Genomic DNA, 143,624 nt, shown 5'->3' with positions numbered 1-143,624 from the left:
TCATAGAGTCTCATTTGACCGAATCAGTAGATTTAACTGTTGTCAGTTGAGTTCGTTCAATTCATTTATTGTAGGCTAGTAGCCTAGGCAAATATGAAACGGAGATGTAACCTGGCTACTGGCGGGATTTTGAACTTGTTTCGTGCATTTTAGGGCAAAAAATACCATGGGATCGATGTGTTCTCCATTTGAGGAACGTAATCAATAGCAGACGTGCACAGACAGCTCAGACACAGAGCTCATAGGCTATAGGCCTAGGTTAGGCTACTTTCACTTTCTAGAGTGCGCATTCATTACGTAAAAGATGCTTCATAACAAAACAATGATCAAAAACATTACCCCCCCCCCCCCCAAGTGCATGCTGATCAGATAGGCCAGGGGTTCCCAAACTTTTCAACCCGCGACCCCCAAAATAACCGTGCCAGAGACTCCCGACCCCCACTATCCCTGGATGTGACTCAAAAAATTAAATAAAATGTGCGCACCGGCCATATGCAAACACGGGCTTAACGACAACACAAAAGAACAGAGCAGCCTGTTATGATTTTACATACAGAAATGTACTATATGATAAAAGCAGAATAACTTAGTCAAAAAATAATTTCCATGTAACATGAGTGCACATTATTGCTGTCGTGCAAACTTAACTTGGAAACATTACTTTAATTTCCATTTTAACAGAAGAATATCTCAGTCAGGGTAATATCCACAAACTGTTGTTAACATATGCACATTGTTGCTTACATTTTGCCAACTATGTTTCAGCGTTAATCTCATCTAATGAGATGGATGCGCGCTATGCGCGGAACACAGCAAGTCCATTCTTGTTTTAATTGTGGAGACGGCCACACGGAGATCATCCTCCACATTTAGACGCGATCTGTATTTGTTTTTAATATATGTCAGTGCAGAGAAAGTCTTTTCGCACAGGTATGTGGAGCCAAACGGCGTACGTCCATCGCGGCCTTGAATAGCTGTGGATATTCCCTCTCGACTGAAATCCAGAACTCAGCAAGCGTCTTGGAATTAAAATATGTCTTTAAAGTGCGGTCAAGTGACAGCTCTTTTATTTTTCCCAAATGTATTTGATTTATGGAAATCATTTCGCGACCCACCCCTCAGCGTCCCGCGACCCCCCGGGGGGTCCCGACCCCCACTTTGGGAACCCATGAGATAGGCTATGCCTATAGAACCCTCTTGAAAGACTCAAAGTGCCAGTCAGATATACCTTGAGTCTAAAATTTTTAAAGTCTCAATGTGTCCATTAGTTTACACAGAATTCACTAGAAGTCATTATTTAAGGGGATATTTTTCCAAATTTTCGGCCAGGGGGGACCCCCCTAGCCTTCCTGTGTGTGACACTGGGCTAAGCCCCCAATGTTTCAAATGTCTGGCTCCGCCCCTGGTTTAGGGGGGCTTGTGCCCCAGTGCAGCTCTAGGTCTAGTGACGCCCCTGGAAGTTGGGATTAGCCAAGAGCTGCGATGACTTGCAACTAGGACAGAGATGTGAGCAGAGGTCAGTTTCCCTCCAGCTGCCATTGGCTGAATGTGTTCTCCGCCCAATGCACTAGGGTCTAACTCTTGAGGACAAACCCCAAGAATTGATAAACTTTTACGTGTGAACAATCAGTGAAAATCACACAGCAGACGTGTACGTGTGGTAGTAGGAAAGGGTAGAAATGCAGAGGTTTCTCTCTCGAATGCACAGGCCATGTCTGGCTAGGAGCTCAAATTATTGGAATGTAATTGATTTCACGGCCAGATTCTACCGGCCTAGCGGTGAGTGTTGCGCACTATGAAAACACTATCGTCTCTTCGCTAGTTCTGATCTACTGAGACAGGAAGCTTTCGCTACTGTATATTTTAATATTACTTGTTTTTGAATGTTTTTGGCCATGCACCTTGTTGAACAGCGGCCCTTCAAAACAGGTGTCCGTCCCTCATTTTGCTTCGACATTGTATTAGAAGAGGAATCCATTACCTTTTACTGACCAGGGCCTATGTTTTAATCAGTGTGGCACACTTTTATTCGATACTAAGTCTAGTATATCTTTAAACTTTATGAATACAAATCAAAGAGGAGTAGAGAGAATACTATGATTTCTTTTCAACCTAATAGCCTAAGGCAGTGGTCCCCCCCCCCCCCCCCCAAAAAAAAAAAAAAAAAAAAAAAAAACATGTCTGTGGTACAAAGCATCTGGCCCGCACGGGAGTACGACATCGTCAAACTATAACCTCCCTAATTTCCCCAATTCATTCTCTATAGCGAGTCTTAACAATACACATGTAATACTCTTTTGTCCACTGGTGGTTGTTTTGGCGCTGTTTCGCGTTTGCCATCGAAAACGGAATGAACCTACCTGCAAACAATGTAAGAGGCCTATGCTGACTGCATCAGTGCCTCAAAATATTCTAAAAGTTTATCAATTAATTGTTAATAAATAAATAACTTCTATTCAAGTCATATTTCTGGGACTTTCTGGGATAATTATTTCTATTTTTTATTTACTCTTCAAATGTTCATACAAATTCACAAAGTTCTCTTCAGGTGAATGAAAGTTAGAATGGTGGTCATTTCAGATGTTTTTGCCAGCACTTCATAAAACTCTCATAGTTTGAGAACTTTAAATTATTTGTAGGATATTGCTTGTTCACAACTTGAGCTGTGTATGCAAATACACTGCTAATACTTTTGGGAATGCTAAAGTTTTATTAGTATTATTTCATTTGAGCTACATTTTACATGGTATGATGGCAATATAAACACAGCTAACAATGGTATTACAACAGTCTACCTTAGTTGAATATTCCATTACATTTAATCATTGGCTACTGCAATATTATATTGCAGTAGCCAATGATTAAATGTACCGGTAATGGAATATTCAACTAAGGTAGAATGTTGTTGTTCACAGCACTAAGCTATTATGGTTACTGATATACTCCGAGTCTCTGGCCCTCTCTTAGAGCCAGGCATACTGTGCTGGCCCTCGGAAGAAAAAGTTTGGGGACCACTGGCCTAAGGTATCCTTTCATTGATCTACTACTATAACAAGTTTTTCTGTGTGAGTATCTTGAGTAGCTTCAATATGGGTTGAATAGCTTCTTTTAATCATCCTCTTTTTCACTTAATATTCTTCAGTTTTAACTTAACAATGTGCTATCTAGACGTTGCGTCTTATCCATACTATCTCACCTATGCAGTAAAATAGGGCCCAACCATCAAAACCCACCGATAAAATCTGTGTTGTCATCACATCCTGTGAAGGCATTTGAGACACACACACACACACACAAACACGCCTCCCTTTTGATGCTGTAACTTGCATAAGATTTAGACTTGTCTTGAAAGTGTTGTGAATCAGAACCCTTTCTGTAAATGTACATACTGTGTGTTTCTTATGGTCATTTGTGATTTTGTTGTGTATCCCTTGTGTCTTTGGTTTGTAGTCAGAGTATCCTTGAATTCAATAGGAGCCTATCTGGCTAATTACATTATGTCATAATGTCCCTGTTAATGCACATTTTTCTACCATGCTGGATGGTTTTCCATCAAGACAGGCACACTTCTAGCGAATGTATCAAAGGTAGCAAATGGAACAAATTGCGCAGGTGAACGAGGAATCACCCTGTTCCCACTGTTCACCCTCACCCATCCCACAGCATGGAGGACTTACATCACTCTAAGATCAATTCGGGGCAGTCTAAAGTGGTAACAGTGTGCTATTAGGCCACTGGGCTTATCTCAGGATTAACTGATAATAATAGCAGGAGTATTTCCTTACGGTGTCACCGTGTGACGTAAACCCCTTTAACTCCCTCTTGGTGCAGGTGCATTATGTCAGAAGTCTGCAGCAGTGAACCACACATTCTCTGATCTCCCGGAGATGCCTAAGTGCCACTTCAGTCCTGAGCCGTACCAGGTGAACTCTCCCCTTTTCAGTAAGAGTTCTGGCCTGATGCACACAGTGTGCTGCTGTCATGCAGTTGCATCATCCCTGCCATTCCATTCATCTCCCTTATAGGGCATGTCTGCCAAGCAGATGATGCATATCAGGCAACAGAACTGCAACCCCATGACTATGAAGGTGACCTCATACAAAAAGCCAGTGTTTATCCATCAGGGCCACATGCAGTGGCTGTGGGATGTGGATGGTAGGCGTTACTTGGACCTCTTTGCTGGAGTGGCCACAGTCAGTGTCGGTCACTGTCATCCGTAAGAGTTCTTTACTTTTGAGATGTATGATTATAACTGATTTATTATAGGCCTATATACATACATACCACCCTGGAATTACGTATTGCACACCATAATACATAATACCACCCTAGAATTATGTAATTTTGGAATGTTTATCTTTTTGTATCAACCTCTCCTACAGGTGATCTTTAGTTGTTGAAAATTGGCATTGACATTGGCACCTGTGACCTCCTGTACTGGTTTGATATAACAGGCAGAGAAAGAATAGAAGTGACATTTCTTCATTCAGTTTTCATGTCTGCCCAGGAAGGTGACAGCTGCAGCAGAGAAACAATTAAGACGCCTTTGGCACACAACGAACATCTACGTTTACCCTACCATCCACGAATACATAGAGAAGTTAGTGGCTCTTCTTCCTGAACCACTGAAGGTACAAAGGAAGACCTTATGGCTTGCATAGATACTTTTGGAGATTTTGTGCTTTAAGATGCTCTTGGATATACATGCTGAAGCCGGGTTCACATTGTATGCGGCGGCAGGTAATGTCCCAAAGATTTTTGTTGTGCTTGCCGCTGGGCTCTGTGCAAAATACCTTTGATTTACAGCATGATGATTTACATGGTTAAACTCCGTCCGTGGCACACGCAAGAGCGACGAAGCGGCAAGATGCCACTCACGCTGTGCTTTACTCAACGCTTTACTCAACGCTTTGCTCAACGCTTTACTCAACGCTTTACTCAACGCTTTGCTCCGCGCAGCAGCAGGCCAGTGGTTGCGCGGGCAAGCCATTGAAAATAATGGGTTTCATAGCACAGCACAGCCGCTTGTCCGTGCAATGTGAACCTGGCTTTAATCTCTGGAGAATGGGTTTCCCTTTTCAGAGCTGTAGAGAATTCCACTGTTTTCTATTTATCAATAGGCCTTCTATTTTACAGTAAGTAATACAAATTGTTTGGGAGGGCAGTTTTTTAAAGACCACAAGCACACACTGACTATCATAATAGATTAGGAAGTATAATTTCTATGATATATTCTCTCTGTCTCAAGGTGGTGTACCTGACAAATAGTGGTTCAGAGGCCAATGATTTGGCCATGCTTATGGCACGTCTACACACTGGCAACTTTGACATTATTACCTTAAGGTATACCCAAGTCTTGCTCACCCAAATGCAACATTCATTGTTTCATAAATCAATTACATTTTATAATTGTTATTTTAAAGCATTTGCAGAGTATTGTCATCACCCTTTCTTATATTACTTAATATGAGGTAGAAGTAATATTTAATCCACTAAACAAACTAAAACCAAAGTAATAGTAATAATAATAATAATAATAATAATAATATAAGATTTATTTGTATAGCACCTAAGTAATATTCACACCATTTTATTTACATCCCCAAATCAGAAAAAGGTGGGACATTGTGTAAAATGCAAATAAAAACAAAATATGATAATATACAGGTCTAGTAAATCCATATTTAGCAGTAAAAAGGACAACATATCAAATGTTGAAAATGAAAATTTGGACTATTTCATGGAAAATATATGGTCATTTTGAATTTGATGCCAGCAACATGTTTCAAAAAAAGTTGGGACAGGGAATGTTTACCACTGTGCTGCCTCACCTCTTCATTTAACAACATTCTGTAAATGTTTATGAACTGAGGAGACCTTGAGGAGTTTTGAGAATGAAATGTTGTCCCATTACTCCTCGATATATAGGATTTCAATTGCTCAACAGTATGGGGTATTCTTAGTCATGTTTTTTATTCCACGATGCACCTAATTTGACAATTGTAGCACCTAGATACGACGGTGGTATTTTCTGTATCATGTCTCAATACAATTTTGGCTGTTTTTGCTGTTACAAATTTGGCTGCAGTTTTTCAAACTGTGCACAGAGACAATGGTTATCAGAGGTTTTCCTGAGCCCATACAATGACTGGTTTTGATGCAGTGCTCTGTTGAGATCGAAATGTTGCCTTTTCAAAATAAATAAAGTATCTCTCGGAGCCCATACAGTGTGCAGATCATCTCCTTCTCTCTCTGACACGTTTTGTCTGGCACCTGTTACAACATATTTTGGATGTGCGCACCCGTCTCTACAAATACGGTTTTGATGCAGTGCCATCTGAGGTCCAAAAGACCACGGCCATCCAATGTCCTGTAGATGATGAACTTCTCAAATACTTTCAAATTACTTAAACAATTTCATGTTAAGAACCATTAAAATGACATTGTTTCATCATTTGTGCACACAGGTTTACACAGAGTGATGAATACCTCTACATATTTACTCCCTGCCTCTTTGGGAGGCTCTTTTTCATACCCAATCGTGTTTCCAGTTTCCCTAATTAGTTGTGAAACATTCCTCCTTTTATTTTCTTTATCATTACACACGCAGCATTTTGTTGCCCCCGTCCCAACTTGTAACATGTTGCTGTTATCAAATTAAAAATTAACATATATTTTCCATGAAATAGTCAAAATTGTCATTTTCAACATGTGTCCTTTTTGCAACTAAATATAAGTTAAAGAGATTTGAAGATTATTACATTCTGTTTTTATTAATATTTTACACAACGTCCCAACTTTTTCTGACTTGGGGTTGTATTTGTGCATGTTTTCTGCAGAGGTTCATATCACGGTGGTAGCCCACAGACTATGGGACTGACGTCAAACACAGCATACAAGTATCCTGTTGCCTCTGGACTCGGTTGTCATAATGTACGTATCAGACTGAGTGGTTTATCTCTGTCAAGCTTTTCCTGTGTTTAATCTCTTCCATAATCCTCTATCTGTTCACATCCTTTAGCCACAGGACTTGGCAGCAGCAGACTACCAATATCAGACTTTTTAACACATGCAGTTGCAATTTATTGTCATGCAAATGTAAAATAAAAGCAGTAAAACCCAATGCCTGAAAAAGGTAGATGATAAAGGTAGATTAATCCCATGTGTAAATAGCAGTGGTTTATGATGGGTCTCTATTGTCCATTTACACTGTTTACTTTTGCCTTTCATTGTAAGGTAAGGTAAAACTGAAATTGTTATAATGTACACATGTATTAAATATATGAAAATATTTCCATGAAATTCATACATATATATGCATATTTCGTTTATTCTCTTTTGTTGTCCTATCTGTCTCTTCTGCCGATAGACCATGTGTCCTGATGTGTTCAGAGGCCCGTGGGGAGGCAGTCACTGTAGGGACTCCCCCATCCAGACCTATCGGCAATGTAGCTGCCCCTCAGGTATGTCAAACACAAACACTTCAGGAGAGGACATGCACTGAAGCACATGCACCATTCTTTACTAATATGAAGTTAGGATTTTGCATACCTAGGACAACACTAAACACATTACTGATCACATTATACAAAGGAATTTACCCTTAGCATCTAAGAATAATCGAAGGCATGTTCTGTATGTCCGAATTTATGTACCGTATGTGAAAATGCCAAACTTCAGAGACCCATGTAGTACTCTTATATGCCAAATTTTGAAGGGTTGCAGTCCAACAGAATAAAGCACCACCATTAGATTGAAGCCAGGAATAGACAATTCACTGAAGTACAAGGTCCGGAACTTTTATCAGGTCAAACATTTACTGCTTTCAATGAAACTGTCAAATATTTTACTTGCAAGTCCACATGCCTCTGAATATGTATCTGGAAAATGGAAATGTCTCCAGATATTGCCACTATATAAACTGTATATTTTACCTGATATTCCCTTCTTTGATTTTCTGCAGACCATTGTCAGGCCAATGACATGTATATTAGTCAGCTGAAAGAAGTTTTTGCCACTAGTGTTCCAAGTCGAATTGCTGCTTTCTTTGGTGAGCCTATACAGGTATGCGGTCACTTACTACAAAACAGATAATTGTGTTGCTGACTTATATGCAAAGTTTGCTACATTAATAACATAAGAGGAAAGCTGGTATCATAATAATATAGCTAAGATGATTCTGTCATAGGCACACTGGGAGACGACCATTGTGGTTAAATTAATTTGGCTTTTACATAATGATGTCCCATACCACTACAGTTGGGCACAAAAATCTTTCGGTGCCACTTAAATCCCAATCTGCCCAAACATCTTGTCCTCCGTTTGCAGGCTGCACTTTGTCTCTGAATTTTGTCGGAACGCCTGCTTTTCTCCCGACAATGTAGCCAAACTGACAGCACAGGACCAGTCAACTCCGAACTTTTTTTTTGTTTTTTGGCTGCGCCTAGCGGCTGAATTGAGCATTTCAGTTATTTCTTTGAAAATTCATAACTCCTCACAGGAATGGGCTAGTTTTTTTTTTTTTTGTTGACATCGTCAGAAATTTATTCTCTGCAAGTCTGGGCCGGATTAAACCATCTAGCGGGCCGCATCCGCCCGCGGGCCGTATGTTTGACACCCCTGGTATAGAAAAACAGTCTATAAGCCACTACGAAAAACAAAGCTTACAAAGTAGGCCTCTGCAGCCAGGCGCTCACTCCTGGTCTCTCACCCCAGGGAGTGGAAAAATGACGGTGGTTGCACGGGAAAGGCCCGAGGCTGGCCCTAGTGGCAGCTAAGTGCGGTAGCGAGCGAGCTCTGAATGACGTCAGCCACTTTTACAGGGACGGGCTATCCTGACGTCCAATGGGTTCACACAGGCCCGTCGCTAGAAGGCAAGCAAACCAAGCAATTGCTTGGGGCCCCGAGCTGGCCAGTGGCCCCAAGACAACGACTGGTTAAGAATAAAATGCAACGACAAACTGTGAGCGCCCCTTTGATAGTCAATGCAGTAAAGTGCAACGACACTGTTACCGGCAATGCCGGGATCCCCCTCAAGGGGGCACGGAATATGGTTACATACTGTAATATGTGTATTAACGGAATAAGGAAGCCGCAGATCTGTTCCAGAATCACTGTTTATCGTATTTAATGACATAACATTGCTATAGCTTTGTAATAGGTTTTGATGGAAGTGGCATATCTTCTCTGCTATACTAACTATTCGACCGTGATAATCTATTTACCAAATGGGGGTTAGGAAAACCACACGATAAATTCCGTGCATCAAAGCAGACTGGAACATTCATGTCTAGCAGTATTCATGCATGCCAGCTGTTTACTGTCTTTAAAGCACTGTCTAATTCTCAAACAGCAGAATGCTTAAATGCTATGTTAAGCTACAAGTAGGCCTAGGTCAATGTATAACATTAGCTTGGGATGTTTTTACAGTAAGCATTGGTAGTTGTGAAAGCAGCTGCATTCCTTCTATATATCAAAATATGGAAATGCTAACATATCTTTTCTTTATCCCTCAAGGTGCTTTGCTTAAATTTCTCAGCCCTCAGGCTCTTCCTAAGGATACCTCCACTGATGAAGCTAGAGTGAATTTCTCTCACTGAGCTGAGCTGTTAATGACCTTTTCCAATATGCCAATAACAGTGAAATGGCCTTTTAATTACCTTTTCCAATATTCCAATAACAGTGAAATGGTCAAACGTACTTCACAGGTAATTTCAGATTTTTTTTCAGTTATTTTCCCAGGTACACCATCAACTTCATCCTCCATTCATGAGGAAGAAGCTGACATTGGATTTTATGGTACGGTGGTGTTTTTGTAAATGTTCAAATGTTAAAAATGTTCAAAACTAATGCACAGTATATTTATGCAACAGCAGTATTTGCACTGTCAACATTTTTTATTTATATAAAGTGTGAGTGAACTTAAATTGTATGGCTATGCTGTGGTTCCTGTAGGCTTTGCGTGCGATGGGGGGGGGCAACACACACAACAGAAGCCACAAACACAAAGAATATGCAACAAGACCCATAGGGTCGTAACACCCCCACCACCAAAAATCAAGATCTAATATTGATCACATTTAACTGGTTAGGGAGTGAGGCAGAGTCCACCTGCACAAGTACTAGATCCCCAATGATGTGTAAAGGGGAGATGTTAGACCTAACCCACATCCATATGGTGACAGCAGTCATCAGCACAGGAGGGAGTATCTGAGGAGAGAGCTGGAAAAGACACACTCAACCTCTGTACATCCTTAACACACAAAGCAGACAAATGAGACAAACACTTTTCAACTCTTGCAGAAATCTCAGAATTCCTAAGATTCTGGCAAAAGACAGGCACAGGACAATCAGCAGTCTTCTTCCTCATAGGGATTTTTCTTGCGAGATCTCAGAGACTTATTGGCTACACCTCCCATCCCAGAAACTGTGGCGTGGCAACAAGCCAAAGTGGGCTCAGTTACTTGCGCAAGGCTGATCTGATTTCTGTCTATAGACAACGACGAATGAACTTCAGCACCACCGGACATGGACAGCGACTGAGGTGCGAAGTTAGCGCGAGGTGACACAGACTGATAATTAGTAGACTTTAAAATGTTCTAACTAGGGACAACTTTTCCACCAGATAAATCGTTACCCAAGATAAAGGTTGGGTACCTTCCATAGGTAGCTTCGGAAGCCACGAACCCAGAAACCAAATCATATTTAAGGTGCACCGTGTGTAATGGAACTTTTAAAAGTCCCATCTCAATGCCCTGAACTAGCACATCAGTGCTACAGTACGTTTCTTCAGAGAATGGCAAAATAGAAGCAACAATAAAAGACTGGGCTGCACCGGTATCACAAAGAATTTTGGTAGGGACACCATCCCTCTCACGCCCTGAGAGAGACACCATCCCCTCCAAAACAAAAAGGATCATAAACTGAGTCAATTCCCCTGTGTGAATGGTCTAAAGCCAGCACTCTTCGAATTTCGTCGCTTCGGAGACAAATTCTTCCTTTCCAGGACCGGACATACTGCAATGAGGTGGCCAACCTCATGACAATAGCCTAATAACACTCACAAGATTTCACTTCCAAAGATGGCTTACTAAATTCTGAATTTTTCCAGCCTTGCTTTGGACTGGAAGGCCGAGCTGAATAACGACGAGGAGGAGAAGAGAACTGAAACAAACTTTTGTGCGCCAGCACAAATTCATCTGCACAGACAGCAGCCTGCGATAGCGGTGTTACTTTCTGATCGTTCAAATACATTGCTACTGCGTCTGGAATGCAACCTTTAAATTCTTCCAGCAAAATCAATTGACGAAGATGTTCTTTCGTGTGTGCACGTTGTGAAGTGCACCACCTGTCAAAAGCACTCTCTTTCTCTCTCGCAAACTCCACGAAGGTGAAGCTGTCGGACTTGTGAAGGCCACGAAATCTCTGACGGTAGGCTTCAGGAACCAACTCGTAAGCATTTAAAATTGCAGTTTTAACAGTGTCATAATCCGAACTTTGTGGCACGGTGAGGGCAGAATACACAGACTGTGCCTTGCCAGTCAAGACAGTTTGCAATAGCAACGTCCAGACTTCAGCAGGCCATCTCAACGTAATGGCAACCCTCTCGAAATGCAAAAAATATTTCTCAACCTCACGTTCGTTGAAGGGCGGAATCATCCGAGTGTTGCGACTAACATCGAACGGCTGAGCTGGGACAAATGGCAACGGAGGACCAGGAGCTAATGGAAGGACATTGTTGGGATTTCTCAAGGGAGCAGGCACAGGAGCATGTGGATCAGACACATCTGAAGTACTCAGGGGAACCGAGAGTAAAGGCGCGGTGTTAATCTCGCCCATCGGAGCAGCAGAACCAGAATCACCCACAGGAGCCGACAGTAGGCCTAGAGCAGAAGGACGAACAGGAGAATGACGTAAATCTCGAAGGGGAAAAGCTGACGGAACTTGTTGAGCGATGGCAAATCTCTTAGCCTCCAATTCCATCTCAAGCTTTTTTAGTGCAAAATTACGGTCCTCGTGTTCACGTTCGCGTTGGTATTCGCGTTGACGCTCACTCTCAGCCTCTTCGTGCTCTAATGTCTTCAAATCAAGCTCAAGCTGAACCTCTAATTTCTTCATTTCAATTTCTTTGTCCAATTCTTTCTCTCTAACTACTCGATTTTCTCTTTCAGCACGTATTCGTGCCGCATCCAACTGTAATTTGCGCTCCTCGAATGAGTACTCTCTAATTTTAAGCTCCCGATCGGAAACATTGCTCGCTGATGATAAAACAGGAGAAACAGGTCCTTCTCTAGGCAGAATATTTTTAGCTACTAGACCACAGCTTTATACAACAGCTCTTTACGCTTCTTGTCCTCAGACGTAATAGTAATGGAGAAATGCTCTGCAATTTTCTCTAACTGGTCTTTAGTGCAACCAGACAGAAGTTCCTCGGAAGGACTTTTAATAAATTCTTCCACCACAGACATTGTCACTAACACCGAATAAAACAAAATTGTAACTGCCACGAATTAAACTAAAGTGGACTAGTCTGAGGTAGGTCAAAATTTACCAAAATCACGACCAGCAATTTCAGTTGTCCACAATCAAAAACGGAGTATCTAACTTCTACCCCCTCCAACCCAAAAATGAATGCTCGGACCAACTGCTCGGAAAAAGTCTCAAAAGCCACGAAAAAAAGTCTTCAAACATTTGCCACTTACTGCCACGAACAAAAAACAAAGGCACTTGGCTACGAAGCTGCCACCAGACGCACACAAGCGGAAAAAAACGAACTTCAAACGATGACAAAAACAAAAATCTAATGTTAGTCTGCCCATCTATAAGTGCTCAATTATTTAACAAAGCATCGCTCTAACCAATAACCCAGACTGGGCAAAGCTCTGGACCCTAATACCCAAACTAAAAATAAACCTAACATATCTTCAAAGCGTACCAATTGGAGGTTCGCAATGAACCTCCCCCCGGGGTTGCTTCACAAAACCACCACCAAATCAAAAAATAATCAAAACACTAACTCACCAGAGCCTCTTGGTCATAAGCGTGCTTCCTAAAAAAAAGACAGTTACAAAATACAAAACAATACGACGGCACAACTAAAGCGATACAAAAGCGATACAAATTGGCTGCTCCCCAATATGTTACTGAAGGGGGAAAATTTAGGCCCCAATTTGCTAAAACTGGAAACAAAAAGAACCGGATAGAGCCCCCATTTGTTGCATCCCAGTCTAGGGCTTGTGGGACATAACAAAAACGGGCAGACACAAAACGTAAAAATATTGTGTATTTATTAATCCAAAAAAAACAGTATAGAAAAACAGTCTATAAGCCACTACGAAAAACAAGGCCTACAAAGAAGGCCTCTGCAGCCAGGCGCTCATTCCTGGTCTCTCACCCCAGGGAGTGGAAAAATTACGGTGGTTGCAAGGCCCGAGGCTGGCCCTAGTGGCAGCGAAGTGCAGCAGCGACGGTGGCAACGAAAATGATCCCCAAAGCGAGCAAGAGTGAGCGAGCTCTGAATGGCGTAAGTGATGGGACATTCGACACTGAGGCACCGAAGCTTGTATCACTCCCGTGAAGCAAATTGTTTCGACAGTGTGTTGGAGCTTGTATCAAATTGGAATAAGCACGTGACTGGTGACGACCGAAGCTTCAAACGTCACCAAAGGGTTTTGCTGGATTCGAAAGTTTGCTGCTGCGCTGATACCCAACAGGAGCAACACTGCTTCTCTGTAGCCTACTGCTGTAATTTAAAGGAACCATATGTAAGATTGTGGCCAAAACTGGTACTGCAATCACTTTCAAAATACTGAAGAGCGGTGTATCCCCCCCCCCCCCCCGACTTGAGGTTGCCAACCCGGATGGCGAAACACTACTGACTTTGTGATTAGTAGATAGGTGGAGGGTGGCGCATCAGGCCAAAACACAACATGACATGACAAAACACAACATCAACATCAGTTGAGGGCTGCAACTTCACTTTTTAAATGACAATATCCTGGCCGGACTACTGTTGTCAGTGATATAAGTATTTGAAATGAACATGATTTCTTAATGTCTAGTGACATATCAGGGCCATTTTATGATTGATTGAAATATTTTTCTTACATACAGTTCCTTTAAATAAATAAAGTGTACCTAGGCCTTATCCAATAAACTGTCATAGCCTACTCATAACCAAGAGGCATTATTTAGGTAGTGTGTTTTAGAACTAAACAGGCCGTTATTGTTAGAAATAGGCCGTTATTGTTAGAAATAAATAGTTCGTGAACATCCATTCTTGCCGTATGCCTACGATAGAGTAGAGGTAACGATGAGGACGATAGATCTGGCGATGTGGGTTCAATCCCCGTGAGTCACTTTACAAGGAATTTTTATTAGGCTTATGCAATAACAAAAAATATTTGAAATTTGACTTCAAAACGTTAAAAAGTTCTTCAGCAACAATGATTGCTGAGTAACTAAGACACGTAACACAGGTTTTGTTAAAGGAACCGTATGTAAAAAATTTATTTCAATTAATCATAAAATTGCCCTGATATGTCACTAGACATTAAGAAATCATGTTCATTTCAAATACTTATATCACTGACAACAGTAGTCTGGCCAAGATATTGTCATTTAAAAAGTGAAGTTGCAGCCCTCAACTGATGTTGATGTTGTCATGTTGTGTTTTGGCCTAATGCGCCACCCTCCACCTATCTACTAATCACAAAGTCAGTAGTGTTTCGTCATCCGGTTGCCAACTCTGCCAGTCAGAGGGGAGGGGAAGGGGATACACCGCTCTACAGTAATTTGAAAGTGATTGTAGTACCCGTCTTGGAAACAATCTTACATACGGTTCCTTTAAGCTTTGATTTACAATATAGTAGGCTCTCTATTGATTTTAATGAGTAGGCCTAGGCCTTAAAGTTACAGTATTTCTATCACAATTTACCAGACTTTGACCTTTTGTCGGTTTTTAACAAAATTCTGACTATGATTGTTCCTTGTATTGCATTATGAGCACTGCGCCTATTGCATTCTACTGTTGCCTTAAGCCTAGCTCAGTCATTATGCTATACCACATCTCCCTCCATTGGAAGAGCAAGCTGCATTGAGCGTAATAAACTGCATTTAGAATGGCAAATCCATATTTCTAGATATTTTGGTGAAAGTAACTTAAAAGTAATGCAATAGTAGTGTAATGCCTTACAATTCAGAGACAGTAATATTATAATGTAACAAATTACTTTGAAATGACAGTAATAAGTAATGCATAGTACATTACGATTTTTAAGTAACTTGCCCAACACTGAACAAGACCCACAGGGTCGTAACAAGGGTACCAAATCAATGTTGTGTCCCCATGAGAGCAGAAAAATGCATACTACAGGGATCTTCAAATCATTGTAATGTTATAAGCCATGAGCTTCATGTAAATGAACAATAAACACACTGGTCAATAAGTTGTTCAGAACACAAAGATGGAAGAAAGGCTTAGCTTTAGCCTACCCATCTTGAGGTCTCTATATGAGTTATCATAACAGTCGGCCCTGATGTCATCAGAGCAAGTGTTACAGATGACACACGTGCAGTGATGCTTATGTTGCATGTAACATCAGAACACCAGGGCCGTTTCAAGGAATTTGGGGGCCCCAAGCAAAATGGACATGGAAACCCCCCCCCCCCCCCCCAAAGCCTACAGGAACCACAGCATAGCCATACAATTTAAATTCAACCACACTTTATATAAATAAAAAATCTTGACAGTGCAAATACTGCTGTTGGATATATATACTGTGCATTAGTTTTGAACATTTTGAACATTTGCAAAAACACCACCATACCATAAAATCCAATGTCAGCTTCTTCCTCATGAAGGATGAAGTTGATGGTGTACCTGGGAAAATAATTGAAAAAAAATCTGAAATTACCTGTGAAGTACGTTTGACCATTTCACTGTTAGCATATTGGAAAAGGTCATTAACAGCTCAGCTCAGTGAGAGAAATGCACTCTACCTTCATCAGTGGAGTTATCCTTAGGAAGAGCCTGAGGGCTGAGAAATTTAAGCAAAGCACCTTGAGGGAGAAAGAAAAGATATGTTAGCATTTCCATATTTTGATATTTAGAAGGGATGCAGCTGCTTTCACAACTACCAATGCTTAGGCCTACTGTAAAAACATCCCAAGCTAATGTTATACATTGACCTAGGCCTACTTGTAGCTTAACATAGCATTTAAGCATTCTGCTGTTTGAGAATTAGACAGTGCTTTAAAGACAGTAAACAGCTGGCGTGCATGAATACTGCTAGACATGAATGTTCCAGTCTGCTTTGATGCACGGAATTTATCGTGTGGTTTTCCTAACCCCCATTTGGTAGTAAATAGATTATCACGGTCGAATAGTTAGTATAGCAGAGAAGATATGCCACTTCCATCAAAACCTATTACAAAGCTATAGCAATGTAAATACGATAAACAGTGATCATGGGCGTAGACAGTGTAGTGCCAGTTCACAGCTTTTCTGAACTAGTTCAAGTTCAGTTCATACATGCTCAAAGTGAACAGTTCACGTTCAAAGTTCACAATTTTAATTCTGAACTAGCAGCTAGTTCAAAGTTCAGTTCATTTTACTTTTTTCGTGAGATATTCAAATAAATACTTTTTTTCACACTACGAGCTAGAAATCACTATACGTTCTTTGAAGCTGCTCATTGTAGACATTTGCTCATGACACTGCAATTGTGGGTTTCTTACCAGGTGGTGAAACTTGCAGCAGTACAGACAAGGTAGACCCAAAGATTCTAGGTCTATAGTTAACTTTATCAACCGTCTCTGGTAGACCAGTTCTGTTCGTTGCCTGCTACGCGGCGTTGCTATGCCTACCCCGCTCTGCTGCAATTCATCACGGGTAACGTTGTGCGGAAGCCAGTATGCTATTCAACTATTCTTAGCCGGACCAGAGACGGTTGATAAAGCTAACTATAACCAGAGCCCTTCTAGACATTCTCTGCTATAACTATAGAATCTTTGGCCGGACACTACGTTGCCCGCAATGCATTGCGCACACAATGTCAAAACCATTTCTGTCTGGTGATACATGATTTAAGCGGCACCAGCGAGAATACAGGAGGGAGGAACTTTCTCTCGGTGCGTTTCAAAAGAGAAAACAGATGTCAGTCAGTTTTCAATGGAAAACAAATTCCAACGTTCATTTACAGTGATGTCTGCCGTTCATGACACATAATGAACTAATTCACGTTCAAGTTCTTTATTAAAAAATGTGTTTCGTTCAGTTCAACGTTCACGAAAAAATTAGCGTGTTCAATGAACGCGTTCTTTTGAACTCGTTCACGCACACTGGGCGTAGATATAGGGTGGGAGGCTAAGGACTAGTCCTAATCAATATTTTAAGATGACAAAATTGTCCCCACCAATATTTTAGCGAACTTATTTGTACTGGTACTGGTCATTCCGACAGCCAGCAAAACAGTACAAGAAACGTCGTCATATGATTTGCTGAAAAACAGAGGGGGAGGGGGAAGGGTTATCTGACATGCACGCTACAGTAGGCCTACACGCACGGAGAGTGACAAAGCACAGGCTACTGTACTTGTTTGCACAGGCAGTCAAGCGAACGGGTGTGTCAACGGTAAGTTAGGGCTGTCTGCCAATACATAGCCTATCCCAAAAAAGGCCAGAGTAAAACATTGTGATATTCCCTTTGCCCTTCAGCATGTACACGTTTGCCCCTTTTTGTGGTTTGTAGATCACAGCTATGTCACCCAAAAATACGAAGCTTTTTCATTGCAGTCTAGGCAAAATAATTAGCCATACAAACTGGCAACTGGTGACCAGGCTTTCAAATGCGGATTTTACTGTGTAAAATAGCATTAGCTGTTAGGATATTACCCAGGATATTGTTACAGCTAACCTAGTTTCTTTAATGTTTCAACCAAAGTTAGGAGTCATGTTGAATAAGGGTGTGCTGCACGGACAGTCACATATAGGATAAGTCACCATCACTAGGCTGTTAGGCAGGGTTGTCAAGTTTTGAGCTCAGCTTGGAGTGAGATTGGAATGTTTCGCTGTAAAATGTTTCGCTTTAAAATTGAATAAAGTAAGTGCATTATTTACTAAGATGAGTGCACCATTTATTATAATAAGTGCGTAAAACTTACGCACTATGTAGCAAAAGGTGTGCACACATGGGTGGATTATCATATGTGAAATGGGCCCCCCACTTTGGTAACTCAGCTTTAGGTCTGGGTCTGGGGCATGCTCCCCCAGAAGATTTTTTTAAAAATAACCCCTTAAATAACAACTTCTGGTGAGATTTTTGGAAAGAAGCATTAACACTTTGAGACCTTGAATGTGTCATTGTATACATCCTATATCTTGTTTTTGTTTATTTTCCAAGACAGTCTGGGATTTGTACCCATCTAGCATAGCTTATGTCTCTTATGTCAGCCTTTATATCAAGGGGAAACCATTTGTGTTTTTATGTCACCAGGAAGCAATAACTTTTGATATTTAGGTGGGATAGATTTGAATTTTCAAATATAATAATCTTGACGGTGGGATATTCTATGGCTCACCAATTTACGAGATATATGTACTGAGTGAGACAAATATTTTATTTATTAGGCTAATTGCTTTTTTCACTTGAGTAGCCTATTGCCACTGAACCATTGGATCAAGAATGGGCATGCCAACTTTTTATTTTTTATAAGGACAGCAAGTTCATTATTTTGGGTTGCTATTTATGGTGGTTGGCAGCTCATTGTCTGCAGCAGTCCTGTATCTTTAGAAAAAAAATATGTGTAGTAGCCTATACTCGCTCAAATTGATAACACTCATTAATAATAAGCTAATTTCATTCATTGTTAACATGGTCCATGGAGGCTCAGAGGGTGTCCCAGGACCTGATGAACACGCCGCTAAAAAGCACAAACGAGTGCGAAAGATGCAGCCGTGACGACAGGGGAAATGCAGGCAGCCACTAGAGTGATAGGTCATATAAAATGAACGTTGCTGATGTCTGGGTTACACAAAGCTACAACGACACTTCATTATGTTTTCTTAATGTCCGACAGTTTAGTTTAGTTTAGTTTATAAATAGGAAAATAATTTTGCCATAAAGTAGCCTAAGCTACAGCGTTACAAGTGTTCGTAGAAAGGCCTGATTTACACACACTTTTAAAGTGCCATAAGTAGGCTGGTTTACCAAAATGACAAACAGTTAAATTTCTGAATAAAAATAATTTTGGTGCAGTTTTGACATTTTAAACGTGTAACCCCACATAAGCGCACAAACATAACGTGGTTGCAGGGAGGGGATGTCCTATTTTGGAATTTTACCCGGATACAACGAACACTATTTTTTGATTGGATGTCGGTGGCTATTTATGTTTTTGATTTTGCTGGTGAGTGGTGCGCTAGTTCTGAACCCTGCGAGATATCCTCTCGTATGCCTGCGCGTCCTCTAATAATTATGCAGATACCTTGACATCCCTAGTAATATTTCTGCGTGAGAAATGCAAGGTATGGCGTATGAGCATGTGAACCTGTTGGATTGCGTGTGTGAGACTTGAGAACGCTGCTGTTAGGCTAATTGGGCTACCAATCTTGCAGTCGCAATAAACAATGGATCCGAGACATTTTCCTGTTCCTATATTCTGTTTATGTAGGCTAATGTATTTGTGAATGTAGCCTGCACAATGCAAAGAAATAAAAAATAAACTGGTGCATTTCCATACTCATACAAAATGAACATTGCGAGACACTTATCTCTTCTATGATCTCATCCCAGAAAGATTTTCTTTGACTTGTTAGTTTTTTGAACATTTATTTTATCTAATGACATAGCAAACATGATGAATTGAATCCACATATCCTTGCACTTGTGAGGCATTCAGCATTCACGTTCCTCTTAAAGTGACAGGCACTCAATTAGATTTACACACCAAATGTGATGATATAGACAAGTGTAGCCTAATAATTTAAATATTACATTACATTTGGCTGACGCTTTTTTAGCCAAAGCGACTTACAACATGGTAAACAAACATGTATGATAAGGGGTCAGATTCCAAAACTAATTCCGTGGAAATGCATGGATTCAGTTGCTTCCAGTAGCAGCAACAGCAAATGATTTATTTTCATGGCTAGGCCGATGCCCGAGGCACCACAACGAAACCCTGTTGGTAGCATTGGCTAACTAGCGGCAGATTTCTGAGTACAGGGGACAAGCCGAGGTGAGCTATGAGACATACGTTCACACTCGGTATCATGTTTCAACACACTTTAGGTCAATATCACACCGGAATTCTCCTTTAAGACGGCTGGTGAGTGCTAGGATCAGCAAGACTTGTTGTAAGTGGTGCTATGAGAGGAGATGTTCTCTAAAGAGCTGGGTCTTCAGGAGTTTTTTGAAAATGGAGAGGGATGTCCCTGCCCTTGTAGGAACTGGCAGTGTGTTCCACCAACGAGGAACAACAGATGAGAAAAGTTTGGATTGGCCTGAGCGTACCGGTGGTAGAGCTAGCCGTCGTTCGTCTGAGGAGCGCAGCGGTCTGGAGGTAGCGTATGTCTGTATGAGGGCATTCAAGTAGGTGGGAGCAGAACCTGAGACTACTTTGTAGGCAAGGGTTAGAGCCTTGAATTTGATGCGGGCCGCCATAGGTAGCCAGTGAAGCTGGATGAGCAGCGGGGTAACGTGTGCCCTTTTGGGTTGGTTGTAGACCAGGCGCGCCGCCGCGTTCTGGATCATCTGAAGGGGTTTCACTGCGCAGGCTGGGAGACCTGTCAGGAGGGCGTTGCAGTAGTCGAGTCGTGAGATGACTATTGCCTGAACCAGAAGTTGGGTAGCATCTTGAGTCAAGTAAGTCCTGATTTTCCGTTTGTTGTAGAGTGCGAAACGGCATGACCGGGCGACTGAGGCAACATGATCTGAGAAGATTAGTTGGTTGTCGAGAACAACACCTAGATTTCTTGCAGTCCTGGTAGGTGAAACAGACAGGGAGTCAAATTTGATGTTGATGTCGTGGTGTATGGTAGGTTTAGCTGGGAGGACCAGCCGTTCAGTCTTTGAGAGGTTCAGCTGGAGGTGGTGTGCCTTCATCCATGTAGCTATGTCTGAGAGGCAATCCGAGATCCGTGCTGAAACCAAGGGGTCATCAGGTAGAAAGGATTGATAGAGCTGTGTGTCGTGTGCATAGCAGTGGTATGAGAAGCCATGCGAACGGATAATCTGTCCCAAGGAGGTGATGTAGATAGCAAAGAGAAGGGGGCCCAGCACTGAGCCCTGGGGGACCCCTGTGGTGAGATGGTGAGGTGCAGATAGCTGACCAAGCCATGATACGTTAAACGAGCGTCCTGTGAGGTAGGATTCAAACCAGGAGAGAGCAGAACCGGAGATTCCCATGTTAGCGAGTATAGAGAGAAGGATGCGGTGATTAACCGTGTCAAAGGCAGCCGATAGCCAATATCAATATGATGTAATCAAATTACTAAATATGTTTAGCTATTAATAATCATGCAGATCACAAAATACTATAATTATCAATATACATTTATAGTTTATATGAATTCCAAAATATGAAAAAGAAACCTATGACAACCATCACTTTCTATGTGTGTGTGTGTGGAGGGCAGGGTTGGGTCAGATTACTTTGAAATGTAATCCATTACTGACTACAAATTACATTGCAATTTTTGTAATCAGTAACGTAATCAGGATTACAAAAAACATGTAACGTAATCTGATTACTTTAGGATTACTTTTAGATTACTTCAATAAATATGTCCCTTAAGTAAAAGACACCACCACTGAATTGATGAAAGAATTCTCATTCTATTTTTCTGTTTATTATTTCATTACATCTAAGAAATCTCTTTGCTCTGAGTAAAGCATTCCTGTGTGAATTAACTGATCTTTTCTTCCAAAAATCTTAATGTAGCCCCTTGTTTTAGTGTTACCATTTACTTTGAGGTCACCAGGTCCCATTGTCTGAAAAACACCCAAAACTAATACATTTCTATAGCTATTCTCTACTTTGGGGGTGGTATTTTGGTGGTTGAAATTTTCCCCATCCCAAAATCGATCACTTAGTCATCATGGATGTGATCATGGATCACTATTCTCCAAACATGCACAACTCAGCTTAACCTTTATAAGGGCACACCTGGACAATGAATTTAGCTTTAGCTGGATTTTTTTGACCCAGGACATGGCCTGAGATTGAATGCCACCATGTCCATTTCAATTGTGGGGGTGAGAAAATTATTCCTTTGGGATGTTTTTCAACCAGGGGGACCTGGTGACTTTCTCAAAGTAAACGGTAACACTAAAACAAGAGGCTACATTAAGATTAGGAGGAAAAGATCAGGCAGTGTGCCGACAGACCTGCCCCATTAGTAAATAAGTTAGTAAGTATAGATACTCTTTTGATCCCGTGAGGGAAATTTGGTCTCCCAATCCGCGAATTAGTGAAGCACAGTGAACACACAGTGAGGTTAAGCACACAATGAGCACACAGTGAGGTGAAGCACACACCAACCCGGAGCAGTGAGCTGTCTGCTACAACGGCGCTCGGGGATCAATGAGGGGTTTGGTGCCTTACTCAAGGGCACTTCAGCCGTGGATGTGGGCATGGGAGAGCAGTGCTCAACCACTTCCCCCGCCCACATTTTTTCTACTGGTCGGGGATCGAACCGGCAAGCCCGAAGCTTGTCGAATTAAAAGATAACTAGGCTATCATCAAAAAGTTGCATTGCTTCCATGATAAAATGTAATCAGGTAATCCCCAACAATGTAACTGTAATCTGAATACACAATTTTTTTATTGTAATCTGGGCTGATTATAGTTACTTGATTTTTGTAATCTGATTACGTAATCCAGATTACATGTAATCCGTTACTACCCAACCCTGGTGGAGGGTCAATCAAATTCTATGATGCCACTGATGTGAATGATCTCACAAACCAAATCAAATTTTTAAAAAATCGCAATAGTATCGAAATCGAGATTCTTCACTTCCTATTGGTATTGAAACAATAATGTTGGTATCGTGACAACAGGAGTTGTGGATGTGTCCCCACCAAAGCTGAGACCAAACCTACGCCCTTGACAGTGATTCTGGAACAGATCTGCGTCTTCCTTATCCCGTTAATACACATATTACAGTATGTAACCATATTCCGTCCGTTAGAAAAAAAAAGTTGCGCTAACTGTTCTAGTCTGTTACAAGCAGCATGGGCCGTCAGGCAGGTAGTTAACATAAATTTGTTTTGCTAGGCTAGCCTTCCTGCTGCGACATTACACCATTTGTACAAGACAAGTAGAGCTATTTTATCCGCAAGGGCGTCAGTTTGTTTTTAATAGTGGTGGGGACAATAACCATAAGCTTGAGTGTGGTTTGAAAAGTGCTTGCTTCACGCACAAATGATAACCTAGGGCAAAGAGAATGGACATCTCAACATAAGGATACATTAGAAGATGATGATTGGTGTAAACTTTGTCACACGACGACGACGTGATAAGCAGTTCTGGCGCATAAAAACGCAACGTTCCATTCAGTCATAAATCATTCAAAAGTAGGCCTAGTGCTCGTCATGAAAAGAAAACAGCAGCTTAATATTTTTCAGGTGTTTAACAGTAGGCCTAGGCGCACTGTATCAGTTATGCCATAGGCAGTGAGATTATTAGGCATTGCATCCTGTCACTCTGTTTGGAACATCGCAGTTCGGGTTGATAAGATTCAGTTAATGCGAGTATAGGTCGTCTCAAAGTTTGGGACAACTTTGGGACAACTAACTACTTGTTAGGTTACCAATAGCTGTCTTTTCTCTAGGACTAGGCATATCGGAAATCGTGACATAAGCTCGTTGGTTTCTTTTTTCTTTTCTTTCTTGTTCGCGTGTTGGGTAGTAAAGCGATAATGCATTTAAATCAATGTACATCAGAGCCGATATGGCCAGCCCTGATCTGCTGCTCTGTAAAGGTATTTCTGTCCCACCCAAATTTGCTGAACAACTTGCGAAATAGCCTATTCATCACAGACATCACATGTATCACACGAAAGAGCTTTTTCTCAGCTTTTAAACGATGTTGGTGGTTAGTTGTTGTGGTAAACGGTTCGCGAGAAAAGTAGCTTTAATTTAATCATATTTTCTGCGCCCGTCTCCCTACCCATTCATCTTGGCTTCGCGAACTTTCCCTCAACACATGACAAACCATATATCAGAATAAACAGCAGACCTTACCGAACACAAAGGTGTAATTAAAGTTTAAAGTTTTAATTAAAGTTTAAAGCACTCCCCAGTTATTCCAGAGTAATCCGGTTTTACATTTGCAGCAATGTCTATGCATGTCTCCAACTTTGGGGTTCACAATGTGTTTAAATTGTTCAATAGGCCTACATGATTTTATAACAGGCCAAATACAAAATAAATGTTACAAATATCGCCTAGATAGCCTATCTGTAATATACATATATAGGCCAGACCGACCCTCGAGTTCATGCTTTGTTTTATCGCTGGATTTTAGGATAGCCTATGGCAACCGATTGCATTCCGAGCTACAGTCAACTCTAGCAGGCATTATGACTGGAGGGTCGGGTGGGTGCGGATGTTAAAAAACCTTAACCACAACACTCGATCCACACATATCCAGGCAGGTGTGCATGCTGTGAGGATGTCATTGTGCGCGCCTATCGCATGGTTTAGACTCGATGATTTCATATGTGGGGATTTTTTCGGTCGCAATTGGTTTGCACTTTTTTAGAAGTGGTGGGGACAAAATTCAAATTATAAATAGTGGTGGGGACATATCCCACCCGTCCCCACCGTAATCTACGCGTATGTTTATCCGTGTAATTTATCACTTACCACTATCTTGTTTTTTCTTGTCATCCTCTTCCTTTCTCTTCTTTCTTTTCTGGCTTCCGGACGCATAACTCCGCTTCATTATGACTGCCGAGGTTTTATATTTTCGCGGCAGCAGAGATCACGAACCTGGCTGGCTGGCTGCTGTCAGCGACTACTGAGAGGGGCCCCCTTGAGGGGGATCCCGGTATTACCGGTAACAGTGTCGTTGCACTTTACTGCATTGACTATCAAAGGGGCGCTCACAGTTTGTCGTTGCATTTTATTCTTAACCAGTCGTTGTCTTGGGGCCACTGGCCAGCTCGGGGCCCCAAGCAATTGCTTGGTTTGCTTGCCTTCTAGCGACGGGCCTGTGTGAACCCATTGGACGTCAGGATAGCCCGTCCCTGTAAAAGTGGCTGACGTCATTCAGAGCTCGCTCGCTACCGCACTTAGCTGCCACTAGGGCCAGCCTCGGGCCTTTCCCGTGCAACCACCGTCATTTTTCCACTCCCTGGGGTGAGAGACCAGGAGTGAGCGCCTGGCTGCAGAGGCCTACTTTGTAAGCTTTGTTTTTCGTAGTGGCTTATAGACTGTTTTTCTATACCAGGGGTGTCAAACATACGGCCCGCGGGCGGATGCGGCCCGCTAGATGGTTTAATCCGGCCCAGACTTGCAGAGAATAAATTTCTGACGATGTCAAAAAAACAAAACAAAAACTAGCCCATTCCTGTGAGGAGTTATGAATTTTCAAAGAAATAACTGAAATGCTCAATTCAGCCGCTAGGCGCAGCCAAAAAACAAAAAAAAAGTTCGGAGTTGACTGGTCCTGTGCTGTCAGTTTGGCTACATTGTCGGGAGAAAAGCAGGCGTTCCGACAAAATTCAGAGACAAAGTGCAGCCTGCAAACGGAGGACAAGATGTTTGGGCATTTTATTGTATTTTGCACCAGGAAGTGTTGTGTTGTAAAACACTAAACTTGGATCATGTTAAAGTGTGGTTGTGCAAACTGTAAATTTAATCAGGTCGCGAGGTCTGACTCACCGTCAGTTTGACTGTTTTCTTAGTGATAATGGCATTCTGTCTGGCTTACCATACCACGCTGTAGTAGGCTACGGTGGTAAAGCCGAGGTGCCGTACTCAAGCGTTTCTTTGAACTACGAGAGGAAATTGGACAGTTCTTGGAGAAAAAAGGCAGACCAGTAGCAATTTAAATGCCCGGAATGGGTGCAGGATCTGGCCTTTATGGTGGATAGCCTATTACACAGCACCGCCACCAAGCCTACAAAATTATTTGATCTGATGTAACCTAATCGTATCAGTTGATCGTATTGCTCATGCACTGCTAACTTATGTTTGTAAAATTCATTTTATTTTTCATACATTTGCACATTTACATTTTTAAGGCAGAATGTTAACTTTCTTCATAGCTCCCACTTGAGTTTAGTGTGGTAAGTTGGTTCAGGTGGTCAGATGTAAAAATGTAGGCCTATCCACTCAACTATAAAAATAAACCAGTTGTTTATGAGAGTGAAATGCATTTTATTTCAATTTCATTGGCCTCTCTGAATAAATGTGTAATAATCTAATATATCCCTTGTGATTATGTAGGCTACAAATGTAGGCTGAAGGGTAAAGAATAGCCTACTGAAAAAAACTAAGCTGGAGATTTGGAGTTGTCAAAGGATGTTTTGCAATTATTTCACTGGTCCGGCCCACTTGAGATCAGATGGGCTGTATGTGGCCCCTGAACCAAAATGAGTTTGACACCCCTGTTCTATACTGTTTTTTTTGTATTAATAAATACACAATATTTTTACGTTTTGTGTCTGCCCGTTTTTGTTCTGTCCCACAAGACCTAGACACCCCGCAGTGCATTTATGAATTGTACGCTGTGGTAATGAACCCTTTGGTAATAAAATGTTTGTCACAGGGTGTGGGCGGGTCTGTTCAGTACCCTAAGGACTATTTAAAAGAGGCCTACAAGCTTGTGCGTGAACGAGGAGGCGTCTGCATTGCAGATGAGGTAGGTTTCTTTATGTTCATAGTTTTAGTAATTAGACTAAATACAATTGAACAGAATAACAACAATAAGCATAAATATATACAAACCATGACTTAGTAGTACAAGGTTATTTTGTATTTATGGGGAGGGGTAGTCTGGGGAGGTATATATTTTATCTTTATTTTATCTCCTTATTTATTCACGTTTTAAACTTTTATTCTATAACAGTGGTCCCCAAACTTTTTCTTCCGAGGGCCAGCTCACTATGCCTGGCTCTAAGAGAGGGCCAGAGACTCGGAGTATATCAGTAACCATAAATAGCTTAGCGCTGTGAACAAAGGCAGTCTACCTTAGTTGAATATTCCATTACATTTAATCTATAGGCTATTGCAATTTAATACCATCGTTATCTGTGTTTATATTGCCATCATGCCATATCAGTGTAAAATGTAGCTCAAATGAAATAATACTAATAATAGCATTCTCAAAACTATAAGCAGGGAGTCCCAAAAGTATATTTTGAACTCTGAACTTTGCATACACAGCTCAAGTTGTGAACAAGCAATATCCTACAAATAATTTAAAGTTCTCAAACTATGAGTTTTATGAAGTGGTGGCAGAAACATCTGAAATGACCACCATTCTAACTTTCACTCACCTGATGAGAACTTTGTGAACTCTGTATGAACATTTGAACGAGTGAATAAAAAATATAAATAATTATACCAGAAAGTTCCAGAATTATGACTTGAATAGAAGATAGTTAGTTATTAACAATTAATTGATACATTTTTAGAATACTTTGAGCACTGATGCAGTCAGCAGAGGCCCCTTACATTGTTTGCAGGTAGGCCTACTATACTGTACATTTCATTCCGTTTTCGATGGCAAACGCGAAACAGCGCCAAAACAACCACTGGTGGACAAAAAGAGTATTACATGTGTACTGTTAAGACCAGCCATAGAGAATGAATGGGGGAAATCGGAGGTTATAGTTTGACGATGTCGTACTCCCGTGCGGGCCGGATCCTATATACCACGGACATGTTTTGGGGGGCCACCTAAAATGAGGTGGCGGGCCGTAGTTTGGGGACCACTGTTCTATAACTTATTATTACACTAGTATGTGATAGCACAGTTGGAGTGGAGTCAGGAGTTCATTTCACTGCTTGTTGTAGGCCTATGATTATGCATGTGACAAATAAAGAAACTTGAAAGAAACTTTTTGAAGATCCCTGAACTATTGCTAGAATGAAGAGCATAAGGTAAATCATTCCTCCAACAAGGAATCTCAGAAGAAAAGAGGTTTGACTGTGACCTTTTAGTGCTGATGGAAGGCCCATATGCAGATGCTTATCAGAGGAGGGCCCACATAGCAGACACTTCTTTATAGTATGTTCCTGCATACTGTACATGCATATCTGTAGGTCTTCATTCAGACTTTTCATGTACTTGTTGACACATATTCCTGAAAATCAGAACTAAATACAAAACCATGTTAATATTTGATACAGACAGTATACTGCCTTTTTGTTCTACTGTCATTGGTTAACATGGCCATTACATATTTAGTGTTATTTTCACTACCATTCAAAAGTTTGGGGTCACTTAGAAATGTCCTTGTTTTCATCATAAATGTTGGAAATGACTGATGGTAGAAAGAAATGGCTGATCTTTAATGCAATATCTACATAAGTATACAGATGCCCATTATCAGCAACCATTCATCCAATGTTCCAAAGGCACATTCTGTTTACTAATCTGACTAACTGAGAAAACATTGGAAAACCCTTTTGCAATTATGTAAGCATAACGGTAATGTAATCTGAAAACTGCTGCCCTGATTGAAAAAACAATGCAACTGATCTCAGCTGGTATTCTGTCTATAATGGAGTGGAAAGAAAGTGACCCCAAACTTTTGAATGATAGTGTACATTTGTTCGATTTTCCATTGTTCAAAGTGTACACATTCTTTGTAGGCTCAGATAGTCCTGTGTGTGTCCCTCAGAACGAGGAAAACGTTATTTTGTTTTTTTCTCCCAACCCCTGACTGTCAGGTCCAGACTGGGTTTGGACGTACAGGAAGCCACTACTGGGGATTCCAAGGTCATGGTGTTATTCCAGATATGGTTACCATGGCAAAGGGCATAGGGAATGGATTTCCAATGGGGGCAGTTGTCACAACTCCAGGCAAGCCTTCAATTTAAGGATGTTTCTTTTCATGAAACAACATCTGCTGTAATTTGTTTTATTTTCTCACGTGGTATACTAAATTGTAAGAAATACATACCTATAACTTACGCAGCACTTGTTAAACATGGAAACATCTCTACCCTTTATAATCCACTCTGCAGTCCACTCATTTGATGAAACGTAATCAAAGGCAAATGCTACAATTTAAGTATTAATCACATTCCTCTCATTATTAAACAGATGTTTGCACCTCATCAGCTACTCAGGGGATTGATGAGCAAGGACATACCGGCAGGGAGGAGGGAGAGAATAGACAAAAGCAAGAGATATTTTGAAGGTCTTAACTGGAAGGACACTGTCGATAAGGAATTAAATTGTAACTGCTGCTCAGTGAGACATGCTGGTGCCTACTCCTGTTTTGAGAGTGCTGCAAGTTTAGTCTAAAGAATACCCTGTCCGAATGGGTCTGCTGTATTCTCTTTTATGTCAGCCTGACCGTGTTCCCACTACTAGGTTGCACTTTCTTTTATTTAAAAAGATCAGGGTTTTTGGAAGTTGTACAATCAGGGCAGGCTTCCTTTGTCATTTTGTTGGTCTCTTAGATTTTCTAAGACTTTTTCCCTGAAGGAAGCCCATTTCAGCCTTTCCTGAGTGCCTTTGCCTCTGAGTCACTTTGCTCCTCTTCTTTTCAGAGATTGCCAGCTCATTTGGAAAAGGAGTTCACTTCAACACATTCGGTGGCAATCCAGTGGCATGTGCCATCGGCTCCTCAGTGCTTGATGTAAGTTCAGTGTTTAATGACATCTTTTCAACATTATCTCATTCTTTTCCTGAAAATGTAAGTTGTCATGAATATAATTATGTTCTTTTTGAGATTCACAAAAAACATAACTAGTCTGTTTGTCTTTCTCAGACAATAGAGGAAGATGGAATCCAAAAGATAAGTGCTGTTGTTGGCACGTATCTGCTGGAAGAACTTGCAAAGCTGCGTGATAAGTATGAAATCATTGGTGATGTACGTGGCAAGGGACTCATGATTGGCATTGAGATGGTCAAAGACAAGGTAAGTGTAGTTCAACATGATTCCTTATGTTGCATATTATCAAAACAACGTAACAGACAAATGAAAGAACATTTAATTTACATTTACAGATGATGTAACTCTCTGAGCAAGTTTTAATGCCTGTGTGTCCTGTGATTTTCCAGAAAGGCACTTTTTGCAGTGTTGATATTTTCACCTTAAATTGATTTTGTGCCCTGCTTGCTGCTGTTATAATACATGCCTATTTCATTTTCTACGTCATGCTTGATAGCTCTGTCAACCATATGGTTTGTTGGAAACAGGTGACTTTGGTGTAGCAGTTGTCATAGGCCAAGGTTTATGCATAGTTAAAGGAACCGTATGTAAGATTGTGGCCAAAACTGGTACTGCAATCACTTTCACATTACTGTAGAACGGTGTATCCCCTCCCCCTCCCCCCTGAATGGCAGAGCTGGCAACCTGGATGCTGAAACACTACTGACTTTGTGATTAGTAAATAGGTGGAGGTTGGCGCATCAGGCCAAAACACAACATGACAACATGACAACCATCAGTTGAGGGCTGCAACTTCACTTTTTAAATGACAATATCCTGGCCGGACTAACTGTTGTCAGTGATATAAGTATTTGAAATGAACATGATTTCTAAATGTCTAGTGGCATATCAGGGACATTTTATGATTAATTGAAATACATTTCTTACATACGGTTCCTTTAATGCCAGTGAGAGAGCGACCTTTCTGAACCTTCATTCATAACTCACATGCAGTGCGTTTGGGTGTGCCTGTGTACCTGACAGAATGCGATTCAGGCAAGTCATGGCAGCACTGGTTAAAGATTACCATGACTGAAGCAGCACCTCCCATATGCAGGCCTCAACACGACCTCTATTTGCCCTCTGCTCACTCAGGCAAGCCGTGACCCTCTTCCCCCTGGTGACGTGGCTGAGATCTTTGAGGGCGTCAAAGATATGGGAGTTCTGATTGGGAAAGGAGGCGTGTATGGACAGGTAGGCTGGTTTTCAGCAGGAGCAGAGCCACCATCAAGCCGTCAGCATATCTACAAACTAGCATGGTGCAGTCTGTATGCAATTCTTTAACCTATCAAACTGAAAGAACCCTGCGTTGGAGGTTAGCTAATGAGTATGCAACCCGTCTGTCTCTGGACACTAGTATTAATGCAGTTATCAGCGGGGTTTTGCAGGTTGACAAATGTTGTGATTTAATGTATTGCATACTGTGGTGGAAGAGTGCTTGTGTGCAACAGACCATTCAGTCTCTCACAGCAGACCATTTCCCTACAGACCTTCAGGATCAAGCCCCCCATGTGCATCACAAAAGAGGATGCTGATTTCTTCCTAGCTGTTTTTAATCAGGCAGTGGTCAACTTCATGGAGAAGAGATGAATGCCCCAGTGAGACTGGAATGAGACCTGGTTTGGACACTGATTTTTCCAGCATAGATATGGTGTGGCATGGGATTACTGTTTATAAAGCTTGATGTGAAGTCCTAGCACAGCTGTAAGGTGCATGCTACACTACTGACCGGTGATTTGGTTTTTAATGTCAGGGCAGAATATTTTAATTTCAGGATCCATGATGGAAACCCAATTAAAATGAGCCAGAATTTGTGACTTTCAGTAACAGACTTATACTACATTTACACATCTACAGTCTGTATTCACCTGAAATCATATTAAAAAATGTTTTATCTTTAAAAATCAAAGATTGAATTCGATATTAGAAGAATATCCAGTGTCTTGGCTCACAGCAGAATATGCTCTTTAAACCTGGCACCAGAACACCCATCTCACAGGAAAAACAATAACTAAGCTATTAATGTAAAGCAGTCCTAGGGTAAAGTTCATCAGCACAGTAGGCTGAGATTACAGTCCAGATGAAGCTATTTTCTGTTAGTCTCAATAGGAGCGAGGCTGTAGCATCTGCATCTGGAATAGGTTACTACCCTTCCCCCTACCCCACTGCCTTCCATTTGGACTCTGCGGGTAGGTGGAAAACAATTAAACAAATGAATAATGAATGAATTAACCTAAAATTACCACTAAACTGTTTTGAAAACCTTGATGCACTGTTTATTCAATAAACTGCCTAACATTGTTTTTTACAAAGGCATCCTATCTAACTATAAAACAAGGCATCTGTCTTTCTGTTTTTTGCATATCTCTTGAACTGTTTATCCAACTGACTGACTCCACATTTGGGTCTATTGCTGGGGTCCAGAGTGAGAGCTGTGCTGACTAATACGGTGATTGATTCTGTAAGCTGTGTGCCTACGTTTTATACTGCTGCTACCCAATAATTACAGCACCCTCTACACTTATTGGCACACCTCTTAAAGTTGAGTAAAATGCGGTATAGACCCTTTCAAGAGAGTTCCATTATCAGCATCATAGGTGGCCCCACAAGGCTTCCGTTTTAACATTCCATATGTTATCTTAAAGGGACACCAGGCAAGCCTGATGCTTTTTCCCTACGAAACTCCCCCTCACTCGGTCTGAAGCTCTTTTTCTTTTATTTGCGTCTTCCGTCAAGGGTTTTCGCTGCTTCTTCGCCGGCTCTGCCATTATACACACGTTTGCAGCAATCTATAGCGTTTCATTAGCCTGCCTCTGTGCTGTAAACTGATCCTGCTTCGGTCGGCGGGTGGGATACACCGAACTTGCAAGTGGGATATTCTTCCTACAGGCAGTAGGGGCGGGCGAGAGAGCCTTCATTCGCCCAGTAATGAGTCATTTAACCATATACCGACTTACGAAGACGATTAATTAACACGAAAACGTTGCCTGGTGTCCCTTTAATGCAGAGGAAGTAGATTGGGAACCAAATAGAACATTCAAGCATTGTTTTTGTTTTTATTGTTGAAAGGGTCTATAAAAATTCTTTTGGTTATCTTAGTCTTTTGGTTATCTTAGTCTCACAATGAAAACAAGGATTTTCACCTGAGGATTTTTCCTCATTGTGTTCATTTTGAGATTTAATGTTAAAATGCCAATAAATGCCAGTTAAAATGCCAATAGATGATTTTATATATATCTTTTTGCTTACCTTTACCAGAGGTGCCAATAAAAGTGGAAAAGGCAACAAGCATCCTTTCATCAACAATGCCTGAGTGAAATGAGACGAAGCTCAAAAGCACACACCCCTCTGACAGGTCCTCTCTACTTCAATTTGTGTAATTAAGCTAATTATCATAAATTGGAATAATCACCTATATTGATCATATTTTAGGAGCTGCTTGGCCAAAATGGACAATGTTAGTATGTTTTTAGGGGTTACTGGAGATGCTGAGTCCATATCTGACATTTTCAAGATTCAAAATCACTATTTAAACATGGTTTGGTCACTTTCTTACTCTCATTAAGCTGATTTTGCTGAGTTTTTGGGGGCGATTTAGACAGATCTTTGGAGGATAAAAATGTTCAGTGTTCAGGACTAATTTGGATCCTCAAGTTATTTCTGAATTCCACAATAATTATGGAAATAGCTATTCGCTGGCCCTCTACTGTGAGTATCAAAGGGAAGAACTACCCTCTACTAATCCTCCTCACTGTCCTCATCCGTTGTCCTGTCGCCATCTTCTCCAGACTCTTCATCCCTGTCCTTCTGCTCTTTTTGCAGTGTAAATATATTGCCACATGTAACATCACCACTTCCTTTGCAGAAACAATAATTAGTACAGGCCAGGCCTGCAGCTACACAGCTGCACTTTCCAGATACATGTATAGACAGTTTTAACCCAGCTTTGCAGTTACAGCTGATAACATCTAACAAATCAGGACTTGAATCGAGGGTATGAGTTTCCAAAGCAGCGTTCTATAGGAGACAGTGTCTTCAGTGCTGGAGGAGCCAGGAGTGGGAGACCTCACCGCCAGGGATGGATTACTGCACGGGCCTACCGGGCCCAGGCCCAGGGGCCCAAGGGGTCAGGGGGCCCTTAAGCCCAAGCCTTTGCATGGAATCATTGCCTCAATATCAACACATCAGGATGTAGGCTATGAATCTGATTGAATTTAGTATTGGCCATCCCCAAAATTCACCAGAATACAGGAAATCACATCAAATAAATTAAAACATTTCCACATTAGTGGAAAAATTAGTGGGGGTCCTTAATACATCTGGGCCCAGGGGCCCGAAAGTTCATAATCCGTCCATGCTCACTGCTAGGTGGAGGCCCAAGCAAGAGGATCCGAAGAGAGCCCTTGTAAGGGGTACTGAAAAGCTTACAAAGGCCTTCAGTAGAAGCCGCGGGAGGAGACCAGCTGTCGCCTGGGCCTGGCTACGGGAGGAGTGCTTGCCTGAGGAGGGTCTCGATGCAGTGGCCACGGTGGAGAAGGACTTCACGCGACCGGGAGAGCCGCCTGAGGAAGCGGCCTTGGAAGATGAGGTGGTGACGCCGGCCTGGGCACTGACTTCACCGCGAGAAGACCTGGAGCCCCTGCCCCCGCCGGGCGGCTTTAGGCTGGAGTCGGCGGTGGCCCTGGCTGCGGAGCAGAGCAGAGGTGAAGCAGCAAGGAGGTGGTGCCTTGAGGATGGACGGTTGGCGGAGCAGTGAGGCACGACGGTTGGGCAGCTTCGGCGGAAGGGCCCTCTGAAAAACTGAACTCTAAGCCTTTGGGTGCGTGTGGGTGGCACCATGCTGTGCGTGTGGGTGGCACCATGCTGTGCGTGTGGGTGGCACCATGCTGTGCGGGCGCCTGTTCGAGTTGGCCTGTTCGCCGGCGCTCTTTAGAAAAATAAGGGGAAAAAAAAGTTTGTTGTGTGAGATCCCGATGGCACGAGCCAGAGAGAAGGTCGAGGCCTTGGCGCGACCGTGGCGGAGTGGCGCGACCGTGGCGGAGTGGAGCGGCCAGGAGCAGCGAAGGACAGCTCCGCGGCTTGGGGATGGCAATGGCTTGTTGGGGGAGCTGTGTAACGTCAGTGTGCTGGACTGTGCTGGACATTCCCACAATGTTTTGCGCTGAGGATTCTGGGAGAACTTTGGGGTTGTTATTGTGTGTGCTTGTGCCTGTATGGTGTGGCTGCGTCCAACCCTATGTGTGTAAGGTGCGAGTGTTCTTCCCTAGCGTGTGCTATGTTCTGTGCCTATGTCCCTGCTCCCGACCTTTAATTGAATTAAGTTGAATGATCATCTCAATACTTCCCAAAAGGGCTTGTCCCAAAGAGAACAGTATTACCTTAAACACACATGAGGAAACTGAACAGTCCAATCAGTAGACTATGATAAGCTAGCCAACTATGCTACTTTGTTTTCAATATTTCCAGGCTTCAACCAGTGATTTTGAATCTTGAAAATGTCAGATATGGACTCAGCATCTCCAGTAACCCCTAAAAACACACTAACATTGTCCATTTTGGCCAAGCATCTCTTACAATATGATCAATATAGGCGATTATGCTAATTAGCCCAATTACACAAATTGCCCAACATATGCAAATTAGCATCCGGCAGTTTCTGCATGCTGGGAACCCATACTATATATTTCCATCATACAATTTTGGTGTACTCAACATTTCCGGGTCCACAATGGGGCTCTATGGGCTGTCAACCGGACTATTACGCTATGGTTTCATAAATGTTTTGCTACAAAGACTGTGATGTCCTTGCTGATAATGTTGAACCTGTGTAAAAAGGACTGATTGTAGTACCGTATGCACATGGAAATAAAATCCTGACCATTTCAGTCACTTTTAATTTAAAACAAGTTTGGTAGCCATCATTCACATGACTCATAGAGCCACTCCCACAAAAAAAAAAGGGGGGGGGGGGGTAGTGTTCATAACTGAAAAAGTATTTAGTCCGAGTCAATGTAGCCATAGCTATCTGTTTTTCCTCTTCTCTTTCCTGCTCTTGCCTGCTGTACTGGCATCAGAGGAGAGTGCACTGGCGTGTCCTGTCGTCTTCAAGTGGTCGAACAATTTGTTCCTGGATGAGAACTCAAACTGACAGGTCACACAACGAAGGTTCAGCTCCTAGATCATAGAACAGACAAAACAGATTTAAGGAACATACATAGACGACACAAACAACTGTACATGACGCCTATGGAAATAACACAACATTCCACCAAACAGAGGGATAATCTCTTTTGTAACTAGGCTATTTGATCATGTAGTCTATGTTTGTATCATAGGCATGATGATTCATTCATGGCTTCATAAAATATCATCATATGTTGCTTTTTTCTACCATTGGCCCAAGTACCATTTAGGGCAGCCGTGGCCCATTGGTTAGCACTTGTAACCGGAGTGTTGCCGGTTTGAGCCCCGACCAGTGGGCCGCGCCTGAAGTGCCCTTGAGCAAGGCACCTAACCCCTCACTGCTCCCCGAACACCACCTTTGAAGCAGGCAGCTCACTGCGCCGGGATTAGTGTGTGCTTCACCTCACTGTGTTTACTGTGTGCTGAGTGTGTTTCACTAATTCACCGATTGGGTTAAATGCAGAGACCAAATGTCCCTCACGGGATCAAAAAATATATATACTTATACTTAGTAGTGACCAGTATTCTACCATTGGCCCAAGTAGTGTGAAATAAATCTAAAAAAAATAAATAAAAGTAGAATTGCACATAGCAAGAAGCTGGTCTGAGGGCAGATCTGGCGTTGTGCTCATCTCACAGTTTTCACCATTTTTATCAAAAAATATTTTGAAAACAATCAATGGTTTAAATTTTAAAATATGATGGTCGAAAGTGGGTCAGAGGTGGCATTCCGATATCTGGAAATCTGATCTCATTATGGGTTTGTGTTCACAATTTGGTCCCCCTCACTTTCAAAATATCTCCTGTGCCTCTGACACAGCCTACGCTTCTTCTCCGAATTCGCACAGAGCGCTCACAATATCATATCCAAAAAAGTTAAACGGATTGGCCAACCTCATCAGCGGTCTCGATTGGGTCACTATAATCCAACTTTTAGACCGTTATAGTCCTCCATACGTGTTCTTTTTTTTAAGCAAACACCCGAGACAAGCGTATAGCTACAACATAAACAAAGCCAAACTCATGGCTGACGTAGGCCATCTTCTTGAGCGGTCACTGATTGAGACACAGAAAGTTCTCAAGAACACTATTAGGTCTTTAAACATTTACCATCACACACATTAATTCATTCATCGGACCTAATATTTGTAGTTGCCTTAAAAAAGGAAAAGCAAAGGTGATAGTAGCCCCCCCCCCCCTTCCTATTATCGGATCTGCATCGATCTCAAATATGACATTTCTAAAATCAAATAGACGGAAATCCGTCGTACGACGGAGAACTTTAATCCTTGCAAATAGGTGTTGGAGAGTGTTGTATACCTCAGGGGCTGCCTCCTGAGTCCCTTGAGACTTGCTGCCCTTCTTGGAGTCCTTTCCTTTCTTTGCCTTGGTTTTCATTGAGCTGGCAAAACGAACACAGAAACAGAAAAGCTAGTGAAATGGTGGTCACCACAGGATGAGTTTCCCATTTCCGTCTTCCCTGTACACTGAAGACCAGTTCATTTCCATGGTTCATTCCAGTGTATGCATAAGTGGACTACAAATGCAGACAGTGCAGAAGTTAGATTGTAATGCTTCAAGTGTCGAATTGAAAATAAAAAACCTTCTCCTCATCATATCTACATCAACTATATGAGCACCAGAGGTCACTATGTTTTGCCGAACTTCAAGTATTTATTTAATGACTGACATAATTCCCCCACTGCTTTGAGGTACATTTGTGTTCCCTTGTAATATCTTTGTGCTCCCTCAATAGTTTTGCATTCCCTCACCATACTGCTGCCTTTAAGAGGGAGTGCAAATATAGGTCAAAAACAAGCTCACCCTATCCTTTAAGGGTCTCTATAGAAATCTGTGAAAAACCAGTGTTATTCCTGTACACTCTATGGATTTGGTCCTGAAATGCTGTTTTCAGTATAGAATACACAGGAACATAAGTCTTTTATTTTATACCTTAAATCACTGCTTGACAAGAGCAGCAGGTTACATTTTAAGAAGCACAATCTAAAAGCTACCAGTGTAAATGAGTCCCACAGCACAGCACAGCACACCTTTTATTGTTTGTGGCCTCAAGCCCCTCTGGGCTCATTTCCTCTGAATGGTCCTCACACGGTGGAGGAGCGTCCTCAGCAGCACCAGGCTGTGCAGCTGGTGGATGTGCTGCTGATGGCTGTTCTGCTGACGGCTGTTCTGCTGACGGCTCTTCAGAGCTACACTCTGGGGGCGGACTGGGGGCCTTCTCTGGTTCTTCAACAGGTTGCTAAAGGAAAGGGAGGATGACGGAAGAGGTTGCAATACAAAAAGAAAAAAAGGGAAAGATGGTAGAGAATAGAGGTGGGCAAACTAGAAGATGAGTAATGACAACATGAGAATTGTTTACTAAAGTCATTTACTGACAAACATGATGATTCCTTGCACATCACTTCAGCTTTTTTTGTCAGAACTCACCTGGGACATTTTCTGCTGTCTCTTTTTCTTCTTCTGCTTCTTGGACAGCCTGCATGTTTGCAAAACAATTACGGTTAAAGTACACATTATGCTGATGTAGGGTTAAGAATGAAGGCATCTCTGTGTTGTGAGAATGGCACCAGCCCAAAGCAAAGCTCCCTTACTTCTGCCGGGGAATGTCCTCCATCTCCTCCTCCTCCTCCTCCTCATTCTCCCCCTCTTTTCCTCCTCTCTCCCCAGAGTTTGCGGTCAGAGACTCATCCTCCTCCTCAAGCTGTTGCCTTAGCAACGCCACCATCTCTCTGTGTTTCTTAGACTTTTCATGGTTTTTCATCCTGCCGGTGAGCAAGGTAGTGTGCTTAGAGAGGAGTCCAATAAATGAAACATTGCATAGATCAAGACAATTAGACATAAAGTCTTACAAGTATGAAAAAAATTGACAAATGACAAATTTAAAATCTGACAAAGGCTGCAGTCGGATAGTCTTTTTGTTTAGGAAGATTCCTATCGGAGTGAATAAGAGCTGTTCAGGGTCTCTAAATACTTAGGAAAGGTGCTTTAACGCTTCTTTTCAAATCTCTTTTAGCATATTATGGTACAATGAAGCATCCGTTACAAAAGGTAAGGTGATTGTAACGCCCCACAATTCCTAATGACAGGTAAAAACAACAGGTCAATAACACCCGCCTTCCCATAATTACATAGCCTAGTGTACGTAGAGTCGGCTTCCCTTTATCTTCATATCTTTCCTTAACCTCATAATGTTTTCTATTGAGGCCAAGGGAAAGTGGATAGAATAAGATAATAGGATAGAATATCCAAATGCAGCCCAATTTTACTGAAGAGGGGTCATGAAGAGCATGATGATGTGGTTGGACACATCTGAGCCATCTTCACAGAGACACTGTAGAGAACAGGATTCACATGAAGGCTTTTGAGTGATGGGACATCCTCTTTCATTACCCTGCTCATGGTTATATGATGGCAATTTTCTTTGCCTCAGGAGTGACTGAATATATTACTCACGCTTTATCTGATTTGAAAGATTTATCGCAGGCTGGACAATATAAGCAGTCATCAAAATCGTCCATTTCCTCTATCTGGACAGCATCTACAAAAGAAAGGACATAAACTATAAGTAGACATGACAGTCCCATAAGTCTTGCATATTCTATTGTAGGCAACTGTACTGATCAGGTCTAACCCAAAGTAATTTCCCACACAATTCCATTGATAACATGACCCTTCACCAAGCCGTGTACGAATACAATTTTTTATTTTTTATTTCATATTCCTCCAACATAATTTATTAAAGTACAAATAAAGCTCATTTCAAAACTGATCATTTTGGACCTTATGACCAAACCTGTTTGAAAGAGATTCTGAATGGAAATGAATTACACATAAGAACATGTTAAAATGGTAGGTTGGTCAACACGTGTTTGTTGTGAAATCATCATATTGTAAGGGCAGCGAACTGCACAGGCAGTGTGGGTGTGTGGATGAATAAATTAACATGTGCATTCAGCAGAAGACTGACCTCCGCCTCCATTGAGCACCTCTGCCTCCACCTCCTCGTCCTCACTCTCGGACGTGTCTCCAAACTCCTGACCATACTGCGCCTCCATTTGCTGGAGCTCTTTCTCCAGCTCTGACATGGCGGCCCAGCTCTGCTCTTTGTAGTCCTCTGCTAGCCTGCACATAGAACATCCACAGCCAAAATGATTAGGCTCTTTCTCCAAAGAAAAAGCAACTGAAACAAACCACACCATCAATGGTAAGCAAAGGCAATGCTCACAAAATACTGGTAAATGTCAACAGGTGCTTCTCAGTTGACCATGTCAATAATATAATACCATCAGGTTGACCTCAGTCTCAAAAAATATCTAGAATACATATTTTGAGAAATGGGATATCCCACATCTATAGATAACCACTCAATCAAAACATGACTACAACAATTTAGAGGCAAAGACGAGTCTTTTTAACATAGCAGTGGATTGGCAAAATAATGGCAAATGTATGAAGTGACAGCATGTCATTACTTGGCACCTTCACTTGAATATGTTGCACCTCCTTGAGATGGCCAGTGCTTCAAGAGAAGTGTTCCACTACTCTGTTCTTAATTCCACGTGTGGACACCTTCCTCCAGGCACATGATTGCACACACTGATTAGCTCAAGCTCTCCCCGGTCACTGTTCTGAGGGGGCAGCCGCGGCCTACTCGTTAGCGCTTCGAACTTGTAACCGGAGGGTTGCCGGTTCGCACCCCGACCAGTAGGCCACGGCTGAAGTGCCCTTGAGCAAGGCACCTAACCCTTCACTGCTCCCCGAGCGCCGCTGTTGTTGCAGGCAGCTCACTGCGCCGGGATTAGTGTGTGCTTCACCTCACTGTGTGTTCACTGTGTGCCGAGTGTGTATCACTAATTCACGGATTGGGATAAATGCAGAGACCAAATTTCCCTCACGGGATCAAAAGAGTATATATACTTATACTCATACTGATCCCTAGGCTCTGCTGCTTCATTGACATTCCACCTCCAGTCTGATCTCATCACGTCCAGAAACACGACGGGGCTAGTGGACAGCGCGGGTCCCTGTGTAGACCACGTACTTGGCCTGGCTGAGCTTCTGCTTGCGGCGGAGCTCCTCCACCTTCTTAGCCTTGGCTGCGTTCTGCTCCTCCACCAGCTTCTTGTGCGCCTGCACCCGCTTGTCCCGCTTGCGCACAAAGGCCACCAGCTGCCGCACCATCTCGTTGCGCTCTTTGCGGGCTTTGTCGCGCACCTTTTTGTTCTCCTTCTCCATGGCACGCTTCTCCCAGCGGTTGGAGGCCTGCCGCGTGTCGTACTCCTCCTTCCAAGCAAAGTTCTTGCGTGTGCAGAAACTCTGCCAGTGAGCATAGAACAAATGTACAACCTGATAGAAGGGAGGGAGAGAGAGGGAGATAAAGAGAAAGAGAGAGAAAGTGAGCCATTTCTGGGTATACCGTACACCTAGCTGTTTGCCTTCTGAATGAAAAAAAAAAACATGATCTACTTGTCATGATTACCATGGCTCCTCTCCTTGTCCAACGGATCTAGAGTAGATATGTTCAAATAGACCTTATGCACGAAGACTCTGCAGGTAGCTTATTTGCTTCTGCTGGAGCAAGGTAAAAGGATTTGTGTGCGTGTTCAAATTGTTATTATTGGACAAACTATAACAGAAGATGCCGTTACAACACAGCTGACGCTGTACCGAAAATACATGAGCCGCCTAACGAGCCTTCTGTGCATAAAGTCCATTAGTGAACAGAACAGCAGTTTGAACTTCCATTAGCTCTCTATCAGAGCTGAACTGAATCGACCACTTGGATTTGTGCTGCATACAAATGCAAATTTTAAACCCTAAGAGACATGGTTGTTTTGGTCCAAAAAAGCTAGTGGGAGCAAAAGCCCCAGCCGAAGGAGACAAATAGTGCTTCTTCTGTTTACACAGACCACTTGGACCACAGCAGAGTGTGTGTGGCAATTGGAGTGGAGGGACAGTTGGGGCACTTACATTACCATCCTCTAATGGAATCAGTGTGAGGAATAAATACAGGGAGCTTAGAGCTCAACGTAGTCAGTGCAAAGTTATGATTATTTCTTAAGGGCTGTTTTTGACTGGGGATTCAAAGGGATTCAATGGCTTACCGTATCAAAATCACTCTCGGAGTCACCGAATGATGGAAACTCCTCGTCCTCCTCATCCTCTTCTTCCCTTACGATGGATTCAAACAGTGTTCTGTAAACCGTATAGAATCCCTGGGGGCAGTGGACAACAACAGTGTGTGATATAAGGCTATATACTCTGCTGTTTGCAAAGACGATGGCAATTTAATAAAAACATTCACAAAAATGTAAGTAATAATGAATGAACAAACAAACAAACAAACAAAACAAACAAACAAACACAAATAATAATGTTTCTGAATCAACCTGAATCAAATAATGACATTGATATAAAATGGAGTTGACTTAAGTGTTTTACTGCTCTCTAGTGTCTCATGTTGAGTGTTGCCACAACACTGCAATAATTAAAAAATTGACCATTCTAAACGATAATCCTTGACCTGGCTTACCATTCTTGAGTCAAATAATCCTTTTCAAGCAGCAGGGGTGGGCAAACTTTTTGGCTCAAAGGCCACATTGGGTTTTTGAAAATTGGCTGGCGTTCAAGTTAGATCTGCTGCAATGTAACATGATGTTTTGACATCGACACTGTAAACGTTGTCTAAGAAGAGTGAAAAGCAGTTTGCAGTAAAGCTAACCAACGTCGTCTCTATCGCAGGAAAAAAATAGCGAGCAGCCTGATAACCTAATTAAATGCTCGGCGGGCCAGATTAAACTGCTTGGCGGGCAGGATCTGGCCCGCGGGCCGCAGTTTGCCCACCCCTGATTTAATACATATATTCTAAAAATGTCATGGATTTCACCAACCCAAATTAAACTCGCAAAGGACAGGGTGTCCTGTGCTTGAGGTCACCTGTGATTAGAAAACACAGGAAACTAACATATTCCCTCGGTGATTCCTTGTTGGTGAAATGAGTTGCCTAATGTTCTGCGTCCTTGTGATAGTTTTGGGACTTTCAAGTGTTTTAAGACTCAAGTCTCTTACAGAGATATGGTTTGTGTGTTTGTGATTTTTGTTGATATGAAAACTCATTATTTTAATTGTTGATATTTGACATTGTTATTAGTACTACTACTTCCCCTTGGGGATCAATAAAGTATCTACTGTATCTATATCTATCTATCTATCTATCTATCTATCTATCCATCATCTACTTTTTCAGCATTGTTTGGCTAGTGTGGTGTTCATGTACTGTAAGTCGCTTTGAAAAACAAAAGTGTCAGCCAACTACACTATAACCATATAGAGCGCGCACACACGCACACACACACACACACACAGAGTTGAAACCAGAAGTTTACATACCCTGTACATATACGTTAAAAGTTGACTAAAAAGAGGAATAAAAAAGCATCTTTTGGAAATAATAAACACCTTTTCATCATCACCATAACCAGAATAACAGGAGACAGTGAAGTACTGGAGGATGTCAATACTGTCATCCTGGTAGTCTCCATCCACTCCCCCTTTAAGTAGAGCCTCCCGGTGATTGTCATACCTGCAGATAGAGGCAGAGATGGAGGATGGTTTAGGAGTCCTGATTTGGAATTCATTTGGTCTTGTCGCTGCCTCTAGTGGTAGTGCTCAGCAGAGCAACCACCCTCCCTGAAAATGTCAGTCATAGAGAAAAGCTCCCAGATAAAGCTCCCATGAAGGACATACTCAGATGGGTACTGATGGGTATGACGATGGGTATTTGTTGGAGAACAATCTTAAGTCTGATTAATATATAGGCTGCATAAATTGTTCCCCAGTTAAACCATAAATGCAAAACTGGAAAGATGCATTCCCTAACTCTGCCATAACCCTCACAAATATGCCCTGTAACAACTCTGTCATTACCAACAGTCATAGACCTCTGAAGTTCGCCTACAAAAAAGATCCAAAACGGCCATCTTTGCCCATATAAGGAGATCCGGTTGTTAATTGAAGCTAACTACCTATGGCAAATTGCATTGCAAGTTAGCTCTGGGGTAGCAAAAATCGAAGTGTGCCGCCTTCACTTACCGGAGATAACAGTATCCACTCGAAGGCAGAGGACAAAAGTGTGTTCAGGAAAACGTCTGCATTTCATACTTTTTCATCCCCACGAGACTTTAACAGGTGCGATTATTCAAAATCCCCATGTTATTTTCCCATAGGAAAAATCGCCAGATACCGGATGTCAAAGATGGCAGCTTTTTTGTAGGTGAACTTCAGAGGTCTATTAGAAATTCACAAACATTTTACATGTTCTAATCTGAGATTATGTGAAATATAGATGAAAACACTCTGTCTGCATGCACTCATTTGCATGCAGCGTCCATCCCAGCATGCATCACATCAAGTCAGATCTGCACAGATCTGCCTCAAGTCGAACAAGCCTAATGTCAAGGGGAGAAACGCCACTCTCGGGAAACTTCCGGTTTCTGAACTGGTTGCAGTTCCTGTTCTGGTTCCACATGAGGGCGCTCACGAATAAGTGCGGAATTAATGGATGTCTATGGAGCTGTACCCGTCAAATCCACTTTTCTCGGGATATAATTTTTTGCCCAGAAATTTGAATGTTGCATGCGAAAGAGGAGACAGAGAAAATACACACCACTGAGTATTATATTTTTTGAGTCACTTATTTGTTCTAAAAAGCCTTTCAAATGCGTCAATGACGTCATTCATTAGCAGAAAGCTAGTGTGTTGTGGGCAACAACGACCCAACCTGTAAGAAATCGAAAGGACGTAAGTACTCGTTCATTCAACTTTTGACCTATAATCCATAGTGAGCTTGCAGAAACCACAATCAAATCTTCGATTTTTCAACGACAACCAGGTGAAAGAGACAAATTTAGCCGTCTAGCTCCATAGACTTAACCTGACTCTCGCCAGATGAATTTTGTTCCGCTTAGCTCCGCCTAGCTTCACTCACATCCATCTGGGACCTCTTCCGTTGAGAGTGATTTCAGCACGAGATTGAGATTGTATAGTAGAGCCAATCAGGACGCAGGGCGGGAGTTTCATAGATGTGACATAGCGTAGAAGCGACTGTGACCTAGCGTTCATGGGCTTCGGAAAAACCTTTCTCCGAGTGAAAACATCATCATTCCGCGTCATTCACGTCACTTAATGTGTGAGTCAGAGGTCGGAAACTGGGGCTAGATTTTGCTAACAGAGTTGCCCAGTTAGGGGCTCGTCATCACTTTTGTCGTCACGTTGTAGTTCGTTTGTAGTCCATGTGGCCTTTCATGTCCAACAGTTTCAATGTGAACTTGGGAATTTGCCATTTTTGTCACTTGAAAGCTGCATATCTTTATTTCACGAGCATCTTACACTATATTTTAAGCAAATACAGTTGTTTGTTTAGAATTAGTGAGTGTATGTTTTAACATTTGTTGTGGCATCTGTGTTTGTCACACATTCCGATGGCAAAGCACATGAACACTTGCTGTCGGAAAAACAAAGTAGCCATGGGGGCGGTCCTTGTCATTCCGAGGTGCTCTGAATGCACCATGAGACTGTTATCAGCGTCACAGGTTGGCTTCGATGTGAGTTGTTGAAGTAGCACGTCAATAGATGACGGACAAGTGGCTTATCCAATCATATGCAAGCATTTTTTGATTAGGCCCAGCCTTCTGAAGCAACACTTCAATGGATTGATCCCAGATGAATGAGTGGAGCTAGGCGGAACGAAATTCATCTGGCGAGAGTCAGGTTACCAAAGACCCCCATTGTTTTTGCACTTATTCGTGATCGCCCCTAGCGGAACTGCAACAGATTGCAGGTACAATGGAGTTAATAGGGAGTGATCCGGCTCTCCGTAAACTGGCTCTGGCTGCCCTCTGTTGTAGCTCCTCCCGGCTAGCCTCTGAAAATCACGTTTACGTAGAAAGCCAGACCAAGTCAGACTCAATGTGCATTCATGGCACTTCGGAATGACAGACCGCCCCTGTGGCTACTTTGTTTTTCCCACAGCAAGTGTTCATGTGCTTTGCCGTCGGAATGTGTGACAAATACGGATGCCACAACAAAGGTTAAAACATACACTCACTAATCCTAAATAAACAACTGTATTTGCTTAAAATATAGTTTAAGACGCTTGTGAAAGAAAGATATGCAGCTTTCAAGTGACAAAAACGGCAAATTCCCACGTTCACATTAAACCTGTTGGACATGAAAGGCCACATGGACTTCAAACGAACTACAACGTGACGACAAAAGTGATGACGAGCCCCTAACTGGGCAACTCTAGCCCCAGTTTCCCTGACTCACACATTACGTGACGTGAATGACGCGGAATGATGATGTTTTCACTCGGAAAAAGGTTTTTCCGAAGCCCATGAACGCTAGGTCAGTCGATCTCAAACAAGCCTAATGGCAGACCGAACTTCCCAACCTCAGTTGCGGGACTCGGAATGGCACCCAGGCTACATGGTTATGATAATCCGGCCATGATTATGGTTATGGTTTATTGTCTATTATCAAGATTTGCATTCCTTATTAGTATTATTTAGGCTGCATGACTTTTCTTTAAACTGTATTTTAATGTTAATGTAATGTTTATGGATGGCATAAGTCTCTATGGACAAAGGAAGCATAAACATAAACATACCAGGCCTTCTCCTGCGGGTCGCCGAGGACGTCATAGGCCGCCTGGATTAGCTTGAACTGCTCCGCTGCATCCTCTGCGTTGTCCAAATTTTTGTCTGCCATTTGAAACACACAGTGAATACACAGCGTACAGAGAATAGCTTATCATAGTGAAAACAAGACATCTTATCAGACAATGCAAACGCCATTACCTACATGTTAAAATGTCAATACGAACGCGTCAAATGTTTTTAATGAACGTTTAACATTACAGTCCCAATCAAAAAGCATATGCGAAAATATCTGATCTTTGATGGTAAATGCCATTTAGCGCCTTTCTACTCCTCCCCCGAGCACTCAAAGCGCTTTACTGATTAATGCCTCCCATTCCGTTACACATTCATACACCGATGGCGGATATGTTTGACCCTACGTTAACATTATTGGTGAATTCTTACCTGGATGCCACTTCAAAGCTAGTTTCCGGTATGCCCTTTTCAAATCATCGTCTGTCGCGTCCCTTTTAACGCCAAGCACTTCGTAGTGACACTTCATTTTAGCGTGAAATTAGAGTCAGACAAGTAATATAGAAACATGAACCTTCGTTGAAGTTAGCTAGGTCGGCTAACCAGTGGCAGCATGGGCTCTGTCGACGGTAGGCTACCTCACTCGTTAACGTACTTGGCCAAGTTCTGAGTTAAGCCTAATATAGCTCTTAGAGATTAATATAGAGACAAAACCTTCAGAACACCGAAAAACGGAACTTCTATGTGATATAGGCGCTGTGGCTGTCAAATAAATATTCTTGACAATTTTCAACGTGAGGCCAGCAAATGCCAAATACCAACACCGGTCAGGCGCATTCAAATGACGTCACGGTGAATTTTCTCCTTAAAGGGACAGCGTTCTATTTGTTCATACAAAGTTCATTATAAAGTAAGTATATATATAAGTATAAGCATATATACTCTTTTGATCCCGTGAGGGAAATTTGGTCTCTGCATTTATCCCAATCCGTGAATTAGTTAAACACACTCAGCACACAGTGAACACACAGTGAGGTGAAGCACACACTAATCCTGACGCAGTGAGCTGCCTGCAACAGCGGTGCTCGTGGAGCAGTGAGGGGTTAGGTAATGTAATGAAATGTAGGGAAATTATTGGTCTCCTGACTTCAATGTCTGTGTAGTCTGTATCAAGGCAGATATAAATACATAAAAAAGGACATCCATAGAAAAGCAGCATATAAAAATGTCATAAATATTCTTATGTGATGTAAGCTGATGGGCATATCTAAAGTGAATTCAGGTATTGCCATCATGTGCTCCAGGTACAGTCCTCATTCAAGATGTGGATAGAACATTTTATACTCCAAACTGATTTTATCTATGGATTTAACATAAGATGTTTAATACATGGATTTCTATGGAACGTCACGAAAACATGCGTGCGCAACCAAGAGGCAGAAAGCTCCATAGAACAGCATAGAGCAATGCAAAAGAGCAAAAGAATAAAATGAGTTTTTGTGCTGAAAACTGCACCAATTCGAAATCACGATGGTTAGAGAATGTTAAATATGTTCAATATCCCTAACGGAATGCATGTCTTTGCCAAAAATGATAAAATACGATGTTATATTAATAATCCAAATGAACGTCAAACTTTGAAATATAGTCTGAAATGAGATGTTATTATCTTTGAGACAACAGGGGTATACAAAAAAATCTGATTGTAGCTTACAGCAGCCGACTATTTAGGTTAAGTTTATAACGTTGTGGACGGCCACCAAGCGTCTTCTGCCTCACGGCTGCGCGCGCATCTAGTTTTGTTGGTAAACGGGAAACTCATGTATATTTCCTGGGATATCAGTCATATATAAAATGAAAAAAATGTTTGTCATAAGTTGAATATAATGAAAACCAACATAAACTGTGAACCTGTTGATGAAAATATCTTTATAGCATACATCCACTTAACCATAAAGGACACTTAACAGTTTTGGGAGATAATTTGACACAGCAGATACAGAGGCCCTTGGGACACAGGACAATCTACCTTAAATTTCAAATAAAATCTCGTTCCGCATCAACAGATTCTTTAACATGTCCAGTATCTATAACAACTTAATGTGAAGAAAACACACCAGTCTCTTTTTGACAGATATACTTTAACGTATACCCTTGCGCTTCAGTCTGGTCTTCCTTCTAAGCTCTGTGAGTTTGCCTTTCTTCGGCGGCTTGGGAGGGGGTGCCTCCAGCTCAATCTCCACCGGTTTCTCTGGCGCAGGGGTGTCAAAGACATCGTCCGTCACATCTTCCTTCAGGACCTCTTTTGTTTCCATCCTCTTGGCCTTCTGAATCTCCCGCACAAGCTGGCGCTCCCGATGTTTAGCAGCCAGAGCCAAGCGGACCATTCGCCTTTGCTGCATGCAAAATTACGGGAAAGAAAAAACACTTAAACATGTCTCTGTCACACTTAGTGTCTTTAAGAATTGCTACACCCAAACAGTAGTTTCAAAAACTGCATTATACTGTTCTAATGATCACTTTCAGTATGGTAACTGTCCATTAAAATGGCCTATGACGTATTCTCAGTAATTCTATATATTAACCAAATTTAGAATCACAACTTGGATTAGTGCTGGGCGATATACCGGTTCACACCGTATACCGGTGTATATTTTCGTTATGATATGAATTTTTAATATACCGCCATACCGGTGTATTTGATTACACAACGTTTGGAACGCTGCGCCGCGCGACTGTTTCAGACGGGACTTTTTTCACACGCACGCATGGTGCGACTGCGAGGCATAGTGAGGGTAAACACAAAACACCTTAAGTTTTTCCCCTGAAGTATGACCCTTAACGCTTAATTTCTCCTTAGGTAAGGGGTTTATTTAAGGGTGTTGCACAGAATACACAGAATTCTACAGCTGTAACTAGCTGGCTGGCTAGTAGGTATTAGGTCGTTAGTTAGCAACCCACCGAACACAGTGAATTTAATGATCTTATCATTAATCTCACTTTAAGAATATTCGCTGAAATTATCCAGGTAGCAAGTAATGCATGTTATAGACATGAACTGAGCAATACTAGCTGGCTAGTTAGAAATGATCCTGACTGTCATCAGTGCACCAAAACGAACTTTTTTGTTAATGTTTTGCCTAGCGAACCGAACCGAAGCTCATGGCAGGCTAACAAGACATACACATCCACATAAAGTTAACGACTAACGTCATGCAAACCACACAATAACAATAAGGCATGTTTCTGATAGGCCTATTTGACAGAGTAAGCATATTAGCAGAGAGGTTTTATTTTAAATTGTATAATTTTCAAAAAAGTATAATTATTGCAAGTTGCACTACTTTTTGTATTGGTTTTATACAAGATGCAATTTGAAGATATACAAGATGCAATTTGAAGATTTGTAGATTCTTCATTAGAATCATGAGTGGCTCTTTGTAAACAGCATAATTTTCTGGGGCCATGCAAAACTGCATTACCACTAGTGTGGAGTTATTCTACATCATGACAGTAAAATAGACCATCCTGTAGGAAATGCTGTGAACATCTGATTATGCATGGAAAAAAAATACCGTCATATACCGTGAAACCGTAAGAATTTTGAAAAATACCGTGATATACATTTTTGGTCATACCGCCCAGCACTAACTTGGATCATCTCCCATCTATCAATATCACTTCAATTTCATTTCTATTTGGAACCAAATTTGATTCAATTTCACCTAAGGGTTTCTTTTTTTTTTTTTAAGTTTTTGTGTGTATTGCAATAAAAAGATTAACCAAAATCAAGAGACTTACCATGTTAGGGGACTGGAAATGTGGGTTTTCATAGAGTGTAGGCCCACCAAAGCTTCCTTGAAATATTTTGATGAGATTCAACACAAAGCGAGGCCCAATTTCCACCAGTGATGCATCCTCTTCAATGATCTACCAGCGGATGAAACAACCTTCAGACAATGGCACTTGTGGCAACAAAAAAAAACACTAAAATAGTAATACTGAGTCATAACATGAATGATGAATATCATTCACCATTAAATAATTGTGACACTAAAGAAAAGATTCACGCAACTGACCTGGTAATTCCTGAACCATATCCTGTTGTCTGCTATTGTAAATGTGAAGACGTGATCCACAAATGGCTGGCTCTTTGGGTGATACTGAGGCGTTGAAAATGTCTGCAAAAGACTCTTTGTAAGCACCCTACTTACATCAGTAATATACTTAACAAATTAGGTTTTACATCAATAACAAACAAACCTGGATGAACAGCTCCTTCAGCAGAGAGTAATGGGGAACACTGTCAAATTGCTGTACAGAAGAGAAAAAAAAGTGAATACGCAATAATATCAAACAGCTCTGAACCCTACATATTTAGTCTGGGAGAACACTCACAGGGTCAAATGAAAGAAGTGGTCTGGATCCTTTAAGGCAGTTACCCGTCATTTTGAGCTCTGCAAGTGTGTGCACTTAAGAGAGAGAGAGAGGGATGGTGAGTCAATACATACTCTTTTCTGCCAATCCTAGCAAGCATATGATTCTAAAAGACACTCACCATTCTGAACCAGAAATTTGGCTGAGGGTCCATGGGGGACATTAGCAATCCTGAAATAAATACACATCATTATAAATCTAATATTATTACCAATATCACAAAGAGGTAGATAGATACTTTATCGATCCCCAGGGGAAATTCAAGGTAACTGCATAATTTGCAAGGATACAAACTCACCACATGTAGAGGTCCTGCTTTTTCTTTGCCTCAAAATATATGCACTTGTTACAGTTCTTTATTTCGCACACCTTAAAGGAAAGGACAAACATTAGGATCTGTCGATCTGGGACCTACAATATGAAACTACAGAAAGTGTCAAAATATGTCCAACCTCATTAACAACGAACAGCTTGTCTTTTCGATCCATTTTAGTGTCTGAAATTATTACAAATGGGGATTCAATTCAAACATTCGTAATATAACTTAAGGGTAAACAGTAAACACGGATGAGCGTGCTAAGCTAAACCTACCAGCTTTAGCATGAGGCATCATGGTCCTTAGATCCTGCATTAAATGTCTAGTTCTGAAGTTGATACCTCTCGAAGAAAAGACCAGAACACGTTCTTTGTTTTTCCATTTTCCCTGTCAAGTGGAAAAAACATTTATGACCATGGTTAGCTCGCTACCATGCAAAATATGAAGGTAACATCTCTTCATAAACTAGTTAATTTGATGCACCCAATCTCAAACAATGTACACCGATGACAGCCGTTTTTCATACACCGACAGGGCTATGGATAAAAATACATTAGAAAAGAGATCGCTTAAAAGAACGGCATAACTACCATTTCACACATACTAGGCTAACATTGGTTAGCTAACATTAACTACTTGTGTTTATGTTGAGCCGACGACCATATCTCACCATTGAAACGGGTGCTGGAATGTTGATTTCATTATTCTGTTCTTGGTCTGTAGTAACATTTGTTTTGGATTCTCCATTTTCCGCAAATTTAACTTTTTTCGTATTTTTGGCTCCGCCACCTTTTCCTCCACGCTTTCTCTTGAGCGCCGACATCTTGGTTCACTCATTCTACGGCTATCGGTGGAAATTAACCCAGTAGAAATAGTAACTAAAATGACAGCGCCCCCATGCATACTGGAGTATATCTTTGCGATGAATTAAAACCAGTCTGAACAAATAGTCTTTTTTTCATTTTCTTTATTCAAACACACATTAAATACAATACACCTTATAATGTCCTCTGTACAGTTTCGCTGACATAAACTCTGACCTTGTTGACAGACCTATGCAATCAGAGCAAGAAAATCATTAATGAGTTCAGCAATGTAATGCAGCTGAGCATGTTGGTGTAATAAATAATGAATCCTTTACAATATCATTCTTCATCAACTTCTTCATCTGGTGAACAGAAATACTCCACAAAGCAGATCTGCCCATCATCATTGCGAACCAGGTACTGCAGTGACAGAAATCCACGGGAATCTGTCCGCACAGACACCTTGCATGACAGAGCCAATGCTTTTGTTGAAGGCTTTAGTAAGGACATCTTATATCTACAAGCAACACCCAAATAAATATTGTCATTATTGAAGAAAAACTGGTTAAGTCAGGCATATAAAAACGTACAAAAATGTAACAGCATCATTAGGACTCTCATTCTATTGTTTTCTACTTTAATTACTATGCTAATAATAATTAAATAATCATTATTATTATGCTAACCTGTTGGTCTGTGTTTTTGTGCACTGGAAGAGCTCCATCATGTCTGAGTCCTTGGGGTAATCATAATGTGCATTTCCAGAGTTTCCAAATGTGGACAACCTAGAGGAATGGAGACAAATACAAAAGTATCTCTACAGCATTGTCTTTAAGATGACAAAGAGAAACTATGATTATATCTGATCAAACGTGGTCACATTTTTGTCATCTGGGTAAAAGGCCAAAAAATTGCATACATACAAAAACATAAACACAAAAACAAAGCCTGCTATTCTTCCTCAGCAATACTGGTGTCGTGTGCCTTCTGGTTTACCACAGCTGCAGGAGTTGTCAGACATTCCCAAGTTCTTCATTCAACAAGTTCTTTTAGCCGGATTTGAAGTCGCATTTCATATCTACGCCATGAGCACTACACTACGTACAGCCACTCGGACAGAAAACAAAATATATAGTTTTTGCAAAGCATTACACTGGATTCGATCCTGCAATAAACAACATACCTATAAGCAACCTATCAAGCTCTCTCTCTCACTGAGCTACTCCAATTCTCCCAGAAACAAATTCCAAACAGCTATCTATTAATCACGTAAGTAGCACCTTTTGTCTTGCATTAGCGGTCACAAATGGTTACATTGCCCTTATCTTATAACTCCTTGTCCTAGCGACTACTAGGCCTATGGTTTTCAAAAGTCAAATGATCCCCGACACAGACATTCGATTTCTTGATTTGATAAATAGGCTACATATTTTTGCAAACTCACTTCATTCAATCCTTGAAGACATCTCGGGCTGGTGCGCTAAAATATAAATAATTTATTCTCTTACCATTTAATCAGTAGAATTTACTATAATAACGTCAGCACCCAAGACATCTTTTATTTTTAGTTGATCAACCATGAAGATAGAATAATAGCCTACTAACACTGTGCACTGACGACCGTTGCAGCCCAAGGTAACCAGTTGTTTTAGATCAAGGGCTGGGCTTCCACTTGTTTCATATAGCCTACCTCAGGACAACATGTTGCCTGGTGTTGCCTACGTTATTAATTGATGGTAGGATAGATAATCTCATGTACGAACGAGAAGGGATGCTCATTGAGTTCGCTCATTGAGTAGACGGGGTCATGCAGGTGAGGGGTCATATGTTATCAATTGTGATATTGCAGGATCAAATCCAGTTTAATGCTAGATTGCAAAAATATATATTTTTTCACGTCTTTTGTCTGGGTGGCTGTAATGTAGTGCTCATGGCGTAGGCCTATATGAAAAGTGACTTCAAATCCGTCTAAAACAACTTGTTTGTGAATGTCTGACAACTCCTGCTGCTGAGTTACGGCTCCTACACACAGCTGCGTTCCGTCAAGCATGCCAGTGTGTGTTCCCGACGGTAGCTATGCAAATGACTTGAAGTATAACCGTAATTTGATTGGTTGGTGCTGTCAGTCGATTGGCTTGATTGGCCGGTGCCGTCTGTCGGTGCAGCAACAGCTGAACTTCTCAACGCGAGCGGCGGGAGAAACGCGACGCAATGGACCCACAATTCAGTTCGGCAACGGATGACGTGAGCCCATGTAAAGTGAATGGGATGCGTCTCCAGCAACGCAACGCACGCAGCTGTGTGACCACAGCCTGTGCACGCGCAAGGAAACCAGTAGGTGGAGAAACCAGAAGGCACAACACGCCGGTGTCATGCTATCAGACAAAATTTTCTTTGGTCACCGTTAGTCTTCGATTTTCGACTTCCAGTCAGTCTTTGAAATGTGAACTCCTGTACATTTGCAACTCACACTATTGATATCTGCCATAAACCATTTCACTTTGATAATACACTATTCCAGACGTATGCAACAAGAGTAAAAGAAAATGATTGAATGGATTTTGAGAAAATAATTTCCCTTTGCACAGATAATACCGTAGTGACTTGGTGCGTCTGAGGTCTGGTATCTGCTAGACAACAAGTACCAAAACATGATTAGTTCATAGATTTCACATGTAAAATTCATTTTATACAACCCCACCTCCATCTTGCCTGTTCATAATTCTGAGAAATTCTTGATTGTTTGTGTTATGTTTATGTTATGTGTGTGGGTGTGTGTGTGTGCTTGTGTGTCTGCCTGTGATCTGTGTGGGGCTACAGATCAAAATGAAAAATGACGGTTCCATGCTATCCATGTGGGGTTACATGCCCACCAAGTTTCGTGTACCCCGGTCTTTCAGTGTCCCGGGAATCCTTGAAGGAAATTTGGGCATGCGGGGGAAAAAAAAAATCTGACTAAACCTATATGACCGGTCATAATAAATGGTAGGCTCTGTTTTAAGCTACTGCACCAGGATTGTGTAGGCTAAGCGGCTACAACACTAATTTTACAAGCGCACACACTAAATGGAGAGCTAGGGTTCAAATGCTGACTGCGCCTTTAAATTGGAAACTTTTTATCTATCAGCACAATGCTACAGTATGCTATTTCCACTAAATATTCAGCTCAATATTATGTGCAAGACGTTTACTAAGTAGGCTATGCCAAATCTTTGATCTCGCACAGTCACCATAACGTTACGTTTTCTCATGGTGAGATGGCATCCTGAAATATGTTTTAGACAAGGGGCGCAAGGTTCACGGAGGTGAACGGCTAGACAAAGGCGAAATGACAAGGTGTTAACGAAACAATGTAGTAGGCCTAAGGTAGACAGGCTTTGAAAACATGTAAGGTTAGGCTAGTCTGTCACAGGTAACTTCAAGCACAGCTTACACGCGCAGAAATTAAAATTCAATATTAGCATCACGAGATTCATTATCGGAAAATCCTGACAGCGAACCCGATGCAAAGCCAAAACGAGGAGGAGGGGGGGGGGCTTCATACATGATGTCTTTTTAAATCAATTTGTTGACCTTTACCGTTTCATGGCTTCTGCTGAGAAACTAGTGCGCCACACACACTGAACTTGAATCAAGCATTCTTCAGAACGCAGCTGATCAACCCGTCTACTTTCACTTTCAATGAAATCCACTAGTAAACGGAATACACTTGCGGCGTGATATTCGGAAAGATGTGAAGCACAAAACCCGTCGGCGGCCTGTTATAACGATGGCCTGTGATGCAGAAATATAGCCTGCCTCTGACCGACAGACCCCCTCCCCCTTCTAAAAAAAACTCATCTGATCTATACGAAGAATCACACCCCTGAGAGATGTAATTGGGAGAAGTACCTGTCCATTGCTGGCATGCTGCCAATCACCAGAATGTCCATGCTTTATCACTCAGAGCCTGCAAGTGTTCTGCCTTTCTCTCACATGACTGCCAAATCAATGGCGTGAGTTATAGATGTAAAGCAGTTCACGTTTCCAAGACTGACTAGGTTCTAAGTGCACTAGACTAATGACTAATGGTGATCTAACACATTTTGTTTAAGACCTTACCAGATTTTTAGCCTGGGTGCCATTCCGAACTTAGTCCCGCCCACAACGTTTGAGGTCGGGAAGTTCAAATTCTGACTAGAATTGAGTATGACTACGTCAGGCTACCAGATTTTAGCCCTGGGTCCTCTCACTGGGAAGGGTAAACTTTTATTTACCATTTGCTACTAGCTTACTATTATTTATTATTTGCTGAACATATCACTCCAGTTAGAGATGCTTTTAAATTAATTTTTAGTCCCTGCCCCTTAGTGACAACAACCCCAATCAATATACAGTGGAACATTGAAAGCTCAAAGTGAATGGAAACAAATAGAGTACCAAAGAAACAACTTGCATTACCTGAAAAATGGCTGAGAGGGAGACATTGTGATTTGAAGGACCTCACTTGTCATGTCCAGCTCAGAGAAGGCCTCTCTCAGGCTATCTGACTGTAAGATGACCTTATTGGTGACATTTGTGCTGCAGAAGTCAAAGTCTATTGGTTCCTCAGGCTCCTGGGTGTTGATTTTACACACGGTCACCACCCCACCCTCTTCAAGAAAGAGTGTGAGGGGAAATCCATAACCACTGTAGCACATGCGCAATGCTGTTGTGACGCCTTTATTAAGAGGAAAGATATTGACATAAAATGAGTGACATTTTATTTCTTGTCACAACCCTCTAAAATCCATCCAACTAGCGTGTAGTTTTCATGTATCCTGCATTGAGAGGTACACAGTGGCTTTAGAACGTACTAGTAGAATTCTACATTACAGTAGAGCATAGTTGAAGGTTAGTTTGAGGCAAGACGCTATAACATCGCGGCCACTTTCAGTTGGACAACTCTGTGAAAACAAATGCATGGACAACTGAAGTAAATCAAAATCACAAAGCCTAATTATAGGGTTGTAAATGGGCTTGTAAAAAAGCATCTGAGTATGTTTATGACAGACCAAAGTCGCATACCTTCTACGTTAAAGGTAAACTATGCAGTATTGGCAATTTCCTTACTGTTTTACTCGGTTTTTGCTTCTTGTTCGCTGGCTTTGTCATGACGAATATCTGAAAAACTCCATTGCTACCTTTTTCTAGCCGGTGCCTGGCGTGTATGTGTATTTGAATGCAGTAAAGCAATTTGTTACACTCGTTATACTTCCTGACACTGAGGCCGTCGGCCCGCCGGCCCACAGTTACAAGGGTGTTTTTTCCGTTCACAGGCGCTAGGGGGAAGCGAGACGGCCACCATTCAACCCGAAAAAAGTCATATAACCATTCCAATGACTCTGAAGCTGTTAAATGAAGGTAAATTAAGCGAAAAAACTTGCATATTTAGCTAAAAAACCTGCACAGTGTGCCTTTAACATCACAGAACAAAGTAAAATCATGTTCATCCATTATGTCAAGGCTAAAAGTGTATTATCATTTCCTCTTGACATAAAGCGCAGTCTATGGGCTGCACTCTGTGACAACAAAATCACTAGGAACTAAGAAAAATGACTGGCTGAATATTTGGTGGCATTTTTAAATTCATCTACACGTTTGTTTTCAAAGAGTTGTCCCAAACCAGAGGTGACCTCAAAATCCCCTATACACACCAATTATCATCTAGTGCCTGACTTAAACATACAACGCAATATCACCACAACCATCTTCAAATATAAAGAAATATATTAAAAAATGACCTGGTACTGTGCTTCCTCCAAATATTGTGAGGCAATCGAGAAGGACTGTAAGATTAATTTGAAATCCCACAGAATCTTCTTTGATAACAAACTCCTGAAAGATGTCAGCCTGAATTGCAAACAAAGTCATTAAGATCAGTTGAGATTAAAATTAGCTCAGACTCTAACAGCTAATATTCCCCAAGGACAACTAGGAAATGTGAAAATAAAAAAGGAAACAATAAAACCTGTATGAAGGCATTTGCTTGCAAACACTTTGAGTCCTCGACAGTCACTTTCAATCCATTCTGAGTGGCGTTAAAAATGGCATGGTCTTTAAAAGTAATGGCTTTAAGGATGTTGGAAAGATTTCTGACGTTATCCAGAGTCGCAACAAGGACATAGTGCTCATCTCCTGGTTGAGACTGAGTGGACAGTGGCATTTTTGGGCACTGGGCACCTGAAACAGACATAAAATCTGCATCATTATTTCTGTACAGACCAATATAAAACATCTGTAAACGACATTGTTTACATTCGCAGTAAGAAAGCGAACGTTAACGTTATCCTCGCTGATAAACGTAGCTAACGAACGTTAACCTTATCGTGGTAAGCCCACTACAAACTAACTAGCATTATAAACAAATAGCTATCTGCATAGAATAGTTAGTGTGGGCTGCTTTTATGACTTACTAAGAGAAGTTTCACAAAGAAAGAGACTACACTCCGTTGCTAATTTTCAGAGACCGCGCCATTTTCACTTGTTTGTGTCTATCTTCTTCGGCATTATTGTGCGCTTAGAAGCCCGCTAAGATGGGTAGCGCCGCCTATGTGTTGGAGTATAAAAAGCACCTCGGTCTGGAAGACCCAGTTGTAAAGCAAACGCCATAGCCTACGTCTATGCAAGTTGCAACGCAAGTTGCTATTTGAGACACATAACAATTGTCACATAAAAATGCTCCTACATCTACAATGGAAAAGGGTTAATGTCTGTTTGTGTTTTTGCTGCTATATTGAATAATCTCTCTCTTTCAAACAAAGAGTGGAGCTTATTTGCAGATATTGGAATTGTATTATGATAACTATCAGAATGTGCAGAAATCCACCATCAATTTATTTTAGACAGAGTCCATATTTTTTAAAACATACATGTATTTGTTTTTCTCTGACACTCTTATCCAAAGTGACTTGCTGACACCAATTGCAGAGACAGTCCCGCCCGAACAATTCATGGTTGCTGCATAACGATGGATGGTAGACAAAAATAAAACTTTTCTGGCCACTGCATAGTTCAGTTTTTTAGCTTTAGCCACTACACCATGCTACCTTTTTTTAAGACTTATGTGCATAATGGAGCAACATTATTTCAGTCAAGCTAATACAGATCACTCTTTTGACATCACTTTTGCTCAGTTATAATGGCATGCAGTGTGTAGACATTGCAAATGTCTATGCAAAGCTACTGAAATGCTATGTGAAAGGGCCCAGAGACGTGTGAAATGTGTCCACACAGTGGTAGCTACTGTAATGTGCACACCAACAACCAGGAATTGTCATTCTGCATGGATACACAGACAAGTGCCACTAAATTTAGCCTGACAAAATACCTTTGAGAGGTGGGGGAGAGGAGAAATGGAAGCAGTGTGTGTGTGTGTGTGTGTGGGGGGGGGGGGGGGTACAGATTCAGAGAGATCATTCTGTCAAATGAACTGATTGATCAGACTTGGAATAACCCCAGAAGACAATGAATTCACATCTGTTTAATCAACAATCATGAGCATGTGGAACTGATGGAGCATTTCAAAGCCACCTGTTTTCCTTTCCCCATACATATCAGTGACTGATTAAAGCTGCTGACATTTAACACAAGACCTTGAGAACACTGACTGTAAATTTGTTAAAAAAGGAATGGATTCTGTGTGGTAAGCGCCGTCGACATATGAGTTGTACACTGATGTATTGGACAAATCAAGTGTGTTTACACAAGTTTGGATGAATGGGACTAACACAAAAAGATATATAACATCATACTGTAGGCTTCAGACTAGCTAAGCAGCTATTTGTACATACATTTCTGATACATATACATTTACATACATTTGTTGTGACGGCAATATCTTGTGCTTTACAGCTTTTGCAGTCTGAGGCATTCAGGACTCACAGAAGCTGCCTCTGCTCAAAGCTGTGATTGTTTTTAGCAACCACTTGAAGGAGTCTGTTCTGTTGGCCTCCCCCTCCCCACCAGATAAGACAAGGACTGGTTTGTTCTCTGTCACCCTGGGTTTAATACACTCCTAGCCTGCACAGTAAAAATATTACATAACCTTTGACCTTATGCAAGCCTTTTCTGTGGTCTGTGCACTACAGTCAAAGAGAGAGAATACATGTGTAATTTCAGTTATGCTCATAAATCAATCAAATTCCCTTACCCAGGACACAAACTTTTTCAACTTCTCCCCCACAGGCGCTATACAGAACCCTGTGTACCAAACATACCCTTCACAGGAGCACTCACGCCACCCCATCACCCTCACTGGGTGACAATATGTTGTCATCTATTCTGTTCTTATTAAACCTACTTTAAAATAATCTAGACTACAATAGTGACAGCTCTAATTTTTCACTGGAAGTGACCAGCATACTTCACATCTTGTATGCTGTAGTAGTTGTAGGCCTAAAATAGGCCTAATTAATTTAATGTGATGCAAATGAATACACTGGTCTATTGTTTGTCTTTTATCTGTACTAATATTGTGTATTCTGCAAATGATAGTCTGTCATATTGTGCTTTTCAACATGCCTGGACAATACGTCGATTCTGCTTTTTGAATATAGGTTTAGGCTTCATGTAGCCTATGCCTAGAAACTGGTAGGAGAATAGCAGCCTCATCAGTCCATTTCCTACATTATATGAAGGATTGAATAAAAAGATAAATGAAAGCTGGTCCTGCTGGTCCAGATTAGGCCTAAAGGCTACTATGGCTTTAATATGACTTAATTGCTGATACATTTTAGTGAATAGGCCTATAGTGAATGGTGAATAATTTACTAATTCGGCCAGAATGGCTTCAAGAAGACATAGGGCCTATGTTGAGACGCTGAGAGCATACAAATGCTCTGTGGTTATATTCAAATGTCGATGTTTTTCCCCTTCTTTTTTCCGTCTAAGTGATATGCGGCGGCCATTCATTCATAGATCTAAGTTTACTCCCGCGATGTGACTGAGTAGATTTGTGAGATCATCAAAATAACGTTGGCCAATAGGCCTACGTAGGCTGCCTGCCTGGAATGCGGCTATTTAATTCTGCCAGGGCATAGCCTGAACAAACATCAAACACATATTTTAATTGACTATATAGCCACCACATATATTATTAAAACGTATAGACTGAATGAATCACAGCCTCTCCAGTCATATACCGGACATGATGCTGTAATTTAACATCTGCTGGTTGATTAGTAGGTTGCCAAACATCCCGAACTCTACCTTGCGTAGCGGTCCACCCACCCACCCCTCCTCCCTCCCTCCTATCTCCATTGATACCGCAGTCGGGAAGGGATTTTTGAATCCGAGCAACAGTGCAGCCGCCATGCTGGGAGAGACTAACTTGCCACGCTTTTGCTACAGCTGCTCTGTGCTATTCCAGTGTTTGTGAGGACGTAAAGGAAAGTGGTTGCACATCCAGGTAAGATAACTTTCTGAGTCAGCTGTCATTCACTGCATGATGTGTTAGCTTGCCGCACTCTGTTCACCAGTCTTGAAACTTTAGCCGAGCTCTTGCAACAGCCCAACTAGTTCTGGCTTGTAGTTACCCTTCTCCCTCATGAAAACAGACTTTGAGCCGTCGTGCACTTGTTACGCCGGGGTGTAGGGATCGTGTATTGGAATAAGTTTAATGCCCACACCTGCACAGTTAAAGAGGCGCATATCATTGTAGGTAAACGGGTATCCTACCGTGATGTGTAAGAAGACCCTTAAGCATTATACTGATTTTGTTTGTTAACAATGTTTAAGGGTTTAAAAGTCAAGCGCTATTGTTTGACCGGACTTCGTGTTTGAATCAACAATCAGTGGTCCATTACATTTAAATCATCAAACGCAGCTTGTGAAGTCAAAGTCATGGGTACCGATATTTTTCGGTCATTTGATGGAAATGTTTGTCTGGCATGCACGGGTCATCTAGGGGTTGCTATCTGAGACACGCATAAATCATGGTCGCTCCTTCGGTTAAACAACAAAGAGACTAGGCTACTGGATCGGAGGAAAAAAATTGGTATTATGAGATGATGGGAATTTGAGCGCGTTACATTGTTGCAACTGCCAGATTCATTTGCTATTTGTAGCCGCAAATTAATTTTGCCGAACGTTTGATTCCCCAATACGTAACATCAGGCATTTGACTAAACTTTAACCATGGGGAAATGACGATCACTCCAATTCTTTCTGATCGTTTTACTGCCGAAACTTTTTGGATCACATGGCACTCGTATCAGTTTCTGGCTAGAATATTTCAGATGTGTGATGTTGATGTCGGCCTATTAGAGAACTTGACCAGGCTACTATTTTCCTCATCATAAACAGTGCTATAATCATTCAGCACATAGACCATTGCATTGTTGACAGACTGGTTTTGCATGCTTTCAATCGTCCTCTATAGATATTTTACTAGAGTAGGCTATGGATGCTTAATTTATAGGCTACATGTAAACTCGAAGGCCTGTAGGATTTTATAATTTCCACTGTCCATGGTGCATTGTGGTTTGGTCAGCACTGAAAAGGCCTGGAGGATGCAATAACTAAATTATTTACTCCTGCTCTGGATCAAAAAAAAAAAGTTGGTCAATGAGGGTCTTACTGGATACATAGCAGCCAACCAGATGAAGTCGATATAATGACCAGTCTGGTTTTCAGCCCTCTCCAGGGCATGGCAGATTCATGTCACCCAAACCCTTTGGTGCCATGTCAGTGGGCCACACAATACCCCTGTGAACAATTTTACGTGAACAATCACTGAATAGTTACTCTGACAATAGCATTGATCAGGGGGGGTGCCTGTATGAGAGGTATAGTAAAGTTTAGGGCAACTCAGAAATAGAAAAATCCTGTCATGCAGATTCCAAACATAAACCGCTTGCTTGTGTTGCTGTTTAATGCCAGTCTGTCTGTGCACAGACTAAAAAAAAGATTGTTTGGTAGGCCTACTTTTTCCTTTGTTTTGTCAATATGATTGTAGTAATAGACTTGACAGTGAATGGAATGAAATACTAATGCAACATGATGTGTTCCTGCACTGACATTAAGGCTAAATTAAAGCTGTGGTTGGTATATGTCACAATCTACTTTCTTTGAGGGTGAATGCACTTTGAGGGTGCATCTTCCTACCTGTAGTTTAGGGATGAGGTTATCTTTGACCTGTTAGGTCTTGCAGTGCAGATAAGGGATTGTGCTTCTCAGCAGGAGGGAAATGAATGATTTTGATGTCAAGAGCAAGATGTCACTGTTATGCATTATCCTATCAGCAAGCATACAATGGCAATTCATAGGAGCATCATTAACATTCAAAACCAGAAGCAGATTGTCTGCAGGAATTTGTCACCAGTTTCCAAAGTAGGACAGTTGGAATATTTATTACACATCTGACAAATCATTACATGTCCGAAAATTAGGATAACCAAAAGTTAGAAAGTGCATTTGAAGGGGCGAAAAGCTGTTTATTTATCATATGCCTTATTTTAGACACTGTTTGGAATTGGAAGAGTGATTTATTAATCATCAGACATTTCTTCAGTGATGCATGCCTGAGAAATCATGCTTCATTTTGGTCAGGTTAAAGGAGTTGCCAAGCAAATATTAGTGTTTTCACTTGGAGTGCACTTTTTCAGTGAGGTCAATTCTTATTCTTCCCTTTAGTCTTAAATAGTGTTGGCAATCAACAATGCAGCAGAGGAAGGAAGTACTTTATTGGTTGTATTTCAGGTTTCAGATTTCTGTCATCTCTTGCCATTAATAAGGACTACACCTTTAAAAGTGAATGTTGTAAATTGGAAGCACAAGATTCACATGAGGCAGGATCACATGGAGGGGGTGAGCTTGTTAAAGATAATATGTTTAAACCAGGAACCCAGCCTTGTTGCGTGCTTAAGTTCTGATGATAAGGCGTTTTGGAGATTTGTGGCAAATAAGTTTGAGATGTGGATGCACATCGAAACAGAAAAGGCTCTTTGTTGAGAGTAGAGTTCCAGCCCAAATCAGTAAATCCCCTGCATGACACAAGTTATCTGTCAAGATCTGTGCCTAACAGAGATGTGTACAGTTGTTGTCCTTTGTTCTTGACAACTTTAAGTAGGATGACATTTCCTCTGCATGCTCTGTAACTCAGTTCTGATAATTGTGTTCAGATATTGACAAAGTTTAAAGACTAATCTTCAGACTTGATCTTCAGCAGCCCTGACTAAAAAACAGAAAATTATAGTCTGCATATCAAAACACACAAATAGTGAATGTTTACAGAAGAATATCTTTGATGTGAAATAGTTTTGGATCCATCTATTCTCTTACACATATAGATATTGATTCTGTCTGATGTTCCACTGTTGTTCTAATAGACCACCACGTAGGCAGTGTCAAGCCAAGACTGCTTATGAAAGTTCTCTACTGAGAAAACAAAATATGGCCACTTGCCCTCCTGGACAGTAGAGTGACCATGTCAAAGGGTTGAAGAATGTCTTGAAGTTTTGACCTCCTCCCTGCTGCTTGAAGCATCATAAATGGTGACACACACACACACTGTGTGTGTGTGTGTGTGTGTGTGTGTGTGTGTGTTGTTCATTTACATTTCAATGCTGATCTTCCTTTAGTCATTAAGTGTTGGCTAGTTGTAGACTGTATTCATAGGACTTGCCATTGAGCTGCTTCTGGAAGTGGTTGTAGTTTGTCCAAATCACATGTCCATAAATGTCCCTAATTTGGGGAATTACTAAAACTGTAAAGCCACCTACATTATGTAAAACTTAGGCCATCATGATCACTACTCCGTAAGAACGATTTAATTCCCCTAGGGATCAATAAAGTGTCTATCTATCTATCTAATGACTAAATAAATCATAACAGTTAAATTACATTCCCTATATCCCTAAATACTTCAGATATGTTGATCTCTAGACATGATTTGTATTTGGTGACCGGTTGTACAGTTTACGTGACTTATGACCATAACATAATTTTGCTACCAAATGTCTTCAGTGACCCTGAAAAATTTGCAGTGCTTTAGAACTCTCTCTTTTTGAGCACTGAAGGATGGTGTATGGTCTGGGTTCACTGTTCCAGAATGATTGCCTTGCAGGGAAAATACAGCTTACTCATTTAAACTGGATCCAATAGGTTCAGATTATATTATATTATATTAAAGTCAGAACACAGAGAACACAAGCAATATTTAAAAGGATGAATGCTTGTTAATATATGATCTTTTGTTGGCCTGCTTCATATAGAAGTTTCATGTGGACATGAGTAAAATCTGTCTTTGTGTCTTTGGACTGGAGCCCCTTGATGCCCTATTGTACTTGATGTCCCCTTGCTCTTGCATGACAGTCCCTGTACAAAGAGAGCACATAGAGTACATTCTGTCATAGCAGGGCTTCACAGCTGAAGCGTGCATCCACTCCGGCCCTTGCCTTCTCACCTGGGCGGGAATGCTGACGTCTCCCCAGAACACCCGTTGGCATGGCATCTGTGTCTGTTAGCTTTCTAATCCAGAGTGGTTGGAAATTTGCATTTGGCATTTGCAGAAAGGCATTTGCACCCCACCCTTGGAGCAGTCCCACCTCCCTTCCTTCTGACACCTCCAAGCCACAAGGCTGGACGTGCTTGCGACCCATTCTATCCGTCCAGCTTCGGAAGTGGCTCAAGCTCCAGTTCCCCTCTGATTTATGGCAGAGCAAAGGCAGCTGATCTGCAGCCCCGGCTGTCAGAGAGAGGGCCAAGAGCACATAACAGCCCGTGACCCGGTGAACAATAGACACACCACCACCACGCACAATCACGCACAAACACGTTCGAACCCCAACCCCCATCGTACCCTGCTCCTCCTCCACGAGGAGTGTGTGCATTGATGTCTCCGCGAGGAGACTGCTGAGCTGAGGCTGTCTGTACGGGCAGCTGAGAAGCACAGCGTGCCTGATCCTCCTCCTTTGTGTGGAGCTGGAGAGGAGACGAGTGCTCGCAGGCCCCATGCCTCTGCTCTTCCCTGGGTGAGTGAAGGGGGGGAGAGGAGGAGCGGGTGTGAAGACAGACAGGAGCCCCTCTGCCTCCCTCATCTTCTGTCGCTTTTTGAAACCGGCTGACTTTAATTATTAATTGCTATGTGGTACAGTTGAGTGTGGAAAGGGAGTGTGAGAAAAGACCTGCAGAGAGGGAAATGAAAGGGGGAGGGGCGCTGGAAAGGAAGAGGACTTGTGTAGTGCTGGTATTGCTGCTGTTTTCTGATTTCTTGTGGCTGTTCATATTTTTTTGGCATGGTTGCCAGTGTTTTTTCTCCAGTCATACACTTCGATCTGTGGGAATCTTTGAAAGGGGACTGGTGCCTCCCTCCTCCTCAGCTGTGGGAGGGCTGAATGGGTTAGTTATGCTGCGCTGGCTGTCTCCAGTTTTCAGTGCATGACAGGCAGCAGGGCTCTTGGAACAGAAATTGTGGAAGAATGGATCATCCCTGTTGGCTTTAATACGACAAAATGAAAACATGCTCCAACTCTAATGCCAGTTTTTGCATTGCTCACTGTCTGCCAGGTTGAAGCCCAATTCTGCTGAGTGGTGGTAAGACTGAAGTTTGATGACTTATTGACGGATACCCACATCTGGGTCTTTTTTTAGATATTGCTATGTTTGGAATGGATTCATTCACATTAAACCAATTGAGTTCTTCTGAGGTGGTTTAACAGTCTGATCAATGAATATACACGTTTCCACTTGATTTAACTTATTTTTACAGACCTTGCTATGCTATTCTTTTATTTAACTATCTATTTTTGCATTTGTAGGACTTGGTCTGTCATTTTGGATTACAACCCACTGAAGTAGCCTAATTACTGATTTCTCCTCCCTCTTTTAATATTGTGTGCATTGTTATTATTGAGCAATTGCTGTCTACTTGAACCTGTGTGTGTGTTGTGATTGCTAGTCAGAGAGGTGATCTTCCGTTTGCTTGTGAACTTGGCATGCTTGGAGTGAGAGGTTTGGGCTCCAGTGCATTTTGGTGTTGTCTGTAGGAGATCAAAGCCAGTTAACGTCCCTCCTCAAGTGCTGTCTGCCAGCTTCAAAGACACGGAGTTTGTGCCTGTGTGTGTTCTGCCCTTGATGTTTACAGTAATGGCTGAAGAGACTGTCGTCACCAAAGATGCATTATTATGCTTCTAACTAGACTACTAACTAGATCTGATAGCACTTAGTGGCAGTAGAGCTCCAGCAGTCTTTTCTCCAGTCTCCTCTCAGTACTTGTGTGTAATGTAGTGGACAGTAATATGGATGTAATCAAGCAGACATCAGCTGAAGAAGTTTAGGATCTTGTGGGACTGGTGGGCTTGGTGTATGTTGTGTATACACAGCATTTTTTCTGTGGTTTATGAGGCTTTATGGCAATCAATAATTTGTCTAGAAGCTATCTGTGATGGGTAGCAAATCAAGGAATCTTCTGTTCGATTTATTTCTCTTGATATAGTTGATCCAGTTGGCATCAAGGTCAAATTCTTCTATAGTGCATAGTTCCTGCCCTTATTAGTTTGTTTTTACTTGGACTTAAAGCAGAGGGAAATCATTCTTTTTGGAAGATTTGCTGCCTTTCCACTCATGATAGCAGCTCCTTGGTAGCAGCATTTAGTTCAGCGACCATACTGTGGAAACCCATGGAATTCCAGCATATTCCAGACATTCCATTCTGCAGCACTGCTGGAACACAGATGTGCATTGGAAACCAGCTTGTTGTTATGTGTGCAGTTCATGCATACTGTAGGGTACTCTTAAATGCCAAGGGGCATTCATTGCAGGTACTCACATATTGCAAAACTGGATTTGGAGTGAAGTCTTTAGACTAAACCCAAACACTATACCCAAAGCCATCTGATGGTGGGTCTACTCTCTCCTCCGCATGCCCGTGACAGGAAGGCAGATGCCCAAAAGGACTAATGAGCTGGAGTCAGGCAGGAATCCCCAGACAGCATGTCAGCCTGGAGGAATCACCCGAGACTATAGGGGGGGGGCGCATGTTTGTGTGTGCCTGTGTATGTGCCTGTGTATGACCAAGAGACTGAGACGATTGCGGTGGGGGTAGCAAAAGGAGCAGCACAATTCCATGGGGTCCATCCACCATCGGTTAGCTTTTTTTGGGGGAGGTTCTAAAACACCTGGGGGTACAGTCAGCTCTGTGTCAGTCAGCCTTTGTGTACATGCATTTAAGTGTCTGCAGTGTAAAAGCTGAACCCATTTGGGACCAAAGTCTGCTTTCTTTAGAAGTGTCTTGTCAGGAACCGCTGACCTTTGAATTCTGGGGTTGAATGCAGAGTAATGTACAGACTTAAATCATTTTAACACCAAGGGATTGCATGCCCCATACCATTAACACAGGAAATTATTTTAAAGAAGAGTGCCACTGAACTTCATTACACAGGATTGCCTGTCTGTTTATTCTCCCTCCTCTGAGTGTCTGTGAATGCATCTCATGCTCATGTATTCTGGGCAGCCCGTATTCGATGCTGACATCTAATGCTAGGCTAATGATATGTCAGTGTTTGTAATCTGTCATGGACAGATAAGCTTCAGCTTAAGCCTGATTTTGCTGATGCATTGGGAGTGCAGTGAGACACGTAAGGCAGAGTGAATTCATCAAGCAAGTACTGCATTTCAAATGGCAAAGCAAGCAGGATTGTAACCTGGACTGGACGGTTCAGAGTCATGATGTAGCCTACATTTTGTAATTATGGATGACCTACACAGTGACTTCGAAATCAATTTTGTATGATATTTTCAAATCTTTAACCTTACACATCATTTTTCTATATGTGATGTTGTTAAAAGTCTGAAATCTTCTGAATAGCTGGTAGCAGAATTTTTAGGCTCTTATAATTTATTCGCGTTGGCCCTTTGGTTGCCATGGCAATGGTATCCCCCACAAAGTTGGCAAAGCGTGCCCCTTGCCTTGCTAATTGTGAGTAACTCAGGCATGGCTGCAACTTTGCAGTGAGTGAAATGTCTTTTGTGTGCAAACACGGATCATTTCTGCCCTTCCTATGAAGCTGGTGTCTCCAGCGAACAGGAAAATGCCCCAAGCTATGTACAGGGAATGGAACGTGTGTTCATATTTGGAATCCGGTTATGCCTTCAAAAAACAAAAGATTAGTCTTTACATAGTTTTACCAAATGGGATCAGATGGACTGGGGGGCATTTCAGGTAGTGTACTTGCAGTGAAATAATTTGTCTGGCTGGAAGAATGTAATATGTCTGTGTCTCTCTCTGAATTCTCAGATTGGTGTGTCTCCGTGGGAGTGAACCTCAGCTGTCCTAGACTGTGTACTGGAGACGGCTTTTTAATGAATCAGTATTCGCCAGTCGACGCCATGGCTTACAAGTAAGTAGTTGTTGCTGACATCCACAGTGCACAAACAGAACTATAAGCACCCATTGTGTTGCCAATGTGTTTTTCTCGAGGTAAACGCGATGAGGCCATCACTGTTGCGTGCCGCAGTTGCGTCAGCCCTAAACATGGCCAAACGTTGAGGATGCCTATCAGCATTCTCGTATGAAGGGTCCTTCTGTTTTTGCACTGCGAGACGTATTGCATTTGCATAGGCCTTCATTTGCATGTCGTTGTTGTGTTATGTTTGCTGATGCTGTCTTTGTTTCTTGCCTCGGGGCCTTCGTTTGGCTGTTTTGAACGGCTGCCACCAGCCTTCCCTGCCACCATGAAGAGGAGAATTAGTCTGCCGATGAAAAGTTTCAGCACACATGTGCCACTCCAGCTGAGGAGCAGCGTTACTAGGGCAACCGAGTGGCTCTTTGGGCCTTATGCTATATGCTCACTACTTGTTACTGAGGAATCAAAGGTTGTGGTGTGTATCCATTTGCTCTGACCTGCTCAAACCAAAAGTAAAAACCTTAGGCGGAGAATTTGACCATCAAACATCATTGATGCTTACGTACATAAGTGGGCTATAAATAAGAGGCAGCGTCATGCTGTTTTGATTGATTTAACTGGGTCTCATGTCAGACTCGAGCAGCAGACCTGACTTGTCCAGCACTGTGCCTACTGAACACATGTTTAGATCATTCTTTGCCCATGCTTACACTACATACGCATAAACACACAAACAAGCAACATACAAGCAGCACAACAGACTATCCACTTATTGTAATACTGCTGGTGATGTTGCTGAGATTGAAGTTTTTTTTTTTTCAAAATGAAGAGCTCTCCTGTTTGAGCTTTAAGGAAGTCATGATCTTGTTGACAAGCTGTCTAGTGGATCAAAGGTATCCTAGCAACCTTTCCAAGGGGATAGCTGAAGGCCCCTGATTTAGTAGTCCATTGTTCTGTCTGTGCTAGTCAGTGTTGTAGTGCAATTGTTCATTTGGGAGAATGATAAATGTTCTGCCAGAAGGAAGTGAGGGAAAATCTGAGAGATGGACACTGTCATTGGGAGTGAACAAAGCTCTTCACAACATGTGACTACTTAAGATTCATACAGCCCTGCCCCCCAGCTCACCCGCCTTAGTCCTGTCTGGCGAGCTCGTGAGCAAACGTTTACACATGGAAGTTTTCGCAGGAATTCAAATAATGCATGTATTCCCTCTTTGTTGCTTCTCTCTCAGGACCATTATTGGTGATATTGAGACTCCTTCAGCTCAAAAAGCATCTGAACTTTGGACGTGAATTTCTCACTGACTAGTTGGGTGTGAACGGATGAGCAGCCATAAAAGAAAGGCTTAAGGCAGCATTGTGCACACTGATATTTTCATCTCATTACGTGTGGGTCTCCTTTCTCTTATGTTGAATTGGGACAAACAAACGCATAGCTGCATTGGTCTTTTAAAATACTTCTTAGTATAATGCTCTTAAATCCGTATTTATGGCACTGTGTTTAAGGCTTAAGTAATAAAGATTCCAGATTTGAATGCTGGCCAAATGCACATTACTTAACCATTTAAGAGAGTTATTGCTCAGGATTTTAGTCAATCGAGGAAAATGTCTTAAAGTTCTTGCATCTGGGCATTCCGAGATCATTCACACAGCAGCTTGATGTGGGGAAAGTCCTTTGGGCTAGGGATGTTTCCAAAGCCAGATTTGGGCTTAAAGTCTTGTACATAGGATTCTTTCAGTCCCAGGACAAGCCCCTATAATCCTGTTCATGGTGCTCTGCAAAGCAGCCTTGGATTCTCACATAAGGCTCTTTTTGGGCAATATTTTGGAATTTCATTCTGTTTTAGCTCTATGGCAGGGCTGTAGAGTTGTGGAAAGTAGGACAAAAAGCTTGCACAATCACCCTGAAAGCATACAACTCTTGTTTATTGACCTCAGCAAACAACGAGGACATGGTTTTCCCCACCATTTTTATTGATTGGTTTAGTTGTAGCTGTTAAAACGGAGTATAGTAGACCCTTCAAAAGTCCTTTCTTAATTATCTGCTATTGAGTAGTACGGGGTACAGCAGGGGAAGGTGCTAACCGGAGAGAAGAGTCCTCAGTTATCACCCCTTTACTTCCCTCTTGCTCTCCTCTCTTTCTCCCTTTTTTCTGCTGCCCTGTGCCCGTCTCTTGCCCTGTCCTGTCCCCTCTCTAAACTGGCCCAGGGCGAAGTGGCAGGGAGTGAGTGCTTTGGGGTGGTGGCAAGTGTGACAGTAGAGATGAGAGGGGAGAATGCTGGGTGTCTCCCAGCCCAGAGTGATCACATGTCTTATGGATGATTGGCATTTCCCAGCGCTCTTTCTGTTTACTCATGACTCAGTGCTGCATGTGAACTGGGTTCAAAGTTCAAGTGCCAGATCAGCTTAGCAATTTACAGTGTGTATCTGGCTGGAGGGAGGCACATTCTAATCAAATGATGTTTCTAAATGCCCTTAAATCGCTTTTAGGACCATATGTTTAGATGAGTTGGTTTGAAGATCAGATTAGTGTGTTACTCTCGATGTTGTCCATGTAGTTATATTGATCATAATCAACATATTAGCCAGAATAATAGGCTTTTTAAAAAATCTGGTGTCTCTTGAAATCAACATTTAAAGTAGGCCTAATTTTTTGGATCCTTAAATCTGGTATTCATGTTCATGGTCCAGAGGTCACCTTCAAATTGTAAATAAAGGCGCTATCCATTATCAGTGGGACACCCGTGACATGCAGACTTCCGCTGACTCTTGGGCCTCTGTTAGAGGGGTGTTCCTCAGCAGGGGCCTGTCACACAGGGCTGAATTGAGACATGTCAGACGCCGGTGTCACGTTTTGTGGGAGTCAAGTGAGGCTGAGATCCGAATGCTTCCGACTGCTGTTTAGAAGCGGGCGACCCCTGACACAGAGCTCATCAGTTAAGGCGTCCTGTCATCTTCTCCAAACTTCTGATACCCCCTGCCTGAGTGTTGATGTGCGTGTGAATGTTGGGGGATCCAGACACCTGCCATGGAGTGAGGTTGAGGGAGGCGTGGTGGGTTGGGGGGAGTTCAATTCGCCCCCACGATTCTAAGTGGACCATTGAGCATAGCTTCATTTTGACGTCTGCCATGATATTGTTTTGTCTGCAGTTAAGCTGTCATTAATGTGAGGGCTTCATTCTGGAGTCTTATTTGAGGAGCCCAGATAAAATTGTCACAATGCTTCTCACAGCTACCTCCTGCAGCTCTGGTCCAGCTCTGGGTATTAAATATTCAGTGACCTGGTTTATAATGTGTTGCAGAAAAGGAAAATACACAGAGATGTATGCCTGATATATGCACCTTGAAAAGTCCATTTGGCAAGATTTTATAGTTATTTTCTTTTAAATGGATGGCTTGGTAGAACTGTTAAAATCATGTTTAGTTGGCTTTTTATTAGCTATAAACAGAGGTAGTTAATAAGAGTTTGTGCGTGTGCTGGAATTGCTGCATGATTTGACATAATTATGGGTTGTTGTTGGTACAGTGCCCCTAAACAATATAGTCACTTGTAATGCTTGGATGCCCTTGTGACCTAGATTTATTTGTATGGCATATTGTCTCGATCACAGAATAATGATCTCTGTTGCAGTGCTAGGGGCAAAAGGACAGCGGAATTAATCTTGTTATAAACAGTTTGTCAGTTCTTCTCATTTCATAACAACAGTGATTAATGTTGGTGTTCAATGTGTAAATTGATTTGTGTAATGTTAAAAGTAATGTTGGTGTGTTCAATGTATTGATGTTCCTTCCCGTTGGGTTGTGCTCTAGGCTCCTGTGTTACTAGGGGAGTTGGGTCGAGTCCCCTGCTCCTTCGACTTGTTTAATGTATTCATTCTTTTGAAGTTCTTTAATTTTGCGTGGGGAAGCCTCTGAATGAGCAAGGAAAGTGATTTGAATGAAGCACTGGCCATCTGGCACAGAAGCTTAGAGAGCAGAGATTCTCCTCTCCCCTTGCTTATTTAGCTGGGCATGTAGACACAAGATGCATGTTTGGCTGATCATAAAAGGGAATATCACAGATGCTGATGTATGGAAATGTCTTTGTGGCAGCGGTGAGCCATGATTACCACGGTGTGAATCTGGATGGAAAATGGAGATAAGACTAGAATGTCTGCTTCTCAGTTCTGCAATGTGGATTTTGGTCAGATCAGAAGAGTATTGAATCATCTGGAATATTCCATAGATTCTGCACTTTTAGCTACTCATTGTTCCAGTAGGGAGATGAACTCCTGAACTAGCAAAGGGCTCAGTGCTGGATAAGGGACCTCCATGGATCAATATCTATCAGGTACACCAGACAAACTTGTTTTTAGATAAAATAATATATTGATGTCAAGCAGTATAGTCTATTCATGACTGTCATATGTCCCATGGACTATGACCATGCCTATGTATGTGTTCATCGTTTTTTAGCTTGTTTCCTGCCAGTTGTTGAAACGCCAGCTAAGCTTCTAGGCAGTGTGTGATGTGATGGAGGAATATTGTCTGTTGTGGTTGGATTTGGCGTAACTGTACTACTGGAAGCAATGGGTATGTCATAGCTGTGCCAGAGATGTTGTTTCATGGTGTGTGTTTTTTGTTGATTTATTACTCTAAATGTGGCTGTTTTTTTTTTTTATGTAGAACTTTGTATCTCAAGCTCTATACACTGATCTTTAGGAACGGCTGTTTTATTCACACACATGCACATGTAAAGATGCATTGATACAGACTCCCATGAACTAGTGATGTCATTTGTCATTTTATACTTTTCTCTCCCTCCCATAGCTTGAGGATTTTGTAATTCAGCGGGAAGAAAGAGACTCAACTAGTCGAACGTCGTTGAGGAGCCACAGGTCAGAAACAAACTCCCACCCTCTTTGGAACGCTTGCAGGCCTGCATGCTACAACACGAATACTGCATGCTTGTGTTTGGCTAACACCCCCCCTCTCCCGCACCCCCCAATGTCACCCCACCAATACCCCTCCCCCAAACCACCTCTGCATGAAAAAAGCCTTGATGGTGGTGGTTCTGAGACACTCCTAGCCTGGGAATTGATTTGGGATTTTAAAATGCAAACCCCTCTTTATAAATACTCTTTCACTCCTCTGTTAATTGTCTTCCTGTGACCTGATGTTCCCCGAGTTGATTGAGATGCAGTTTTTGGCTGCTTGTGCTCTTGCTATTTGTGTTGCTGAGGGGCCACTCCCCCATCCCCCTTTGCACCCTTGCTTCTTTCAGATACATAAGGGGCTTCCGTTTTTCCTTTTCAGCAATGCTCCCACTTATGCTTTTGCCTGATCGGCTTCCCCTCCTGTGTGTTCCCTCTACATTTTTTACTTAAGTTATATCCTGACTTGATGAAATCAAATGTTTCCTTTCATATATTTTTCAGAAGTATTTGCCACTTTGTTGCTTTGCCTTGCCTTGCCTTGCCTTTGTTGCCTGTGTTATTTGAAAGCATTCGTATGCCGTATTTCAGTGTAATGCAGCCTTTATTTGAGCATTTTACATAGCCATTGTTACTAATGCTGATCACATATTTAGGGGACATAAATCTGTTGGCTAAAGCAAAACTACAGAGTATTCCAAGAAGCCATCTTACTACCTTGCTACTTATTTTGTGTTCAGTAGAGCACACCTATTTGCTTGACGTATGCAAACAGCAAACTGAAATCTGATAAGGCGATGTATATATTGCAGATCATGAACCTGTTCTACCTGTTGTGTTTTTTTGAATGGTTAGTATTGGGAATATCCTTATGCGATACAACTCAGTTGGGATGGGTTATCAGATCAGTTGAGTTAGTTGGCCTGACCTGGTGAGACTAAAATAGTGTGGGAACTGTCGAGTGCTTTAGTTACCACACTGGTGTACAGAAACACCAATGGCACGGGAAGGCAGTCACACAAGGGTAGCCATTGTTTGAGTGTAACAGTCTTAAAAGGCACCTTTGGTGAGATGTGCAAGATGCACTGATGGGGAATAGTGTGAAGCATCAGTGCTTGTCTTTGACCCGGTTCCATCCCTGATAGGCAGGGAGAATTGATGGAATGTTTTGGCTCGATTGCATCCCCCGTTTCTCACTGGTTTCTCGTCTCTCCTGTGTGAGTGCCAAGTTCAGGGGGCCAGGCTGAAAGCGTCTGGAGTGGCCATAAACTCTCCGAAGGAACCCCAAAAGGGATCTTTGTTTCCTCCGGTCTAAATCAGACCATGAAATCAGTGCCATGCTGGAAATAGTCCGCGGCAACAGTGGGGAACGCTCTTAAGTGCCCATTTCCATAGTTTTGGAAAGTGGGTGTTTGCCATGGACTTTAGGAGTTGTATTAAAGGCTGGTTAGCACAGGGTGGGGGGTGCAGTGTGCAGGACACCTGGGCGTTGGATCACTCTAGACCACAGCTCTTAACTGCTGTGGCTTTGTGAGGCTTCCAAGGGCTCGGGCTTTCACAGTAAACACATCACCAGGTTCCTTTCCTCGGTTTAGCAGCAGGCAGTGTACAGTACCAGTGAAGCCTGGTGGGGAAGGTCTTCTCAATGGATTGTTTGGCACTGGTGTTTCTGTCCAAATGGAATAAAATAACTTCAGCGTATAAATTGTTTAATGTGTGGATGTGCTTATGGCATCTCAATACCAGCTCCCTTAAGAGAATTAGGAGGGGATTTTAAATGGCCATTAACTAGACAGCCCATTAAACCGGATCTCTCCCTGGGTGTAACTTTTAACTTGTATTTATACACCACATGAGTCAGGGGTGGGAGGGGAAGAGACGGTTGTATTGGAAGCAGACACTCACGGAGGGTCTCGTGAACAAGGTACACTCCCAGAGTCAAAGTGCTGGCGCAAGGCAGATATGGTGGAGGGCACGGAAGTAAGTGGTGAGCGGTCGGTAAGCGATCCCACCCCACCAGGGTTAAACCGGATCCCCCTCCCGAGAGTTTGTCTGCGCCCACCACGGTCACCCTGGCACCTGCGCAAGCCCATCAGCAGGAAGGGCACTGGAAGAGCCTCGAGAGGGCTACCGAGGGTCTGTCGTGGCACCCAAAATAGCTAGGCAAGTAGTATTCACCAGAGCTTAATGCCCAGGATCATATTAACCTCAAGAAATAGGACTCTGGTTAACGGGAAGGGCCCTGGCTCTGTTGGACTCTATACTGCTCAGGCCTGCGACAAGGCCCCATTGCACAACAACTCTGCTAATATTTATTACCCCTCTCTATATTTACACTGTTCCTAGACCATTGGTTAATGGTTCATTTGTCTGTCCTTACTGGGTAGTTTTGAGCAGCAGGGGGTCTCTGTGAAGTGTGGCTGTTCCTACCACTTCTGGCCTGTGATTTGCCTGTCCTGTGGTTGTGCTGCCTGTCCTGTGGTTGTGCGTGGGGACGTGACGTCTCTCTGTGGTGTAATGAGATTGGATAAAGTGCAGGTGCACTGGTGCACACACAGTCATCTTAGAGAGGGGGCATTAGAAAGAAACACACATCTTAGAGAGGGGGCATTAGAAAGAAAATCCTGCTTTGGTGCAACTTGGGCATGTCTCTGCTCCCCTCAATCCTTCAGACTCCCAAGATCCCTAAAGTCCTCATTTCACTTAGTGTGCAGATGCAGAAAGGGATTATTATTATTTTTTTTGACTTAAGTTGCTTTGACGGTCTCCTGGTGAGATGAGAGGCAGGCACAACTGTTATGACTTGTAAACTGATCCCTCATGTCTATTGTTTTTACCAGCAGCTCAGCTGCTTTCGTGCCCTGCTGGGTTCGTCCCCTTTGGGAATAGACCGTATCTTTCTCAATGTGCAATGTGGGGGTAACGGGGTCTTGACCACCTCCTGCACAAATGAGGCTTGAAGAATGTCAAGGCCGGGAGCTGAGAGATGGGGTCTTGTCAAAGTGAGAAGGTTTCTGAATGTCGGTTGTTGGCATGTCAGGGTCGTGTGTGTGTGTGTGTGTGTGTGTGTGTGTGTGTGTGTGTGTGTGTGTGTGTGTGTGTGTGTGTGTGTGTGTGTGTGTGTGTGTGTGTGTGTGTGTGTGTGTGTGTGTGTGTGTGTGTGTGTGTGTGTGTGTGTGTGTGTGTGTGTGTGTGTGTGTGTGTGTGTGTGTGTGTGTGTGTGTGTGTGTGTGTGTGTGTGTGTGTGTGTGTGTGTGTGTGTGTGTGTGTGTGTGTGTGTGTGTGTGTGTGTGTGTGTGCGCAACATTGGCTGGTGCAATGGTGGGGATGGCCTCACCATAAATAAAAGGGGCTAAATGAAGGCTCCTCCTTGTGTCCGCATGTCAAGTATGCTGTGTGTTTGTTTCCGATGACCTCTGACTAAGAGTGGCCACTCTGCTCTCTGCACTACGCTAGCAGATGGTAATGCACTGGCGCTCCAAACCTCATCCTTACATTTTAGGCTTCAGAAAGGCACACATGGTCATTACATTTTACTGTGCTGCTGCAGAAAGCAGCCTCACCAGAAGGAGTACTGTTTGGAGCTGCACCTCTCCACAACTCTGTTTGTTTATGGTCTTTTTTTAAACCGTGCTCTCCTCATGTGATCCGCGAAGGGTGTGTTTTGAAAGGCTCTCAATCACAGGCTAAATATACATTTTAACAAGAGCTGACCTCTCATTTCCCTTTAGTGTGGTCACTTTATGGTGAGCTGCTAGCTCAGCAGTCATCCGGAGGGTAGCAATTATACGTGAGGGCATACATTTTGTGTTCGTTGTATGGTGATGACCCTGCCCAGTTCTCTCCAACTCCCTTAAGCTTTATTACTCCCCACATTCTGCCAGCCAGGTCAAGACTTTTGGAGTGTTCTGCAAATTGACAATATGTATTTTGTTCTTTGGCCGAATATGAAAGCATTGAACTTCAAATTCTGACCACCAATCATTTCCTTTTTTTGTCATCCTCAGGGATTTTATTTGCAAATGGAAAGATAATCAACAGATGTTCTGGGATTAATTTCTTTGTCTGATGTATTGGTTGATTTTTTTTTCTCCCTTTTTTCCATACATATTATGTCAGAGGATTTATCTAAATAGCTCACATGGACTTACCATGCTATTCTCAGAACAGGAACCCTCTGTCTAGCATTCAGCTATGTTCTTTAATCTGGTTGATGAATCTATGCCAGGAGTACACTATGCGTATGTATGGCCAATAATTGATTATTCTGATATCTTTTTTCTTTTTTTAATGAAAGGAATTCCTTTGTTTCTGTGACTTAAGATTATGATGTCATGTGGAGAACTTCAATTCTACTGCCAAAACCAAAAACCCAGTATACACCCATTATTTATAGTGCATCTGACATCTGTCATCAAGGCCAAACGCTGTGGTCGTAGTATTGTGTTTCAGAGTGACTTGACATGGCCGAACAGATACCACATTTCACAGGGCTACTCCTCTTGGTGCCCACATTAAGAGGCAGGACTCTGCAAGGAGGAACAGAGACACTCTTTTGAGTGATGTTTCAGAATGGGTAGGATATTGGTCAGAATGCTCATAGATTCACCCTGAGGCATCTGGTAGTGGGTAAGCAAGAGAGTCGATTGCAATCAAGTGTATTGATTACAGCACAGTGTGCAAACACACAATGAAAGATTCTGTATCTTCTAAAATCTAACAAATGTTCTTTTTTTTGTACAAAATGTCTGTCAATGTGCCCTGGATCTGCTGACTTGTACATGGATGGGCCCCCACGGATGGGCCCACTCAGGCCTTTCAGGGATGAGACACTGCTCACATTGACCGCACTAGAGGGGCACTGAAGGAGCTGCCAGAGTCCAGCAGCAGAAGCCAAGCCTGACAGGATGGCACTGAAGGAGGGGGCAAGAGATCCCCCATACTGCTGCCTCACCACAGAGTTGGAGCATTGTCTTGCCAGGCGTTTAGCGTTTTTTAGGTTTTGTTTGTTTGTTTGTTTGTTTGTTTGTTTGTTTGTTTGTTTCATGAGCAGGTGTTGAATTGGATGTGTCTTTATAGAAGTCCAGGGCACAGATGCTCATAGATGAACAGACAGTTGTGGTTGGTGTTTGCATGTGTTTTTTTGCATTGATTTCTATATTTACTTTTGAGGTTTCTGTATCACATTAGTCAACAAACATCATCATCACCAACATAATTGGTTTATTTTTCTGGAATATTTGGTCCTGTGGGTTGAGTGTTTATGCTTTATGGATCAGTCCACTGAGGCCTGGGATCACTAGAGAATTTTTGGCTTGGCATTTGACTAATCTAGCCTGGCATGTGAATTGGCAGCTTGGTGAGTGGAGGAAGTGGATGGCCCTCTGTGGTCTTTCTCGGCTCTATTGTTTATTTACTGTAGAAAGTGCACAGAGAGAATAGAGATTACTCTTGTCCCTATGGAAACAAAAAGCCCTTTGTATCTTTGACCTCCTTTTGCGAATACGTTGTTATAAATACGTTATTTTGCCAGTGTTACTTTTGGTCTTTGGAGCTGCGGTCTAGCCGCCTGGTGTGTGCAAATTGTGGTAGGAGACCCAATTGTGTGACTCACACCAATGCTTCCAAGGTCATATTCCTACATTAGCAAAATAGTGGCCCTTTTGTCTGAGGAATTTGGTAGCAGAGTTTAGCTGGGTCACAACTCTGAAAAGAAACAACTTCTCTGGAAGGACTCACGCACCACTCTGGCATGAGTGAGTCAGTCGGAGCAGGAACTGTCTGACAAAGCCTGTGTGTGAGTTGGCACTGCACCTCCCCTGGGCGCCACTTCATTTGTCACAGCCAATCAATATCTTATTTGTTTAAAGCCACCGCTGGCTACCGATTGTCTATAATTATTCAGTAATCATGTAGAGTAACACAGACATTGGTAGATTACCATTTTTTATTGATTATGCCAAATGCAATTAAGAATATCTCCATTTTAAAGAGAAACTGCAGTCTTGGCCATTTCTTCTGTGTTTTTTCTCGCTTTTTGCTCGCAGGTTTCTCTGCAGAGCTCCCCCTACAGCTTCAGAGTATATGATTTACGACACTCTTCAATCGGTCAGTCTGCCGTTTTCCTCTTTCCATGTTTCTTTCGACAACAGTTCACTCACTTTCTGCTTCTGTTCGCTGGCTCTGTCATGACGAATGTCTGAGAAACTCCATCGCTACCTTGTTCTAGCCGGTGCCTGGTGTGTATGTGTGTGGTGTAGTAAAGCAATTTGTTACATCGCGAGGCTGCGAGCTATGGCTGCGAGACTTTGTCTCTGAGGCCGTCGGCCCGCCGGCCCAAAGTTGGAAGGGTGGTTTTTCCGCTCACAGGCGCCGGGGGAAGCGAGACTGCCACCATTCAACCCGAAAAAAGTCATAACTATTCCAATGACTTCCAGGCTGTTCAGTTAAGGTAAATTAAACTAAAAAACCTGCATAGTTACCCTTTAAATTGCAACTTTGAGTTACCATGGTGATTATGTAGGTGACAAGGAGATGTATACTATTAAACTGATTTCCATTTAATAACATTAACAGACTACACTATAAACTGAAGGGCTACTTCATTTCAGTGGAATACTGAAACCACAGTTTTAGTTACTGCTGTGAGAGGTTATATGTTACTGAACTGAAGTGGAAAAACATACACAGTTATGGAAATAACTGCCAAGAAAATATCCCACCAGTTGTAACCATCCAAGTAAAGACTTTGTGGTTCCTGCAATCAAACTGTCAGAGATAACAAACTGAATTATAGTGGTGAGCTGGTCCTGGATAATGCCACTGTTGAACTATACAGTATAGCTGTTACTTCTTGCCAAGTGTTGAAATCCTGCAGCATCTTCTGCAGCCTCTTGTGCAGTAGCTGATCTGCCTGTTGGCCAGCTATAGAGCTCGGCTCTGAGTGCATCTGTGCCGTCTCTTCCCCTCCAGTTGTTTCCCCCCCCCCCCCCCCAAAGCGGATGTAGCTGAAAAACCCATTCATGCCTGATATTGACCCTTTGATGTCCCTCTTCGCTTTGGGGCATCCAGTTGAATGGTCAATAAAAGAGCAATATCCATGATGCCAACATGCTGCCTCAGTGTCCTCATAAAATCAATGGTACTACTACTTGCGCCTGTAACTTTGAACTATCCTTTTATATTTTTTGCAGACTTAGTGCAATTTCCCAGTACAACTGGCTCTCCCACTCTCCCCCCTCTCCCCCTTTCCTCTAGACTACGTATCCTGAAGAAGTTCTATCGTCTTGTAAATCCATAGTGTGATACAAGGCCTCTCAACAGCTTTACCAAATACTACTAAGCTTAGTCTGTCATTGAAGCATGAATTCTTGGGTGGAGTTAAAAGCGCTCGCTATCCTATAACAGATACCCGGATAAGTACATTTGCCATTTTCATTGAAGTTTAAAAAGAGTACACTTCAGTTTCTTTTGTCACAGAATTTCCATGCCGTGATGGTCAGCAACATCATGGCAATCATGTCTGTGCACGACCAGTGCAAATGAAGCAACCAGCTATCAGAATGCAGTTATAGAACACCTGTTATCAGATGGCAGCGTGAGCGGAATCTGATTGCAGACCTTTATGTAACCTTCCCTGACCCTCCTCCATCTTTCATGAAGTCAAACAGACGCCCTTTCTGCTGCAGCAGGACTCCAAAGAACCAGTTTTACCTGTTCTCTCACAAAGGATCACTTTCCCTTCAACTTTCAACGAGAGAAAAAAAAGCCAAACATAAAACAGTGGCCATCTGGCTGTGGTGCTGTGGCGGCTAACCTACTGTAACTCCAGCTGTATGCATGGCCTCTGGCCAACAGCACATTACATCCAGACACAGACTCGCTGGACTACAGAGGCAATAGGCCAAGCTGACGCCGAACTGCCTGTCAATGAGAAGGTCAGGCAATCGTCTGTGATCTCAGGTTAACCTCTGGACAACAAGAGACGAAACTCAAGAGGGCCAAAAGAAGACTTGGGCTATTGTTCTTTATGGGCACCTCCCATTTAGGTTAGTTTTCCACGTGATTTGATGTGAAACGAAAAATGACCAGTAATCAAATTACTTTGGTTAATTTTAGGCTTAGTATTTCCTGGTTTCAGTGAAAAGTACCATTCTTTTTGTTCAATGAAAGTGTACAATTACAGGGACGTAAGACTATAGTTGATGTTCATTTCCACAATGTCTTTATGTTGCTGACAAAAAGGTTAAAGTAATCAGCTTATACTGTAATTTGTTAAAAAAAAAAAAACTTATTTCATTTTTCTGTGTGCCAGGAGACTGACTATTCCCCTGAGCTTTCTGCTTTATGACCCAGTTTGGCCGGGGTTAGGGGCAGATTAAATCCAATGGGACATTTGGACAGGCTTTGGGAGAGGTTTGCGTGTTGATTTTGAAGATTATATGTGCAACATGTGCCATGTCTGACTGTGCTAACCATCAATGTTGGCGTCTTTTCAAGCACCTATATCAGAAGTGGCATGCACACTGCAGCTATGCACTGGCCCACCGTGACCCGTGTGAATGCTCCACTTGTGTGACCTACGTCTGTGTTGTATCTCACAATGTTCCATGGACTAGTGGATTAGTGTCACATTGGCTGCAGTCTTTGCTGAATAACTAGTGAAGACAGAGCAAACCTTGAGAATCAGTGTGCAGTGAACACAGTCAAGAGGCGCGCTATCTTGGGTGTCCTCTTTCTCTTCCGGGGATCTGTTTTACACTAGCCAGCTCTGTCATGTGGGGCTGTTAACCTCAGTTATCAACACTATCAGCAGGTCAGGGATGGTGGGAACAAATGAATAGCTAGGGAGGACCAAAAGGGGAACTCTAAATTAGACAAGCAAGAGGTAGGAACAGGCTGCCTTTTAGTGTGTTTATACTAAAAGTCTTCACCCTGGTGCTTTTGTCAGCGAGAAGAGTGTGTGTGCAAAACCACATTCAATTACAGCTGCACGTTTAGCTACATGCAGCTAATTTAGGTACTTTGTTGTCTCAATTTCTTTTTCCAACAAGTTTCTCTCAACTGCCCTCCCCCTCCCCTTTCTTTTCCCCCTTATGCTTTGTCTGCACGTTGCTCTAATGCTGCAGGTTGCTCTAATAAGGATGGTGATGAGACAAATACGATGTGTGAATTTGTGTACGTTTTGTCACACATGGAGTGTGCAAAAGGAAGTTTTATCTTCAGAGTATATATAATTAAGTCAAGTGGCCATGACTAGCCTCAAATAGTCATATCCTGCAGGGTTTGTTGTTGTGCTTAAAATTGATTAGATATGGTGCAGGAATTCTGATCGATTGTGGTTAAGTTACATTAACTTTGAGCTACTAGTTTGTTTGATTTTGAATTGTTTGTTTCCAGCCCACACCTATGGGAAATCTTTGATTTTGCATGCATTTTTGAAAAAATGCTAGATCACAAAACATGAGGGATTGCATAGTTTATTTTGTCAGTCAGGTATGGTGTCTGTCTGGTGCAGGAAAGTGGGTGTATGTTGTGATTACATAGCGTGATCATGTAGTCACGCAAACCTCTGATTTTGATCTGCTCTGTTTTGAGTGTAAGAAGTCAGTGACACGTTTTGGTGTTTCTCATTTGTTTCAGTGTTTCTCATTTCTAATTTTTGGGAATTTTCCCCAAAGTTTGGTTTAGATGATGTGTTTCAGAAAAATGATCTGTTTAAATCCAGGAGGGAAACCAATCATGAGGAATCTTAAACCACCTCATTCTTATTCTGTACATTTTGCTTCTCTCCAAAGTGGCATTTCTCTCTCTTTGCCAGTTTCACAGAGAGACACGCACTGCTAACCAACAGCAGAGGGGAAGTGGAGTCTGTGGTTGCCATTTGCACGCTTCATCAGTTGCACTGTCTTGCTTTGAGATTGTGGATTAGTTTTCTTCCCTTCACCTTGTTGTCAGCATAGCTTGAATCTACTCACGGACTAGACACCAATTTGTTCTCTCCTAACAGAGGTAACCTCACTCTGCCAAAGATCCCGGAAACTAATATGGCCTTCAGTGTGCTGGGAGTGTTTCTTGGACTGCTCCTCGAGGTCTCCTCACACGGACCATCCAGTGGGCCGAGGACATCATGGAAGCATGAAGGTAAAAATGACTCCCATCAAGGCATGTTCTGTTGCTCATTCACTGTGTACAATTAGCTTTATCTCAAGGCTCATTCTGCGTCATTAACAAAGTATCTGCTGTATGGAATATGTAAATATGCTATCAAAATCAATGCCACCTCAGAGAGACTTGCAAAATAGAAGGCAGTCATCGAGACGGAGTGTTTGCTTTCATCGTGTGCACATGGCAGAGGGAGGGGGTTTCCGAGCATGTGTGGGCGCATTGGTGTTATGGGCCGAGCGTCGGCGCACGCAACCTGAGCTGTCTCTGCAGAGTGACACGGATGCTGCCAGGCATAGCAGAGCGCAAAGTGTTGCCAAGTTCATCATAAATCATCTCTCACTTGTGCTCACTTGCTTTCTCTGTCTCCTCTTCCTCTTTCTAAGCAGGAAGTCCACTGTTAAACAACAAACAAACAAGTTATATATGTTTTTTCTCTTCTAGAAAGGACTGAACAATTCAGCAAAAGGGCAAAACACCCTAACTGTTATGGCCTATGACATCCACGTTGGATATAAAAATGGTTTTATACCCTGTCTGAATTGGTTAATTTGTCTTCTGTTTGATGAATGTGTGCTTTTCTGTACAGATGTAAATTTGGTGGAGTTCTCTGAGCCAGGAGTCTTTAACTACTCTACACTGCTACTGAGTGAGGAGAGACATGTGCTGTATGTGGGTGCGAGGGAGGCCATCTTCGAGCTCAGCATGAAAGATGTGTCTGTCAGGAAGAACAAGGTAAAATACACACAGTATGTAGAAGACCAACATGTACTGTGAACACTCAGGGAATTTACTTGAGAGTTACCCTAAATCAAATGATACTTAAACAGTCCTTCATTCTACACAGGTCATCTGGAAAGTTCCAGAAACACACATGGAAAAATGTATTGCAAAAGGAAAGTCAAAAGAGGTATGTTTGGAATGTTGGTTAAAATCACTATCAGTGTTCTTCTATCTATGAAGTCTTCCATGGGCATTTGAGCATGTCAGACATGTTGCTCACTGTGACTTGCGTTCCTCTCCCACAGACAGAGTGTCTGAACTACATTCGGGTTTTACAAGTCCTCAACAAAGACAGCCTGTATGTCTGTGGGACGCATGCCTTCCAGCCTCAGTGTGACCACCTGGTATGCCAACCATGACACTGTGCAGATTTCCCTCTCTCTTTTACTTTTTTCATACTATGGGACCACAGTTGATATATTTTCTTTGCCTTTTTTCCAGACCCTTAAAGATTTCAAGCTTCAGGAGAAGCAGGAGGATGGGAGGGGGAAGTGCTCGTTCGACCCGGCACAAAGTTTTACCACAGTCATGGTTGGTGAGTTGACCCGATAGCCTGATGGCCTCAGGGCCCATGGAGAAAAGACACTGTTGTTTTTCTGAACACTGGAGTGGAAACTCCTGTCTAGGCTGTTCAAGTCCATTGAGTGGGTGTTAAAGCTCTGATTTGTGATCTTCCAGATGGAGAACTGTACTCCGGAACGGCTTATAACTTTCTGGGGAGCGAGCCCATTATCTCCAGATACTCCTTGTCCCAGAGTCTGTTGCGCACAGAGTACTCCACATCATGGCTTAATGGTAATGATGAGATTCTGTAGTTTTTAAAATTCAGTTTTCATTGTTGCCATTTTTGTGGGACAGTGTAATTTACATTTCTGATTCATCAAGCTTTTTAGAACGAACATGGGACTGGCATCATACAGTACAGCAGATTTCTCCCAGACACTAACCCTTATCCTGCTTTTTTCACAGAGCCCAGCTTTGTGTTTGCTGATGTCATCCGAGAGAGTAAAAACAGTGCTGATGGTGATGATGATAAGATCTACTACTTCTTCACTGAGGTGTCTGTGGAGTACGAGTTCTATGGCAAACTACTGATCCCCAGGATTGCACGTGTCTGCAAGGTGAGTATGTTATCTGGCACCAGAATGCCCTCATTGATGCTGCTCAGATAATTGGAGGGGGCGGGGGGGGGGGGGGGGGGGGGCACTTCACTCAGTGGAGGGTGAAAGCTGGTTTCACCCTGCTATCATTCCAGCAGGTGCAAATCTCACCCGAGTCTGTAATTTGGGTGATGCCTGAAGGGTCCCTTTAAATATGTAAAGGTTCAAGTAACTTTATCAGTGTAGATGTTCATTTAGTAATCATAATTATCCCCTCTACCTTCAGTGTGTGACACTGCACATTAGTAGCTGGTAGCTGGTAGCTAGGAGAAGGCATAACTATCCTGTGACACTCCCCTGTTCCTCTCTCTAGGGTGACTTAGGTGGCCAGAGGACACTGCAGAAGAAGTGGACATCCTTCCTGAAGGCCAAGCTGGTATGCTCCATGCCGGAGCTCAACTTTGTCTTCAACGTGGTTCATGATGTGTTCATCCTGAGGACCCCGGACTGGAGAGAAACAGTCATCTATGGGGTTTTCACCTCTCAATGGTGGGTGTGCTGTATTATATGTTGGTGTGGTGTCAGCATTTGTAGTGGGTTGGCTTGTGATTTTCACTTGTAACCTCAATCAGTTATCTTTACATGTATTTTTGACATTTTTACATTTGTGTTAAATGTGTTTTTTTTTTTTTTTTTTTTTTCCTGGTTTACTCTTTCAGGGCAAATGTTGGCTTGTCAGCAGTGTGTGCCTACAACATGTCCTCTGTTGAGGAAGTGTTCTCAAAGGGGAAATATATGCAGAAAGCCACTGTGGAACAGTCCCACACAAAGTGGGTTCGATACAATGGCATCACGCCCAGTCCTCGGCCAGGAGCGGTGAGTCTGTCTTCACTCATGACTGCCTCTTTAGACTGAGATTAGTGGAGGGTCTGAACCATCTGATCACAAGCACAGCCACCCAAAGTCTTTGTCTGGAGGACTTCTTGAATAGACATTTACATCTACTAATCTTTTAAATAAAAGCTTTTCATAATGCAAAGCATTAATAATCCCACGTTGCTGGGTGTCATGCACATAATAGATCTTATTCTTGTATTTAGTTTCAGTTGTATTCAATTTTTTTTATTTTGCATGTCCTCAAGCCTCCACCACACTCAAAAAAATCAGATATGAACCCATTCTTTGACACCAAGCCATGCAAGTGCACAGTGCATAACATATCATGGCGAGCAAGTATATGTGTGCTTTTAAATAGCTGATCAGCTTGTATGAAAAGGTGTGAAGAATGAGCCCAACCATAAAAAAGTCATGACAGTTGATAGTAAATTGAATAGTTAACAATAGCACCTTAAAGTTACCTTGTTTGTCCAGCAAGCTTGGTTATGATATTGTTTTCTAGTAAGCAAGTGCAGACAGGCTGATGTGCATACCAACATGACTTCAAAGAAGATTCTGCATCACCCATGTTTTTCTTCTTTGAAGCACTGCCTTGCCCCCTTCTTGGAATGTAACCCCTTTCCCCTACCTATATATTTCAGAGGTAGACACAGGACAGACTAAACTCCGATTAACTCAGACAAAACTTTTGGACCCCTCACTAGCCCTGTGGTCAGTTGGTCTGGTCAGTCAGTATTTTGATGTTTAAAATGCTTTCAGCATTTAAGTAGGAGGCATGTGCTTGCCATTTTCACAATCAAGGACTCCCAAAAATGTTACTGATCCAATCAGCTCTCTGTCTGCTCAGTTCTCCACAAGACCTCTTGGAGTATGCAAGCGTGCACTCTGTGCACCTTTGTACGCTCACCTGAGTTGGCGCAGCGCTAGGGCTGTGTGTTGGCAAGGCCCTCACGATACGATATGCATCACGATACATAGGTCACAATACAATACATCACAATATATTGTGGTACAGTGCACACTGCGATACATGTATTGAATGCGATGTATTGAAAATGTAAAAAGGGAGCTGGAAACACAATTTACTGTGTACCACCAAAACAAATATTGCAATAGTCGGCTGTATAGACATTTTTACACAGCCTAATGCTTTAATAAGAAATATCAATATTTGGCAGCGGTGGCGTTACAATATATTGCACAAGTGGCGATACGATATGTCGATATATTGATATTTTGATATGGAAAGCACAGCCAGTGCATTGGCAGTGGTGAGACGAGACGTGTGAATTGTGTTGATCAAAGGAACCTGCTCTCTTCCTGCAGTGCATCAACAACCACAACCGTCTGCAAAACATCAGCAACTCGCTGCATCTCCCAGATAAAACACTCCAGTTTGTGAAGGACCACCCACTGCTGGAGGACCCAGTGCTGCCCATTGGTAACGGCCCCCGGCTCATCACCAAAGACGTCAACTACACACAGATTGCTGTGGAAAGGGTCCGTGCCCTTGATAACAACATGTATGACGTCATCTTCACAGGGACAGGTGAATGTCCTGTCTGTCTGCGCGTGTTGCTGATGTTTGTGTTGGTCGGTGGACGTGTTGTCTCAGTGTTCTGCCTGCATTTCTCATGACCACTGCTGTTTTTTTTTTTTGTTTTTTTTGTTTTGACCAGATAAAGGAGTCTTGCACAAATCCGTGGTTTATGAGGGAGAAGTCCACACAGTGGAGGAAATTCAACTCCTCAAAAATGCTGAGGCCATTAAGACGTTGCTTCTGTCCACACAAGGGGTAAGTAAGGCACATGCGTCTGAGCCAAAAGAAAGAGGAAAATACTATATGCCTAGATCAGCAACAGCTGGTGAGCTTGGTCTGCATACGCATGCCACTTCTCCAGCACCCGAAGAGACCATCTCATTCCTGCTATTGCATTTGCTCCCTCTCCTGATTTTTCATGTAGTTATTAATTTAGCCATATTTCCCATATCCCCCCAGATCCTCATATTCCGTTATGCTTACACCACTGGTTTAGGATAACCATCGCTTGTAATATCAGCTGCATTTCTACTTAGCTTGGAAGGAGAAACTTTTCCGATGATGGAGACAGCAAGTCTGCACAATCAGACAACCACAAGTCATTCTTCCGTTTTGCAGCCAGTACCCACAAGTGTGTCTATTGTTTCTCATTCCGCCTCACAAACATTGTGAGATACCTGTTGGTGGTTTTCGAACACAGATATGCATAACCACAGAGCCCAAGTCGAAACTGGATACATTGCTGTCTGTTGGATCTTTTAGGCCAGTGCTGCTCAGACTTGTGTTTTCTATGCTGCCAGCGGATGACATGTGTACTAATTTCTGTAGTGGGAGATCATGTTAAATATGCGCGCGCGTATGTTTTGTTACCAGGCCAGGTTTTTGTATGCTGGTTCAGATTCTGGTGTGGTTCAGTCGCCCACTGCTTTCTGTGAGAAGTACCCCACCTGTGGGGACTGCATCCTGGCTCGGGACCCTTACTGCGCCTGGGACCCTCGCTCCTCCTCATGTGTCAACATATTCCACAACCAGGAAGTCACAGGCGTCAGGTATGCCTGGATGACCATCTGCTGTCGAAGATCCACAAAAATTTTAAGAACTGTGGACATAAGTCCTTTTATATTGTAATGATATATGAATACTGACTGATATACACTGTAACACAAACCTTCAGCATCTTATTGCCTACATATACTTACTGTATCTATTTTACTTGACTAGACCTTTTGTTTCTGTAAAAATCCCAATGCTTGTATTCTGGTTTGTTTTTACAGTCGTTTGATCCAGAGCCTGGCTGGTGACGTTGACCGATGTCCTGCAGGTACATTCACAGAGTGCAGGATGAGTTGATAATGTCTGACCATGAGCTGGAAAAGAGACTGTTAATATGATGAGGATGTTGCATCTGCTCCACAAAGGCTGGAGACTGCACCCATCAATGTAATGTGTGTTAGCATATCAGCCGTGTTTATCATAATACTCTGAGCTATCTGGCTCAAAATGGATTTGTGAGTAGGCAGAGCAACTCATCTGGTATCTGGTGATGCTCTCCGTTGTAATTAATGTCTCCTAGGCCCTCACGGAGGCAATTAATGATTGTTGTTGTTGTCAATTGTTAGCCAAGCCATTCTTGTATGTTGTCGTTCAGAATGGTACACAGAGGAACAGTGAATAGAATGCACCAAGGAATTTTAATTCACTCTTAATAAACTTGTTCTGTTTGTAGCCAGGAGACTTTCTACCAAGGAGTACCAGGGCATGGAGGTGGAGCCAGGGAGTATAGTGGAGCTGCTCTGCCCCCTGCTGTCGAACAAGGCAGTGGCACAGTGGAGCGTCAACGACAGCGTTCTGACCGAGCCCTCGCGGTTCCAGTTGCTGTCGGACACAGGCCTGGTGATCTACAGCGTGGGCCCCGACGAGCAGGGCCTCTACGAGTGCTGGTCGGTGGAACGGGCCGCCGGCAAGGACTTCAGAAGCCTGGTGGCCAGATACAGGCTCAGCCTGCAGACGCCTGTGAACCCGCACTCGCCAGGACACCTCCCCCGCTCCTCCTCCTCTGCTGCCACCTCCTCCGCAGCCTCGTCCGGCGCTAAGGCAGCGCACGTGCCCACCGCACCTGCTGAAGGTAATGGCATCACCTCCGGCCCCCCTCCACTAACATCTGCCCAGCCTAGCTCCACCCAGCAAACGCCCCCAATAACCCTCACCCTCAGCTCGGGCGTGGGCCACACGGCCAGCGCCCTGCAGCCCATGCCCCCGTCCAGTCACGAGCCGAGCGCCAAGACCGTGGACCCCTCGGCCGAGTACTTGCAGCACGACAACAGCGGCGCCCTCCTCTTCCTCTTCCTGCTGTTCTTCCTGCTCTTCCTGGCCGCGCTGGCGTACAACTGCTACATGCGCTACCTGCCCGCGCCGTGCCTGCGGCTGCGCGCCGCCCTGCTGGGCACCCAGAAGAAGGCGCAGCCCGAGTACGTGGCCTGCGAGGCGGGACTCATGGAGACGTCGGCCGAGAAGCCCGAGCTGACCGAGCAGCTGTTCCAGAACGGCGCTCAGCTGCGAGCCCTCCGCGACACCGGCTACGAAACGGAGCCGGAGTGTGGCAACGGTCAGGTCCCCTCACAGGGTTACGGTGATGAAAGCCCCCCAAAAGAGAAGCCGTTTGACGTGGACTGTGTGTCGCAGCCTATTGAGTATGCGGACGCTGACTAGTAAGCTTGGGTGAGAGGGCGAAGCTAAACTCCATTCCATTCATCACGCAATTCAAACACAGAGTTCAGTTGTTAAGCAGTTTAGTGTCCCTCAAGTTCAAGCTCATTCACACACCTTAAGAGTATGTAGACTCGTCAAATTTAGTGATCAGAAGTGTTTCACTAAATGATATACACTTTCCCCAAAACCTTCCTCCTGAGCTTGATGCAATATGAAGAGTATTTTTAATTTTTGTAATATAGAATTTAGCTTTAAACTGAACAACCTGTGTAACCTTGTGCATCTTTCTGCAAGACAACTCAATTTAATTCCAAATTGGAAACATAATTTACCAAATTGGTAAGTGAACTTGATGTTTTCCAAATTGGAGTATGGAGTACTTCTTTATGTGTTTGTTCATCGTTAGAGGCTTTGCTGTTAAACTGGCTCCATGTTTCAGTGTGTCAGTACATACCATTGTGACCGATGGTCAGTCAGCTGCCTCCAGACTGTGGTCCATCACATGTGGTAAACCTCAGGGATGTTTGATCAGACTTTGTTCTGGAACCTTACCATTAAATGCTTGAGCAGTGAGGAGATGGGGGCGGGGGGGGGAGCAACCTTCGGCCATACACACTGCCCAGAGAAGAGAGGGGCCCTGTCTGGGAGACTGATCGGACTAGTAAAGAGACAAGGACATGAGACTGCTAAAATCCAAACGGCTGAAGTGGTTCATAATGTTTCTGCAGACTGCAGAGTGGCATTCCGTAAGCGTCGCTTTTCAAATGTCCAGATGACTTCTTCCTAACAGCCCTTTAACGGAGACTATGCTAATTCAGGTGGAGCTTGGGCAAGATTTACTATCTCACCACCACAGACTAACAAACATAACAAGCAACCGGTACCACACCTGACCAAAAATACGCTGAATTCCATGATGGTTTTTGCACTCGTACAGAAAGTCACTAGACCAAGGGACTCGTAATTGTGTTTCTTGTGTATTTTATGTTTTTTCTTTTTTTTTTAAAGTATTTGCAGCCATTTGCAACACCTTGTTGAATCATTGTGACTAGAAAACATTTTTTTAAAGACATTTTTTGTAAATCAGGTGTCTGTTCCTAGAATCTTCCAGAATTAGTCAAGGGCACTCTTAGACAACGGCAGGTGAAAAGAATCTCTTGTCTTCTCCCTAAACTTCAAAAGTACTATAATTATATACAGATAGCAATGTTATTGAATTTGTTTTGTAGGTTTCTGTGGTAAAATTTTTTTATGACTGACATTATTTTCTCTTGAAGCCTTTTCAAAAGGCATAACTTCACATTTCCCCCATCTTTGTGTGATCTTTGGTATACCTCCCAGCTGTTCCTCAATGCACTCCTTTTCTCTTCCTATCCATTCCCTCCTTGACATGCACACACTCACTCTTTCTCCTTCCCCTCTTTCTCCCTCTCTCTCCCTCTCTCTCTCCTCTTCCTCTTGGCTCTCTTGCTATGTGTCTTTCTGTCACCCTCACAGCCCCTGCTGTCCTTTTTCCTCCCGTTGACACATCGTCTGTGTGCACCTCTGGAAGTAGTCCCTCTATCTCTTCTTCCTCCTCATCTCCCTCCTCCTCCTCCTTCTCCTCATCCTCTGGCGCCGCTCTGCAGGGTGTGGTGAGGCTACTCCCGCCCTTGCTGCGGGATCAGGCCTGGGGGGTCCACACCCACCAGGTTTTCCTGCTCTTCTGCCTAGCTGTGGGTGAGTGGTACCTTTGACCTCTGTCCTGTCACCCCATCACCTCTCCTCTCTGTTTGCACTCATGTGTTGCATGCTCCTCTACACATCTCCTAGCATCCTCCCAGGCCTGACTCATTATGTCTGTAAGATCCACTTCCTGTGATACTTTTTCTTTTAATTATTCCTAACGCCACTAAAGTGGTAAAAGTACAATATAATATAAGCTTGCTAGGTTTTTGAAATTCTTTAAGCAACAGAGTAATTTATTTTGTTCGACAGTTTTATTATGTATTTTTTTTAACTGGATAAGGTTTCTCAGATTATTTTTGTCCCACTAATGCCTGGTAAATCTGATTTTCACTGCAAATGTACGAAAACTACTTCTACTGATGAGCAGCTGTGTTAGGAAAAATAAAACGTTTTTTTATATATTTTTTTTTTGTCATGTGAAGCCTCTATGGAACAAAGGGTAAAATCACTGTGTTAATTCTTTAGCTTCTCCATGCCTATATATTCATTGTCTTCCTAAATAGTGTAAATATTTTGTACATATGGTATATACATCTGATGTAAATACTTTCTTGCCCTTTTTGGTTACTGTTGACAGGGAGGCTAAATAAATCTTGACTTTACATGTTTGGAAAACCTTTGTCCTTGTAATTTTCAGTCTGAAATGGGGAAGCAAAAAGTTTGTTTGTGTGTGTTATCATTGCATGATGAAACATAGAATATTTACTGTTGAATTAAAGTAATATTAATCAGAGATAACTTAAGTAACTAGAGATTACATTAATGTATGTGCTCATGTAATTAAATAAGATACAAACAATGTCAGAATATACATTAATCTATATAATTTTTTAATCAGTAAATGAGTGAGGAGCATTATTACTTTGAAAATAGATTTTGTTTTTATCAATTTCCTTGTCTTTGCTTAGATTTCTGATATGAAACAAAACCTCCTTTGCACCAGGCATGTGCTCAGAACAGTATTAAAGTGAATGCATTCTAGAGATCAACTTTAAAAAGTCTAGGAAGTGGAGAGAGAGCCTGAATGTAATAGTAGTCCTGTGAGAGATTTGAGGAGGAAGATTATCTCTCCTTGACTAGAGGAGGATATTTTGTCACGTCGTCTGGTCAGAATGCCATGTCTCCCTGAATTGCTGTTTGTCCTCAGGTCCCAGTGATGTGCACATTCACTGGCTGGTCGATGGACAGAGGACACAGGTTTTGTCCGTCACTGAGCACAGGCTTATTGTGACCCAGGGGACCGTTTTGCTCAGTAGCTGGGTGAAGGAGACCCACCTGACCAAGGATTCCCATTACCAGTGCACTGCCACAGCGAACACTGGCAACGACACTGCTGAAGTACACATCCGCATCAATCGTCGAGGTAGCCACTGCACTCCGCTGGTTGTAAATCTGCATGGACACATTGCATGAACTCAGTTGGGGCCTCTAGAAAGTGTTTGCAGCATATAACCTCAATAAGTTACCAGCAGATGGAGATCTCTGTCTGGTTACTCCTAACATGGTCACTGCAGTGCTACTGCATGACTATATGGCATGGATATGGGAAAGCTTGAGCAGCACACACTTGCAAACATTGGGACATAATTTTTCATTATACATGGGGTTAGGATATTGGCACATGACAGTGTTTTTTAAGCCTTATGTAAGGCCCATTGAAATGTGCTGTTTATGAATAGATGAAGACACAGATATCTCCAGAGACATGAGCGAATGGAGAAGTGCGTTGACGGACCATGAAAAGCTGCTGCAGAGATGGAAAAAAGCATGGGTAGGTAGACAGTAAATTAAATGTTTTGTTTTGATACACCTTCCTGTCTGTTCTATATTCTGTGGCATGCTGGGATGGGAAGAGGCATCAGGTGTTAGTGGTGATTCAGGCCTATGCATTTTAGGTCTTTTTTTCTTTTTGCAAGTTGCCTTTTTTTTTTAACAAATCTCTGTGAACGACAATGCACAATCTCTCCAGTTCACAAAAAGTACTGAACCATGAAATTTAATTTGTTGTACAAAGCTTGCAATGTTAAACTGGTCATCCCATCAGATCTATGAAAAGACCACTCATTATCAGCAAATGTTAGTGTAAGGTTCAGTAATTGCTTTAATGCTCTCTAATGTGTCCCGACAGAAAGATGACTGTAAAAGCCTATCTGAAAATTATTTTTTTCTGTTTCTTGAAGTTTTCTTTGTAACTTCAACACTTTATTTGATCATATACAATGCTGGATTCCTTTTACTCCCACAGGAAAGTTGTGATGGACAAGGCATCATCTGAGATTTCAGAGATGTCCATTGGCAATGGTTGAACCTCCAGGCACCAACTTCTGGTGGATGTGTACCAGCGTCAGGGATGAGACACGGGGCTAAAATGATCTGCCCACACACTCGCCTGCTGAGGTTCACAGCATACACTAGAGTTGACCTTCCTCCCATACAGGGGAAGAAGTGCTATTGAACTGAGGAATGCACTGCATTCTAGTAACACGTGTGTGATGGAGTTGAGAAAAGGAGTAAAGCCTTAAACCAGCACATGACTATCAACAGCCACCACGTCTTTTTGGTTATTGTGTTCAAGGTTTTGCGTCCTGCCTGTGGTTCTGACAATTAATCACAATTTCTTGTAGAAATTCCTGTGTAGAGGACAATTATGTATTCTCTTGCCTTTTTCATTGTTTTCCCAAATAAATGTTATTGAAATATTGTCTGCAACAACTCCAATCCACCTGACCTCTGTCTAAATATGAATAAATGGAATTACCATTGTTAAAGCTGAGTAAAGCATTAACAACCTGACGTTGTGAAATCTTTGCTTTTTGCTTTACTCTGTTGACCCTCTGAAAACAATGTTTGTCACACACCGTCATTAGACAGCAGTTGAAAATGTGCATCTGATACTTACAACATTGAGCACTATGTGCTTTTTTGTTGTGTTGATGTAAAAACACTTATGTTTAGCCAATAGCACCCTCTAGCTGTAATAGCAGAAATTACACCACACTTACCAACATCTATATAAAAAAGAAGGGTTTATTTTCAAGTCATAACATTCAAACCACAGAAGATAGACAACAACCTTCCCATTATTACTTTGAGTGCTCCATATGAGAATGGCCTAATGGACACATTTCTAATCAAACCTGGGTGTACCCAGGAAGGTAAAACAATACCATCAGATCATGCACAAAAAAAGTATTTCAATTTCAAAAGCTGTGATACATTGGTGCCCAAGACTACATTTCTGTGAACAGGTACAATTAAGGAGACTAAAAAAAAAAATGGAAAAATTATGCATTTAACTGATATCCACACACACCATGTTTGCCACTATCTTTTATCAACACAAATATGGACAATAATGATGCTGACACACAGACAACACTCAACAGGCACAGAAGAAAAAAGCTGTTGTTATTGTGTAGGCACAGTGGTTCTGACAAGTGTACTTGGAAGTTATAAAGACACCTAATCAGTTTACAAATCCAGATGAGGCACTGCCACGTGCACCATCTTTAAAACGAGGATACACTTATGATGCCTTGTATATAAAACAGAAGTTACTCCAAATCATTTACAATAGTAGAGGTTTTCATATTTTTATAAGCCAGAGTTTCTTGATGTTTCACTGGATGGCAAATTTACCAACAGCAAAATTGTACCAATAGTAACATCAAGATTAACACCTCTGATTATATAAACATATTTATTTGACACATGATCAACAGATTATGGGCACATTGGTAATACAATAGCAATTCCTCTGGACCTAAATGTCCATGCTACAGCAATGCAACTGTCAACTTGTGATCCAACTGAGCTTTTTTGCTGAGATAACACAGCGTGTGCACAGGAGGCATTAAGTTGATGGTGTGCAAGTATTCACTGAATACCAGTATTAAGCGCACAGCTGTTCCAGGAGCAGCACTTCTTGGCAAGCCATCACATCTTTGGAAGAGGTCTTCGAAATAAGAGTATATGAGGTTCTGAGGGGAAAATGTAACAATCAAACAGAAGTTCATAATTAGCCTATGGTATGGTTCAGGTCAGTGAGGCCATCCTTCCAAAGGGTCTCACCTGGTTCGTGGATCATATAGTGTACCCAACCTAGTGACTGCTGCACCCCAAGTCTCCGCCACTCATCCTCTGACATCAAATGTGATTTGGGGACTTGCTTCGCCAGTTCTCGGGGTAATACGACATGCCTGCACGAAACAGTAACGTTAAATCTCAACTAAATCCTTTACATACGCATCCTACGCTGAGCTCATTTGACTATAACGTTAATTAACATCCTGTTCATATGTTAACAGTTAAGTTAACGTTAAAACATCACTTTAAATCATTGACAAGAATGCTATTAAGGTACATTCATTTAAGTTGAGTAAAATAGCGTTGCTCGTGAACATGCAGATTTCACACAGGTTATACACTTAGATATGTACTGTAACATTAACTTAACTAAGAAGCGAGATAAGTTATCTGTTACCCATTTACATCATTCGCTTAACGCAATTTCCTTTTGTCTTTTCTGTTGACTGCTCAGTGAAGACAAATTAGTCCGCTAACTACTAGTCAACTTTAGCTATATTTCGCCTTAGGTTAACACGTTTGTGGTCGCGTTATTGTGCAAACACGTTAGTATCGAGTAACATTAACGGAAGTCCACATTACATTAATAACTGCGTCGCATTAGTTAAACCTTTTAGACTTGCCAAAAGTTTTCTAGCTTGACACGTTAGCCAACTAACGTTTGGCATGTGAATTCAAAAGTACGATAGCTAGCACTAAACATAGATGTTCTATGTAGCTAACGTTAGCTAGCTTTACTTTAGATATCATAGTTCAGTAACTGTTAAAGTTTACCTGTATTCATAATGCTCGTCGGTGTATTTATCCGAGTAGTATATTTGCTTTGACATGTTTTGGTAGGGAAGCGTTATATTCCAATAATGACAGATTGCAATCTTTCTAAGACAATTTACAAAAATATCGCAGCCCCCACGAGTCGCTGGTTTCAACCGATTCTGTTTAAACGTGCAGTGAAATTTGACCAACAAGCATATCATTGGTTGAAGAAAGTCACATGATCTATGCCACGCTTTTGCCTGAAGGGGAGTTGCCTTGGCAACATCAATGTGGCAGTCAGAGACAGTCATGGTGGCAGCAGAGAATGTCTGGTGGCAGTCTTTGAGAGAGTGAAACCCTATGGTGAAACCAGCAACTTTGTTACACAGACGATTCCTTTCCTGCATTCCAATGTCTAAAATTGTTTCAATAACAACAAATGTTAGATGATCACCAATAAAAAATATTGTTATTAGCTATATTCACAGACCATTTCAGCTGTAAGCTATGCTACCGCCAATGTCTGAATAGGCCTAGGCTATAGTCATAGCAAAGATCCTTAATATACATTTTTATCAACCGTCTCTGGTCATAGTCATAGTCAAGTTTATTTATTGATAGCATATGTTCTTTTAACTTGGCTTTAAAAGCACCAATAGTTGGTGTGGATCTAATGTGAATCTGAATATGTAATATAACACTACCTACCCCAAACTAGCCAAGGCCTACTGTAGGCCTATGGCCTAAAAAGAAAAGTAGGAGGTGAGAAAGTTCCATCCACTTGTCAGACCAGAGCTCATATCAACCTACTGTTTGGATGTTGAGCTTATCAACCTACAATATATATCAACCAGATCTGGAGACTTGATGGAAATAATCCTTGACATTTAGGCCTATTTGTAAAGATCAATTAAAAGAGTAGCCTACAGGATGATTCAGAAATGGAATGGAATGCACCAAAATAATTGTGATTTCATTCCTGAGCCCTTTTCATTTCATTCATTAGCCCATTGTATAGGGAGAAGACCCTCTTTCATTGAGCCTGTACCATTTTTGTTTCTACAGTAGCCCAGAATGGACTAACCAAAACAGTCACACTTTTGACACCTGGCAGCCACTTCTTGCTCACTAGGAAAGGGAGGTAGGCCTATTGGTAGTAGTCTACACCTAATCTGTAGCCTAACCACTACATGCCAGTAGTACACATACAACCTTGTAAATAAATCAGTAGGCCTAAGAAGTTCTTATGTTATTATTTATCATATTAGTGTGTATGTAGGCCTACCATATCAGTTACAACAAATATGCTGATGTTAAAAGAATTATGCCGATATTTCACACTTTCTGGCCTTCTGTGGCACCCATATGTTGGGTTAATTTAAAGCTTTTATCATGAAGTGAAATAATTACTATTTATGCATTTGTCAGCCCCTGTGGTTATATTGAATGCTATAGATTCCAACTGATTTCGAAACACTCAATCAGGTTTTATGTGGATATATATATATTTTTTTTTTTTTACTGCAGATCAATGGAAATCTCACCACAATATCAAGGAAGCGAGAACTTTTTTATCATGACAAATGCAAAATTTGTATTTCAAAATGCTCTATGTCAAATAGCACGTGTATTTGTCTGATAGTTCTGGATTACATATGACTGTGTATAAATATTGTGTTCATTTAGAATATAGTTAGAAACTAAAATAAATTGTAACTAGAGACCAAAATTTAAAAAAAGCATTCGATGACCATATATTCTCTGTATAAGTAAAAGTGTAGAATAATATGTAAATTACTACCATTTCAGCAGCTTGTTGAATAATTTACAAGACATATAATTGATATTCTATGTCCTCAAAGCCTACAGACACAAAACTGATGAATCATTTGTCATTTATCATACTGCGACAGCAGAAATTATACATACTAAGCAGCATTTATGTGGCTTTAGAAAACATGCTTCTGTAATTATCAAAAGAAAAAAACTATAATAGCGCCATTTCAATTTCAAAGCAGCTTAAAAATACCATTCAGTCAGCTAGATAGAAAGGAAACATGTGACCACCTACATGTATACTTGTAATGGTCTCTTCCACTATTCTGCAAGCCATCCCTGAATGAGTCATCCAGCCCTCCTCTGATTGGATAGAACCATTAGATCCCCAGGGATTGCCTTGCAGAGGCAGAAAGGCCTCTCTCCATTCACAGAAACATTGGTATGCGAGCTGCTTTCCCATTCACACGAAGCGAAAATAATATTCAACATCACCTCTCCTTGCCGTTGTTTTTGTCGTTCCTTTTGTGTTTTTTTTCCCTTTTGTCTCTTTCAAGCTGCATTCAGCTGGAGCCCTCATCTCTGTTTTTGCTGTTGTTTCCAAGCAGGAGAGAGCAAACGTGCGTGTTCTTTTTTTCCTTTTAGCAGGCAGGAAGATGTTGGGAGGCACTGCAGCACGAATGCTGCAGCAGGAGACGAGAGCAGGAAGCTTATGAATGACTGTCTGTCTCCAGATTCACACTTCTCTGGACCTTTTACATGAATGGTTTTTTTTGTGGGTTTATTGTTGATGGCCGTACAGATGGCTTGGCTAATTTTTGACAAGAGCTTGTGATAGCTGTAGTCTTGTGTGGTCATGGTTTTCCAGCCTGTCTGCTGTGATCACATCTTAACATTGTGTTATGTGCTGATGAATTATTCAGAAAAAAATTCAACAAGAGCTTTGCTGTTTGAGTAAAGGCAGGAATTTATTCAAAGGATAACAGCGTAGGTGACTATGTTTAGGCTTTGATTTTAGACCGTGTAATGAAGAAAGAAACCCATTCACTGCTGAAGAGTGGAAGAAAATCTTTCATGTATGTTGATTTTATATATTTACTAATTTATTGTAACTTTACACTTACTGTGGGTATTGCAAGATTACGTAAGCCAACTAATATTTCCAGGTTAGCTATTGAAGTCGTGAGCAATAAATATACCTATATTTCTTAAGTGTTGGCATCAGTACTTACAGTTAAACACTATTAGATTTACACAATATGATACAATATTTACCATTTTAGATTTTGATTGTGATTTTTTCTGTTCTGATAAAGGGGCTTAATGTCATCACTCAGAAGAAATGAGATCAGATTTTTAGTGAATGTAAGGATAAACACTTTGCGGTAAGCAATATCATTATGATTATACTTCGAGTTCATCTGAACGTTGCATTTTGAATTGCTTACTTATGGGTATTTGCTGTTATCTTTCATGCTATTCAGTGCCTGATAGACATATTTTTTCTGTAAAAATGAAATGAATAGAAAATGTTTTTCATGGTGATAACTGATTGACAGACAATGGAGCAACCATTAAATGGGTTGATTTTTAAAAATATATATATTTCCCATTTTCTGTTACATTTTCCCTTTCATCGGTTCAACACGGATGAATTAAGAGGAAAAAATCATTGCTGCAGCCGAGAGGAAGCATCAGTCTGCGAAATTTGAGAATTGATTGGTTCTAGTGTGCTGTAAGTGGGAGGATTTTTTTGTAACAGGAAGTGATTTGCAGTGTTCAGTGAGCCTTTTGTTGAGAAGGATCTTCTCAGATCAGTGAGTCATGCTTTTGCTGTGAGCCGGCAGTCACTGGAGAGAGGCTGGCCATCTCTACCGTTGGACTCGTCTCTGCTCCTGTGGACCACGACGGCAAATTTGAGCATTCTACCATACTGTGGAAACCATTTTTTTTATCTCCTTGCTCTTACATCCTCTGTTTCCATGGATTGTCTGTTTTGCATTTTATTTTCTGCCACTGAACTGCAGAGCTGGATTTCAATAACAACAGCCTGAACAACAGCAAAGCCACCACAGCCATCAACACAAATGGGCAGGGGGGATATTAAGGTATTATATATAACCTTGTGATATTGTCATCTTTGTAGATCAGTTGCTATGTTAAATGAGGAAATAATTAGCTGGGCATTGCATCTGCCAGTGCAACTGTAGGCAGGCAGATAGAAGGGCATGCTTCACCGTACCAAATACAACCGCTTCAGGAATGAGTCTGTGACGTCTGTCGATGAGCTTCTCCAAGGCCTCTCCATGAACGCCAAGCTCTCGGCCACTCCGGCTTCCTCTGGCGAGCCTCCCTATACCCCACCAGCTGAGGGGCTCCCCACCGACCCAGAAGATGGTGGCACCACCCTTTGCACCCTTATCAACAAGGTGTCCAACTTGAAATTTGCCAACTCTAGTGGCCTCCTAGGCATCAAGAGCTTGCCCTCTGCTGTCAAAGACCTGGCCGTTTCCAAACTCCAAGGAGGAGGAGGAGGAGGAGGAGGAGGAGGCTCAGGTAACCCAGGCCCCTTGGCTCCATCAGCTGCCACAGGCACAGGCTCCTGTGGTTCAGCCTCCACTGGAGCACCGTGCTCCCAGCAGGACACAGCCACTATGAGTGCAGGCAAAAAGGGCAGGATGGAGGACATGCAGCAGGGTGGGGAGGGCTGGAACCCCAGTGCTGGGGGTCTGGTGAACAAGCCCCCCAAAGGATGGCTTCACACCAGTGAGAAGATATCTGGACCCGGTGTGACGTATATTGTAAAGGTAAATCTATTTTTTTCTTCTATTATTTCCCTTTCTTCTTCGTTCTCTCTCCTTCTCCCTCCCCTGTATTTAGTTCGTTTTCTGAGGAAGAAAAAAAACGATGGGAGGTTGTGGATGTGCCCTGATTTAGTCATATTTTACACTTGTATTGGAAAAGGTAGCATGCAAAGATGATGTGAGGGACAAGAGCAGAAAACAGCCATTTAATAATTCAGACGATAGAGAAGGTCATCATGGAGACAGAGGCAAAAGCAGATGCGGAGGAAAACATCTTTGAAGGCAAAACAAAAGCCCTTCTGGGTGGTATATGCCACATAGCTTTCTTATCAATGAATGATGTCCCTACTACTTACAGTATGTCTTATTCTGTCTTGTGAGAATGAGTATCCTTTTATTGTAATATTTGTGCTACATGGGAGTCACGGAGCTCTCACAGTTCTTTTTTAAGCCCCTCAGCCCTAGTACCTGTGTGCATTATGAATGCAGGGAAATGGTTGTTAGGTATGTACGATGCACAGTGCTCAGCTGTCTCTGCTAGCTCTGGCTGAGAGCAGCATCCTTGTTAGCAAAGAGCATTTTTTAACAAAGGATAAAATGAAGTGTGGTGAAGGTACATGTACAGAAGGCATGTTTGTTGTTATGTGGCTAGTTAGTACTGATCATGCCAAAACAATTATTTCCTGCACAAAACACAATTGTGCAAAATGTATTTATGATGACAACATGATGTGAATCTCTACAACATACTTAGATGATTGATTTCTTAAAATAATATATTTGGGTAGAATTTTGTGAGGGACATAACATAAAGAGGTTGGTTTATGAACAGTTTGAGGAAGAATAAGGACTGTTGTGTTTTTTCTCTTGTTACACAAGTCATTTTCATCACAATGCCTCACTCTTTGACACTGGAAGATAATTACTGTTAAGGTAAAACCTGGCATTAATGAACATGAACTCGACATCGTTTACCTTTATTATAGTTTTGTGTGAGGGAGTCTGTCAGCACCACCATCACACCACTGCTGTTCAGAGACCGGAAAAGAGTAGGTTTGACATGCTCAGTCGATATAGCTGTGGGGTCAATTCCTGTTTCTCTCTGCTAATTCTGCTCGATTTATGTTTTTCCACCCTCTGTCCATCTGTTTTTCCATCACCATTTGTACACAATTTCTCTCCCCTTAAAATCCTCACTCTTTTCCATGCATATTTTGGTACTATTTGATCTTCTTATTTTGTAAATCAACCTTTGTTTTACCCTTTCCTCCCCACTCCATGTGTCCACTGTTGTAGCAGTGAATTTGACATGCAATGTTGCTCACAGCACTTTTAATTAGCCTCATGTGCTCGGCCATACCCAGCATGCACCATTAGGCTAAAGGGACAATGATTGACATTGACAGTGTTTCCTCTGACACACATTTTCTCAACACATGAGCACACAAGGTCTGCAGTTACTAAATCCCTATAGCGTGTTCTACTTTGGAAGTGGTGATTTGCCCACGGTTAGCTTTATGGGTGATTCTATGTTTTCAAAATAACATTTAAAATGGGTAACAATGTACACTGTGGCTATATACAACGGACAATTTCCTCAACAATATGCTTACATCAATAGTAGCTGCTTTAAGGTAATCTGATGTCTTACTAGTGATGATTATTGTAGGCCTGTGTAGGCTACTTTTTCCAATTATAGAGCTGGTCCATAGTGGTTTAGAGCAGCCAGTATCCTCTTCATTCATTGTGGCCGGAACTATTGGACTCTATCTATGCTGAGGGCAAAGCTAGTGAATGGTGGTGTGCATTACATGGGACGTGACTTACTTTATCAGCTCATAGCTTATGTCTGGAGCATTGAGTTCATAGCAGTGCAATGCAATGCAAAATGGAGACCATAAATCAGGCTTGCAAAACACAGTAACAAGATGAGTCATATCATATTTTGCTTCAGCAAAGGCCTATATGATTTTATGCAGTTTTCCATGACATCTATAACTTCTGATTAAATAAATTCCATTGCAACATCTAATCCCTTTCATGGTAGTCATAGTCCATTTCAAATGAGAACACTTTCTCTGTCATCACCAGAACCAACACTGACAGATTGGTGGGTTAAAAAATGCTGGCTGGGACAACAGTCTGGCAGCTGCAAGGTTATAAGACATAAGCCCTAATTTTGTAGGTTAATGAAGATATTTATGAAGCTGTAGGTTAAAGCCTCAGTGAAACTGTAATACTAAATTAATGTGTTGCTAACCATGGGGTGCTATGCTTACTTACAAGGAGACTTTGTGCACATCCCAGGTGCTGAACAAAAAAAGTAAATTATTTGTGGGAAATAAACACACTCATTTGTATTCTTTTTGAGTTTATTTTCTCATTTGGCAGATAACGTTTCGACCTTGCGGTCTTCCTCACATTCATGTTATGCTCACCCTAAAAAACATAGGACATATACAGGAGCTTTAAATAGAATGCAATTACTGCTAGCAAGTGGTAAATGACATTTTCCATGGCATATTAAGTTATTCTTGAAAACATTGACGCTCATACATCAAATTGCAAATAAGAGTGAAAATGCCTAAAACGTAATGAAATTATTATAATATTAAGACACCTGTCTAGAGAAACTGTGGCCATTTTAAGTGTGGGTCACAAATGTAGGAAGGTGGAATGCAGGCCAAGACCACAGCTCTTGCCTTCTCTGAGGAAACAGAGGATGAGTCATCAAGCTCAGATGATTCAGAAAGGTCAGGTGAGCTTGAGTGGAGGTTAGAGGTAAAGCAAAGGTAATTGGCTGGCTAAAATCGCGTCTATACGTAGTTGACCTGTTAAGCTGGCTAGAAACAAATAGTCATTTTGTTTTTGTAGAACAGGTTACATTTAAATAATTAAACTTAAAGACAAACTATAATTAATTGGGTATATTGCCATCCACGTGCATGTATATGAAATTGTATCATTAAAGACAGAAATGAGTGTATAAAGTTAGATCAAATAGGTATTTTTTTTGTTTTGGCCCTCCTGTAAAGTTGGTGAAATGTCACTTTCTAAGCTCTCAAAATACAATACAAAGTTGTGACATTATCCTACTCAGTCCCTTCAGGATTGGTTACCAACTCACACGTTTGTGTTCTGTCTCACACAAGGATGACAAAGTACATTGTACTTGTCAATGCATCTTATTGACAAAAGTTGTCAATTTTCTGCTCACATGCAATGGAAGCAGAAATTCATATGTTGGCCCTGGCAGAAGACCTAACTTTTGATAATTGAAATGAGAAATAATTCTGAAATGATATGTGTGTTGTGATTTACTATTCACAAAATTAAATGGCCTTACAAACCTTTTTTGAGAGGCACAGTGTACCAGACTCAAACTTGTAGCCTTTGACTTGGGACAGACAAATTAGAAAGAGAGCTAAAAATGAAGATGGTTGTTTGGTAGAGGCTTGTTGGTAGAGGCCTCTGTAATTATCTTTTCTAAAACCCATGTTGAGACATCTTAAGGACACAATACCAGATAATGTTCTTTAGCTGTGCAGTTGAATATACTGTATGAGCACCTAGATAATTTATGGGGCAGCCGTGGCCTACTGGTTAGCGCTTCGGACTTGGAACCGGAGGGTTGCCGGTTCGAACCCCGACCAGTAGGCGCGGCTAAAGTGCTCTTGAGCAAGTCGCCTAACCCCTCACTACTCCCCGAGCGCCGCTGTTGTTGCAGGCAGCTCACTGTGCCGGGATTAGTGTGTGCTTCACCTCACTGTGTGCTGAGTATGTTTCCCTAATTCACGGATTGGGTTAAATGCAGAGACCAAATTTCCCTCACGGGATCAAAAGTGTATATATACTTATATACTTATAAAAGTGACGAAGGCAAATCATTTTTCAAACCAATTCATTGTTTACATATGCAGGCCTCGGTAACCAGTTTATTGGTGCATGAGTAAACCTGTCTCCTGAAAGTAAGGCTGTGTTTTGTAGGAACTAGTTTTGGTGCCGTTGTAAATATAATTTTGAGGATGTTTAGTCATATGAAGGACAGATAAAAAACACTGCATTACATGGCTGCAATAGTGGAAACATAGAAAAGTGTGCATGTGCAGCATTCTCAGCACTGGAATATACAAAAAGTCTGGTATAAATTCTTGTCTGATACAAAGATGTGAAAACTACCTGTTGTCATGGCCGTGGAAAGCCAAAACAGGTATTAGGACACAAAAGCCGGTTCAAGACAAAATGAAACTCCAGCAAGAGTCGGAATTAAGCAAGAACATAAACACTAGAGCAAAGTTTGTAAAATACATGAACCAGGAACACTTACTTAACAACAACTTGACTAGACATTCTAGTAACAAGACAAGTCTCCAATGGAGTGAGCCAGCAGGCTGGCAAAGAAAGAAACTCAGCCTCACCTCCGTATGAGGATGACAAAGCAGGGTGGTAACAGGTGTGTAGAACCAACTCAACAGAAAACCAGGAAGTGACAGGTCAACAAATAAATTGTACACAGAAATTAAAGGAAACATGGGCACACATTTAAGCAGCAATAAAGAGTTTTGGTCAAAAATTAGCAATCTAACAACTGGAAAGGCATGCAAACCCCTTACAAACACCAACATCAACACTAATAAAATGTTTACTAACTTATGTCTTTTGGTAATACATTGGGCAACATCGTACTGAGAAAGCTTTTTTTATTTCTCTTTTTAATATTTTCTCAGGGTGGGCTGACCTGACCCCCAGAACTAGTAGCCTATAGTGGGTGTCATCAAATATTCACGTAACCATATACCATTGACAATGAATTTTAAGCTGGTTGCTTGTAAATATGATTCTAAAAGCAAATAGATATATATTGTATTGTATTATATTGTATGTACATGTATTCAAACACATTAATCCCTATGCTGTTTGCAGGTTATAATGCTGATATATTTTATTTTCTGACCTTTGGGTTTCTGTGGAAATTGAGAGATGGAAAGGGAAAAAAAACATTTGAGGAGCTGTTTTTGCAATGATTTCCCCATGTATGCATCCCCTACAGATCCCTCAGCTATTGTTGAACAACACAGTTCTTGTGATATAAGATAAAATGCTCAATCTTCAGCCACCTGTATTCCCAGCAACCAGCCACGATGTGCTAAAGTCTCTATTGAATAGCAGAGAGGAAAACAATAAGATCAATGACATTAAATGCTACTTCCGTTGCAAAGCTGCACACACACATTTACGATGACGTCCATGAAAAGGATCTGAGAGTGAGATTCCTGAGCTTGATTTTTCCCAGAACAAAATGTTCTCTGCCAGTGATATTAGTCAGAGGTGATGCTGTATGTGGGTGGGTATTTCACCACATGGGATCAAGATGCAACCAGATTAATAGATGAAGTGTGCTTAGAGTTGGGTGTTGTAAATCTCAGGTGAAGCAGACACACAACTGAATCAACTTGCCTAATTCTGTTTTCAGGTTAGCTTTATCTCCGTGAGGCCATGTTTTGGACAAAGAGTACTGAATGTGAGAAAAATGCGGAGTTAATCAACGGACTCCCTCTACTGCCTCCTTACTTACTCCAACATATATACAACATTTTCAAGATGCAGTTATTTTTTGTATTCCATTAAAATAGATTATTTGTGTATGGCTACTTTAAGCAAGCATATTATTTATGAGTTATTTATGAATATTAATATCATTTTTAGTAGGGCTGTCAATCGATTAAAAAAGGTAATCTAATTAATTACATACTCTGTGATTAATTGATCTAAATTAATCGCATATATAATTTTTGCTGTGAAAGTATTTTAAATATTTAAATTCAAATGAATCATTGAATAATCAGCATTAGTGACATTAAAGTTCAAAAACTCTTTTATTATTATTTTCACTGTTCAAATAAAGGTAATAATAATCTATGATATGACATAATATGCTGAGGAAATAAATTCAAAAGTGCTTCGGGAAGAAGTTTTTTTTTCACATAAAAGGCATTTCAGGCCACAGATATAACCTAGGGGACACAATGAAAATAAATTAACACTCCCCTCAATGTCAACACTTGCAGACATTGCAAAGGACTTTATTTTCAACACTTTATTTTTATCAACACCATCAGGCCGTTTTTTAAAAGTAAATGTTCCAATCAATGATCCAGGCAGCACGTTTTCTTCTCTCTCCTTCATTTTACAGTCTAATTTTTACTGACTAGAACGGCTCGGGGTCAAAGGTCATATGGAATCGATTAATCTACACACATTTTTTTAATCAGTTATTTTTTCTCAAATTAATTAATCGAAATTAATCAGTTATTTTGACAGCCCTAATTTTTAGTTATAAAGGACTCGTCATCAACACTGACAAATAAACTGAAACTAATGCAACTAACTAAAAAGTTAAAACAGAACAAAAAAATCAGACTTTTTGTCTGGCGCAGTATTTGTGGCCTGAGAATGCATTTTATACTGGGATATTTGCAGGCTATGTTTAGAACTCAAGCTGTCTTGAGCGCACCATTACATTGGCGACAGCACTCCTCCATTGATTTGTATTCGATACCACACTTGATATTCAAGGTGGTATTATGAGAGTGATATGGTCTGATGCTAGCTAATTAGCATGCTAACTTATCAGGGAAACAGTTTCAGTTTGACTTTATATCAAATTTCTCTTTGCACTGGGTAGTTTTTTTTTGGTCTTTTTATGTTTTAAACTAAAGATTACAAAGCACCTTTGCTCCTTTCACAAGCTATTATATTCCCTTAGCTATTGCAAAGGTGACCCTTGTCCTCCTTTTCCAGTATTTAGGTTGCATAGAAGTCTTACGGTCCATGAGATCCTTGGATTTCAACACAAGATCACAAATAACAAGGTGAGAGACTGTCTCCTATGTAGAGGATCCAGCATAACATGTTTTGTGTTGTGCTTCAGAGAAGGTTGCTTTGGCTATTGAGTGCAAAAGCTATGTGGGCTGATAATGTCTGAGGCACAGGGCAATGTCAGATGTGATGGCTGTGGTGTGTCATGTCCACTTTTCTGCTTGACTTCCTGGAGTCAGCAGCAAGCAGTGGCACAGAGCCATCCAGTGCTACTCTCCCCTGACGACAGGGGGATGTGACTGCTTCCTGATGTTTCTGTCAATTTATGATGATCTTGTGTTTTGTATTTAATATGTTGTAAAGTTGTAATACATTGCTTTATGAGGAGCATTATTTATTGTCTGTGTGCTAGTGTGCATTTTTTAAAGCCCTTGTTAAATGAACGAAGCAGTATGGCGCTATCACACAAAGCACCATCTTTATTTATCATTTTTGCTTATTTCTTCTGTTTTTCCTTCTCACTTTGCTCCTGTCAATTCCATTCCCCCTCCCCCTAACACATGAACACACATGCTCTCCTCAACCCCAGGGAGGCCATCAGCCTGGTGTGTGAAGCTGTTCCAGGTGCCAAAGGAGGGCTCCGTAAGAGAAAGGTATGCCATGCTCAATGCTAAAGAGGGATGAACGAATGAAATGGAATAGCCAGGAGAAAAGAACAGAGCCAGGAAGAGTGGGGTTGTGTGAATGAGCTAATGAGCTTAGAGGAGAGGAGGATGTTACAGAAACAATATGTGAGCACAAACTGTGGAGAGAGATGTGAGATGAGCTGGAGAAAAGCTGTGGGAAGAGAGAGAGGGAAGAAGGCTGCAGCAAGAGGCTGTGTGCAGAGGAGGTGTGTGTGTGTGTGGAGGGGGGTGGATGGCGTGGTACAGCATGCGTAGGCGTGCACACAGCCCACAGCGCGCACTGCGTGCCTGGTGACTCATGTAGTGCAGAGCACCGCTAATCAGGAGGCAGAGCACCAATCCCTGATCTTGCCTGTTGTGTGTGTGTGTGAGTGTGTGTGTGTGTGTGTGTGTGTACGTGTGTGTACAGTATGTGTGTGTGTATGCGTGAATGTGCATGCAAGTATACATGTTTCAGATACTATATTTTGTTGCTAGAGGGCACTATTGTGTCTAGAGCAAGGGCACTATTGTGTCTAAAGCAAGTGCACTATTGTGTCTAGAGCAAGTGCACTATTGTGTCTAGAGCAAGTGCACAAGTCTTTTTGGCCATGTTCAGTTCTGTATAGGTTCTCACATTTGGAAGAACTAAATATGTAGTAGTAGTTTTGTTGTTGTTATTGTTGTATGTAGTAGTAGTTTTGTTGTTGTTATTGTTGTATGTAGTAGTAGTTTTGTTGTTGTTATTGTTGTATGTAGTAGTAGTTTTGTTGTTGTTATTGTTGTATGTAGTAGTAGTTTTGTTGTTGTTATCATCATTGTCATCGCTGTTGCTGTTATTGCCATCAAGCAATGTCTTTACAGTGTTTTGTAGTTTGAAATGAAATGCCTTATCTTATCTTTTCAGCCTCCTTCCAAAGCTTTGTCCAGCATCCTGGGCAAAAGTAACCTGCAGTTTGCTGGGATGAGTATCAACTTAAACATCTCTACCAGCAGCCTGAACCTGATGTCACCAGATTCAAAACAGGTGTGTTGTAAAATGCCTTGACTGGATGAATTTTAGACATTTGATTTCTTGAAGATCCTGAAGATCTTGAAGTCATTTTAATGATGACAATGTGATATGTTTGTTATGATTTCAGATAATTGCTAATCATCATATGCAGTCCATTTCCTTTGCATCTGGTGGAGATCCAGTAAGATACTAAAGACATACTCATTGTTATTTACTGCAAGATGCATTTCTTATTTCTAAGCACAGATATTGGTCTTGGATTGTGTACAGTAACATGTGTTTTTTTTTTTTTTTTTATTGCAGGATACAACTGATTATGTTGCATATGTAGCAAAAGATCCAGTTAACCGCAGGGGTAAGTTGTAGTTGATCAGTCAATGTAATGATTGTATTTATATTGATAATTATAAACATCAGAAACAGTTCTGATGAAACCAACAATTTGGCCATTTTCCACCCTGGCCACTCAAGAGAGAAGTAACCAGCTAACCAATGGCACCAAAGTATTGTGTGAAATACAGTGGGGGCGTATTTGAGGTGTGACAAGATCTTTAATCCATCTTATGATCTAATTGTTTATATAGCATGCCACATTCTGGAATGTTCTGACGGCCTGGCTCAGGATGTCATCAGCACCATTGGGCAAGCCTTTGACCTGCGCTTCCAGTTGTACCTGCAGTGCCCCTCCAGCAAGCTGTCCTCATTGCACGATAGGTAAAGTCTCCAGTTCACCAGCTTATAACCCACAAAGGAGTCATCTACTGGAATAGACATAATGTTTTTCCTGTATGTACGATAGGACGTTTAGTTTTTCATATTCCGAGAAAGAGAGAAAGAAAACAATCCTGAAGTAACTGCGCTGGGTCTTAGAAAAGATGTTGCAGGGTACTTACTACTCTCCATTCTCTCCCTTGCTCCTTTCGCTTTTTGACAGGGTGTTAAGTATGGAGGAGTCCCCATGGACTGAGGAGGATGAGGATGGTCACGATCATCCATACTATAACAACATCCCGGGGAAGATGCCTCCCCCAGGTGGCTTCATCGATGCCAGACTTAACAGCCAGTCAGCCACTGGCGCTGAGGGAGGACAGGTGGGTTTGCTTCTAATTACTGAGACGTTAAAGGATAGATTCAGCATTTTTTAAAGCTATGTTTTTTCTAAGTATCTCCAAGCAATTTTGACTGGTTAACTGTCCATATATACCCATAGTGCAGTGAAATATTTCCTAATATTTCACTGAGATTTCCTCTTTCAAGAAGTGTACTTATTGTTACTACTAAAGCTTTTGTCACAGGCTCTTTTCAAAGCCATTAAAACTGAGAAACATCAGAGTACTGGTAATTATCTTTGGACTGCCCTGTAAGTGAGTTTGACTCATGCATTGTGAGATCAGGTTGCTATGGGTTGTTATGTGTTGAAAAAGCCCAAAGGATAAGCCATATACAATATTGAATTCAGTACTAAGCACACACATACAGTAAACGCTTAGGTGCTGTGCTATTTCCTCCATTTCAGGGTCCAGTAGCCCAGACGTACTACCAGGGCAGACCCATGCTCATCCAGCAAGGTCTAATCACCTTTCCTTTTCTCACAGTACATTAAGAATGGGCTTTTCTGTGGCAGCTGACTCACATACAGTATACTTTGTTTGCTGCAGGCTCAAGTGACATATATAGTATGCCAGAAGGGAAAAGTTCAGTACCAAAAACAGGAGAGGCCCCTACCTATGTCAACACGCAGCACATAGATGCCCAGGTTCTAGCTGCTCTTCAGGGGGAATCGGAGCATTCACCTGAGGGTGGAGTCGGAGTGGTCAACAAAGACAGTCCCCGAAAGGACATGTTCGATATGAGTAAGTTTTCAGAGCCACTCACAGCAGCCACATATTATAAGTCTGGCAGGTCCCTTATCTAGACTGATATTCTTTTGTTAAATAACATGCGTGTTATTATACTGTCATGTATAGTAGTTCCTACATAGTACCTGCCAGCCCTGCCAACCCTTTCACATCATATCGGAACGTCACATATTACCAACCATCACGTATGTCCAACCTGTTATGTATGTGTCACTTAATATTGATTTCTATACAAACCAAGACGGCAGATTCCTAAAGAAACGCAAGCACCCACACTATAAGTTTATCTAAATAAGCTATGTACCCAAAATTACATTTTACCGTGACTCGAAGAGCTGTAAACAGTGTTGTAAGGCTGCGTGTACAAATCCGCTTGGAGCTCCAGTGGAATTTAGAATTGCAACGATGAGAATTCTCGGGCTAACCGTTGATGTGCAGTGAGAAAGGTTGGGAATAAGTAGGCCTACCCACCAGCCCACCACTAAACTCTGAGCGTGGTAAACAAAATCGGATATTTCAGGCAGTAAAAGCCCTGGTAAGAATCAAACTAGATTTTGTTGAAATCTACACACCTATGGCTACTGAAAAATGTAAGGTTCATTTAGCAAATGTTATTTTGAAGTAGGCCTAGGCCCTATTAAGAAGTTTTAGAATTTTCGAACGAAATGGTTGGTAATTAGCACGTTTACGATAATTTCCACTGTCTTAGTGGGAACTGCAACTGTGTAGTTCTTAAAGACAAGATAGATAAAGCATTGTATTATAAAAATGCTACCTGTGCTTTTTATCCTGCAGAGCCATTTGAGGATGCTATCCTTACACAATCCCAGGCACCAGGGCTGTACAAGGCAGCCTCAGTGGACAACTCGAGCCCCTTGTTGGTGCGCGCAGTGGCCTTCCGGGCCCAGGAGGAGCTGGAGGGCCAGCCCTGGTACCACCATGAGATGAGCCGCAAAGATGCGGAAAAGCTGCTGAAGGAGGACGGGGATTTCCTGGTGCGGAAGAGCACCACTAACCCAGGCTCCTATGTCCTCACAGGGATGCACAATGGAGTTGCCAAACACCTGCTACTAGTGGACCCAGAAGGCACGGTGAGGAACTCTGTGTGTGTGTGTGTGTGTGTGTGTGTGTGTGTGTGTGTATTTGAACATGCAGTCATATACTGTAGTTTGTACAGTATGCGTGATGAGTTTTCAGTTGTCTGGATATCCTCGATTAAATGAGTCATTTGCAAATAAAACAAAATAATTTTCTTTTTAAAGGTACGAACAAAAGATCACATATTTGAGAGCATCAGCCACCTGATTGGTCATCACCGTGACAACAATCTGCCCATTGTTTCCGCTGGAAGTGAACTGTGTCTGAAACAGCCTGTGATTAGGAAATAGTGACACCCCACCCTTAACAAACAAAACAAAAACAAAAACAAACAAAAAAAAAAACTTGCGGGTTACTTCACCCAAACTTGAAACTTGAAGATGAGAACGGAGAATCTCCTATTGTCAGAGATTAACTACTGTTTGATGACCGTGACTTGGTCAGTGAAATGGTCATGGGGCATCTGGCTGGCAATCCTGGATGATTTGTTGATAAAAATGACATGATTTATAGAACTGTTATTATTTTGTTGTGATTGAAATTATATATTTTTTGAGAAGACATAGGTGCATTTGGACATACTTGTTGATTTGGTGTTTTAAAGCAAAAAGGGACAACTGTTAATACTTTAGATGAAGAGCAAATTGACCTCAAGGAGGGATTTAAAAAACAACAACAACGTATTTTAGAATAATCTAAAAAAGTTTTAGTTTTGTCTATCAAGCACAACAAGATTTACACCATTGTTGGTATGAGGTAGAGCAGAAAAATGAAAACAAAAAAAATACTGTTTGTATTTAACTATTTTAGGATTTGTCCTTAATTGCAGCTAATGTGACAAACTCATTTGGTAGCGTATCAAATCACTGTTGATTCTGCTTTTATGGAAAAGATGTGAACGTGTTTGCTTTACAGTAGTGACAGTGTCAGGCACATGCTCACTTGCTCTGCACAGGCACACACACAAGATGAAGATTCTCTCTCTCTCTCTCTCTCTCTCTCTCTCACACACACACACACAGCTTTAAGACAACTGACATTTTTCTATTGAAGTGCACATGTCACTGCACTCGCATGACTTGAAAACTTTAACTGTTCTTGTGGTCATTGTTGGTAGACCTTGAACCCCTGGAGAGGTGCTCGTGTATGCTCACAATGTAAAATATTTAATGCTTTTCAGAATATTTATGAATTTGGTTCCTTCTTTAAAATGTAAAGGATGTGTAGTACAATTAGTTCAGGGCTTAATTTATAACATGGATATTTATATCAGTTATAGCTTTCATGGCTTGATTGTGGGCTTAAAACAAGAAACACGTTATTATTATTATTATTACTGCTATTTCTATTGTTATTTATTTCAGATTAAAATATTATTAACAATAGCACAATCAACACTTAGATTGTCTGTGTGAACAGTGAAAAGGTGAGTCACTAGTGTGGTCTTGCGCAATCACAGTGCCATTGGGCTTAATTAAAAGTGTCTTGGTTTTCACAACATGCAGCCTTACTTCAAACAAACAAAAATCAATTGCGTGGAAATGAAACGACAGCACCTTGATGTCACACTTCTGATCACCCAGATAACTGATCATCTGCATCAGCAGTCTGGCATTTTTATAGTTCACCTGTCAGTCATACAAGAATGTCCCTTGAGGACACTGAATGTGTATTCCCTTATAATAAGATGGCAGTGTGCTTACAGTTATACATGATTAACTACAGTCTGCAAACACTATCTATAACTCTATTTATGATACAAACTATGCCATTAAAGGGTTAAGGATGTAGGGATCAACAGAGACTATTGCAGCTGACACACAGTTCTTTTGTACTGTAATACTGTAGCAGAATTGTATGACAGAAATGACAAGACACACAGTGCACAGAGACATGGTTTATTTATTGCATTCAAATGTGATTGAAAATTAAACTCACACGAATGCAAGTGCATACATACATACAGTAAAAAGTATCTTAAAGAGTCTGATTACAACATTTTGCTTCATTTTTCATTTTCAGTGGAATTTAATTGAGATGTATTCTCTGTTGGCCTGCTGAAAGGTCACGTGTAAAGCAGGCTAAATTTTCTGGAAATGTTGGAAGCACTTTGAGGAATAATACAATTTCAAATTTCAACTTCAGTTACTGTTACAGCCAGGTCTTCACTGATGACTGCAGGTCATAATAAAAACAATCAATTGTACTGTTTTAAACTGATGTGATGGGTCATATTTAGCTGATGAGCTTGCAGTTGGTCAGTCTCCATCCTGATTTAGTTTATTTGCTAAAATACCTATGTAAGCAACAGACTATACTATCCTAACTGGAGTAAAACATTTATAGTTATTTCAATCTAACTTTGGCATATAAATGGCAGATAACACTCTTGGGTAAACTTGTCAGCTAAAAGGGAGCCATGAGGAAGGAAAACACAACAAAAACTATTCTATATATTCTTGTGTATAGTTAGTATGTTACTTGGACATGGACATACAAAGTAGGTTATTTATTAAGTGGAGTGTTCTATTTAAAAGTGAGCACTCCTTGTGGAAACAAGGTCAAGGTCATTTTCCCTTTTCATTTCCAGTTCCAAATACATTTTGTATTTTATGTTACCCGATGAAAAAATAAATTATATTATTTCATTTAGATTCATTTTATTACATGCAAACTTAAGGAGTTGACCTTTCAAATAATTGAGCTATTACTCCCAAATGTTGGCATTGTAAGCAAACTGGCTGAACAAACATTACAAGATTTATATTTAGGAAAATGTGCCTTTAATTTGTACCAATGGGATTTCCTCTTCAAAGTGCAATAGCCAGTCCAAGGTTTTATGAAGTGGCCATGATTGACGAATTGCTGCTGGAGATACAACGAAGTTTCTCTCTGTTTCAATTTCAATTTCCCCGCACTACAGTCCAGTGGATCACAGGAATTTTGGGCAGACAAACAAACACAAAAAAACAAACAGAAAGTGAAGTCCAAACAATGTTTACATGTTTAATTTTCAGTTGTATGAGTTATCATCTTTCTGTATGACTGTTGGCAATAAAACTGTGAATGTGAACTTTGGTTTGCTGTCATCCCTCTCACAGTGGCCTTCACACATGGTGACACTAACAAAAACATCAAGAATAACAGCAGAGCCATGATTTGAGAGCCAGAATTAGTACTTTTTGATTGATTGGTTGAAATGAATTCTATTCAATAGACATAGGGTTAAGATATATTATGCATGCTTATATAGTGGAAAAGGCCCATACATTGGGCTATGACATAACCATGCATTTGTATACTGATAGTTATTACCAGACCCATTATCTACTATCTAGGAGTCAAAGGCTCTTGTCAAATGCAAAAACCAATACAGACAACAGTAATTTTGTGCAAGACTCTCAGTCGTGGCATTAACTGACAACACAGACTTAGATGCAGTCTTAAAACGCATGTGCAATGTGTGTGACATTCTCCGAAGCTAGATAATGAGGTATGAATGAGATCTCAACTCGCTAGCCACTAAGCTTTCCTTTACAACGGAAGCTGCCTCTCAGATGTAGGGCCCTGTCGCTCAGTGACCTCCGGCTTTTCCTGGTCATTTGGCCTGTGGCTGCTGCTGGTCTTGCTCCGACTGGGTTCCGATACAGGTTTGGTGGTGGAAGAGTTGCATTTGGTGAGACAGCCGCACATTAGACAGAAAAACGCTCGACGCATTTCTCTGCTCGCTAGGGTGTATATCACTGGGTTCATGGCCGAGTTGAGCACAGCCAAGGCGATGAACCAGTCGGCCTTGAGTAACACGGAACAACGGCGATGCTCACACGCCACGTCTATCAGCAATAGAATAAGGATAGGAGTCCAGCAGGCGATAAAGACCCCGACCACAATGATAACGGTACGCAGAAGTGCAATTGATCTCTCAGAGTTGCTATGCTTTGTGACTTTACGACTGCTAGACTTTACCAGTGTGTAGATGCGAACGTACAGCACTGACATCGCCAGCAACAGGACCATGAAGATTGTGATGCAAAAGGCCACATACTTCTTTGAGTAGAGAGGCAGGATAGTGGAACAGTCGGGAAGGTTACCAAGGCAGTTCCAACCGAGGATGGGTAAAGCTCCCAGTAAAACAGCAATCAGCCAGCAAGTGCCTATAAGTAGGAAAACTCTGTCGTTTTTCTTGGCATCATATGGTCTCATCTTTATCATTGTTAGGTGTCTCTCAATTGCAATTGCTAGCAGGCTGAAAATGGAAGCGCCCAGCGCCACAAACATGCTCCCTTCCCGCAAGAACCATAGTACCGGTGAGAGATTAAACGTCTTCTCCCCAGACATTAACAAATTTACTATGTAGGTTCCACCCGCCAAAAGGTCACACAAGGCTAGATTTCCGATGAAGAAATACATTCGGTTATGGAATTTATGATTTTTCCATATTGCCACAAGAACAATAACATTTTCAAAAACAATTACGCAACAGAATATAAGGAAGGCGATAGTTTTTGGATCAGTTTGCCCGTTTAACTTTTCCTTGCGGTTATCCAGTTTACCAGTGTAATTGTAATGTGTGCATATCTGATGGTTCATCTTTCTGGAATGAGTCGGCAGAGGGCAGTGTGGTGGCGCACAACCACTCCGGGCTGAGTGTAGGTCCTCGACGAGTGGAAGAAATTGTGTAGAACCTGGCTGTAGTCAGGGAAGTTTGGAAGGTGTCCGTGGTGGTCATCACCTTAGGAATATGTTTAGTCCAAAACTACACATCCAGCTCCACCTTCAAAGAAGAAGGGACACAAGTTTTATCCAAAGTAACTTGCAAAGTAAAAGTAGGCTAGGCCTAACGATTACAATACACCATGTTGACGTCGGCAAAGTTCTTTCGTGGACACAGTCTGATTATAAAATTATGACTAAATGTGAAACAAAAACAACAGAACAATTAGCATCCAGCCATCTAACAGACTTCAGGAGCACTTATGGATGGGTGTAGACTACTAAATTGGACTATTGAGTTGAAATAGCCTATCCTTAGCCAGAATCGAGGACTGTGTCTATAAGTTGTAATATTATTATTATAATTTTTATTATTAATAATAATAATGTATTTTATTTATTTTATTTATTAATAATGTATTATTATTATTAACAGGAAAGGTTAGTTTTTTAAGGCGAGGACTTGAGAAATGTGTAGGCTAAACTAAATGTTTTATTTTAGCTTACACCAACAGTTTTCACGACAACAAATATTAACTGTGTAGAATAAATGTAGAATATTTTGCAACTGTTGCCAAATTAGATATACAGTTAACCACCTATTAGAGCTAAACAAATTACCTATTAATTCATAATGCCTGTCTCATGTAAAATAGTATTTCGCCTCGTTTAAGGTGTAGGCTAGATATAGGTTACTTAGTTTCTGAAAGCATATTAAGAATATCTACGGAGAACTCACGTTTTAAGATGAGAAATCGAATCAACTTGTGTGGCTGGATTCATTGCCTGATTAATCCATTCTGTTGTCCAGTTAAGAGGAACAAGATGATGGTCATGGATTCATGCGCTTTCGTGAGGAGTTATGTGCGCATCTGTCTTTTTTCACGATAATGAACTTCAACTCTGTACGTAGCCTAACTCGCCTCTCTTTTCCGACACCACGGTTAGGGCGTCGTAACCTCCCCTCTTCAGAGGAGGGGCAATTGAGCAGGGATGCAGTGGAGGCTAAACACAAGTAAACGCAGTTTATTTCAGAAATAGAGTTTATCCAAACTATCCAAACTCTAGGAGGAAACTATCCACCTCCTAGAGTTTATTCACCTCTCAAAAGAGTTTATTCACCAATTGCAACTTTTATCATTCAAATACCACTCTGTATTATCCACATTCACAATATGTACACTCTAGGAACCATTTAATACCACTGATATTGTTATAAACATTGGACAATATAGCCTCCACCATCATCAAACAGGTTCCGAATGACTTTTTTAAAATGCTGATTCAGCATGGCACAGTCTACCTCACAGAATTCATAGTTTACCCACCTCTTATTTTACCACTACATCCCTGCTAAAGAGTGTAAACTAGTACAGACTCCTAGCAAGATGGCATGCCCCTCCCCCCCCAATTCATTTGCCCCAAATATAATGCAATAAAACAAAATATAATACAATGAAATACTAATATGTGGTAGGACTTCTGATGGGTTTCCTATCTCTGGAAGAGATAGATAATAATTTAGCTTTAGATTTCATAAGTCTTATGATAAACTAGAGAGAAACTTTTGAGGCAAGTTTGGTTTGGAACTTTCATAAGCTAGGCTACAAATGGATGCACTTGCAGGGTCAGGCAGCAGTGCATCCATTAGGAAAGGATACATGCTTAGGATCAAAATCAAATTGATTTTGTATGATTTATTATCATCGTCATTCAATGTGCTTTACATAGACAGAACAAACAAATGAAATGGAAATAGCCCAAGTAAAAAGGAATATAAAACAATATAAAAGAATGAAATAAAAGAATAAAATAAAATAAATTAAAAGGAATAGCTAAACATATGACTACAGCCATAGCCTATTATAGTTTACATGGCCTATTAAATCAACTGATTGATTAAAGGCAGCCAATCAGAATCCCGAAATTAGCAACAGAAACAAATCACTTCCTATTTCTCTTTTGAACTATATTTACAAATAGACCTCTCCGGAATAAGTCCCGCCTCCGAAACATCCGTGTCCACCCAACTTCCGGTCGTCAAATGTCTATGGGAAATAACATGGCGTTTCGAAATATCGTACCTGTCAAACTCTGTATGTGGCCAAGTAGAAAAAGCTGGTGAGCCGATTGGCCTACTACACACTTCTGCCATCTAGTTTCCACTGGATTTTTTGATTGTCGGTGCCGTTAAAGTAGTAAACGATTATTAATGCTAACCGGGAGCTAGTTCTGATGTATGCGGGCGGAGGAGGGCGTTAGATCTCGCTCACAACCAGTCACAACTTAACGTGATGGTCATTTTCACGTGTGATTCACGCGTGATTTCAGTGGTCGATAAAAGTAAATTGTTTGCAAGGTTCAGCCTCTTTTCAACATGACTTAACTTTGGTTTGACTGTGCTGAGAGTTTGTTGGCTGTTATTGAGATATTTGAAAAAGAAAGAAATCGCCGACAAAGACACTAAAGACATGACGAGACGAGATTTTTTTTTTATTTTCACGAAAAACAGATAATGATAAGCAGACTAGGAATCAGAGGCAGAGTCGTATTGAGTCGATAGCTTTATTTTGCATGACCTTGATCAGAACAGTAACATTTTCAGAATGTATTAACAACCTATCAAAAATGACGACTTCACGCAGGGTTAGTGCCACCTCCGTAGACAGGCTCTGGTGCCACAAACTCCATTTTGGTGAAGACAAACTATAAAACATTGCCGTTGCTATGCAACCTTGACTCGGGGAGTCGCGGCGTCCGAAGCGTGCGTTAGCTTAGTGCTTCTTACTGATATATTTCTACTTTAACGGCACCGACAATCAAAAAATCCAGTGGAAACTAGATGGCAGAAGTGTGTAGGCCAATCGGCCCACCATTTTTTTCTGCTTCGCCACCTACAGATGTTTTACAGGTCTGATATTTCGAAATGCCATGTTATTTCCCATAGACATTCGACGCCCGGAAGTTGGGTGGACACGGCTGTTTCGGAGGCGGGACTTATTCCGGAGAGGTCTAGGCAAACAGACCTAAAGCGTTTGCACAAACGTAAAAATGAGTACCACCTTAATAGCATCCATAATCAGTAGCCAAACAAACTGTAAACATAGGGTGCTCACATGACGTTAAGCATTTTCTGGCGCGTAATGTGAAGTTTGAGAATCTAAAACCCTGTTTCTCCCAGTTGACAACACATAACCGGCGTTATCAGAAATCTCCACTTTGGCCAGAGTTTTTTAACCTGACTCCGCCAGATGGATTTGCTCCGCATATCCATCTGGGAACTTTTCATTGAAGAACTTTTGGGAAGGGGCGGACATACTGGTTAGCTGATTGGATAAACCATCTGTCTATCACCACCTTTGTTGGTTATCGACGGGCCAAATCAACCAATTAGATGAACAAAGTATTCTTCTAATGCCGTTTAACATACAATTAAGTTAGGTAACGTGACAAACGTTAAGATGTTTTAACTTACCATTTATGAACCTAATCAACGACAATTCCCATCAAGTTTTCACAGTAGGCCCTACACTTCTGAAGATAGTATATTCCTCCATTATGAACTGGAATCAGTCGTTCATTCCTCCCAGCTGCATGGCTGAGACTCATAGCTTCACAGTTTACCCAGGAATACTTTCTAATTTGAATAAAACTTGCGCGATAGCTATGCTCATCTCTGTGGATGCCGTCATGTTGTGTCGTTCGCGAGTGAAACCCTGAAGCTCGCGAGATCAGGATGGTCTCACGAGGCTAAGAGTTTTTAGAAATAATCGTTTTCTGTGATAAAAACGGGGTTTTTGTGTAAATGAGAGGCCAAACCGCAGGGAAATACCTGTGTCTTCCCTTCGTGTAAACGGGTCCTGCATCTAAATTACAGGGTCAAACACAGAAAAAACACCGTTTGCATTGTTTTCGTTGTCGTCTAAACACCACCCTAATCTCCATGGGGAGGAGGTTCCAATGGTGGGCAGCATAATGAATGAATTTCACCTTGCTTGATTCATAGTCAAGCAAGACAATGCAATTCATACTGCATTAAATTCAGTTCAGAAATTGAATGGCAGCCAGTGCAAAGACTTGACGATTGGAAAAATATGGTCTCTTTTCTTGGTTTTGGTTAAAGGTCTGGCAGCAGCGTTCTGAATTAGCTGTACCTGTCTGATGGATTTCTTGGGGAGGCCAGTGAGAAGGGCGTTGCAGTAGTCAACCCTGCAGGATATGAATGTGTTGATGAGTTTTTCTAAATCCTGCCTAGAAACAAGATCTCTGATGAATTAAGATCCCCATCTAGAATTACTCCAAGATTTTTAACATGGGTACTAATATGAAGTGCCCTAGATTCTAAGTAGGCACTTCCTTCTTTATTCACAAACAGGATGATCTCAGTCTTCTCCTTATTTAATTGAAGAAAATTAAATGTACAGACATTCTGGTTTAATGGGACTAAGATCATCTGGTGAGAGAGCAAGGTTGATTTGACTATCTCTGCGTAGCTATGATAATCTACCCTGTACTCTTGAAAGATTTGGCCAAAGGAGAGCATATATAGATTAAACAAAAATGGCCTTGGAATGGATGCCTGTGAGACTCCATATGGCATAGCAGTTTTCTCTGATACATAGGTACCAATAGAGACAAAGCAATCTTTGTCTTCAATGTAGTAGTTGTTTAGTCTCTTTAGTAGTGTTTTGTGATCAAATGGCAACTGGAGGCGACCTCTTGGTCGGAGCTAGGGCTAATGGATCATCTGTCTGGGCGACAGGGGAGCTGGCATCTGCGAAAGCAGAGTATGGGGTTGGCAAAGTTTAAGCGGGGTGGTGATAGGTGCCCGCTGGGGAGCTTGTTTTAGCCGCGCACCACCACTTCAGACCACAGCTGGGGGTTTTGGTGTTGAGCAGGTGGGCGGCCGCGGACAGATAGAATCCCAGAGGACTGTGTCTTGGATGGCTGTGTTGAGGGTGGAGATCTGTTTGGATTGTCCAGCTACGAAGTTTGTCAAGCTGGAGAGCAAGGCTTCTTTCTTCCGCAATTCATCTGAGAAACTGGAAAGCAAAGCTTCCTTCTTTCCCAGTTCAGCGGAGAACCTATGGACGTCCTCTTTGAGATAGGCGATCATTTTCATGGCATTGTACATCCTAAAAAAGTTCAGATAGCCTGGCTGCAGCTTTGGTTGGAAACCAAAGGCTAGTGGATAGCCTTTTGACACGGCCAACAGATTCCCGATATAGTAATATAGTGTAGTAAGTAATAGGGGTGTAACGGTTCATGTATTCGTATTGAACCGAAACTGTACGGGCGTCACGGTTCGGTGCATGAATTTACACGGAGAATACACGGTATAAAAATACATAAAACTTGTGTGCGAATTAATGCGCAATTACTGTTAAGTAGCCTACCGTACGAGAGTTACGAGAGTTCTTTAGCGACACCTAACGCTAATCTGTAGCCTCGCCTTAGCTCTGAAGCTCTGGCGCCTATATATATATATTTTTTTTGTCAGATCGTCGGTCGAGTCAGTTAGTCAGAGATAGCAGCACTAAGGTGGCGACCCACAAGAGTTAGAGGATCAGCTGGTCTCTTTAAGATCGCAAGTTTGAGAACTTTAGTTAAGTTACAGTAGTACAGGTAAGAGAGTGGTAAGATGAAACTGTGTGTCGGCGTTGTTCAGCAGTTGTTGGGTATGTGAGTGGAAATATAACATGCTACACATATTCGAAGCCATCACCCAGATGATGTAGGCTACCAATCACTGAAACGAGAGAAAAAAAAACTTCCCCTGCGCTTTACAAGCCTTTGGATATACAAATAGGGCCAAAACCTATGGCTTAAATTAAATGATTTCGCAATGACAGACAGCTATGTAAATCGCGTGGTAATTACCTTTATGTTGGAGTAACTTGTAACTTCTCACATGAGGAGCTGGTAGTGTTAAGTGCACAGACAGTAAAAGAAAGTGTCAACGCTAGCCAGACTAATAAACAAACCATACTACGGTGAGTTAACGTGGAAGGGCAAAGTTGTAGTCTGTTTATGAAATGAAGGGAGCAATTTCGTTTTTTAAAAGAAGGCAAAATAGTGTGATATTTTCACAGTTAGTAGGCTAGATTATTACTTTACACACAATGAAAAATATTGAGGCAAATTGTAGACCCTTCCATATACAACTAAACACAGATGTTGAAGGTCTTGCTTAAGTGGATTTTTAAAAATCATTTTCTATGTAATTTGCACTTTCAGAAATAAGAGATGCTGTAGGCCTATTTTCAGTTTTATAGCTGATTGTCTTATTTTGTTTACAAGTTACAGATTGAGTCTGGGCACTTATTGTACTGTTTAGCCTACATCTTACACACTTCAGGCTGTTGCAGATAGCTCAGGGAAGAGACTGTATGACACTAGGTGGTACAGCCTGAGACATGTACAAAAAAAAATGCTTTCTGCATTTTTGTTTTGCTTTTCCCTCCATTGTACCGAACTCGTACCGAACCGTGATGTCCGAACCGAACCGTGACTTCTGTGTACCGTTACACCCCTAATATATACTGCACATAATGTACCAGCTGGCTACATACAGTACACATAGTTACTATATCTCTCTTGCCTGGAAGCCAGCTCGAATTTACCCCTGCCCACAAACTTATTTGCATGAGCCATGACTAAAAGACTTTGTTTCATACTGTAGTAATGTCAAGACTAGAAGACTGATTTAAAACAGCTAGGATTACTACATTAGACTAATCGATTGATATGACGGGACCACACCCCAACTCAAGTAAAACTCCCATGATTTCATTCTGACTTGATTTAGTGACATACAATAAAATTGCTTGAAAATGCTATGGTCGGCATAAGCAAGAGGGCAACGGAGGGGTCAGACCACAATCTCCTAGAACATAATGTCAGCTTGTAGCCTGCTTTAACCAGTGAACCATGGGTCGTGTAACGGAGGCAAACTGAGCTAGCATGCTAGTTGCGTGTGTAAATCCTCACGTCCCTAACCTTAAGAACGCTTGTAACTGCTGAGTTGGAAGCCTGGGCTTTTAGCTTAGTGGTTAGAGCGTTCGACTCCCATGCCGGTGTGTGTTGAGGTGGCGGGTTCGAGGGCCGTAGGCGGCGGACGAACCAACCTCTGTTACAGTGGTGCCGTGACCCGGATCGTAGATAGATAGATACTTTATTGATCCCCAAGGGGAAATTCAAGGTCTCAGTAGCATACAGACATCACACACAACATGCACTTACAGCAGAAAAAGTAATATACATATAAAAAACTCCACTGTACAATAGAGACAGTAGAAGATAAACATGATACTAAAATACTAAATATACTATATAAACTAAATTAAATATCAACATAGTGTGCTTAAGGATGATCAAGCATGACAGGGCAGGGACTGAGCCTGTAATTCAGTAAGGTGCTCTATGAGAGTGAGTGTCATTGTGATGGTGCAAATAAGTAAGTCCAACAAGAGAATAATGTATAATGTAGACAAGGTAATATATAAAAAAAAACTATATCAGTGCAAGAATAGGTTGAGGTAATAGGGTTACAGTCATTGGTCAAGTATTAAGTATAAGGTATTAAGCATCAAGTACGGCCAGAGGGAAGGAGGGGTTGTGGATATGTGCTAATATATAGCATGTAAACATTGTAGCAGTAGGCTAGTGGACAGTACGTACACAAACATGGAGAAAGTGAAGAGGCAGACATTAAACAGTTAAATGGCCCTGGGGACAATGACTTCCTCAGTCTGTCAGTTGTGCGTGACAGTGAGCGAAGTCTCTAGCTGATCAAGTTCTTCTGCTTTGTAATAGTGCTGTGGAGTGGATGACATTCATTGTCCAAGATGTTGATCAGTTTGTTCAGGGTCCTTTTGTCTGATATTGAAGTGATGCACTCCAGTTCGGCTCCCACGACAGAGCCAGCTTTCCTGACCAGCCTGTCTAGTCGCCCAGCGTCCTTCTTTGTGCTTCCTCCCCAGCATACCACAGCATAGACGCTGACAACAACAGACTGGTAAAACATACTGAGGAGTTTAATGCAGACATTGAAGGACCGCAGCCTCCTCAGGAAGTACAGCCTGCTCTGCCCTTTCTTGTAGAGTGCTTCAGTATTGGCTGACCAGTCCAGTTTATTGTCCAGGTGTAAGCCCAGCAACACTTGTAGGTGTTTACCACCTCCACATTGACCCCATCAATGGAGACTGGTAGCAGAGCGGGCTTTGACCTGCGGAAATCCACCACTATCTCCTTGGTCTTTGAAGTGTTGAAGGTGGTTGAGTTTGCACCAGGGCCGGAGTGGGGCCACTTTTCAGCCCGGGAGTTTCAGGCCCAAGACCGGCCCACATTTTCCATAGTGGTGGAAATTAGATAAATAAAGCAACATTTCAGCTCTTACTATCCTGTAGTTTTTATTAGTACCATGGTTCAACAAATGTGTAAAGGTTATATAATAATTCACTTCAACTGAGAAGTTAACAAAAAATATTCCACTATTCCACAAGTTAAAGGAACCATATGTAAGATTTTGGCCAAAACTGGTACTGCAATCACTTTCAAATTACTGTAGAGTGGTGTATCCCCTCCTCCTCCCTCCTGACTCGAGGTTGCCAACCCGGATGCCAAAACACTACTGACTTTGTGATTAGTAGATAGGTAGAGGGTGGCGCATCAGGCCAAAACACAACATGACATGACAAAACACAACATCAGTTGAGGGCTGCAACTTCACTTTTTAAATGGCAATATCCTGGGCGGACTACAGTTGTCAGTGATATAAGTATTTGAAATTAACATGATTTCTTAATGTCTAGTGACATATCAGGGCCATTTTATGATTAATTGAAATACATTTCTTACATATGGTTCCTTTAACAAAAACAGAAAGAAAGAAAGAAAGAAAGCTTTTGAAATGTAGCCTATCCCACGCTTCCACAAAGAGGCATATTGAACTAATGTTTTTTGCATGGGTAGGCTATATTGTTGTTTGGTGATTTAGCCTACTTCTTTACTACACCCTCTTCTAAGCAAACAAGGCATATAGGTTCATCATGTAGCATAAATATTTTGCTCTTTCACTAATTTCGGGCTCATCATTTTCAGTGGTCGACTGGTTGATCTGCTGCTCAGAGGCTACAATTTTTACCGCATAGGCCTACACAGATCAAACTTTAGTTTTGTTATTGATATTTGCATACTGCAAAGTCTATGAGTCTATGTGTACGAGCAGTGGCGGTTTTAGGTACGGGCGAACCGGGCGGTCGCCCGGGGCGGCATCTTGTAGGGGGCGGCACGAGCGCTTAAAAAAAAAAAAAAAAAAAGAAGAAGAAGAATAAACGTCGCAAAACGATTTTCTATTATCCATCACTTGTGTGAGGAATTAGGGAATTGGCGCCCCTGTTGATCAGAAGGTAGGCCTACTGCACTGCACTGTGCAGAGGAAGGGGCGAAGGGAGGGGTTTGCGGGGGACAGTTCACCTCTGGGTCTCCTTAATGAAACGGGAAAGGGGGGATGAATGGGGATCCACTGTATAGTAGCCTACAGTCACACCTTGATTTTCTTCCAAACAACGCACATCTCATAATGTTATGAATGCAGACCTATGATTCCTGCACATTTAAGTAACTGTGTGAAATGGCTAATAAAAATAGGTGACAAAACGATTAAGAGGTCACCCAGGTGAATTGGTTTGGTCTTGACTGTGGTCGCGAGTGGATCATGGGAATTTGTGGATTGTTGTCGACTGTCGAGTGCCAAACACGATGGACAGAAAGCGGTCAAAGCCATCAGGTGCCCAGTTCCGAAAAAAAAGAAAAGTAGAAGAGGAGAAACGAGCAAAGGATAAAGGTATGTAATGTCCTAATAATAACAGTATCATGTCATGAGTGAAGGGCTAACGTCAATGTTAATTGATAGGGCCTGCCTAGTATAACTTTTACGTTTGTTAGCCATCTTGCAATGATACCTATGCTTAGCCTATAAAATAATAATTCGGTTTTAACAAACACAACAACTAATTTCACCATGAGATGGATTATGCTTTGCAACAAAACGGTCAAAACCTCAAAAGTTCTGATTATTTATTTCCATCATTATGGTTAACGTTGCTGTTTAGACAACGCAATTTTCATGTAACAAGGTAGGTAATGTCTCAATAAAAAAATGACTGTTTGAAAAAAAAAGAAGATTTTTTTGTTGTTGGGGGGGGGGCGCTCGGGGGGATCTCGCCCGGGGAGTAATTGAGTCTAGAACCGCCACTGTGTACGAGTGTATGTGAATGAGTGTGTATGCAGGTGCTCGCAACAAGCGAGACGAGGAAACAGAGTTCCGTTGAAAGTTCATTAATCAGTCCCGTTAGTCCCTGGCTTAGGAGGCCAGTGCCTTATTCATTAGGCCACTGGGGCTTGCTCTTTGAAAAAATGAAAAACCAAGAGTCTCAAATGAGTGAACTGTCCAAACAAGTGTTGAGGAGTCGTTTTCACCTGGAAGGAAGACTGCAGAATATGTTTGACAATGCACAAATGCAATTCACCAAAGTCAATGCAACACTTGCTGACACTAAACAAAAAACAGAGAGTGAATGGGATAACCTGCTAAAGGGCATGAAAACCATAATCACAGAGGAAATCAAAAGTCAAAATGCTACACAACTTTCTGAAATCCGATTCATGGTTGAACAGTTACAAATAGAGGTACAGCAGGAGATCTCGTCCCAGAGAAGAGCATTTGCAGCAGACTGCACACACCTGTCAAAAAACATAGACACTTGTGTAAGACTCACCAACCAACTGAGCACCACATTAGCACATCTACCCACACATATCACAAAAGAATACAACATACTTACCAATAGGATACAGGAGCTTGGAAAAAGGATGGAGCAACATCTTTTAACCGCTTCTCCACTTACCAAGCTGCCAGTCACGCACTCTGTAGCAACAGCCACTCCAGCTTCACTGCCAGTCTCCATGGCCACCGTTCCACTTACTGGAGTTAAGTCTGACCATCTGAAAGTCCTGAAACTGTCGTTCCCTACTTTTGGTAAAACAACTGATGATCCAGACCCTGTTCTCTACCTCTCCAAGTGTCGGGACTTCTTAGCCATACATCCCCTAGCAGACACAGAGATTCTGGCAGCCTTCAGATCCGCTCTGCACGGCACAGCTAGAGACTGGTGGGAGATCGCCATGACCGAGGTCCTTACATGGGCCCAGTTTGAAAAAAAGTTTCTGACTGCCTTCTTGTCTGACGACTATGAGGAAGAACTCACAGACCGTGTGCGAAACCGCAAACAAAAAGTGAATGAGTCCATCCGTGACTTCTCTTTCTCATATCGTGCCCTGTGTAAACAATGGAAACACACCATCACTGAGGCCGAAATCGTTAAAATGATTCTGAAGAACATAAAACCACAGCTGGCTACCTACTTACGTGGTCGTGCCCAGAATGTTGAGGAGCTGGTCAGACTAGGTCATCAGCTAGAAAAAGACCTAGAACAACAATCCCTGTATGAAACTCAACACAACACTCGAGACAAGAACACACAGAGGGGAAACACTCCCAAACCTACTGACACAGACACACTGATTACCTGCTGGCGCTGCAAAGGGCAACATCTCCCTGGTTCTTGCCCACAATACCAAGGCCCTGGAGGCCGCCAAAACACACACCATCCCAAGAACAATCCTCGACCACCCAAGCCGGCACAGCAGGGCAATGGAAGCATCAGCCTCACAGTCTCACGTTCTGAAAACGTAACGGCAGGTAACTCCTTCAATATCCCACGACAACTGGTAGTCACCATCAATGTTGGGCCGTGGAATGGCAGAGCTATCGTCGACACAGGGGCTAGCTACACGCTCATCCATGAAGTGGTCTGGAAGGCTCTCAAATGGCCCAAGGAAGATTTGAAGTCTTGGATTAGTGGACCGCTCTTCTTGGCCAATGGCGAGAGTGAGACACCCCTAGGCAAAGTCGAAGTGACCGTCAATCTAGGTGAAGTTGCATGCACTTACGATGTGGCAGTCCTAACCCCAAAAGCTCTGGCCTACAAAGTGGTGCTTGGACTTGACTACTTGGTCCACAGCGGCTTGCAGATCCACGCAGCTGACTATCAGTACAGTTTCAAAGGAAGACCCGAGAGATACCTGTTCCAGCAGAATGATGCACACACCACACTACACAATACACCACACACGACTACCCTTATGTCTTGCATACCTCCTCCTTATATACCAGTAGAGCCGGTGAAGCTTACCGCTCAGGATTACATTGATCTTGTAGTCGAGGATGCGGAGGTGGAAAACTGGGAGAAGGCTGGTCTAAGACAACTACTGGAATCGAAGCCAGATCTATGCAGTCTAAAACCAGGACGAACTGACTTGCTGAAGCACAGTATCCACACCACCAGTGAAGTAACCATCAAGCAAAAGCCGTACAGGAAATCTGCTGAAAAACGCCAGCTCGTAGAGCAGCACCTGAAAGAGATGCTTGATGAAGGAGTGATTGAGCCATCATATTCTGGCTGGACTTCACTAGTCGTTCTTGTCCCAAAAAAGTGTGGAACGCTCAGGTTCTGTGTCGACTACAGAAAGCTAAATGCCGTCACAGAGACCGACGCATACCCACTGCCAAACATAAACAAACTCCTAGAATCACTTTCTGGTTCCACAATCTTCTCTACGCTAGACTTAAACAGTGGCTATTGGCAGGTCGCCATGGACCCTGCAAGTGTGGCGAAGACGGCATTCGTTACTCACATGGGCACTTTTCAGTTCAGAGTCATGCCATTTGGCTTAAAAAACGCCCCAGCCAGCTTCCAACGCTTAATGGACCTGGTCTTGGCCGACTTGAAGGGAAAAGTGTGTCTAGTTTATCTCGACGACATCGTGATTTACTCACCATCCGTGGAACGCCACTTCCAAGACCTTCATGCCGTACTCGAAAAGCTTCACGCAGCAGGTCTCACCTTGAACCTGAAAAAGTCAAAATTCTGTATGAGGGAGATCAAGTACTTGGGCCACATTGTATTTGCCAAAGGAATCACTGCAGACCCCACAAAGGTGGAGGCCATCAAGGCCTACCCGGCTCCAACATCTGTCAAGGAGGTGCAGCGGTTTCTTGGCCTAGCGGGATGGTACCACCGTTTTGTACCCGGTTTCTCCCAAATTGTAGAACCACTCAACGCTCTCAAGAAGAAAGGCCGTGTCTTTCAATGGGATGAGAAGTGCGAGAGCGCTTTCCAAACCTTAAAAGACCACCTAACGTCTCCTCCTGTCCTTGGTCACCCTGACCTAGCCCTTCCATTCTTCGTTTACACTGACGCCAGTGACTTGGGACTTGGTGGCATCCTGACACAAAGGAAAGGGATCGGCCACGAAGAGGTCATTGCTTTCGCAAGCCGAAGCCTGAACAAGGCAGAAAAGAACTACTCAGCAACTGAGAAGGAATGTCTTGCGGTTGTCTGGGCACTCGAAAAATGGGAGCACTACTTGGAACCAAAAATGTTCACCGTAGTGACCGACCATGCCTCCTTGCAGTGGGTCTTCAGCAGCACCAAGACCTCCAGTCATCTCCTTCGCTGGGCCCTTCGCCTCCAAAAATTCAATTTCATCATTGAATACCGCAAAGGAAAACTAAATGTGGCACCAGACGCTCTTTCCCGATCTCCTGTTGGACCTTCATGCTTGCTGGCTGTAAGCCAAGAGGAGCCGCAGGATTTCCCCTTCTCCTCCATCACACTGTGGGAAGAACAGCACAAAGACCCCCAGATACAGACAGTTCTGGAAGACCTGGCAAGAGGCTGTAAAGAGACGGAGGATAAATATGCAGTGCTGGATGACATGCTGTACAGGAAGATCAAACAGGACGACAAGCATCACTTTCGTGTGTGGATACCAAAAACACTGATATCTCCACTATTGACCGCATACCATGACTCCCCCTGGTGTGGACATCAAGGAATGTTCAAGACTTACAAGCGCGTTCAAAATGTGGCTTACTGGCCAAAAATGTGGGATGAAGTTCGAACCTACGTCCGCGCCTGTACAGTCTGCAAAAAACACAAAGGTGAAAGCCAAAAGAAAAGTGGAAAACTTCAACAGACAGCCGTAAGCTACCCCAACGAAATGCTTGGAGTAGACCTCATGGGGCCTCTACCCCGCAGTTCGAGCAGACACGAACATCTCCTTGTCCTGGTCGACTATTACACCCGCTGGGTAGAACTGTTTCCATTACGCACAGCCTCCGCTGCCGTGGTCGCCCGCATTGTACGTGACGAAATACTTACCCGCTGGGGCGTGCCTGACCACATTCTGTCTGATAGAGGGCCTCAGTTCGTTTCCAACATGTTCAAGGAACTCTGCCAGACCTGGAAAGTCACTCCCAAACTCACTACCACTTACCATCCCCAAACGAACCTGACCGAGAGGGTCAATAGAAACCTGAAGTCTATGATTGCGTCATATGTCTCAGACAATCACAAAAAGTGGGACCAATACTTACCTGAATTCCGATTCACTCTCAACTCTGCTGTCCATGAGACCACTGGAATTACTCCCGCTGAGTTACACCTGGGAAGGAGACTACGTAGTCCCATGGACAACCTCCTCAGAGGACAGAACCTCACCCCTGACGACGCCGGATACAATGTTGTGCAACACTTAGCAGACCTGCAAAAGAAAGCACACATTAGCAGTAAAAAAGCAAAAGCCAGACAACTTAGGAACTACAACGAAAACAGAAAAGATGTTGAGTACGTACCTAAGGACAGAGTATGGGTGCGCAACCATGCTCTGTCATCAAAGGCCAAACACTTTTCTGCGAAGCTGGCGCCCAGGTGGAAAGGTCCTTACAGGGTCCTACAACAGTTAGGCCCTGTCAACTTCGAGGTAGTCCGGGAGGACACCGGTGAAAATCGGCACAATGTGCACGTCAGCAACATGAAGCCTTGCTTTCCCACAGCGGCACAGGTCGAACGGCAAGAAAGAGAGGCCCTGTGCAAAGTTTTTGATGACGAGTCTAGTGACGAAGACTTCCTTGGTTTCACGTAGCCACATCTCTCGCCAACCATGGGTTGACTTCCCATGGAGGGGGGAGTGTGGCGGAATTCATTCCACCCTGTCTCAATGTTTAATTGCTTTCAATTTGTCCAGAAGCACACGCATACACTGCACACACAAACACAAGTAACACATAAGGGACGCTACTTAATTATTTCATCGGCTCTGGAATGAGAAGCACCTGTAGCGAGACTGATTGAGGGGGGTGTGGCTGTAAGCCGGCATTTGGTTTAGATGCCAGTTTGTAGCATTTTTTGAAGGGAGAGCATCGAGTAAAAGCACAGTGAGAAGCGAAATTAACGCGGCCCAAAAGCAGCGAGAGCACCAGCGCCAACAGTATCGAGAGCCTTAAGGAGTAATACTCTGGGGAGATTCCAAGACGAGCAACACCAGCATCGAAGTGAAGTCAATGAAGTCAATGGCCCGGTCTGTTGTTGTTGAGCTGAGCAAAGTAGCCTAGCCTTTCCCGGACAGACCAAAACAGCCCTCCAGAAACTGTGAGTTCGAATCCTACTTTCCTTGCTGCTCGGTTGAACTGGCCCTGAGTTACTCTCCACGCTGCAGTGGAGCTTAAATCCCTCGCTCTGCTCCTCTCCTCCACACACCCTCACACCCTCTTACTCTGCTTCTCTCTCCTACACACACACACCCATGCACGCACGCTAACATACGCAGACAGACCAAAACTGATCCACTCCCGCAACATAGCCTAAATACAGTACACAGTTCAAACACACTGATATCTTTTTCTTTTCTTCTACATTCACGCACACTGATAATTTTTGTTTAGTTTTTGGGGTTTCTCACTGACTAGTGAGCTAGAGACTTTGGACTTTTGTGTTGTAGCCTATATTGTTTATTTTCTGTTGTGGATGACCGGTACGGCTGGTCTGTATTTGTGTTATTGTCGGATGCACGTCTATTTTTGGTTGATTTGGTAAGGAGTAAAGACGTGTGGCTTGAAACCTTGGTTATTGTCTGTTTATTTTTAATATTATTTGATATGGCTGGCGGTAACTTTGTTTAATTATTATTTAGTGGCAGGATTAATAGGCCTGCCTGGCACCTGAACTTGCTTTTTCCTAGTGCCCGACTTAGCGCCGTTACAGAATTGGCACCCCACATGGGACAGATACAAAAGGCTAATATTTTAAGAAATGTAATATGTTGCTTGCAAATAGCTTGACAACGCTACAAACATCCAATATTAGCCCAATAACTGCTAATAATCATTGCCTATAGGCTATCTCTCTTTACCAGTTGCCACATTTGTCTGTAGGCCTAATCTAGAAGCTTGGCACATTTAGCAGCATCTACCTGGCCGTTTCAGTCCCTCCTGGCCTCTTTCTACCATCCATCCTTTCTGACGCTTATGGCTACTGTAGGGCCGGCCCGGCTATCCGTATCTGAGAAAAGTTTTTGGAAAAGACGGGCTATATGGACCCAACCAACTCTTTTTGGGAGGGGAGAACTCCCTCACACGGTTACAACCCATGCAGAGGCAACGGTGCCATGCAATGAATGCGGAACGTGTAGCCTACTTTTTGAGAAGTTAGACTAACGTGACATGTCAATATTTTTTTCCTCGACCGGCCCAAAAGTGAAGCGGCCCACTGGGAATTCTCCCGATTACCCACCCCGGGCCTGGTTTGCACCATTGCACAAAGTCCTCCACCAGGCTCCTGTACTCCTCTTGCTCGTCCCTGATACACCCCACAATTGCAGTATCATCAGAGAACTTCTGCATGTGGCATGAATCAGTGTTGTAGCAGAAGTCAGATGTGTACAGGGTGAACAGGACTGGCGAGAGCACAGTTCCCTGTGGAGCTCCAGTGCTGCTGATCACAGTGTCAGAGAGACAGTTCTTCAGTCTCACAAACTGTGGCCGCTCGGTCAGGTAATCTGTAATCCAGGATACCAGGTGAGCGTCCACACCCATCTGCAAGAGCTTGTCTCTCAGTCTGAGGGGTTGGATGGTGAACATGATTCTCACAGCACTTTTCCCCTTGTCTAGGTGAGAATGTATCCTGTGTAGGAGATAAGTGATGGCATTGTTCACGCCCACTTTCTCCTGGTATGCAAACTGTAGCAGGTCTAGTGCATGGCGTACCTGGGGTCTGAGTATGCACAAGACCAGTTGCTCCATTGTCTTCATCACGTGTGATGTTAGAGCGACAGGCCTGTAGTCATTAAGCTCACTTTGTGGCTTCTTAGGGACGGGGGTGAGACATGATGTCTTCCACAGTGTTGGGACTCGTCCGAGGATTTAGGGAGGTGAGTGTTACATGCTAGTTGCGCGTGTAAATCCTCACACCCCTAACCTTAAGAACGCTTCTAACCGCTGAGTTGGAAGCCTGTGGCGGGTTCGAGGGCCGTTAGCGGCGGACAAACCGACCTCTGTTACAGTCGCTTAAGCTAATATTAGATGAGTGTCAATTCCATAGAAAGTAAAGGAAAGGTCAATACAGTGGATATTCAAAGTACATGCCAAAAATATGTCTATTGGAAGATCCCTAAGATCGACCCCTGGGGAACACCACAGGTCAAGGACGTTGGTGTTGAGGTACAGTTTCCGATGGCAGCAAAGAAGCTCCTTTCTTATAGATATGATTTGAGCCAGTTGATAACTGCCTGTAAATCCAACCCAGTGTTTTAGTCTGTGTAGTAAAATATTGTGATCAACAGTGTCAAATGCTGCAATAAGATCCAGTAGCACTAGGACTGATGTTTTACCTGAATCTGTGTTGAGGCGTATGTCATTGAAAACTTAAATGAGTGCTGTTTCAGTGCTGTGATTTGCCCGAAAATCAGACTGAAAGTAATCAAAATACCCATTTGATGTTAGGAAGGTGGTTAGTTGATTAAAGACTAATTTAGTTGATTTTGACTACTTTTTCAATAATTTTGCCAATAAAAGGTAGATTGGATATGGGCCTGTAATTGTTGGGGTGTATGCATTGTAGCATGGAGGCATCCAGGTTATTCTTGAGAAGTGTCTTTACAACAGCTGTTTTCAGTGACTTAGGAAAAGTGCCAGACAGCAGTGATACATTTACAATTTCAAGGACATCTGCCGCTATAAGGTGAAAAACAGTTTTGAAGAAATTGGTAGGCAGAGTGTCTAAGACACATGTGGAAGAGCTGAGATTCTGTACCATTTTTTCAAGTGTTACGTAGTCTATGAAGCTGAACTCTGACATAAAGTTAAGTTAAGTTTTTACCTTTGAAAAAAGATGAAAACTCGCATTTATTAGTTGAGAGAAGTTCAGGCGCTAATTCACCCTTCGCTAAGCCTCCTTTAGGGGCGCCTTAATACCACCTGAGGCCCCTGGGTTACATGTACCCCCCCCCCCCCCCCAACCGCAAATATTAATTATGATTAAATGATACCCGGCCCGCGATCTGACCCGCCTATTTACATAACGTGCGCTTTTGGTTAATAAACCCTAACATGCAGTGTAGCCTATCATTATTGAGATCATTATTATTATCATTACGAAAACAAGCGTTTCACTTTTACAACACTGGCTGTAGCAGGCTAAGTTAAATGATGGGTTACACATATGGACGTTTCAAGCTTTCAGACGTGCATGTGTTTGTCGTGTGGGGGGTTCCCCAGGAGGGTTTTTTTTAAATTCTGTCTACATAACACACCATTTTTTAAACGCAGTTTGGGACAGAAAAACTTTTAGCCTACAGAACAAGCAGCTGGCTCATGTGACGTGAACATTGGCTAGGCCTACCTTATGCATTATCACTACGTAGGCTACCCTACTTGGAGACATATCTCACGCTAACAATGGAGAAAACATAACGAATGGGTTAGCACAAACTTAGCTTTTGATGAACGGAGATGTAGATCACTAATTAATTTCTTTGTCTTTGCGCAACAGCCCATGTTCTGCGTTCACTCCAGTGAGACAAGTGAAATACATGTTTTTAAAGCCGTTTCATTGCCAGGCATATATATTTTCATGGACAGTTACAGGAATCAACGTCATTCGTTATCGTTGCTTCAATCCTATCCAGTTATCAGTCAGTCAGTTTGTCAGTCAGTTTCAGCCTCTCCTCTAGCTCCTCTACACACCCGTTGGGATTTATTAAGTTTGTTACATTATGTTACACTTTAGAAGAGGAGACAAAGGGGGCCTCTGCAAGGATATCATTGTCATTGTGCGATGTGCTCAATTATTTAGGCTAGCTCCAGAGTAGGCTAATGACTGATGTCGCGAATACGGACACGGCCGTTTATTATTATTGATAATAATAATTATTATTAGGAGGCCCCTCATTGGTCGAGGCCCCTGGGCTGAAGCCCAGGTAAGCCCCTGCATTAAGGTGCCAGTGGCCTCCTTGACTACTGTTGCTACGCCTGACAAGCTTTCGTACCCGGCATGTCAAAATCAATAGATTCTAATGATGTACATTCCGGTATCCGAATTCCCAAGGGAAATAATGAGTAGTTTCTGGGCTTCTGCAAACATTTCCGATAGAATAAGGCAGAAGGGGCTTCAATATTAATTTGAAGGTTACATCCACGACATCTCAGGTAGGTTAGAAAACGATGCATTACAAATAGAGGCCAAATTGTACATGTCACAACCAAAGACAGACACACCTCACCGTATTAGCATTAGGACTAGGTGAGATCAAGGAGCGGCAATGTTCTTGCACAGCAGGGTAAGTGATCTTCTTTACATATGCTTTACATATGCTTTATATATGCTAATACTTATCAATCAAACCGCTTATACTGTACACACGCGTTGTGGAATAGCTTGCACCAAGACGTCTGACCACTCCCGCTCTTATTTTTTTTAGCGCGCCAGGCTACTGCTCTCATGTAGTAGGACTAGTGTATGCCTTGGACCTGGCGATTACAAAAGCAAGAGATGCAGAGCCGTGCACGTTGTCTTGCATAAGCCAACCCCAGCAATGGCACAAGCCAAGGGGTAATAAGATCAGGGCTGTGCCCATTTCCACTGTAGTTGTGGCTAAAGCAATAGAAAATCGTAGGCAGCGGCCAATTGACTGCCGCTATAGGTCTACAGTAAGCAGGTGAGTTGAAAATTAGGGGTAGCCTATGAGGTTTCCAAGTAGAATGCACAACAGACTTCTGCACATGAAAGCCCTACCTTTGTATTGATAGGGTATTGTTTTTTCAGGACGTCAGTTACAGAGGAGAAACTTTCATTATTAAAAAGGAAGACAGGAACACCTATCAGCTACCTGGTGAACAGACCCTCCTATTGAGATTACTGTAGGAGAAGAGAAATACTCACTAGGAAGTGGTCTAAGCCATCAGGTAAATTAATGAGATGAGGCAGTGTATGAGTATATATATTCTTTGTAGACAAAGGAAGGTTCTCCGCGCTTCTGTCAAACAATCCGGTGCAACCAGGCCAGGACAGATATTTCAAAGAGAAGGAGAGACGCCGGTGCAGCTCAGATGTCTTCTTAATTTTCAATTTATTTGATACAAGGTATATATATTCTTTATTGCGTGTATACATCTTGGATCTACAGGATGTTGCAGGTTGGCACAAGTCAACAAGACCTCTCAGCACGACTCCCTAGCTGATCTCCACACATATACCTTAATATTTAATGATGTGTGGCTGGAAATTAGACAACATACTGACAACATACCATATTTGATTAATGTTCCCAAGCCGGGAAATGGGGATTCTGCCTGAAACAATTTTGAACTTTTTAATCTTTGCAATAGCTCTTTCAACATGGACCCTGTGCTTGGCTATTTTTTGGTCATATCAACATCTGCATGTGGCATCTGTCTGTTTGCTCTTGCAAACGGTGGAATGTTAAGTTTCAAGCCAATCTCCTCATCTTCCTTCTCTATTAAAAAAACCTTGTCAACCATCAAACCATCTCCTACATTTAGGTAGCCACACTGAACACACCCCTTCAAAACGTCAATGATGTTGCACCTATTGAAGAGCTCTTTGTCCGAGATGGATCCAGTATAAATCCACATAAATGACTGCACCTCGTAGATCACTGCCACTAGAGACTTAAGAGTGTTTGTAGACTTGTAGGTGGAGTAAGTCTGACTCTTGAGTTCCCGGTCCTTTTCCTCCAGCTTCACCCTCAGACTAGCGATCTCCTGCTCGTGCGCAGTTAATGCATATTGAAGAGTCCACACTTCCTCTTGATTGCCTAGATCACATGCTTCTGAAAATGACAAAAACAAAGAGAAAGGAAAATTGAATGCAATTAATTTATATCATTTTCTTCTGTTTTACAGCTCCCTCTGATACGACCCTCCAGAACCATTATCTGCAGACCAGCCAATAAACTTCCCAGATTTCCCTCTGCCAGCACAGCCTTCAAATTATGGTATTGTGTTGTCATGTGACATGTGTAGTTTAAAGAAAATAGAAATTACACCATTCCAGTCTGTAGCTTTAGAAAAAGAAACCAGACAACAAAACACTAATACAACATGGCATCTTGCCCCGGCTCTCAGACTGACATCAAGTGTGTTTAAGGTCATTTGTTCTAGGAGGGTCGACTTTGATGACTTGGCTGTTAGGTTCAAGGACACTTCACGTAAGCAATCCAAAGCAATGAGACGAGGGATAGAGTTAGAGCCTATGGCAGCGCAGCAATATTCAGCCATAACAGGTAATCTGATTTCCCCTGTCGGCTTTGTAGTGAATCCCCATGCTCCACACCTCAGCACATCACCAGACAGGAGGGTCAAAGATGGTACAAGCTTTGGCCTTTTAGAAAATGTCCATCAAAGAGCAGATGCCAAGAATGTCCCTATCTGCAAACACAGTCAGATGGTAGTCATAGGTTAAAGGAGATCCCCACATACTATTACCAGATAATAGGGCAGCTGGGACTTACAGGCATGCCTTGGTGTGACTTTTTTGTAATGTGTGAGGAAGACTACCATTTGCATCGGATACATTTTGATGTGGAAAAGTGGTGTGAGATGAAAGACAAACTAGATATGTTTTTATTTAATTACTTTCTTCCCAGGTGTACATAGTAGTTTACACTTACCGGTGTCGTTATTGTCACTCTGTTGTGATGTGTCCTCCTCTGTGGAGATTGCTTTGCATATTTCAGAATTATATGTGCGGAGCATCTCTTTATGGATTTCATAGTGGATCTGAAGTTTGTATTTACGCCATTTTCTTTCAGTATTTCTACACTCTCTTTTTAGGAGTTTAACCGCTGGATTTTGCTTCCATGGTGCTTTCTGATTGTCCTTAACTTTATTGAATTGTAATGGAGCAATGTCATCCATAATGTTTGCCATTATGGTGCCAGGATCTGGTCCATCATCCTTTGGAAGGTGGCTGGAGCTCCATGGACACCAAAAGGGCGTACTCCGTAATGCCAGGGACCACTAGGGGTGCCAAAAGCAGTCTTCTGTTTGGCATCCGGGCTCAGAGGTTGTTGCCAATAACCCTTGGTCAAATCCAGAGTAGATATGAACCTTGCTCTCCCTAATCGTTCCACCAGCTCGTTGAAACGGGAAAGGGGGTAGCTGTCAGACCTGGAAATCTCATTCAGTCGTTGGAAGTCATTGCAGAATCTCCAGGACCCATCTGGCTTCGGAACTAACACTATGGGATTGGACCAAGGGCTGTGAGATGGCTCAATCACCCCAAGCTGGAGCATTTTCTGGACTTCCTCATCCACTGATTGTCATCTGGCTTCAGAGATTCGGGGCACAGCTGGTGAAATTTCTGAAAATCAAACCGGGACAAGGAATCAGCTATTTTGTTATCTAGACCTGGAATGCGAGTTGCCTGAACAATGAAAACCCTGCACTGATAATGTGAGATGCCTTACAAATCTTTTAATAAAGAGGACTGAGGAGCGACCTTTGTTAATAATATTAACAGTAGCTTAATTATCACAGAAGAACATTTGTTTTCTTGGCCAGTATTTTCCCCATAAGAGACAAGCTATAACAATTGGGTACAATTACATGAAGGCAGTAGAAGAAAATAACTGGTAAAGATGACAACTCTTTTGGCCATGCTTCAGCAAACCACTGATGATTGAAATCTGCATCTGTACACAAACTAATAGCTGCTGAAGTTTCCAGTTTGTCATTATACATTTACATTTATTCATTTAGCAGACACCATTGTCCAAAGTGACTTAGTAAGTAAGTAACTTTTATTTATATAGTGCATTTTTGTATGCACATAGTGCAACCCATAGATAAATTGATATTATGAGAAGCAGCTACCATTGAAACTCTCTTTCTCAACAGTGAGTTAAATTATGAATGAATACAGCTACAAATCATCCTACAGTTAAAAATATTTTACCATTACAAACATATTCTACAATTACAAATCAATATTCTACGCATAAAAAGTTGTCCTACAGTTACAAATCTTTTCTGCAAGTGCACAGACTTTTGCACCAACTTACGGATGAGAAGTGTCTCATATGTATTGTGTGTGTGTGCATCAAGATTTAGATAGATAGATACTTTTTTGATCCCCAAGGGGAAATTCAAGGTCTCAATAGCATACAGACATCACACACAACATGCCCTAACAGCAGAAATGGTAAATATAAACATATAACAAAACTCCACTGTACAATAGAGACAGTAGAAGATAAGAAAAACTAAACTAAATACTAAATATACTATATAAATTAAATAAAAAAATCCACAGTGTGCTTGAGGGTGATCAAGCATGAGACGCTTGCAGTGACAGGGCCAGGACTGGCCTGTAGTTCTGTGTGCATGGTAAGGTGCTCAAGAGAGTGAGTGTCATGGTGAAGGTGCAAAAAGTAGTCCAACAGTGCAAGAATAAGGTCTAGAGACCAGCATAAATAATATGGACAAATAAGAGAGTAAAGTATAAAGTATAATGTAGACAAGGTAATATAAAAAACTATGTCAGTGCAAGAATAGGTTGAGGTAATAGGGTTACAGCCATTCAGTATTGTAGCAGAAGTTGGTCATGTGTGCTAATATAGCATGAAAAACAGTGTAGCAGTAAAACAGTAGTAAAAACATTAGGCTGTGGACAGTAGTAAAACAGTAGTGGGCAGTCAGTACTCAAACATGGAGAGGCAGACAGACTATGCAGAGAAGTGTATCTCTCCTCTTCCCTTAAGTGAAACATTGAACAGTTCAATGGCCCTGGAGACAAATTACTTCCTCAGCCTTTCAGTTGTGCATGGCAGTCTCCAGCTGATCCAGCAGTCTCCAGCTGATCAAGCTCTTTTGCTTTTTAATAGTGCTGTAGAGTGGATGACATTCATTGTCCAAGATGTTGATAGGTTGGCTCAGGGTCCTTTTATCTGATATTGAAGTGATGCACTCCAGTTCAGCTCTTACGACAGAGCCAGCTTTCCTTACTAGCCTGTCTAGTCGCCCAGCATCCTTCTTCTTTGTGCTTCCTCCCCAGCATACTACAGCATAGAAGAGGATGC

General features: G+C 42.0%; 7 protein-coding genes and 3 long non-coding RNA genes across 14 annotated transcripts; 4 read left to right on the top strand and 6 right to left on the bottom strand.

Moving 5' to 3' along the window:
- The first annotated feature begins 1,598 nt into the window (after positions 1-1,598).
- LOC143122851 (uncharacterized) lies at positions 1,599-4,163 on the top strand. Its single transcript, XR_012986765.1, has 3 exons — positions 1,599-1,779; positions 3,832-3,923; positions 4,026-4,163. It is a non-coding gene; the product is annotated as an uncharacterized LOC143122851 (long non-coding RNA).
- Positions 4,164-15,798: 11,635 nt separating this feature from the next.
- LOC143122372 (uncharacterized) lies at positions 15,799-16,986 on the bottom strand. The gene is made up of 3 exons (XR_012986655.1): positions 16,738-16,986; positions 16,000-16,059; positions 15,799-15,880 (listed from the first exon to the last, which is right to left on the bottom strand). It is a non-coding gene; the product is annotated as an uncharacterized LOC143122372 (long non-coding RNA).
- A 12,654-nt stretch (positions 16,987-29,640) lies between these two features.
- On the top strand, positions 29,641-31,473 carry LOC143122850 (uncharacterized). Its single transcript, XR_012986763.1, has 4 exons — positions 29,641-29,826; positions 29,959-30,108; positions 30,997-31,095; positions 31,390-31,473. It is a non-coding gene; the product is annotated as an uncharacterized LOC143122850 (long non-coding RNA).
- A 4,302-nt stretch (positions 31,474-35,775) lies between these two features.
- dnajc21 (DnaJ heat shock protein family (Hsp40) member C21) lies at positions 35,776-47,596 on the bottom strand. The gene is made up of 12 exons (XM_076283762.1): positions 47,208-47,596; positions 46,772-46,865; positions 43,564-43,687; positions 42,210-42,320; positions 41,147-41,451; positions 40,073-40,227; positions 39,559-39,643; positions 38,697-38,867; positions 38,533-38,581; positions 38,136-38,344; positions 37,405-37,486; positions 35,776-36,075 (listed from the first exon to the last, which is right to left on the bottom strand). Exons 1-12 carry the CDS (start codon positions 47,302-47,304, stop codon positions 35,923-35,925), a joined length of 1,635 nt encoding a protein of 544 aa, XP_076139877.1. The 5' UTR covers positions 47,305-47,596; the 3' UTR covers positions 35,776-35,922.
- Positions 47,597-48,684: 1,088 nt separating this feature from the next.
- On the bottom strand, positions 48,685-52,367 carry bxdc2 (brix domain containing 2). The gene is made up of 10 exons (XM_076283758.1): positions 52,199-52,367; positions 51,804-51,915; positions 51,665-51,708; positions 51,511-51,581; positions 51,334-51,383; positions 51,174-51,247; positions 51,039-51,089; positions 50,855-50,956; positions 50,577-50,705; positions 48,685-49,171 (listed from the first exon to the last, which is right to left on the bottom strand). Exons 1-10 carry the CDS (start codon positions 52,349-52,351, stop codon positions 48,917-48,919), a joined length of 1,041 nt encoding a protein of 346 aa, XP_076139873.1. The 5' UTR covers positions 52,352-52,367; the 3' UTR covers positions 48,685-48,916.
- A 111-nt stretch (positions 52,368-52,478) lies between these two features.
- Positions 52,479-58,853, bottom strand: rad1 (RAD1 homolog (S. pombe)). Its single transcript, XM_076283759.1, has 6 exons — positions 58,769-58,853; positions 58,324-58,535; positions 58,097-58,205; positions 56,775-57,033; positions 53,021-53,119; positions 52,479-52,851 (listed from the first exon to the last, which is right to left on the bottom strand). Exons 2-6 carry the CDS (start codon positions 58,516-58,518, stop codon positions 52,674-52,676), a joined length of 840 nt encoding a protein of 279 aa, XP_076139874.1. The 5' UTR covers positions 58,519-58,535; positions 58,769-58,853; the 3' UTR covers positions 52,479-52,673.
- Positions 58,854-61,631: 2,778 nt separating this feature from the next.
- On the top strand, positions 61,632-94,147 carry sema4d (sema domain, immunoglobulin domain (Ig), transmembrane domain (TM) and short cytoplasmic domain, (semaphorin) 4D). 5 transcript variants are annotated; one of them, XM_076283757.1, is made up of 17 exons: positions 61,632-61,761; positions 69,589-69,691; positions 84,621-84,754; positions 85,365-85,510; positions 85,623-85,685; positions 85,804-85,902; positions 86,000-86,093; positions 86,237-86,353; positions 86,528-86,679; positions 87,032-87,207; positions 87,378-87,534; positions 88,882-89,104; positions 89,235-89,350; positions 89,969-90,144; positions 90,370-90,416; positions 90,822-91,220; positions 93,302-94,147. In XM_076283757.1, the coding sequence occupies exons 2-17, from the start codon at positions 69,654-69,656 to the stop codon at positions 93,538-93,540; spliced, it is 2,376 nt and encodes a 791-aa protein (XP_076139872.1). In that variant the 5' UTR covers positions 61,632-61,761; positions 69,589-69,653; the 3' UTR covers positions 93,541-94,147. The 5 variants fall into 5 exon arrangements, with proteins under 5 accessions (XP_076139872.1, XP_076139870.1, XP_076139868.1 ...); XM_076283755.1 differs by adding an exon at positions 74,508-74,575 and having other exon boundaries at positions 90,822-93,395; XM_076283753.1 differs by having other exon boundaries at positions 90,822-93,395.
- Positions 94,148-96,541: 2,394 nt separating this feature from the next.
- LOC143122844 (cyclin-dependent kinases regulatory subunit 2) lies at positions 96,542-98,557 on the bottom strand. Its single transcript, XM_076283752.1, has 3 exons — positions 98,393-98,557; positions 97,604-97,731; positions 96,542-97,512 (listed from the first exon to the last, which is right to left on the bottom strand). The coding sequence occupies exons 1-3, from the start codon at positions 98,446-98,448 to the stop codon at positions 97,469-97,471; spliced, it is 228 nt and encodes a 75-aa protein (XP_076139867.1). The 5' UTR covers positions 98,449-98,557; the 3' UTR covers positions 96,542-97,468.
- A 3,821-nt stretch (positions 98,558-102,378) lies between these two features.
- On the top strand, positions 102,379-114,700 carry shc3 (SHC (Src homology 2 domain containing) transforming protein 3). The gene is made up of 12 exons (XM_076283750.1): positions 102,379-102,957; positions 109,756-109,826; positions 110,363-110,426; positions 111,346-111,465; positions 111,581-111,634; positions 111,757-111,808; positions 112,038-112,167; positions 112,388-112,548; positions 112,980-113,021; positions 113,112-113,306; positions 114,108-114,403; positions 114,575-114,700. Exons 1-12 carry the CDS (start codon positions 102,379-102,381, stop codon positions 114,698-114,700), a joined length of 1,890 nt encoding a protein of 629 aa, XP_076139865.1.
- Positions 114,701-117,198: 2,498 nt separating this feature from the next.
- s1pr3b (sphingosine-1-phosphate receptor 3b) lies at positions 117,199-120,006 on the bottom strand. Its single transcript, XM_076283749.1, has 2 exons — positions 119,863-120,006; positions 117,199-119,184 (listed from the first exon to the last, which is right to left on the bottom strand). Exon 2 carries the CDS (start codon positions 118,998-119,000, stop codon positions 117,945-117,947), a length of 1,056 nt encoding a protein of 351 aa, XP_076139864.1. The 5' UTR covers positions 119,001-119,184; positions 119,863-120,006; the 3' UTR covers positions 117,199-117,944.
- Between the last annotated feature and the right edge of the window lie 23,618 nt (positions 120,007-143,624).

This window comes from Alosa pseudoharengus, unplaced genomic scaffold (assembly GCF_046254945.1).
Source record: "Alosa pseudoharengus isolate Yale_2024_CS ecotype anadromous, Long Island Sound unplaced genomic scaffold, YU_APseudo_1.1 YU_APseudo_1.1_scf_14, whole genome shotgun sequence".
Lineage (NCBI taxonomy): Eukaryota > Metazoa > Chordata > Actinopteri > Clupeiformes > Clupeidae > Alosa > Alosa pseudoharengus.
The sequence above is the reverse complement of the archived record's forward strand: the minus strand, read 5'-3'. Positions and strand labels throughout refer to the sequence as shown.

Bases quoted from the DNA above. Each gene is read 5' to 3' on its own strand.
- LOC143122844 (XM_076283752.1), bottom strand. From the start codon at position 98,448: ATGTCAAAGCAAATATACTACTCGGATAAATACACCGACGAGCATTAT. The intron at 97,732-98,392 runs GTAAACTTTAAC...TGTTTCGTGCAG, and splicing joins GACGAGCATTATGAATACAG to GCATGTCGTATTACCCCGAG. The intron at 97,513-97,603 runs GTGAGACCCTTT...TTTTCCCCTCAG, and splicing joins CTATATGATCCACGAACCAG to AACCTCATATACTCTTATTT.
- rad1 (XM_076283759.1), bottom strand. From the start codon at position 58,518: ATGCCACTGTCCACTCAGTCTCAACCAGGAGATGAGCACTATGTCCTT. The intron at 53,120-56,774 runs GTAATGCAAGTT...CCATTCCTCTAG, and splicing joins CCCTCTCAGCCATTTTTCAG to GTTGTCCACATTTGGAAACT. The intron at 52,852-53,020 runs GTTAGCATAATA...TGTTGCTTGTAG, and splicing joins ACAAAAACACAGACCAACAG to ATATAAGATGTCCTTACTAA.
- shc3 (XM_076283750.1), top strand. From the start codon at position 102,379: ATGCTTCACCGTACCAAATACAACCGCTTCAGGAATGAGTCTGTGACG. The intron at 111,466-111,580 runs GTGTGTTGTAAA...TTATGATTTCAG, and splicing joins TGTCACCAGATTCAAAACAG to ATAATTGCTAATCATCATAT. The intron at 112,168-112,387 runs GTAAAGTCTCCA...GCTTTTTGACAG, and splicing joins CTGTCCTCATTGCACGATAG to GGTGTTAAGTATGGAGGAGT.
- bxdc2 (XM_076283758.1), bottom strand. From the start codon at position 52,351: ATGTCGGCGCTCAAGAGAAAGCGTGGAGGAAAAGGTGGCGGAGCCAAA. The intron at 51,916-52,198 runs GTGAGATATGGT...TCCACTTGACAG, and splicing joins TTCCAGCACCCGTTTCAATG to GGAAAATGGAAAAACAAAGA. The intron at 51,248-51,333 runs GTGAGTGTCTTT...CTCTCTCTTAAG, and splicing joins CAAATTTCTGGTTCAGAATG to TGCACACACTTGCAGAGCTC.
- sema4d (XM_076283753.1), top strand. From the start codon at position 69,654: ATGAATCAGTATTCGCCAGTCGACGCCATGGCTTACAA. The intron at 85,686-85,803 runs GTATGTTTGGAA...CCTCTCCCACAG, and splicing joins CAAAAGGAAAGTCAAAAGAG to ACAGAGTGTCTGAACTACAT. The intron at 90,417-90,821 runs GTACATTCACAG...TTCTGTTTGTAG, and splicing joins CGTTGACCGATGTCCTGCAG to CCAGGAGACTTTCTACCAAG.
- dnajc21 (XM_076283762.1), bottom strand. From the start codon at position 47,304: ATGAAGTGTCACTACGAAGTGCTTGGCGTTAAAAGGGACGCGACAGAC. The intron at 40,228-41,146 runs GTACGTGGTCTA...TTCTATGTGCAG, and splicing joins CAGAAGCTCAGCCAGGCCAA to GCTAGCAGAGGACTACAAAG. The intron at 36,076-37,404 runs GTATACAACACT...TCTATGATCTAG, and splicing joins CTCAGGAGGCAGCCCCTGAG to GAGCTGAACCTTCGTTGTGT.
- s1pr3b (XM_076283749.1), bottom strand. From the start codon at position 119,000: ATGAACCATCAGATATGCACACATTACAATTACACTGGTAAACTGGAT.